A 108,734-nucleotide genomic window follows, 5' to 3' on the forward strand; every position below is an offset into this window, starting at 1 on the left:
ATCTTACCTTTTCACTAATATGAGATACAATGAGTTGAGCTGCTCCCATAGTCTTTGCTTCATAGAGTCTTTTTCTTCTGATAGTCTCAGCAACTAAGTGGAAATATCGTCATTAGAAGTGTTTGTGGTTGAGTCAGAGAAATAGTACAGCGAGAAAAGTATTTGCTTTGCACACAGCCAACCTGAGTTTTTCTCTGGCATCCCATACAGGCCGACAATCACTGCCAGGAGTAATTCCTGAATAAAGAGTCAGGAGTAATCCCTGGATATTGATGGTATGTGACTCCAAAATAAAACAAAATACTTGTTTTCAGTATGATATACTATTACTTTAATTCATGCTAATAAGTGTTCAACTGTATTACTTAAATTATCTATGACTATTTCTACTTTTCCTCTAAATACAGCATATTCTACTACTTCAATGCAATAAAATTATTTTCATGTTAATATAACACTAATTTTTAAACATATAAATATGTATAAATGAATATGTATGTTTTAAAGTCTGATTATTAAATATAAATAAAAATAGATTTATATATCCCCAAAAGAGAAATCAGGGGGAAATAAACCTATAGGGCAATATCACTGATGAACTTGAATGCAGACATTCTCAAGTTGCAATTAACAAGGGGGATTTTATTTCAAGAAAATTGTCACAAACTGAACTCAACAATACATAGAGGTATCAAACGTCATGACCAAACGATAATCAATTCCAGGGACACAAAGAGTTCAAGCATACACAAATCAATCAATCTAATACTCTCTACTAATAAGGAAGGTTAGAAAATCATAATTAAATAGATGCAAAGAAAGCTTTCGACAAAATTCAATATATTTTAAAGAAAAAAAATGACAGATATCAACATAAGAGCATATTTGACAAAGAGAACTATCATAATACTAGAGAACTGAAAGCATTTCTTCTAATAACAAGCATGAAGAAGGATACCCATTCTTAACCCTAATATTCAACCTAGTATTATAAGTCCTAGCCAGAGAAATTGGCAAGAAGACAAAATAAAAAAAGATATAAATTGGAAAAAAAGTAAAGTCACTATTTGTAGTTGTAGGTGACATGACACTATACACAGAAAAATCTTAAAGATACAACTAAAAATAACGGGATATAATAAAGCACGAGGCTACAAAATAATTCCACAGAAATCTTTTGTGTTGTTTTGTTTTATTTTCAGATCACATCTGGCAGTGCTCAGGACTTACTCATTCTTGGTGGAGCTCAAGACACCACAGAATAGCCCTACCTGGTAGAAATCCAGTTTTTTAAATGCAAGTGCCAAAACTGAAGAAAATAATCCAGAAAATGTCATTGACAATTGTATCAGAAAGAATTAGAAATAAACTATTTCTAGGAATAAACGTAGCAAAAGACATGAAGTACACTAAAAATTTTAAGTTGCTTTTAAAAGACACAAGGAGATAAAAAAAAAAAGTTATTTCATGCTAGTTGACTGAAAAAATTAACATTCAAAATGCGCACCCAGAAGGCAGGAGCAGTAGTATAGTAGGAATGGTGTTTGCCTTGCACATAGCCAACACTGACCCCATATGGTTCCCCTAACCTGCCTGTAATCCCTGAACACAGACAGAGCCAGGAGTAAGATATGATCATAGACAGGTGTGGCCCTAAAACAAAATAAATAAATAAAATGCTCACCCTAGACTGAATGATTAATAGTGCAGTGTCTTAAAATGTCTGCCTTGCTTGATGATCACAAGTTCAATCCCCTGTGTACTATATGCACTGAGTACAATCCTAATGTCTGTGTTGTTTGAAATTGGCAATCTGCTTTCTCTAATACCAATGCTACATTTTTAGCCACATTGCAGCCAGATGTGTGAGCACCATAAAAAGAGGTAAAACCCCTGGTTAGTATCACAAGCAAAAATATCTGTTAACACTATGGCCAGGGAGTGGGAAATAGTGAATAAAAGGGTGAGTATACACCAACCACAGGGGAGTATCACAACTAAAACAAGTGCCCAACTAAAAGTGTGAGCCGCCAAAAAAACCACTGCAACTGAGAGAGAGAAAACCTCTAGGACCATTGCAGCTGTGACAGCATGAACACTGTGCTCTGATGTGGGGTTTCCAGCAAGTGTTAGAACTCAAATGTCATAGTATGTCATAGTACTACAAATGTTGTGCAACCCGTGATTACACAATACAATACTATTCAACTACCAAAAAAAATGTCTTTTGAGACAACACAACATGTATGGAACTAAGCAGGGCCTGCTGAGCTAAATAAATCATAAAAATAAAAATAAATATCTGATATCATATGTAGGATATAAAAAAGCAAAGCAAGGGGAAAAGATAAAGTTAAAAAAAAACTACTAAACCTCATAGCAGAAAGAACTCATTGCGGAAAGGACACTAATTGGTATAATAGGTCCCATAATAATATTCATTTTTGAAGACATGTAAAATTAACACCCTAAAATATAGCATCTATTATGCAACATTGCCTAATTTTAGATTAACTTTGTTTTAGGTCAACACCCAGCAATGCTTAGGGGTACCAGAAGTACCTAGTTCTGCACTCAGTAATTTCTCCAGGCAATGATTGGGTACAATATGTGGTATAGGGAATGGAACCCAAGATGGTAAAGTGCAAAGAAAGCTCCCTAACCACTGTACATTTCTACAGCCCTAAATTTAAAAAATTATGTATTATTTCATTTATACATGTGCATATATTCATACAGAGACAGAAAATAGCCCTGGAGTTTTCCAAGCACAGACAGCTGTGAACCCTCAACAATGAATATATACATGTATATTATATATTATACACATATATATTTCAATTTTATTGTATATAATATATACATTTGAAAAAGTAAAAACTCAAAACTCCAAATAAGAATGTAAAAGTTATTCTTAGTAAGGGGCCAGAATAATATAGTTAGTAAGGTGCTTTCTTTGCAGGCAGCTAACCCAGGTTCAATCTCCACCATCAAATATGGACCCCAGGGTCTCACCAGTAATGATCCTTGAACTCAAAGCCAGAAGTAAACCCTGAGCACATCCAGAAATAGCTAATACATACATACATTCATACATACATAAAATAACCTTGATCCTAATATTTGTCTAGATAATTATAGAATTTGTCCATCAGCTTTATCACAGGTTGCTTTCACATATAGTCTTACAGAGCAATACTGTGTCACTGTATTTTTATGTTCAGAGTAGAATAATTTTAAGCTGCTTTCAAATTCACAATCACATGTATTAGTTTAATAAAATCCTACTTTCAATTTCTTTACTTAAGTATTTCTAAATTTCAAAAATATGGTTTAGAAATACCTTTCTTTTCTCTGAATATTATGTAGGCAACTCCCTTGGTTCTTGTTGGATATATCACATCTTCAATAACTCCTCCATTCACAATATGCTGGAAGTAGTTCTTCACTAAAGTGGCCAGTATCTTGTCATTAAAATCGTTAAATGGAAGACCAGAAACTACAAGTGTTCTTTCAGAAGCATTAAATTGTTTTATATTAAAAAATGAGGCCTGTAAAAAGAAACAGAATGCTCAATGTAAGGTTCCTGGATATCATAATAATGACACCAGCAACTAAAAAAAAGGAAAGGGGGGAGGGAAATATGAAGAGATATGATTCTACTTAATAAAAGGCAACATAACAACCAATAAAAGAGGCTTTTTGATAAATTTGGTGTTGTTTTGGGGCCACAACTGGTGGTATTCAGGGCTTATTCCTGGAGCTGAGCACTCCTGATAAACTAAGAGAATTATATAAGGTTCCAGGGATCAAATCTGGGTTGGTTGCATACTAGGCAAATGCCCTATCCACTGTACTATCTTTCCAGCCCCACTGAGAAACTATTTTTTCTTGATTTTTAGTTTTTCATTATTAATAAATCACTATAAAATAGTTTAAAAGTTTCATATAATTGAGTTTTGATCATACAATGTTCCAATACACATCCTTCACCAATGTTCATTTCCCACCACAAATTTCCCCAATTACCTTTCACCATTCCACCCCCAACACGTCCCCCAATTTTCTCCTATGGCAGATACTTTTCTTCACTCTGAAGAAAGAATGGTTATTTTTTTATATAACTGTAAAAGACTTTAATTTCTGATTTTGTGCGTGTGTGTGTGTGTGTGTGTGTGTGTGTGTGTGTGTGTGTGTGTGCACGCGCGCGCAGGCGGTAATATTAGCTTTATTTGGTGGACAAGACTGAAGTCCAAAGTCTCAGCCTCAGTTCCAGCCAAAAAGCCAATATCTGATTTTTTAAAATCTAAAAATAAAAGAATCACAAAGGAAAAGATCAAGAGTCATCAAATTATACTAAACTAAGAGAGCGTGTACAGTCAAGAAATGAGTCCTAAGAAATGAAGGCAAACAGACAGAAAGGCAGTGGGATTCTCTTTGACTCAGAACAGCCATTTTCATCACAGGTCAATGTACCTGAAGGAAAGAGAAGCACCAGGACCAGGTGAGAGGTATTCCAGCCAAAAAAAAGTCTCAAAAATAGTGGCAGATAAGATAACTGGCAGCAGGATCTTCTTTGTGACTCAGAAGAGTCATTTGTGAGGCCAGAGCAGTGGCACAAGTGATAGGGTGTTTGCCTTGCACGCACTGATTTAGGATGGACTGTGGTTTGATCCTCTGGTGTCCCATATGGTTCCCAAGCCAGGAGCAATTTCTGAGTGCATAGCCAGGAGTAATCCCTGAGCATCACTAGTGTGGCCCAGAAACCAAAACAAACAAACAAACAAATAAATAAATGAGAAGAAAGTGAAAACATTATCAAAATAAACAAATGGATAGTATAAATTCAACATAAAACAAGAGGTAAAAAAAAAATTGTATCAACTATCTTCTCAGACCATGACACACTGAAAATAGAGGTGAATTGCAAATAGAAATAGAGAAATAACTTTTAACATCTAAAAAGTAAAGAGCTTACTACTACTGAACAACCAGTGATCAGAGAGGAAATCAAAGAAAGCAAAAGATTGCTGAAAACAAATGAAAATAAAAACAAAAATAATCATGAGTTGTGGGACACAGAATAAGAAGTATTAAGAGGAATATTTATAGCTTTGCAACCATTCATTAGGAAGGAAGAAAGGGTCTACATAAAAAACTTAATACATATAATAACTTAAATTGGAAAATGACCAAAATGATGAGCTGAAAGCAGTGAGAAAAAAAAGAAAATAATAAAACTTAGAGTGGAAATTAATGAACTGGAAATCCAAAAAAACAATCTAAAAGATCAATGAGAACAAGAGTTGGTTCCTTGAAAAATAAACAAGATAGACAAATAATTAGCAAGACTCACACAGAGAGAAAGGGAGCCCTAATAAGCCAAAACAGAAATGAAAGGAAGAATGTCACAACAGATACTGCAGAAATCCACAGGGTAATCATTACTTTGAGAATATTTATACCACAAAAAGAGAGAACTGGATGATATGGATAAATTCTTGGACTCCTATCACCTCCCAAGGTTAAAACCAGATAATGAGCAATACCTGAACAGACCTATCATTATCAATAATATTGAAATGATAATCAAAACCAAAATAAAAGCCAGGTCAAGATGATTCACCAGTAAACTGCCAATACTTTTCAAGCTCTTCAGGGAAATTAAATAAACAGAAACACTACCAAACATTTCCTATGAAGTTAACATCATCATGATACCAAAAGCAGAGACACCACCAAAAAAAGAAAAGAGAAAGAATTATAGGCCATTATCCTTAATTAACACAGAAGCAAAACACTAGCAAACAACTCATCAAAAAGGTCATACACAATAACCAAATAGGATTCATCCCAGAGATGCATGAACGGCTTAACATACCCAAGTCAAAAAAATATAATACACCATATCAATAAAAGAAAAAGAAAAATTATATGATCATAGAAACAGATTTAGAGAAGGCATTTGACAAGATCCAGTACCTATTCATGAAAAAAAAAAACTTCAACAACTCTGTTTTCAGGGCAGAGTTCCCTGCATTGCCACCTAAACGTGAAAAGAAACCAGAAGATACGCCATGACACCGACTTCAACATAGAATCTGCAAAAACCAGGATCTCTTGAGGGCCAGAAGGACCAGCTCAAGATATGAAGCTAACCATAAAGAGTGGTGAGTGCAATTAAAGAAATAACTACACTGAGAACTATCATAACAATGTCAGTGAGTGAAGGATGTGGAAAGCCTGTCTCAAATACAGGCAGGAAACAAGAGTGAAGAGATGGGGGCATTGGTGATGGAAAGGGAAGGGGGTTGTTTTTGTTATGACCAAAACCCAACTACAATTATGTTTGTAATCAAGATGTTTAAATAAAGAAATTATTTAATTAAAAAATAAAAAATATCACTGGCATTACTAAAACAAAAACAAAAACAAAACAAAACAAAAAAACAAAACGAAAAAAAAAAAAAACCAGGATCTCTAACTACAGAAACCTGATTGTGACAATGGTGATTGTGAAGAATTTTTACTAGGACCACAAGGAAAAACTTTGATGCATGTAAAAATAAGTTGATACACAGCTGACTGCAGAATAATCCTTAGCACTTCATATAATCCTCCTGAGCACTGTCAATGACCAGAAATAGCCCCTGATCACTGCTAAGTATACCCCCAAAACAAAAACAAAACAAAACAATTTACAACCATGTCAAAAAGAATTAAGTGCCTAGGAATAACAACACATAAAGTGAAAATTTTGTGTATTAAAAACCTTAAATCATTGTAAAAAAAAAAAATAGAAGTCACAAGATGGGAAAACACTTCCTGGTCAGATATAGCATTAACATTGTTAAATGAATAGCTCGCCCACAGTATTAAAAAAATTCAATGGAATCTCTATCAAAATCTCTATCAAAATCAATGGCATTCTTTTTTATTGTATTAATATATTTATTTAAACACCTTGATTACAAATATGATTGTAGGGGTTGGATAAATAGCATGGAGGTAAGGCATTTGCCTTGCATGCAGAAGGACGAAGGTTCAAATTCTGGCATCTCATATGGTCCCCCAAGCCTGCCAGGAATAACCCTTGAGCACTGCCGGCTATGACCCAAAAACAAAAACAAACAAACAAACAAAAAACCCAAATATGATTGCAGTTGGGTGTCAGTCATGTAAAGAACACCCCCCTTCACCGGTGCAACATTCCCACTACCAATGTCCCAAATCTCCCTCCTCCCCACCACACCCCCACCTGTACTCTAGACAGGCTTTCCACTTCCCTCGTTCATTCACATTGTTATGATAGTTCTCAGTGTAGGTATTATAACTGCACTCACCACTCTTTGTGGTGAGCTTCATGTCATGAGCTGGACCTTCCAGCCCTCCTCTCTTTGACTCTAAGGATTATTGCAAAAATGTCTTTCATTTTTCTTAAAACCCACAGATGAGACTATTCTGTGTCTATCTCTCTCCCTCTGAATCATTTCATTCAGCATAATAGATTCCTAGTTTAGGAACATTTCATGACTTCATCACTCCTGACAGCTGCATCATATTTCATTGTGTATATGTACCACAGTTTCTTTAGCCATTCATCTGTTGAAGGGTCAATGGCATTATTAAAGTAATAAAACAAACATGAAATTTGTGTTTAACTACAAAGAATTTCAAAGAGCCAATACAATCCAAGAAAAAGAGAGAATGAAGGCACCATGTTCCTTGACTTGAAATTGTGCTACAGGAACTAGAGAAACAGTACAGACATACTAGATGTGATCCCTGAACACAGCCATATGTGGCCCAAAAATAATAATAATAAATAACTAAAACAAAAAGAAAATAAACTTTGCTACAAAGCTACAGTTGTCAAAATTGTGTCATACTAGAATAAACATACATACATACATACATAGATCTATGGAAAAATATTAAGATTCAGAATTAAATCTTCACATTGTAGAAAGTAACATGAACTCTTCTCAGTAAATTATGAACTGACTACTGTATGTCCCAGCAATTCCACTTCTTCAAATCTATCACAAAAACTCTATTCAAAAAAGACATTTCCACTTCTATGTTCATGTGGCCCTATTCACAATAGCCAAAGCCTGGAAACAATCCAAGTGTTCATGATAGCTAGATAAAGAAATTTGGTACGTATAACCAATGGAATACTATTCAGCTATAAGAAAAGACAAAAATCATGCTATTTGCTACTACATGGATATAAGTGGGATATAAAAGACAAAGTAGGGGTCAACAAATGCCTCAAGACAACAGAAACTGAACTGTCTTCAAAAGGCAGCTTACCATAAGGGAAGGAAGGAGACAAACAGAACAGGAAATGAGAGGGGTGTGGAAGTATGTTGTGCCCACTGGAACAACAGCAGAGGGAAGTGGGCATTGGTGGAGTCAGTGGTGTTAGACTGTGCTGTACATGAAACCCTATCATTAAGCAATAAACCTAATATAATTTTAAATAAAACAAAACATATCCCCCCAAAAATCTAAATTTAGGAAGCAAGATCAACTCTAAGAAGAGTAAAGAAAGCTGAGGTCAAATATTAGAGATATAATTTAATTTAAATGTAAAATAGGGGTCAGAAGATAGTAGTCTTGCCTTGCACATGGATGATCTGGTTTTGATCCCCAGTAGCCTATACGATAACCTGAGTACTGCCAGGCGTGAGCCCTAAGCTCAGAAACAGGAGTAAGTTTCGTGGCCCCCAAATCCAAAATAAAACAAACAAAAGCACAAGAGAATTCCCCCATACCCACAAACACAAATATACATATACACAGACCGTTTCATACAGTTCAGTGACAGAACATCTGCCTTGCGAACTGGAGGCAACAAATTAAAAGTTTTCTCTTTAAACCACTAGAGAAGATAATGTAAGAAACCTTTTTTAATTTGTGAGTAACTATAAAGTAAATGGAAAATAGCCCTTTTAAGAATCACCACACAAAGATACAAGGGTTACCCACACTCACAAGACAAGTGCCTTATTCTTGGGTCCCACAGAGAGTTATTGGGCAGGGCATAGTACAGGATTTATGGTGCCTGCATTTTACATGTTTGCATCATACATGGTCTCTCAAGTGATGCCAAGTTTAAATGCAGGACACTGCCACAGGTGCCCCAAATCTTTAAAAAAAAAATGGGGGGGGGCGAGGAGAAGTGATAGCACAGCTGTGGGTCGTTTGCCTTGCATGCAGCTGCCCAGGACAGACCCGGGTTTGATCCCCGGTGTCCCATAGGGTCACGGGAGCCAAGAGCGATTTTTGAGCGCAAAGCCAGGAGTAGCTCCTGAGCTTAACCGGGTGTGGCCCAAAAACAAAAAAGTTTTACGTGAGGATATGTTATCAAATCTGTTTCATAACACCAATGTAAAAGGCACTAATGAGTCTTTCACTTCATTCATTCATTCATTCATACAAATTCCTGGGCTTTAAAATCAGTCCTTTTCATTGAGGTCGCCTTAACAAGGGCTGGAGAAACAACAAAGCTGCTCTTTGAATCACACAAATGCTCCAGCAAGCCCACAGCATTTGCATCCGCAAAGCAAGGCCTGGCCACAACTTCCAACACTTAAGACAGTGAGAACAAGGCATCTTGAAATTGCGGCCTGTCCTAGCGATCACAGATTGATGAAAGTACAAGAGACAATTGGAAAGTATAAGAGACGATAGTGTCCGAGGAAAGAGCAAAAGCCAGTGGGGGTAAGCAGGTCCTACTTGGGCAGATCGGAAACAAAGCAAGTTAGAAGCGTTGCCAGGAATCCTCTTCCAGGCCATTTTCAAAACAAAACAAAACAAAACAAAGTGGCCAACATTTCTAGTTAAACGTCTCAGCCTTAGTTCCCTAGGGCGCTGTGTAGTCGAAGAGTGAAGCCCTAACATGATTGCAAAGCGACGCCGCATAGAGTCTTGGGGTAACTCCCCAAAACCACGCTGGGGGCTAGCTCATTCCCGAAGGAAGTGCAGCTGCTCTTGCATCCCCCCCCCCCCCCAGATGTGGATTTCGGGCGCGCACTCGAGTAAAGCTGGGACCTCCGGCTTGGCCTTCCCAGCCAGCCCCTGCCCATCCCGGCCCAGTTCATCTTCTGGAGGTAGCGGAGAAGTGGGGAGCTTGGGAAAAGGTCCAGCGTGGGGGATCGAGAGCAGGACCCTGCTAACCCTCCTGTCCTGGAACACCCTGAAACAAAGCAACTTGCCATGGCGAAGAGATGCACCCGCAGCGGCCAGCGGAACTCAATGCAAAGAAGGAGCCCAGGCGGGGAGTTTTGGTTTTAGTTTTAGCTCGCTGGGTTTAAAAAAAAAAAAGCTCCTCCCTCACCAGGCTGTTGTATGGCTTTGGCCTAGCCTCTGGGTGGGGGAGATCGGAACTGCGGAGACCCACGCTGGCCCCCTACCAGACACTGATGTTTACAGAGCATTCCGTTGTTGGAGATTTGCAGGCACACTAGAGGGAAATAGGGAGATTGTGTGGTGCTTGGAGAATCTAGAGGTCCTCCCTAACGCTCCCTGTTTCCTAGATTACTTCTCCGTGTTTCTTTCCCCTGACCTTGCACAGGGCTGACATGCTCTTCTTCTATCTCGGATGTTGCACACAGGCACCCTGGGCTGGGATTCCTTCCTGAACGCAGCACATATTAAAAATGGGACTTCGGAGTCCAAGATAACCAAACAGAGCAAGCAAGTGGCTGCCGATCTGCAGAATTCAATTCCATTCTAATTAAAGAAAGAGTAAAGGAGTAAATAGTCAGGTTTGGGGGGCGGGGATGGCTGGGGAGATGATTCAAAGGACGGGGAGATGACTCAAAAGTCTGTGTTTAATCCCTAGCACTGCGTGGTCAAAGAATGAGAGTGAGAGGGTGGGAAGAGAGATGACTCAAAGGCCTGTGTTTAATCTCTTGTTCTTCATGGTCCCCAGAATAGTGATGAGAGTGACTTCTGAGCATCTTACTGCGAATAGTCTCTAAGGTCTTCCAGGTATGGCCTGTAAAAAATGAAATTAGAAAAAGGAAAAGAAAAAAAAACAGTTAACGCTTTGTTGGTTAAAAATAATTGGGGCTAACAGAACCAGAAGTAATCCCTGAGTATTGCTGGGAGTGACCCAAAAACAAAAACAACAAAAAAAAAGAGTATGTGATAGAAAAATAATAATTAATAATAATAATAATAATAATAATAATAATTGGGGCCAGAAAGATAATGCAGTGGGTAGGGCCCTTGCCTTGCTTGCAGCCCACCCAGGTTCTTTTTCACCAGCATCCTGAGCCTCTTGAGAAGTTAAGAGCAGGATTAAGTCCTGAGCAATAAAAGCAAACAGAAAAACTTGGTTACTAATTCTATCTATGACAAAAGGTTCACAACTATTAGTCCTGAAGTCAGAGCCAGTCTCCTGCTTATTTCTCAAATTGTTTATGAAGCGATTGCTGCTGCATCCAGTCCAAAGGTCTGGGCCAATTTATGACCTTGCTTTGATGACCTCCCTGGCCATTATTTTTACATATGTCAGCTTTTCACCATGCCAACTACTTTAGCTTGTATGTGGTGACAGGTCTCAGGACATGCTACTCTTTCAGAGTGTCACTGGAATATATTGAATATTTCAAGGTGAAGTCTTGTAATAGGGCAAACTGGCTGGGCAGCTCCTCCTCCCACCTGCAAGTCATAAAACTCTAGTCCCTTTACTTTCATCCTCCCTCTCCCCAGATGAGGGTTTTGAAAAAAAATTGACCTTGTGATGTGGTCCCTTCTTTATTACACAAACCTCATGTGATCAAGACCAACATAAAAATATTGAGATCAGGGGCCGGAGAGATAGCATGGAGGTAAGGTGTTTGCCTTTCATGCAGGAGGTCATCGGTTCGAATCCCGGCATCCCATATGGTCCCCCGTGCCTGCCAGGAGCAATTTCTGAGTCTGGAGCCAGGAATAACCCCTGAGCACTGCCGGGTGTGACCCAAAAACCAAAAAAAAAAAAAAAAAAATATTGAGATCAACCATTTTTTCAAGTCTCTTTTGTCCCATAAAATTTATATTAAATCAATGTGTGTGCTTTTCTCCTGTTAGTCTATGAGTCTTGGTTTCACTTCCAAGAAGGAACTTGGTTTATTTATTTATTTATTTTTAGGCATGACTGAAGGTGGGAGTCTGGGGGATGCACCAGGAAGTGATCAGGAACTACTCCCAGTTCTGTGCTTAAAGGGAACGTTTCTGGCATTCAGGGACTTCATGGTGCTGGGAATTGAACTCCAGCCTCCTGCATACAAAGTATATATTTAGTCTGTTAAGCTATCTCTGTGAACTACCAAGGAATTCTTGACAGTGTTGAGTGTAGAATTGGGGAGAAAGCTCAAAGGGCTTGAATGCTATCTTTGTATGAAAGATATTTGATCCCTGGCACTCCAGGAATTCCCAAAACTACCAGGAGTGACCCCTGAGCACTGATCCAGGAGCAGTGTCCATGAGCACTACTACATGTAGATAAAACATAAATGAAAGGAAGGAAGAAAGGAAGGAAGGAAGGAAGGAAGGAAGGAAGGAAGGAAGGAAGGAAGGAAGGAAGGAAGGAAGGAAGGAAGGAAGGAAGGAAGGAAGGAAGGAAGGAAGGAAGGAAGGAAGGAAGGAAGGAAGGAAGGAAGGAAGAATATTTAGTAAAACTTTTTCCTCCTCAAAATTGCCATGCTCACTTTAGGAAAGCATGACTCCAAATATGACTAAATTTAATTCCAGTAGCTTATTATAAAACTGCTGCCAAAAATATTTGATCTCTTATATACCTGGATGAGATATTTTTCCTTCTCACAGCTTATGTAAAATCATGTTAATCAACATTTTTCTGAATGTACTTAGTTTGTAATTTCAAAAATAAAACTTATTATTGAATGTTTCTTCTACACATTAAGATATAAGATATATTTATACATATTTTCATTTTATTTTTATTTCAGACACCATGATCTACAATGTTGATACTGGCAGGTTTTCATGTAAAAAATATTCCAACACCACATTCCTCACCCTCATCAGAGTGTCCGCTTCCCTCCAGCACACACCCCACATCCCCATCTATCCTAAATATGTTTTTTATTAATTTTTTTAGTTTATCTTTTTTTGGGGGGATCACACCTGGCAGCGTTCAGGATTTACTCCTGGCTCTGGTCTCAGGAATCGCTTTTGGCAGGCAGGGGGAACCATATGGGATGCTGGGATTCAAACCACTGTCTATCCTGGATAGGCTGCTTACAAGGCAATTTCCCTACAGCTGTGCTATCTCTCTGGCCCAATATGTTTTTTTTAATAGTATAAAAGAAAGATAATTTTTACTTTTAGTCACCAATTACAATGATAAGGGGCTACTTTTAGCTTAGTGATCAGAGGACCAAGTGGTACCAAACAATGATCTTAGTCTTTCTGCATATCAAGAATGTACCTACTCAGTTGAGCTATCTCTCTCAACTCCAGCTAAACAATTTTTCATAAAGTAGTAATAAATATAAAAGTGAGCAAGGGCATCGTTCTGTTCTTGACTATAAATAAAAATACAGAAGAGGGGCCTAACGAATTGTCAATGGGTCAATTGGCCTTGCACATGCCAAACCCAGATTAAATCCTCAGTCCCTGAGCCTAGAGCCAGGAGTAAGCACTGAGTACAACTAGATGTGACCCAAGAAACCACATATGAATATGGATATAGATATACATATAGATATATATGCAAATATTTATCTAGTGACAGATATCAAAATTCCTAAAAGAATTTTTATTCCTTTACTTATTAGCCTAGTAATTCCCACCTTGCAGTGAGATCAACAGTGTGGAAAAAGAGTTATATGCCAAAATACTCTGTATTATGTGCATCATACCTGTGGGGAAAAAAATTGCAAACAATCTATATACCCAATAATAGAAAAATATCAACTGGAATAGAGTATATATTCACAAAATGAAAAGTTATGTGGTAAAAAACAACTTGAAAAAAGGACATGAGAATGCCCCTGGTTGTGGGCTATCAATGATTTTTATTTTCTTCACTGTGTTTTATATTTTTCAAGAATGCACATCTTATTATTTATCAGATTTTCTTGGTGTGTGTGCAGAGGGAACGTGTTTGGTTGCTATGCCCAATTTAGAGCCAATTCACCAGAGCACTACTTACAGAACCAAGCAATGATACAATTAGTACCTCAAACTCATATACTCCAATCTTTTGAGCCCTCTTTTTGGCCTTTTTTCTTTTTTAATACCTACTAAATATTATTAGTGCCATTCACAATGCAGTTAGCTTTCCAAGTTCTTTTTTCAAGTGTATGAAAGGATTGCTCTTTTGTGGTTGGTTAAATGAGATATATTTGGTTTTGAATAACTTATAAATGGAAGGAACATTTATGGATCAAGAATTTATTTGCAGGTTCAAGATCCTTAAAAGTTCTTTTCTTTAAAAAAAAAAATGTTTTCTGAGCCGGAGTGCTAGCACGGAGGGTAAGGCATTTGCCTTGCACTTGGCCAACCCCAGTTCAATCATGATATCCCATATAGTCCACCAGACTGCCAGGAGTAATTTCTGAGTGCAGAACCAGGAATAACCATTACTGCTGCCAGGGGTTGTGGGATTACAGATTTGTCTGTTTCTACCTCAATCAATATACATCCTTGTTGGATGGAATTATCTTTGAAAGTAACACCTTGGATTGGTGTTGAAACCGGATGGTCCCACCTTCCAGGTATGACGTTTTTTCTCAGATTAAATTCTTGGTTGGAAAGGAAGTGGATTCATGTTTTTTCGAATCTTCTGGGAGCAGTTTGGAGCAGTGGCCTGCTATGATCAAAGGATAACATGGAGACTCCTCAAAAGCCTTTTCTCTCTACATATGTGTGCATTGTGAATTATTTTCCAGACCTCCATCTGATTCAGATCCCCGTCTCTCCAGTGTTCTGGTGTTGGAACCTGATGACTTAATTCAATAAGGGGTGCCCCACAATACCCCAAAAAAGTTATTTTCCAGGCCGGAGAGATAGCATGGAGGTAAGGTGTTTGCCTTTCATGCAGGAGGTCATCAGTTCGAATCCCAGTGTCCCATATGGTTCCCCGTGCCTGCCAGGAGCAATTTTGAGCCTGGAGCCAGGAAGAACCCCTGAGCACTGCCGGGTGTGACCCAAAAACCACCAAAAAAAAAAAAGTTATTTTCCTCTGTCATGGAACCCAGGACAAGGATGGTAGTAGCTATTATTTTGGGTCCCTGAGTGTCTGTCTACCCAGAATAGAGTACATTTTGTTAATCTGTCATTGACATGTTGTATAAGCAAAGAGTAAATATTTTTGTTGCTTTAGGACTCTAAACTTTAGTGATAGTTTGTCACATCCGTATTATATAATCTATTCTGATTGATACAGAAATTGATATTCTGTGGCCATAGAGATAGTACAGTGGGTGAGACACATGCCTTGCATGCGGTGAACTAGGGTTCCATTTCTGGCATCATATATGGTTCCCTGAGCATCATATGTGATTCCTGAGTGCAGAACCAGGCATCACTCCTGATTACCATTGGATGTGGCCAAAAAAATATAAAAGACAGAAATTGATATTCTGCAATGGATCATTGCTTTAGTGGAAAGAGAAAAGAAAGGATGATCTACAACACAGTCTAACATGCATGACTTGAATATAGAACCAAGTGATAGATAACTAGATAACAATTATCATATATTAAAAGGATAATAATTTAAATTATATAGTATAAAAACATTTGATCAAACCTTCACTTCAGTAGGCAGGTCACGTACCAAATTCACTTCCAGTGTTTAAAAAACAGTGCAAAAAATACCAAAATTAATAGCACATGTCATTACTGGGTGAATTTGACAAAGTAAAAATGAAAGAAGTGTGTTTACAAAATGTTGGCCAAATTGGAAGCAGGAATAAAAAGAAATCTTTAAAAAATTGCACAAATATGGAAATTTACAGTCATTTGTAAGTAAAGGCTTCTCATTCTCAAAACTAATGAGAAATTTTAGCAACAAAATGTCAAAAGAGACTTGTCCAAGTACAATTTTTGTACTTAATTACTATTTGTACTTAAATTGTACAAGTTTACAATTAATTAATCATAGTCAGATTTCTTGGGGCAGGGCAAGGTAGTGCAGTGGCCTTGTACTCTTGCCTTGTACATGGCTGAACTGGGCTAAGTTCCTGGTATTTCATATGTCCTTGCTGAAAACCAGGAGTAATTCCTGAGTGCAGAGCCAGTGGTATCCCCTAAGTATCACTGGATGTGTCCCCCATTATTTCTCATTCCTGACCCAACACATGGACATAGTTTTTATAGAGCAAATAAACCAATTGCATATTGAACTTTTTAAGCTTTCTCTATTTTATACTATAATCACTAAAGTATGTTTCCAAAAGTTTTCATCCTTTAAAATCTCTTAAAAAATTATTTCTTTACAGCTAGAAGGATATCTATCTTGCATGCAACTCACTTTGGTTTGATCCCTGACATCCTCTATGATTCCCTTGATCACAGCCAAGAGGAATTCCTGACCTGAGTGAAGAACCAAGAGTAACCCTTCAATATTGCTGGTGTGATCCAAAAGCCAAACATTTTTTTTAATTTTTAATCTCTAAAACTATGGCTAGAGAGATATTTCAGGGACCCATGCATTATCACACCAGGAATTATTCCTAAAAACAGAGCTAAAAGCAAACCTTGACTCTGATACTTTTATTTTGGAACGGGAGTAATCGTAGCACCCCCACTAAAATTCCCAGCAACCCCCCTTTTATTACTGCCATCTTGCTGGCAGACAAATATCTACCTGACTCTTTTACCACTCCAGAAGAAGATAATACCTTCCTGGTAGCTTTGCCAGGCTGATAACTCTGTGGTATTCTCAGAAAGAGCAGGGGGCAGATTCCTCTTTCTGTATAAACTACAGCAACCCAATGCAACCCCCTCATCCTTTCAACAGAAATGACCCAACTCCACAACTTAACCTTATCAAACTTTCAAGTCACTAAATTTGTTTTAGATCTATAAATTCTAGAATGCATGGCCATGCATGGCCACACAACACATCAATATTTTATAGCAGTGTTAGCCCAGCAGCATCACAGGAAATCACAGGAAATCTGATGGGAAAGTGACATAGTAATCTACCAAGCTCAATGACCTAGTCAATAACACAAAAGGCTCAATTAGCACCAATTACAGCACTAAATCCTTAGATGCTGACTTTAGTAACAACATGGAGAGATATAACAATCATTTCCAATTGACCCATGTTCATAAATCCATTTGCCTTTGTGTCATAACAACAATATGAAGTAAATTTGTTTGTGCCCACATGGAAATAAACTATGGTAGAGGGCAGGAGATAGGAACACTGGTGCAAAGATCGCACTGGTGGTTGGGATTGGTGTTTGAATATTTAATTCCTAAAACAACTATATTGTTGTTTAAAACAACTATAACAAATATTGGGTAAAAGTCAAAAGTAAGCCCTGAGCATTGCCAGATATGACACAAAAGTTAAAAATAGAAACAAACAGGGTTCAGAGTAATAACACAGTGTGTTGGGCTTTTTTTGTCTGGCACAAAACAGACCAGGGTTCTATCCCTGGCATCCCATATGGTCCTCTGAGCCTTCCAGGAATTATTTCTGAGCACAGAGCCAGAAGTAATAACCCCTGAGTGCTCCCAGGTATGGCCCAAGAAAGAAAAGAAATAAAGAAAAGAAAAAAATACAATTGCATTCTGACACTTTCTATAAATGATACTATATGCATGTAAGAAGACTATACCAATAAAGATTAAATGTTCTTTATATGTTTATTCTTTGTTTTGGTTTGGTTTTTGGGTCACACCCAGCAGTGCTCTGAGGTTACTTCTGGCTCTATACTCAGAAATCGCTCCTGGCAAGCTCAGGGGACCATATGGGATGCCGGGAATCTAACAACCGTCCTTCTGCATGCAAGGCAAACGCATTACCTCCATGTTATCTCTCCGGTCCCCTATATTTTTATTCTTAATATTTTGGTAAGCTTGTAATAATATTTATTTATTTATTTATTTTGGTTTTTGGATCACACCTGGCAGCGCTCAGGGGTTACTCCAGGCTCTATGCTCAAAAATCGCTCCTGGCAGGCTCTGGGAACCATATGGGATGCCAGGATTCGAACCACCGTCCTTCTGCATGCAAGGCCCTACCTCCATGCCATCTCTCCTGCCCCTCGCTTGTAATAATTCTACTATTATTACCAAATTCTCATTGATTCAATGAGAATTTTTTCTAAAATCATTAAATGAAGATTATAAATTTCTTAGATTTTAGGTACCATCCATATTCCAAAGAGAACTATGAGAATTGAGAACTTTGGGTGCTAGCCTAATTTAAAATCTAAAAATAATTATTTAGAAACAAAATGCAAACTTTTTTTTTTTTTCAGATCAGAATTGCCTTTGATAAATCAGCGGCCTGGGGATCGAAACTCCGGGCCTCCTCTATCTGATCAATTCATCACATCCGAGCACCGGACCCCCTCAGAACGGACTCTGGGCTGTGACCGAACTAGGCCTCAGGTGATGGTGCCACTGCCTCCAGTAGGCCTCACTGCACAGGGCCCAAGCAGGGGGGCTTCACAGGAGGGGGGTTTTTTTCATCTCAGGTTGAACCCGACAGGGCTGAGGGGTGGAGGGTTCGACCCGATCAACCCGGTCAAATAAGATCAAGGTGTAGGCGGGGAACGGGTGCAGGAGTGGGCGCACACACTTACCTTGCACACTCACTCACACTCATGCTCACACATTCATCACTAACCACACCCCAGGCCACACTAACCCCAAAATGCAAACTTTTTGAGTGGGGGACATTTCTCTATTTTAGAGGCAAGTATGGTAGGTGATGGTAGATTTCCACAGACCCAGACCAGCAACCGCGTGTAAGGCAAACTTAACTTGTGCTCCATCCAGCTGAGTCTTTTCTAAAAAGCTTTCAGCTTCTGCCACCACAATAGTCAATTAATATGAATTTAAATCTGTCATTGGATCTTGATTATACGTACTGTATTCAGATTAAAGCTGTCTAAGTATTTGGTTTAACCAAAGAGAATTTTACCTTCTCTGAATAGGCACCTGAGCTCCAAGCCAAGGGCTAAATGAATAAATCCATTAAGGTATAAATTTTAAAAAGAAGAAAACTGCTTTTTGCCAGTTATTTTGGAGATAGTATATCCAGAAAAAAATCAGGGAACATTTGGTCCTCTGGGTGATGTTAGAACTTCAGACTTAGAATTAACTATAATCTAAATGTTGATGTTAGAATATGGTGTGCCTTTGCTTAGAGATAAAAATGCTTTGGCTTCTATACTCTGCTTGCTTAAGGAAGTTAACAGCTATAAACCTAGGGCACTGCTGTGAGCCTCATTGCTGCCATGACAGGCTGCCTAGGCCCAGAGAACAGCCAGTTCCTGGAACTAGACCATAGGGGTAAATGCCAGGCACCGGGTTTGCAGCAATGGACAGATAGCCAGATAACAGCAGAACCCTGGGTCTGGCTTAGGTACCCTTGTAAATTTGACAGAGCCTTTCTCGGGTCCTCATTTCTTAGGAGATGTTGGCCTCCAGCATGCTGAACTAAACTCCCTTGTATTTACAGTACTGCCTGTCTGGTCTTTTGAGTGGCGGATCCTGAGTTCTGTACTTAAACAGGAGTGAGAGAGAGTTAAAAGAAAAGCACACAAGGAGCTTTGGGAAATATTTTTGAGTAGTGGAGTACGTTAAATGCTCCACAAAATGAGGAATTTTGTCAAGTCTGTAGTAGTCCCAATCTGGCTGGTGTAACATCGTGTTTTGAAAAATGTTAAGGTAAAATCTGCATATCGGTTAGTCTGTAACCAGGAAAGACAATCCAGAGCAGCAAGGAGTCTTATGGATCACTTGAGATTGCTTTAATCAGCACCAATCCACATAAGTGAAAATGTTTTTGATTTAGTGCACTTTAATAAAACTGAAAACATCCAGTACAGTTTGAAACAAAGAACTCAACATCAAGTATATTTGTATCTTAGAATAAATGGATGCTAGAGAATTATTTTTCTTTATGCATACACAAAACATTTGGTTCAATATTGAAAGTAATTGGGCTCAGAGGCTTTTATGTGATTCCCTCTGTTCTTCAAAGAAAGCTAGGTAAGGCTGATCTAAAGAGCATTTGACGACTTCTACTTCTCCTCCTCCATTCTTCTCCCGTTGAAAATGAATGCCCACGAAATCTTCCACAAGTTCCTCATCGCTGGTCAGAATCACTTCCATTCCAGTCAGCAACACTGTTCTCTTTGATATTCCCGAGAACACCTTAGAAGAAAAATAAAAAAGATCAATAGAAATTTTTATAAGACTGTTAAGTGTCAATATTTATATGTTCTTCTTTAAACGCTGAACTTTATCTTAGGAAAGTCAAGTTGCTGCAGGAAAATTTTTCAAAAGTTATGATCAAAGCCTTGTCAGGTCAGAAAAATAGTTTTTCATGGGTTCATATGACACCTTGACAACTTGGTAACAGCAACAACTTGCTTTCAAGGCAAGGTTCCCTGTATTGCTATCTAATGGTAAGATAAAACCTGAAGACACTCCATGTCACCCTGACTTCAACATTGGATCTGTACAAGAACTAGAATCTCTAACTGCAGAAACCTGACTGTGACAACCATGATTAAGAACTTTTATTGGGACCACAAGGAAAGATTTTGGGGTTAGATTAGTACACCCAGAGCTTTAGTGGGTCTTATTGCATGATGCTTCATGGGTAGGGAACCCTGTTTTTAGGCCAAAGGTTTATCTTTTCTATTTTCCTCATTTTTCTTGCTGTTACTATGCAAAAAACAATACAAAACAAACAAACAAAAAAAATCCTGCACCACACACACTTTTTTCTTATATTTTCTTTTATTTTTTTATTTCTTATTTTAAATAGGGATTCCCACCGTTTTCATAGAACCTAGGGACACGGATTACTTTGTTTTTACCAAATATTTCTGCATTTTTCTATAAAACTAAGAAGAAAGGAACAAAGAAAGGTTGGGGACCTGGATCCAACAGATCTCAGGTGCGTTGGTGGAAAAAAAAAGGGGGCAGAACTAAATATCCAAGCCAAAGTCAACGACAATAGAATCAAGAGACCTAAACTTTAACAATCTAAACTTAAAAGGGGCCTGTTAACATGGCAGGTCAGGGGGCAAAGGGTGGTGATATAGAATTCATTCTGGAATCATTGGTGGAGAGAGGTCGACACTGGTGGTAGGAATGGCCCTGACCCATTGTATATCTGAAATTCAACTATGGAGGACTCTGTAGATCACAATTGTTTCCATAAAATAAAAGTAAAAAAAATAAAATAAGAAAAGAAAACTACTATGTTGAAGAGAGAAAAAAGGAAGGAGGACAATTTCAGGACATAGCAAATGGTGTCAGAGAGCAAAGTAGAAAAGGAAAGGATACTACTACTCATGAATGAGATCTGGAAAATGAAGAGTTGAGCAAGAGTTCTAAAGATTACTGTCGCCATTTATTTAATCCCTACGGGGGAAATGGTGGTAGTGGTAAGTAGGATCATGTTTGATTTGGGTTTCAGTCATAAAAAGTACACCCCCCTCTTCACCAGTTCAACCTTCCAACCACCAATCCCCCTATCTTTTCTCCTACCTGTCTGGTTGGTAGAATTAAATTGGATAATAAATTAAGAGAAAATAAGCAGGAAAATGGTGAGGATGTGCAGAAAAATAATTTTAATGACCAATAATAGACTACAATAAAAATGTAGTTATGCCTCAAACAAAAATACTGTTCAATTTCAATTTAAAATAAATATACAATCAAAATACAGTTTTTCATTAAAAAATTTTTTGCGAAAAAAAATAAAAGTTTTGCAAGTTTTCATTTCTTTGTTTTTTGGGCCACACCTGCGGATGCTCAGGGGTTACACCTGGCTCTGCACTTGGAATCACTCCTAGAGGAATTGGGGGACCAAATGGAGTGCTGGAGATTGAACTACTAGTCACCCTCATGCAAAGCAAGTGTCTTACCCACTGTATTACAGCTCTGGCCTCATCATTAAAATATTTTTAAGAAGATAAACTTTCTCCACAGAGTACATACACATGAACTATGTTGATATCCCTCACATAAAATGTTTAAAAAATAACACTCACACTATTCATTTTTCATGAATGTCATCAAACAAGCTTCTCAACAAAAAGAAAACAATTGACATTACCTGAAATTTTTTCAAGGATGTTTCTATAAATGGAGAGACAGTAACTTGATGGCGATCCTGATTTAGATAAAGAAAATGATTTTTCTTTTTCAAAATCCTATCAGCAACTAGAAATAAATTTTAAAAGAAATTAGTAAATAAACTTTTTAAACAAAAGCTAAAACTGTTCTTAAGCTCTTACAATATCTCAGTAAATAGTAAATAGAAGTGGTTTTTTTAAATTATGTATTGTCTTCTACAATTGTGTTAATATTTATTCAGTTGATATTTAACGTTTTCAACATCCACCACCATCACTGTGCCCAAAACCATCCATCACTGCCATTACATGATATCTGGTCCATTCTTCCCTTCCTTTCCTAGCCAGGGAACCATATCCACCTTAATCTCACCCCACAATCCCTTTAGTAAACTCAGTTCTGTAGTCAGAGTCATAGATTATGTTTTCCAGAAAGAGCTGGTTAGATAGAACAGGTGTCCAATCAACTTCTCACTAAAGACACCTATAATAATGTTCTAATACGTTTATCCAGAGAAACAGGTGCATAATGCATTTGGAAGCCAGAGACTCCCAATACAGTGCTCACTATTAATACGTTTTAGTGTCTTAATTTTATTATGTCCAAAATAACTCTTCAACTTCTTTGTCCACAGTAGTTCTTAGAGATATAAGTTGGCTGCCCTAGTTCTGCATGTCAGTGCTTTATCATATTAAACTCCAAACATAGTGCTGATTATGACAATTCCTTGAAAAAAATACTTTAATTTATCCATTTAATTTTGACTACATCTATTATGATCTAATGCTTATGTCCATAAAGACCACTGAAATAGGCAACTGCACACCAAAGACTTTTATTACAGGCCCCATTTTTTTTGCAATTATTTTTTCAATTCAAGATACATTTCTATTTTATAATAATGCTCATACTGTCAGTTTCCTTTCAGGAAAGGAACCTGAATGCACAAGACACAGTAGACGATACTACATGGGGTAAACTCCTCTTATAGTGCTCACAACCATACGGCTTAGTATTCCAGACATGAAATTATGCTTATCCTAAAATATTTCATGTACAATCTAACTCTGAAAGCTTTATTTAGCAAAGTTTATCCCCACCATTGATGAAGTGCCTAGAAATTGCATATGCCAATCAAGGGAGGTCTTAATGCTGCTCTGGTACCAACTTGCCCCAGGGTAGGTTCATATGATGTCCTGATGACAAGAAAACAACAACAATTTGATCTAAAGGCAGGTTGCCATACCTTGCCACCTAACGATGAGATGAAATCAGAAGACACTTTGTGACATTCCGGTTTTGTCTAAGGAGCTGTGCAAAAACCAAGCTCTCTAATTACAGAAGACTGACTGCAGCTAAACAGAACTTTTCCTGGAACCTTAAAGAAAGACCTTGGGGTTGGACAACTAACATACCCAGAGCCTGTAATAGGTCTTATGACAGCATGCTTCATGAGTAGAGACAACCTATATCTCTTAGGCCAAAGGAATTTTCTTTCCAACATTTATTGCACCTATACAAAAAAAACTTGACACATCTACCCCCCCTTTTAAAAATTATATTCATATCTTCTAGATAGGGGCTCCTACATATTTATAGAACCTTAAAACATAAATAATTCTGTTCTGCAATATATTTCTACAGCTTCCTATAAATTGAGAAAAGAAAAAAAGGGACCCAGGGGTCAAGAGGTTTCAGATGCATTGAGTAGAAAAACAATGGTCAGAACTAAATACCCAAGCCAAAATCATTGATGATAGAATCAAGAGACCCAAACTATAAAAGCTAAACTCAAAGTGATTCTGTTACACTAGTCAACCAGGAGGATAAGGGTGGAGGTATGGGATGCATGCAGCGAACAGTTGTGGAGGGAGGTCAACACTGGTAGTAGCAATGGCCCAAATTCACTATCATTATATACCTGAAATACAACTGTGAAAGACTTGTAATTCACAATGGTCTCAATAAAAAAAAAAATTGTTTCGGTTTCTGGGTCACACCCGGCAGCGCCCAGGGTTTACTCTTGGCTCTACACTCAGAAATCACTCCTGGCAGACTTGGTGAACCATATGATTTGAACCACTTCCTTCAGCAAGCAAGGTAAATGCCCTGCCTCCATGCTATCTCTCTGGCCCCTCAATAAAAAAAAAATTTAAAAAGATTTTGTTAGATGATACTAAATCCTATGATAATTATCTCTCTCAATATCAATGACTAAATGCACCTGTTATAAGACACCGAGTGGCAAAATGGATCAGAAAGCTGAATCCAATGCATTGCTGCCTACAAGAAACACTTCTGAACAATCAAAATAAGCATAGACTCAAACTCAAAGGTTGGAGGAAAATCATCCAAGCAAACAACACCTTTGAAAAAGCTGGAGTGGCCATGTTAGTATCAGATAAAACAAACTTTAGACTCAAAAAAGTTATAAGGGACAAAGAGGGTCATTTTGTACTAATCAAAGAATATGTACAACAAGAAGAAATCATACTCCTAAACATATATGCACCCAATAATGGACCTGCAAAATATTTAATACAACTCTTAACAAACCTAAAAAAAGATATCAATAATAGTGGGAGATCTCAACCTGACACCTCTTGATAGGTCAACCAGGTTGAAATCTAACAAGAATATATTAGCTCTGAAAAGAGGAATGAAAGAAAGTGAACTTATATATATATATATATATATATATATATATATATATATATATATATATAAGTGAACTTATATATATATAGGGCAGTCCATCCCCTGAAAACTGGATACACATTCTCCAATGACATAGGTCATTCTCCATAATAGACCACAGCTGGCCCATAAAACATATCTCCATAAAGTCAATAGAATATAAATTGTACAAACTACCTTCACTGACCACAAGGAACTGAAATTAGATGTGAACTACAAAGAAACACAGAAGAAAAACTTTAACACCTGGAAACAAAACAGTTCACTACTGAACAACTAGTGAGTCACAAATGAAATAAAAAAAAATCAAAACATTCCTGAAAACAAATGACAATGAAGACACAAATTGTCAGAATTTATGAGACACAACAAAAGCAGTAATAAAAGGAAAATTTATAGCCTTGCAGGCACACATCAGAAAGAAAGAAGGGGCCTATATAAAAAGCTTAATTACACAGCTTTTAGAACTAGAAAATGTCCAACAAAAGGAACCAAAAATATGTAGATAGAAGGAAATAACGAAGCTTAGATCAGAAGTCAATTAAATGGAAAAACCAAAAAACAATTTGAGGGGCCGGGCAGTGGCGCTAGAGGTAAGGTGCCTGCCTTGCCTGCGCTAGCCTTGGACGGACTGCAGTTCGATCTCCCGGTGTCCTATATGGTCCCCCAAGCCAGGAGCGACTTCTGAGCACATAGCCAGGAGTAACCCCTGAGCAGTACCGGGTGTGGCCCAAAAATCAAAAAAAAAAAAAATTGAAAGATCAACAAAAGCAAAAGTTGGTTCTTTGAAAAAATAAACAAGATCAATAAACCACTAGCAAAACTCACAAAGAAATGGAGAGAGAGAGAAAGAGAGAGAGAGAGAGAGAGAGAGAGAGAGAGAAGTCTAATAAAATGGGTTAGGAATGAAAAGGGGGGATCACCACAGATACTGCAGAGATTCAAAGAGTACTCAGAAACTATTTTGAGTAACTCTATGCCACAAAACATGAAAATCTGAAGGAAATGGATAAATTCTTGGACTCATAATCTTCCACGGTTAAACCAGAATGATCTAGCATATCTAAACAGACCCCTTACTACTGAGGAAATTAAAATGGTCATCAAGAATCTTCCCAAAAACATAAGCTCAGATCCAGATGAATTCACTAACAAATTCTTTCAAACCTTTCAAGTGGAACTTCTACCAATCTATCATCAGGCTCTTTCATGAAATTGAAGAATCAGAAACACTCCCAAACAATTTTTATGAAGCTAGCATCACCTTGATACCAAAACCAGACAGAGACACTGCAAAAAAAAAAAAGAAAAAAGAAAAAAGAAAAGAAAAGAAAACTACAGACCAACATCCTTGATGAACACGGATGCAAAAATCCTCAACAAAATTATGGCAAATAGGATCCAATGCATCTTCAAGAAGGTCATTCACCACAACCAAGTAGGTTTCATCCCAGGAATGCAAGGATGGTTTAACATACATAAATCAGTCAACATAATACACCATATCAACAAAAAGAAAAATGAAGACCATATGATTATATCAATAGATAGAGAGCATTTGATAAGGTCCAATACACATTTTTTATAAAACTCTCATCAAGATGGAAATAGAAGGAACTTTCCTCAATAGAGTAGAAGCAATCTACCACAAGCCAATGGCAAATATTATTCTCAATACAGATAAACTAAAAGCCTTTCCTCTAAAATCCAGTACAAGACAAGCCTGCCCTCTCTCACCACTCCTATTCAACATAGTGCTGGAAGTTCTTGCCATAGCAATTATGCAAGAAAAAGATATAAAGGGCACCCAGATAGGAAGAAGTCAAGCTCTCACTGTTTGCAGATTATATGATACTATATTTAGAAAACCCTAAAGACTCTACCAAAAAACTTCTAGAAACAATAGATTCATATAGCAAAGTGGCAGGATACAAAATTAGCAAGCAAAAATCAATGGCTTTTTGATGTGCCAATAATGATAGAGAAGAAATGGATATCAAAAAAAACCAATACCATTTACATTAGTGCCACACAAATTCAATTATCTTAGAGTCAACTTAACTAAAGATGTGAAGGACTTATACAAAGAAAACTACAAAATCCATCTTCAAGAAATAAAAGAGGAAACGTAGAAATGGAGGCATATACCCTGCTCATGGATTGGGAGGATTAACATCATTAAAATGGCAATACTTCCCAAGGCACTGTACAGATTTAATGCAATCTCTCTAAGGATACCCATAACATTCTTCAAAGAAGTGGATCAAACACTTCTGAAATTCATCTGTAACAATAAATACCTAAGAATAGCTAGAGCATGTGTGTATGTAAATATTTTGGGGATGTTTATGTTACTGACCCTACCCTGATCCGGTGATTGTGCCCTACCCTAGGGTGTGACCTGGCATTCTGCCCCACCCTAGGGTGGTACCTGATTCTGCTTCCACCTTTGGGTGGTATCTGATCCCACCATTGGGTGGTACCTGATTCTGGGGGATAAAAACAAGGGTCTGTGGAAGGCAAGGGGTGGTTGGCTGGAACTGAGGCTGAGACCTTGGACTTCAGTCTTGTCCACTGAATAAAGCTAATATTTCCACAAGCCTGACAGTCTGCGAGCTGTTTACCCGACGTTTCACCTCAGAACCGCCGGCTGGAGAGGGTGGCAGACACGTGCTCCGAGCTGGAGGGGAAAGACTTCATCCTCCATCCCTCCATCAGGAGCTGACTTGCAACAGAGCAACGCTTGGGAAAAGGAATATGGGAGGCATCACTTTTCCCAATTTTAAATTGTATTACAGGAGCTGGAGAGATGGCATGGAGGTAGTGCGTTTGCCTTGCATGCAGAAGAACGATGGTTGGAATCCTATCATCCCATATGGTTCCCTGAGTCTGCTAGGAGTGATTTCTGAGTGTAAAGCCAGGAGTAACCCCTGAGTGCTGCCAGGTGTGACCCAAAAAACAAACAAACAAAAAAAAAACACAAAAAAAAACAAATTGTATTACAAAGCAATATTCATTTAAACAGCAAGGTATTGGAATAAAGTCAGACCCTTAGATCAGTGGAATAGACTGGGGTATTCAGAGAATGCTCCCCAGATATACAATCAACTAATCGTTGAAAATGAGTCAAGAAATGCAAAATGGAGCAAGGAAAACCTCTTCAACAAGTGGTGTTGGGACAATTGGTCAGCCACTTGCAAAAAAACAAACAAACTCAGACCTTCAGCTAACACCATGCACCAAGGTCAAATGCAAATGTATTAAAGACCTTGATATCAGATCTGAAACCATAAGGTATATAGAATAACATGAAGGTAAAACACTCCAGGACATTGAAACTAAAGGCATCTTTAAGGAGGAAACAGCACTCTCCAAGCAAGTTGAAGCAGAGATACACAAATGTGATTATATTAAGCTGAGAAGCTTCTGCACCTCAAAGGAAATAATGCCTAGGATACAAAAGCCACCTACAGAATGGGAGAAGCTATTCACCCAATTCCCATCAGATAAAAGGCTAATAACTAAGATATACAAGGTACTGATAGAACTTAACAACAACAAAACATATAACCCCATCAAAAAATGGGAAGAAGTGAACAAATACTTTCTCAAAGAGAAAATACAAATAGCCAAAAGACACATGAAAAAATGTTCCACATCACTAATCATCAGGGAGATGCAAATCAAAACAACTATGAGGTACCATATCACATCACAGAGACTGGCACACATCACAAAGAACAAGAACAATCAGTGCTGGCAGGGATGTGGGGAGAAAGGAACTCTCATTCAATGCTAGTGGGAATGCCATCTAGTCCAGCCCTTGCAGAAAAACAATATGGAGATTCTTCCAAAAACTGAATATTGAGCTTTCATATGATCCAGCTATACCACTCCTAGAGATATAATCTAGGAACACAAAAATACAATACAAAACCCCCTTCCTCACACCTATATTCATCGCAGCACTTTTTACAATAGCCAGACTCTGCAAACAACCAAGATACCCTTCAGCAGATGAATGGCTAAAGAAACTGTGGTACATATACACAATGGAATATTATGCAGACATCAGGAGAGATGAAGTCATGACATTTTCCTATACATGGATGTACATGGAATCTATTATGCTGAGTGAAATTAGTTAGAGGGAGAGAGAGAAACACAGAATAGTCTCACTCAACTATGGGTTTTTAAAAAAATTAAAGGCATTGAAATAATTCCCAGAGATGAGGGCCAGAAGGACTGGCTCAAGATATGAAGCTCACCACAAAGAGTGGTGAGTGCAGTTAGAGAAATAACTACACTGAGAACTATCATAACAGTGTCAGTGAGTGAGGGATGTAGAAAGCCTGTCTCAAATACAGGTGGGGGTGTGGAGGGAAGAGATGGGGGCATTGGTGATGAGAAGATTGCACAATGGATGGGGGTGTTCTTGTTATGACTGAAATCCAACTACAATTATGTTTATAATCATGGTGTTCAAATAAAGAGATTATTAAAAAAATTTAAGAATGGCACTTAAGGGGCACTTAAGAGATAGCATAGATGTAAGGCGTTTGCCTTGCATGCAAAGGGACGGTGGTTTGAATCCTGGCATCCCATATGGTCCCCCGAGCTTCCCAGGAGTGATTTCTGAGCACAGAGCCAGGAGGAACCCCTGAGCACTGCTGGGTGTGACCCAAAAACAAAAACAAAAAACAAAAACAAAAAAAAAAGAATGGCAGTTATGGCAAGCAGTAAGCACTCCATACTAGGAAGAAGACTCTCAGACTAAAAAAAATAATAATTTTTTTCATTTACCATTGTATGTTCTTTTTTCCTTTATATTCCACACATGTGTGTGATCATTTGATATTATCCTTTTCATTCTGGTTTATTTTGCTTATACCACCCTCTAGTTTCACTCTAGTATAGCAAAAGGCAAGATTTTTACTTCTTTTATAGTTGAATAGAATTCCATTGTGCACAGACACCAAGATTTCTTTATGCATACATTTGCTGAATAATTAATTTTTTTTTTGGTTTTTGGGTCACATCTGGCGGTGCTCAAGGGTTACTCCTGGCTGTCTGCTCAGAAATAGCTCCTGGCAGGCACAGGGGACCATATGGGACACCCGGATTTGAACCAACCACCTTTGGTCCTGGATCGGCTGCTTGCAAGGCTAACACCACCGTGCTATCTCTCCAGGCCCCTAAATAATTAATTTTTAAGACCTGATATAGTCTATAATTAACAGAAAGTTTCTCCACCAGAAGAGAAAGTTAATGCCAATATTGCAAAATTGGTAGCAGAAATAGTCCTTTAAAATTTTGTAAATCCAATCAGTTTTTTTCCCACCTTCTCAATTACCCACCCTTTCAAGAGCCCACCTTGAAATGGCATTATACAATAGTTAAGAGTAAAAGCTGGGGCCTGAATGATAGCACAGAGGTAAGGCGGTTTTGCCTTATACTCAGCTGACCCAGGATGGAACTGGGTTTGATTTCGTCAACCCATATGGTCCCCAGAACCAGTTGTGATTTCTGAGTGCAGAGCCAGAAGTAACCCCTGAGAGCCTCCAAGTGTGGCAAAAATTAATTAAAGTTAATTAATTAATTATTTTGGGTTTTTGGGCCACAACCTGCAACACGCAGGGGTTACTCCTGGCTCTAGGCTCAGAAATTGCCCCTGGCAGGTACAGGGGACCATATGGGATGCCGGGATTCGATCCACCATCCTTCTGCATGAAAGGCAAATGCCTTACCTCCATGCTATCTCTCCTGCCCCAAATTAATTATTTAAAAAAAAAAAAAGAGTAAAAGCTCTTGCTGGTGAGAATATGCAGGACTTAGAACCCTGGTACATTGATAGGAAGCATATAAAATGATGCAGCCACTGTGGAAAGCAACAAGTCAGTTCTTCATTAACTATAGTATTATATCATCCAGAAATTCTATTTCTAGTTATAACTACAAAAGAATTAAAAGTAGAAACTGAAAGACTTACCACACCTCAGTGAGAGCATTTGACAGAGTGAAAAATGGAAATAAAGCAATGCCCGTCAACAAATTATTAGATAAACAAAATATGGAATATATATACAATATATAATATATATAATATAACCTTAAAAAGGAATACATTTTGTGTTTTGTTTGTTTATTTATTTGGGGCTACATTCAAAGTGATTCAAGGGATCACTCTTGTGCTCTGGGGACAATATGCATGATGGGGATAAACATATGCAAGGCAAGTACTTTACACACTGTACTATTTCTCTGACCCTCAGTTGATGATTTTAATAATATGTTTGAGTTGGGTTTCTATTACAAATTCAAATCCAGGAAATGCCTAAAAACATATGAATAAAAGTGGCTATAAAATATGCTATCTATAAATTATAAGAATCTATACCTCTGTAATATGATTTGGTAAAAGTCCATTTCTAACAAAAAGAGAACAACACCTCATTGTAGTGTTTAGTTGTCTTGATTGTTTTCCCCAGAATCAAGATCTTGCTTCCTACAAGACTCTTATTAGTCATACAGATGAAATGGAAGAGATGGTTTGATTATGTATATACAAGCACAAACACATTTTAAAATGCTTTGTCACTGACCAATTGTGTGAATTTGGATATGTTATTTCTCCTTCCTCTACCTCAGTTTCCTAATCAGGAAAGCAAGTACAGCACCTATCGCCAAAGGTAATGTTCTATGGATCAGAGAAGATAGATGTAGAGCACACCATGTTTGTACATGACAAAAACAATCTAAGATATTTTTGTCATTCTCACTAGCATTCATAGAAATTATTTTCTGAAGACCAATTTATAAGATTACTCAAATTAGAATGGTAATAATTCATGAATAAAACAAGGCAGGAGAAATTATTTAAAGGTCAAAGGTCTTATCTTGCAATTGACCCTATATGGTTCCCCAGAATTGCCAGGAGTGATACCTCAGATCCAGGAGTAAGGCTTGACTGAGCACCAGTGAGTGTGATACCAAATATTCCTTCCCCCCCATTTAAAAAAAATGTAGAAAAGAATACTTTCAGAAATGCAGAAACATAATTTAAATGATAAAGCATTTCTTTAACTTTCTAAATGTCATAGTACCTCCACTTTCCACAAATGTGATGACAGCACTTCCAGACTCCTTATCATATTCCACATGTTTCACCTCTCCACCGCCATTTTGGGACTTATAAAAGGTTAGTTCTAGCTTGTCTCTCATGAGATTTTCAGGCAGTACATCAGGAATTCCAGTGATATTGATCTTCATCTTAGAAACTTCCACATGAAACTGAAAATTTTGTTCACATTTAGAAATATAAAGAAAGAAAAGGCTTTGTTATACAAAATTCTATTCTTTTGTTTTTGTTTGGGGGCCACACCCAGAGATGCACAGTGATTACTCCTGGCTGTGCTTATATGTGCTTATATGGGGTACTGAGGATCAAACTTGGTTCTGTTTAGTACAAAGCAAGTGCCCTGCATGTTGTATTAAATTTCTGGCCCATTAACAGAATTCTTAAAAACTTTCACCACCATATTACCTGGAATCTGACTCCTGAGTTTAATGGAACAGAGTTGGCCGTCACTTCCACAGTTACATCATCGATAGTCACTTGATGTTTCCCTATTCTAATCACATTCTGGGCAACTGAAAAAAAAGTTGAAATATTAATTTCTAAATATTTAGTTCTTATACTTTAAGTTTATGAACAAATTGTTCTGAATATTCATAACTTTCCCACTATCTTTTATCTCTGTCTTAGATAAAAATATATCAATTTATAGAATATATATATATAAATGTACATTAAATATTTACATACAATTGAGCTAAACCCCCAGACCCTAATATATTCTAATTTTTGAGGACTTAATTTTAAATATTTTTCTTGGGATCTTTAAAAACTAATGGCTTTGCTGTAATGTAGGATGTAATAATGTCAAAACATGTTGCAAAACTTAAAATGTAGAAATTCACAGAAAATTTTAGTTTTATGTTTTAAGAGATAATCTAATAATACTTTGGAAATTTATAATTGTTTTAGAATAACTACATATTCTCTTTCCACTTCTTAATAAGTTACCACATAATTCCCCTTGTACCATAGCACAGCCAGAAATTTCTTCCACATTAAGTAAGCTAAGAAAACTTTTGAAAATTAGTGTCATTCTGACAATTACTATTATTTACACCATTACTATGCTTTTTTGTTTATTTTCTGGGGAAACACCCAGGGGTGTATTCAGGGATTACTTTCAGCTCAGTACTTAGCATCTGAGGGTCAATGTCAGGGTTGCTTGGGGACTATGCACTGCCAAGGATTGAAACTGGGCCTCCTACTTTTAATTTGTTCAGCCCATTGAGATATCTCTTGGGGCCCAGTCATCACTTCTCTTTAATATGTAATAAGCACCAGAGGAAAAAATATTCACTTTTGTCTTTGGATTCCCCAAAATTAGATATTAAAAACCACACAGACATGATTATGAATAGGGAGGGAGTTGCAGAACCATACTTAATGAGAAATTATACTTTTGTTCTAATGCTCTTGAGACCATTAGTAGTTGACAGCCTTGTTCTACCAAATCACAGAGCTATCACATCTAATTTCTCCATGCATTATCCTACAAATAATAAAGTAACATTTTAACTCCAAACAGCAACTATATGTCAATTTAAAATGCATATATCTAGGTTTATCTGATAAAGGGCTAATATTAAAAATATATAAAGCACTGGTTATTTTTTTCTTAACAAGTAAGAAACTAAGAAACCTATCCAAAAATGGGGGCAAGAGAAAAACAGAAACTTCCTCAAAGAAAAAATACGAATGGCTAGTAAATATATGAATATATTTATTATTTATATATGGTATATATTATCTATTGTATATATAATATGTTATATATAGTAAATATATTATACATTTATATATTTGTAAATATATAAATATAAAAATAAAAATATTGTCTGCATCACTCATCATTAGGGAAATGCATATCAAAACAATGAGATATAACCTGACACCACTAAAACTGACTCTTATCACAAAGGAAAAATAAATTAATGTTTGTGTGGATATGGGGAAATAGGAAACCTCATTCACTGCTGACGCGAATGTTGACTGATCTGGCCTTTTGGAAAATAGCATGGATATGTCCCAAAATGCTAAGACTCAAGCTTTTCTATAACCCAACAATTCCTCTTTTTGGTATTATCCCCAAGGGCCCAAATATTCTGTTGAGAAGACATCCGTACTTCTATATTCATTGCAGTACTATTTACAATAGCTAAAATCTGGAAACAATCCAATGTCCAAGAATTGATGATTAGATAAGAAACCTTGATATATAAACATAATGAAAAACTACTCAACTATAAGAAAAAATGAAATCCTGCAATTTTCCTCCACATGGATGAATCTTGAAAGTATTAAGCTGAGTTTTGTCAGAAGGAGAGGGATAAACACAGAATTATCTCTTATATGTGGGATACAAAAAATCATAGTAGGGGGATAACAAATATTCAAAGGCAACAGAAATTAAGAATTAATCTTTAGTAGAAACTTACCACAGGGCAGGATTCTGAGACAGGGGAAAGACTGGAACAACATACACTCTAGTGAAAGATGTGGTGCTAAATATTTTGTGTATGAAACCCTACAGATAAAAGTTACTTAAACCAAGGTGTCTAACATAAAAAAAATTAATGCATATGGATGAGTGTTTATTTCTAAGTGAGTGCCAGGAGAGTTTTAATCACTTCTATTATTACTATTTGTAACTGCTTAAAACTTATTATGAAGATGGGTGATGCCTCTTCTGATTTTATAAGCCTCCCATGGCAACCAGAGAACACACCACAGCTGGAGGAAGAGAGAAAGGGGGTGAAAAGACAGGGCGTTGTCATGTGGGAATTCAGATTAATTCTATCACTTTATGACTTAAAACTTGAATTATGACTTCCTTTGTGTTGTTTATGACAACAGGCAACAATAACAGAAAAGCTCAGTGAATTAATACTCAGATGGTTTGCCTTCCCTCTCACTCCCTGACATCTGGATCTTTGATGCAGCTGAATGACCACTTCGTGATTCAAAATTTGTGTGACTCTAACAAAAGCCAACTTCTCTTGAAATTTGTCAAACCCAAAATTATTCCAAGAGAGCAAGCCCCCAGAGCTAGGCCAATGACAATGACATGACATTGACATGGCTATGTCAATGGCAATGGATATGTCCATGGCTATGGACATGACATTGACAGAGCTATTTCAAAAGAAAATTATTCCCAGGTAACTCTGATATAGGAACCCTGACTTTCAAATTCCCTCTTCACCTTCCTGTTACATTCCAATTACCGCTTCCTGTTTGGTTTTGCTTGGGGTAGTGGTGGAGAACACACCCACCAGTGTTATCACTCAGCACAGAGCTAAGGAAGCATTCCTGCTCCAGCCCTTTCACTATCTCCCAACTCAACATGGCTTTTGATATCCTCAACAACTCCAGATGTTGGGTGGACCTTTGGGGTGATGAACAGTATATCAAACAATCACCTGATTCAATGCCTTTCTTTTTTAACATGATATTCAGAATATTGTGAGAGCAGCTATCAGAAAATATGAGTTATCAACAATTCCCAGTAACAGAGAACTGGTAGGGCAAGTGAAGAATAGCTGGTTACACTCCAAAACTTGACAATATGAGAGCAAAGATTAGTTGGCCTGACACAGAGAAATGTTGCAGAAAAATAATGGCATTCAGTATTTGAATCACAGAGCTGCAACTTGTAAACTATGTAGTTTACAAGGTCAAGTCAGTTTTGGTTTTATTTTGGTTTTATTTTAGTTATTTTTAATCTGAAAATATGTCACTGCTAACAAATACAATAAAAGCAATTATTTTAGTGTTTAATATGTGCCAGACACTATGTTAAGTATTTTATCAACAATTCTGAGTAGGAGTGATAGCACATCAGGTAGAATACTTGCCTTACACACAGCCTGACATCCTACATGGTCCCCTAAGCAGAGTCAGAAGTGATTTCTGAGTGCAGAACCAAGAGTAAATCCTGAGCATTGACTGGTGTGGTCAATAAAAGCCAAAGGGGAAAAATAAAGTATTTTATCGACAATTCTTTTTTTTTTTTTTTTTTGGATCAACAATTCTTATGGACTGCTCAGTGTAATTCCTAGAGTCAGGTAATCCATAAAGATCTAAAATAATAGATTCCTTTGCAAATAACACTTCTAGGTATGGGCTACCGGCATAGGGTAAAATATGAAGCATTATGAGAGCACACACGATACGTGTATGGAGAACAGTGTTCTGATCATTTCTTCATATTTTACCCTTCACCGATCCGTGCAATCCCACTTCCCTGAAACGGATTCATTTGAAATCCTCTGGTGCTGCAGGACAGAAGCAGCCTGCAGCAATGGGCCCTTTCCACTTACTGGTCACATGCTCTTAGACAAATCACTTAAATATCCAGGCATCTCTTTTTTTTTTTTTTTTTTTGGCCATAAAGTACAAACAGCAACTCTTGTGCTTGTTTTCTAGAATCATGTGAGTCTAAAATGAGATAATATGTTAGAACTTTGAGAACTGTGTAAATCTTGAATTCCTTTACAGATTATTACTAATACAATCATTTGGAGGCCGCCTGTGGTGTAGAAAGATAAGTGGGCTTGAGATCTATGTCCTGCACGAGTAATACTATGCAACCAATTAACATTTCTCCCTTTTTAAATGAGGCTAACCATGGCTCTCAGGTTGTCACAGAGAGGAGATACAATGATAGATATGAAAATAAAATGGAAAGCAATAGTCCAATAGCTATAAAACTCTGAAAATCCAAGTGCTCTCCAGAGTTAAGAGAGACACACTGTCAACATTAGCCATACCTTCTTCTTTTTCAAAGGTGATAAGAGCTTGTCCTTTTTGTAGCTCATAAGAGATTTGAGAATTCACTTGAAATGCGCAGGAGACATTTAAAAACCTTCCAGTATCTTCAGGATTCTCTACAGATGTGAATTTTAGTTTAAAGTCAGGAATATCCTCTTTAATCTAATTTAAACAGAAATGTCCAATATAATCAAAACAAGAAATAACTTAAGTTTTTTTCCAATGTCATTTAATTACCCAATTATTCACTCTCCAATGATGTTAAAGACCCACAGAATTTAGAGTATGATTTTATTTATTATCTACTTAGTACCGTTTTTGTGCAGGTAAGCACTCAGTCATGTAATCAAATGTTACTCCCTTACTATTACTTCATTTAATTCTAATGTCTTGCCTTTTCTATCAATGTTTATACTGGACAATAAAGCATGACATTTGATTTTAGAGATTACATCATTCCTATTAGTCTTTAAATCATTAGGGCAATCACACAAGGGCATCACAGTCAATATGTTTACTTTCATAGAATTGGGTGTTGTCTGTGTTTATTAAAATAGCAGCCCCATATAATTTTATCCAAAATGAAGGATTCCTTAATATGATTTAAAATTCATTATAATAAATTTCTCTATTCCCCAACTTTTTTTTTGGGGGGGGGTCACACCCAGCAGTGCTCAGGGCTCCACCCTCAGAAATTGCTTCTGGCAGGCACGCGGACCATATGGGATGCCAGGATTTGAACCAATGACCTTCTGCATGAAAGGCAAATGCCTTACCTCCATGCTGTCTTTCCAGCCCCTATTCCCCAACTTTTAAAACAAGATCACAATTTAGGATTATAAAAAAATTCTGAAAGGATAAAAGTATCAGCACAATTTTTGTTTTATTTTATTTTGGGGGCCACACCCAGTAATGCTCAGGAATCACCCTGACTCCGCTGAACTCAGAAATTATTCTTGGAAGAAATCGGGGATTCACATGGGATATTGGGGGATTGAACCTAAGTCTCCTGCATGTGAGGCAAGTGCCCTACCTACTCAACTATAACTCTGGCCTCCCCTGTATCTTTTGAAAACAATCTGTCTCAAGTTATTGCCAACTGTGGTTTTTCTAATTGATGGAGGATTTCTGTAAATTCCTAACTATCCAAGCTTTATTGGCTACATCATTCTAGAATGAATGGAAAGTTTAAATTGGAGGAGCTATTTGTAGGCACCTAACAAGGAGTCAAATGACAAATTCTTGAGTATTCTCATTAAAAAAAAAAAAAGGATGCCTAGAATGGAGAGATGCTAAGCAGGTAGAGTGCTGGCCCTATACATGCAGCCCACTGAGTTTGATTCCTGGCACCACAAATGGTCATCAGAGTCCCATCAGGGATGATTCCTAAGTATAAAATACAAAAACAATGCTGATCAGCTTTCCTGCTTTCCTAAAGCTCCCCCAGTGAGTATATCCAAATTTCAGAGGTTTTCCTTCATCAGCTCACCTCTGTGCTGTCCTGTATAGTGTTCAGGTGAAGAAATTATTGCTATCTATTCTCCAAGGATTCTAGTTATAATTGGATCAGCTGGATTAACTGATTGTTAAAAACCCTTTGAAGTATAAGTCTAAATAACTCGGGATCTTTTTTAAGAAACATTCAAGAGTCTTCTCTTAAGTTTCAAAAATATATTAAATTATATTTTGTGATAGTCAAAATCCTAACCCCTGTTTCAAAAGAAAATTTTAAGAACAATGCTTTAAGTATTTAAACAGTGTAAAGAAAAAGAAAATTGGGTCTTTGGTGCAACAATCAAAAGCAGAGCTCATACATACATATAAGGTATGTGCTTTATCATTGAGCTACATCTTCAGCACAGTATTTTTAATAATGTGAGTTGTTATGAAGAAACAAAGAGTGAATGTCAATTTCAAGAATATTATTTCAAATACAAAGAAAATTAATAGATAACTTAGATAATTAAGATATATACCCAATTTTGGGGGGAGTCATACCAGAGGCATTCAGGGGTTACTCCTGGCTCTGCGCTCAGAAATCTCTCCTGGCAGACTCGGGGGAACATATGGGATGCCAGGGATTGAACCCGAGACCATCCTTGGTCGGAAGCGTGCAAGGCAAAGGCCCTATCACCATGCTATCACTCCAGCACCAAACTCAATTTTATTTTGAATTTGTAGAACTCATTGATATGGGGGGAGAAATTTGGGCAACACCTAGGGTGCTTAAGGTTTAATCCTGTCTCAGTGATCAGGGATCACTCCGGACAGTACTCAGAGAACCATTTGTGCTTACATGGGTTGAATCAGCCAAGGAAATTGCCATATACCCTGAAACTATCTCTCTAGTGTTCACTGAAATTGTTATAGCTCCTTAGTGAGGAAAGAAATAAAATAACTTAGTGAGACATTTAATAATTTGATCCAAAGGTGTTTAATATGGATCATATTAGCTGCATTATTACAAGTATACAGCAAGATGAAATTCTACTGATTTAAATTTTACAATAAAATAAAATTTTACAATAAAATAAAATTTTACAATAAAATAAAATTTTACAATAAAATAAAATTTAACAAACATTTTTACAAGTTTTATACTTATAAACACAAATGACCCGTGACAGATCAATAATCAGAAGAACATGACCAGTATTCAAAAAATTGTCTTGACATGGCAACAATTGACATGAGAACTGGTCTTCAGTAGGAAACTTGCCACTGGAGGGTGGGTGGGTGGAACAAAAGGACAAATAAGGAAACACTAAGGCAATGGTATAGGGAAGGGCTTACTCTGGAGGAGGAGATAGCACTGAAGGATGGTAAAGTGATATGCAGAATACCCAATCAATAACCAAATTGTTAACCACTGCTTTAAAAAAAAAAAAGGCTCCTACAGACACAAGTAAGTGTGTGTGTGTGTGTGTGTGTGTGTGTGTGTGTGTGTGTGTGTGTGTGTGTGTGTGTTAGGGTGAGGGTGAGGGTGAGGGTGAGGGTGAGGGTGAAGGTGAGGGTGAGGGTGAGGGTGGGGAGGCTAAAGAGTGAGAGGAAAACTAAGGATCCTCGTGGAAAGTAGAGGACACTGGTGAAGGGATTTGTTTTGGAATACTGTATGCCTGAAATTTATTTATGAATAACTGTTCCATTCACAGTGACTCAAAATAGTTAAAATCTCTTTGGGATACCTGTCAGTTCATACTTGGCCAACCCTGGTTGACCAGCACACTAATTACTAAAATTTAAAATTCTACTTCCTGCTTTATTTAAATATGGAAATAGATGATTTGTCCACTTTTGTCATTTTGGCTAAACATTTTTTGTAATTTTCATCCTTGTGTTTGCTTATAGTTGCAGTAAACTCATTCTCATGGCTGTGTAGTTTTCCAATTTATGAACACACTCAGTTATTAATTTATTCTACTATGGGGGAGACATCTGAATGGTTTTCAATTTGGGGCTTACTAACAATGTGGCAAAGATAATCATAACACTTTATTTTATTTTGTGTTTTGGACCATACCCAGTTATGCTCGAGCTTATTCCTGGGTTTCCCCTCAGGGATCACTCCTGGTGGTCCTGGATGTGGAGGAACATAACTAGTGGAGGGGTTAAAACCTTGATCGGCCTTGGGGCCAAAGAGATAGCACAGCTGCGTTTGCCTTGCAAGCACCCTATCCAGGACCTAAGGTAGTTGGATCGAATCCCGATGTCCCATATGCTCCCCACCCCCCCACCCCCCCACCCCCCCCCCCTGCCAGGAGCTATTTCTGAGCAGATAGCCTGAAATAACCCCTGAGCACACCGGGGTGTAGCCCAAAAAAACAAAAAACAAAAAAACCTTGATCAGCCACATACAAAAGAAGTACCCTTCTCACTTACTATCTTTCTGACCCTTATCATAATCATTTAAAGGTGAATTCTACAAACCCAAGTCTCTTGAAATGATTAAATTAAACTAAATCTGAAAAAAAAAATAGGTATTGTCAAAAATGTGATACATAAAATAGACGGTACCTGGGAACTTCTATCAGCCTCTTGTAGCTCAGCTTCCAGTTTTTGGATCTCCTCCTTGAACTGATCATTTTCCTTCACAATTTTATCAATTAATCCCTAAAAATATATCAGAGTACCAAAACATTAAACAATCCTTACACATTTTCTTAAATGAATTAGAGAAACTAAATTTTTTTCATTCTGAACAAGGCAAGACAAAACACAGTCTCAAAATAAATATGGTTATGTGAATGGTACACTTGTTGAAGTTTTACATCGTTTGTTGATTTTTTTTAAACACTACCAAATAAGATTCTCCTTGCACAAACATGGAAATACTCTAAACCAAAGTTAAGTAAAATTTTATGGTGGAAAAAAGATTGAGTTCTAGATCCTAAGTCTTCATTGTCCTTACTGTGGATCCTCCCTTTTCTATTGGGTCTGAGCTGAGATTCTAGGCTAAATTCAAAGGAGAAGCTGACATTACAAGCTTTGTAACATAACAGAAATATTATTCTTCTTACAAGGTTTGAAAAGTGAAAGTAAACATCAACATCCTTTCTAATTCAAGTTAACTTTGGACTAAGATATAAAATTATAAAACTGTTGCAAAAATTAAAATTAACTTTTATTTATATTCAGTAATGTTTCCTATTTACCTTGTCTTGTCCATCTTTCATAAGTTCTTTATCTGGCTTTAGTTCTTGAATAACTTGGTTTTTGTCACTGTTAACAGCTGCCATGATTTCTTAACTGTAACAAAAAAAATAAATATTTTAAAAATAATATACCCACACAATTCAAAGAGAAAATCTTTTTTTCTACTAGTCTTTTTCTTTTTAATTTTATTTTACTGAAACAATTGTGATCTACAAAGTCCTTCATAGTGAATTTCAGAAATACAGAGAGTCAGGGCCCTTTCCAACACCAGTGTCAACTTCCCACCACCAATGCATCCAGAGTGCATCCTATCCCACCACACTTTGCCCCCTGGCCTGCCAGTATAACAGGCCCCTTAGAGTTTAAATTGTTAAAATTTAAGTCCCTTGATTCTATTATCATTGACTTCAGCTTGAATATTTAGTTGTGTCCTTATTTGAAAAATAACATCTTTTACCCTTTTGTTAAAGAAGCATTTCTTCTTTCCTGTCATGACAGTTTTTATTATCATGTGGTTTATATCTAAACTAAATCTATATTCCAAATATCTCTAATACTTGTATAAAAGGATTCTAAAACTTTTGCTTTTCAGAACATTAATAAAATAATTGTTCTTAGTATTCCCTCAATGTTCTGATCTCATTAATAACATAATGTTTTATTTCAAAAGACTCAATTTAGGGGGTTGGAGCAAGAGTACAGCAAAGAGGATGTTTGCCTTGCACATGACCAACCTGGGTTTGATCCCCAGCACACTGTCAGGAGTGATTCCTGAGCAAAGAGGCAGAAATAAGCTCTGAATACTGCTGAATGTAACCCCAAGTACCACCCCCCAAAAAAGATTACTAGTTTAGTCTCAGAGTGGTTTTTCCTCAAAGGTTTTGATTTGAATATTCAGTTCTCTCAAATTTACTCCTACAATGCAGGTGCAAATAAATATAAGATTCCAAATTACTTTTTTTTTTCAACTGGGGAAAATGGCACACCTGATGGTTTGGGTGGGGGCTTCTTCTTGACTCTCTGCTTGAGGGAGTCACTCCTTCAGTGCTTATGGGACTATGCAATGTCAGAGATTAAATCCAGGTGTTCTGTATGCTTTGCATGTGCTCAGCCCTGTCTGCTGGCCCTCGAGCCCATCCAAACTTTTTTTGTTTCAATATTTTCATAAAATATAGCTGCTATAGATACCTTGAAATATAATCTGTATTTAACTTTACTTCAAAATTATAATTAAACTCACTAGTAGGTCTTATGGCATAACATATTGATATATATTACTATATCAAAATTGTATTTGATTCTGCTGTTACTTAAATAAAATTGGTTTCCTTTATAATTGTATGTATCTTGTTTTATAAATTTTAAAACTGGCCATGTTCAAACCAGGCCAGCTCCATAGACTTACTCTTTTCTCAAACAAGATGTAAACATAGCTGTGAAAGATTCTAAGTACACTGGCCCATTCAGCAGAAAACTGACCATCTAGGGAGGAGAGGGTGAGCAAAGTCCTCGCCCTACCAAAGCCACACTTGCTGCCTTAATCACCTTGAATAACTGTTTCCCCAATGGCCCTGCCTCATATCTGACCCCTGTGATTCCCTTTGAGGACAACAATCTGACCATACTTCAGGTGTGCCTGTTTGGGGGCTGATATCACTAAAGCTTTTTAGAGTGAGTATAGGCACCTTCCCCCTGTATCTTCTTCTAGGAATCCTAGCAGCTATAACCATGCCCACAAATGCTGTCATCATGTTCGAACACTTCCAGCTCCATAGACTCATGCTTATCTCTAATGAAAAATAAACCAAGCCTTGAAATATTATGGCTACATTGGCCCATGCAGCAGAAACCTTACCATCTCTGTAGGAGATGGTGGGCCAAACCACTGCCCTGTCGAAATGAGTGTGGGCACCCTCTCCCCATATTTTTCTTCTTCCAGGAGACCTGCCAGCTGAGTACATGCCCCTAAAAATCATAGTATCCATCAAAAAAAAATAAAAACAAAAACCAAGGGGCTGGAGAGATAGCATGGAGGTAAAGCGTTTGCCTTTATGCAGAAGGTCATTGGTTTAAATCCCGGCATCCCATATGGTCCCCAGAGCCTGCCAGGAATGATTTCTGAGCGTGGAGCCAGAAGTAACCCCTGAGCGCTGCCGGGTGTGACCCCTCCCAAAAAAATCATAGTATCCATAACAGTGATTTGAATTTCTGAACAACTTCATTTGTTTAATGCTGTCATTCCTAAAGGAACACCTCAATTTAACAGAATGAATAACTAACAAGATCTTACTAAACCTTCTGCCATTATATTAATGACTTCATTGGAGATACAATAATTTTCACACATGTGCTTGCTACTACATTTTTTCTTTCTTTTTCTCTTTTTTCTTCTCTTCCATTTTGTTTCTTTTTTTTAATTGTTTTCAATAACTTTGCTTTCACTTATCTGGAAACAAATGTATTATAATCAACTATCTCAGCTAGGTGATTCATTTTCTTTAAGTAAGAAAAAAAACTTAAATAAATAAATTTTAAAACTACTTTTAAAAGAAAAACCCAGACTTTACCAGGCTAGCAAGAAATCCATGACACAAAAAAGATGAGAATGTTTGTTCATAAATAAATTTACTGAGAGAAGTCCCAGATCAAAAGCAATGCAGAAAATATCACAACAGTTTTCATGTTTTTAGATATATATTAATAACTTGTCTGTAATAGAATCTTCTTGGATTCCAATAGGCTAAATTTTTATTATTTCTATAGTATAAGAAGGAAAGGTATTGATTCTTCTTTAAAGTAAAACAAATGGGGCAGACATATAGTTCAATCGACTGAAGTACTACATGGTCTCCTGATTACCTTTGGGACTGACACACTCCCCACCCCATTCACCAGAACACCGAGTTAGGAATAGCCCTTGAGCACAGCTGGGTGTGGCCCAAGCAAAAAATGAATAAGTAAAAGTAAAGCAGAAGACTGAGAGGAAGCTTAAGATGTAGTAACACATGTCTATGCATAATGTTCTGAGTTCCATTCTTCACCTATACTCCCCAAACATGGTTAAGAGTTAGTTAGTACTGGTAACTCCTGAACACTGCCCATTTGGTGCTAGTGAGATCTGCATTGCATGTTCAACATGAATATCACCAGGGAAAGCCCCTAGAACTTCTCCCAACAATAATTAGTAAGAAAGACTAAAAATTTTAAATGTAAGACTAAATTAGTTTTGTCTTACATTTACTATGAACATTGTTTAATGCATAACTTTGTTCATTTAGTTGTTTTGAGACTACATCTGATCATAGTCAGGATCTACTACCAGTGCTATGCTTAGAGGACCATGAAAACCAAATCAGCCTCCAGCAGCAAAACATGAATTTAATCTGTTAAGCATTTTAGTATGCAATTACATAATTGTATATGTGGGAGGAGATGAGAATTGGTTCTTTCTAAACTACCACCTTGAACCAGAACTTTAGGAGAGAGAAAAATGTAAAAAAATATAGATATTATAGGCATGTTGTACATGCATATGTAAACAATTACTTAATAGCTATCTGTCTATTCCCAAAATTTACTCACTGCTATTATCTAGAAGATTATTCAACCTTTTACACCTGCAGCCCAGCATGTGCCCTACATATTGGTTCATGTAATGTGTAGTTTATAACCAATACAACAGACTACTGATTTTCAATGTTTTTGCATCTGCAAAATGGCAACAGTCCATGGACCAATGGTTGAAAACCACAGAACTGGAACCCATCTTCTTAAGTAGATGGAATTGCGTAACTTTTAATGGCTTATATACACTAAACACTACACACACACACACACACACACGTAAAATGTTCTTGGCTAAAAAGGCATCTCCAGAGGAAAAAGTATAAGAAGCCCTGGACAATATTTCCCAAAGTGGATCATGATACTATACCTGGGGAGCACTGGAATGAGGAAAGGAGACAATAGTATCTCAGGGTATAACTGGGGGAACTTTCTGCTTCTAAAAAAAGTGGATTTTTATGGGCCATTTAAATCATTTTTTTCTGGGAAAGGGAGGGTAAGCCAAATAAATTTGGGAACTCTGTTGTAGAAGCAAATAGTAATATAAAAGAGACAATGATAATGAACAAACTTAACTTCCAAATTATTGTGGATTCTAAGACTATTCTAAAAGAATCAGAGGCTATTCAAAGAAATGACTGACTCTAGAACTGGGACTAAAAAAGTATAAAATTGGCATCTAATTCTGCCAGAAAGCAAGAAAATGCAAACTGAAAGAAGAGGACATGTCAAAAACTTATATTCAAGCTTGAGGAAATTCTCACTGGCTAAGCCTGGAAATAAGTGACAATAAGATAAAATCTACTAAGTAAAATAGAAAGCTGAGTCCAGTCCCAGCACCATTGCTGATCCCTTGTTTCCTGGGGACATTCCCGTCCTAATCCCCTCCAACAAGAGTAAATGGGGCCTCCTTTCCAGCTTTCCCTCAACCTCCTTCTGGGTTCCAGTGACATCACTGTTCATCTGCCCTTTGGGGTCATCCAGGTTTGTGTCAGGGAGGGAATAGGGAACCTCATGCCTTAATCCCTTCCACCAAATGCAAATAGGGATGTCTTTTGGGTCTTTTCTCAGCCTCCTTCAAGGTCATTACTAAACACTCTCCCTCCTCCCCTCCTTCCCATTAGTCCTCCTTTCCCCAAATTAATATCAATTTATATTTATTATAGATATTATATCTATTTATTATATCATAGACTTCCTGGCAGGTTGAATCCACAACTTCTTTCTCTTAGAAAATATACAAATGAACAAATCAATAAACTAGTATGCAATATTTTTATCATACTTAGACAACCTTGCTAGTTTAAAAAATAATCTCTAAAAAGATATACCTCGAGCCACATTTTATACATACAATTCAATAGATCACTTTATTGAACACCCTGATACTCCAGCACTCCAAACCACTAAATGCAAAGATCAATAGGGAAGCTAAAGAAGATATCAACTGTGGGGGATATGGAGAAAAATCTTGGAAAATCTCCACGTCTACCTAAATGCCTGAACCTAAAATAAGGACTTAAATATCAACACATAATGGTTTAACAATGAAAATCGAGGTCTCACTAGCCTGCGAAATTAAGAAATCTATAGATGAACAATTCAACCAACTCAAGGAACTCTTTCAGAAGATGAAAGAATTCATACAAATGGAACTGAAGGAAATAAAAACATGTTAGCAAGCCATACTAGTAGAATTACACAGGTGGAGAATCGCATAGACTAACTTGAATTCAAATTACAAGCCAGTAGTGATAAAGAAGTCAGTAAAGAAAGGAGACACAAAACACTGAAAGAAAATGTAAGGTGCTTAATGAACAAAGACAAGAGAAATAATCTTTGTATTATATAAATACCAGAAAGAGAAGAAAACAGGAAAGAGGAAGAACAAGTAGTCAGGGAGATAATAGCAGAGAACTTCCCCACCCTTTCTAAAGAAATCTCTACAAATCCAAGAGGCAAAAAAAGTGCCAAACAAAATAGACTCTAACAGAACAACACCAATACACTTAGTAATCCAAATGGCAAAAAAACAAAGTTAGAGATGGACTCTTTAAAGCATTAATGGAGAATAAAAACCTCAAGTATAAAGGAAAAAACATAAGAATCAAGACATCTTTCATTTGAAACAATCCAAGCAAGAAAAGAGTGGAATGACATATTCAAACTCATACTGAATGAAAGAAATTTTCAATCTAGAGTCCACTACCAAGTAAAACTCTCATTTGCATGGGAAGGAGGATTAAAAACATTCTCTGACAAAAAAAAAAAAAACTCGCAATATTTGCACTAGCCAAACCAACCCTAAACAAACTATCAAAGAACAATTATACCAACCAAATCTCCAATTGTAACAACAACCCTACATAATATGATGGCACAATAGCCATTTCTGTCAAATAGTTTCCTTAAAAGTCAATGGACTAAACTCTCCCATCAAAAACAGATATAGCTGTCTAGATTGAGCAAGTGTCTAATCAAATGCTTTTTATAGATGTCTATAATAATGTTCTAATGCTTTTATCCACAGAAAAGGGTGCAGAATGCTTTTGGAAGCCATGGACTCCCACTACAGTGCTCTATATAAGAAGTTTTAATGTCTTAATTTTACTGTCTATAATAACCCCTTGATCTTTTTGTCCACACTGGTACTTGAAGATATAGGTTTGTCACCCCAGTTCCATATTGCAATATTATATTATATTATACTCAGAAGACAATGCTCACCAAATAATGGCCTCACAAAAACTCTAATCTACTTATTTTCTACTTGATTATGCCTGTTAATATAATCTAATATTTATGTCCACAGGTAACAATGAAAGATTCAACTGCAAGCCAAAAACTCTGGCTACAGAGCTCATTCATTGAGTAATGTTATTGTAATTTGTTTTCAGTTTCAGGTAGTTTACCATTATACCATAATACTCATAATTTTAAATTGCTTTTAGGGAAGGAAACTGGATCCTCAAGACTTGCTAGATGATACTTTGTGGCCTGGACTCCTCTTAGAGTGCTCATTACCATAGCACTTAGTTTTCTAGACTTAGAAATTATGATTGTTGGGCCCGGAGAGATACCACAGCGGCGTTTGCCTTGCAAGCAGTCGATCCAGGACCAAAGGTGGTTGGTTCGAATACGGGTGTCCCATATGGTCCCCCGTGCCTGCCAGGAGCTATTTCTGAGTAGACAACCAGGAGTAACCCCTGAGCACCACCGGGTGTGGCCCAAAAACCAAAAAAAAAAAAAAAGAAATTATGATTGTTTTTAAGGAAGCTCTATATACAATCTAAACCACATAGCCTTTCTTCAATAAAGTTTACCCTCACCACTGATGATTGATTTAGAAAATGGAAAACCTTTACATCTAACATGCTGGCTTTATATTTTTAAGTGTTCTGACAATTTCAGCTGGGTCAACTTTTCAACTGTAACCTATGAATCGATCTTCTGTATCTATGTGTACACATGAGTGTATGTGTTGGCCATCTCAATGTCTGTCTAATGTTCATCTGTAATATACATAATGTCTATGTTGCATATTGTCCTTCCCCCTATTTTATATAACCCTTCATTCCCCCTTCATTTATCATCTTACAAATTCTTTTCCAGCCCTTCACTCCCTCACCCCTGATTTGTTATTCCCCCCCCCCATTTAATCCTTTTTACCCTCAATTCTTAACTCCTCACGAGCAAAACATTCCCCCCACCCCAGCCAGCTGCCAACCAGCTCCCAAAGTGAAAAGATAGGTCTCAGCCCAAGAAGTTGCCACTATGACTGCTGCTGATTTGCTCTCAGCAGTCCCTTTCCCCCACCTTCCTTTGCTATGGACTGTTTTTTTTGGGGGGGGGGGGTCACACCTGGCAGTTCTCAGGGGTTTCTCCTGGCTCTATGCTCAGAAATTACTCCTGGCAGGCTCGGGGGACCATACGGGATGCGAGGATTCGAACCACCGTCCTTCTGCATGAAAGACAAACTCCCTACCTCCATGCTATCTCTCCGGTCCCTGCTATGGACTGTTGCTCTCTACCAGATTCGGTTTCTGAGAAACCCCCAGCTCGAGGACATTTCCTGATATGTAACTGCTGGGAGCCATTTTTTCAGACTCCACAAGACCATATCACATGCTGAACTTGTGCTCCAGATTTTATCTCCCCTCCTCCCCTCCCCCCATTTCCAGACTATTTCAAAAGACTTAAAGAAAATATATATATCTCCTTTGAATATTTCTTTAGATGTATTTCCTTAATAGATATAACTCTTACGTAGCAGCAGTTTCCTCATTCTTTATTTTATTTTATTTTATTTTATCTATTCAGTAGGAAATTCTAGTAGATAAGTTTCTCTAATGTTCTGAGTTCATGTTAGAACTGAGTTGTCGGGATTGTTCAGCTTGTTATTTTTACCTCCATATGCATCATGTGGCATTGTTCCATTTTTACATAGGCACATTAAAATGAGGAAATTTTATGTGTGCAAAGAAGTTCTTATCTAATAGAGATAGGAACACATAGATTTTATATTGCAGTGGGGCCTTACACCCTGAACACACTTGTCATAGTGACTTGGCTTAGGCTTCAGAATTTCAGACATTGACCATTCACCTCTGAACCTTGGATCCCATCTATGGAAACAGCACAGTTTTCTACACCATCACCAGGAATCAGTCTTCTACCAAGGAAGGCCCTAATGCTGCCCTGGCATCAATTTACTTCAAAGTGGGTTCATATGACATCCTGATGACTTGGTAACAGCAACAACCTGCTTTCAGGGCAAGGTTCTCTGCACTGCCACCTAATAAAGGTGAGATGAAATCAGAAGTCACCTTGACTTAATCATAGGATCTATACACCAGGATCTCTAACTACAGAAACTTAATAGCAACAACCATGATTGTGAAGAAATTTTCCTGAGACCACAGAGTAAGACTTTGGGTTTAGACAACTTAGTATGCCTTAGTAGGTCTTATGCCAAGATGCTTAAAGCATACTGTCTTCCTGTTTTTAGGCCAAAATTTTTTCTTCTAATTTCCCTATATCTTGCTGTGCCTAGGCACACAACAACAACTGCCACACACACCATTTTTTTACAATTATTATTTTTTTAATTTTTATTTTGATCATAATGGCTTACATATCTTTCACAGTAGTATTTTAGGTACATATTAACACTGAATCAGGGGAATACCCATCACCAAATTTGTCCTCCCCCCATCCTTGTTCCCTTTCTGCAATCCATATACCCCACCATCCCTCCACCCCAGCTGCTAGAGTAGGCGGTCCCCTCTTTGTCTAGCTTACTATTAGTGATCATATATCTGTTTGGTCCTGGTACCCTCCCTTGTTTCCCACTCTATTTAAGAGGCGGAGCAAAGAAAAGCAATAGATTGGGGTACAAAATAAGAGGAAAAAAAAAGAAGTCAAATACGCTAAAAATGGGCGGAGTCCTTGCAGGGATCTCAAACTCACGGCCCCTGGGCTGCAAATGGCCCTCCTTATAACATTTTGTGGCCCTGCCCTAGAGGAATCTTTTTTTGTTTTGTTTTGTATTAGTTGTTTGGGTCACACCCCCTAATGTTCAAGGCTTACTTCTGACTTTGCACTCAAGGATCACCCCGACTTTGCCTCCCGTGGCCCGTAGGTAAATTGAGTTTGAGACCCCTGTAGAGGCTTTCAACCTTAGTTTGAGAGAGGATGTGAAAAAGGTAATTGAAACACCACAACAATACGAAAGAAATATCAAATTAAATATCCAGTGAGCACTACAGCAATAAAAACATGCACCACACAATAGTCTCGGTTCTGAAATCAAATCATGCCAGAGTGCAAAAAGAAAGAGAAAAATAAGATAAAATAAAATAAAATAATATTGGAGACATCAACTTCAATATCTACACCAAAATAAAGACGTCAAAAAAATTGATCAATCGATAAATATGTGGAAAAATGATTGTTTTGTGCTTTTTTCTTTTCTTTTCTTTTTCCCCCTGCAAAGGCACAGTAACTATTGGGGATATTATAGAGGATATTCCCTTGTCCTAGGAGATACAGGGTTTCTCCACCCCTGAAGTATACTGTCATGGGATTAACTATAGACTCCTTCCATGATCATTTACTCTCCCCTAGGTGCTTTCGTGGTGTATGGAAGACTTCTGCTTCGTCTCGTATGGTAAATTCAAACCTCTGTATCTAGAGATCTTTGTGACTGTGCAGCTCAAGGAATGGAGCTTATGATGACGTCTTTCTTTGTGGTTCTAGCAGTACTGCTTCTTCAGTGTCGTTTTAATTCATCTTCTGTAGTTAGTGGTCTTGGTCATTATGTTGCTCCTAGGATGGAGCCTGGGAAGACCCGTTCAGTTGCGATTGTCTCAGTCAGACCTCTGGAATTGGAGATCTTGTTTGTTGAACAGATCGTAGACCAAAAGCTAGGCTAGAGCTTTCTGTTGTTGTTGTTGGTGGTGGTGGTGGTGGTGGTCCCTGGATGCGTACTGTCCAGTCCTGGTTGTAACAACCAGTCATCTGTATATAGCGATCTTGGCTTTCGCACAGATCAAAGGGTGACATGTTTTCTGTTTTTGTCTTATCGTTGGCTGATGAGGAAGGACAACTTGCTCTTAGATCAAGTTGTTCCCATTTCTTCGTTGTCAGGTTATCAATTTAGAACTGGCACATGTTGGCATCAGAGCAGCATTATGAATGCCCTGGAGGGGATTTGGTTCCTGGAGCTGTTGTGGAGCACTCTGTCGTTTCTATGTCTGGGATCCAGGAGTCAAGGCTGGACGGTCAGTGTCTAGTTCCCTGGAGTCTAAGTTGTTTCCACATGACAAACGTTCAAGGTGGGAGATGTCCCTGTGTTGTAAACAAGTATGAGTTCTTATCCCCAGTAGATAAGAGCTTGTTTTTACACGTAAAATTTCCACTTTGTTTAATATGTCTTTGCAGGAAGAAGTGGTGCTACATTATATTGCTGGTGGATTTGGGGGTGGAGAGAGAAGAAAACAGACACCCGACAAAAACTAAGAATATATATGCTCACACATAACTAAAGAAAACAAAAGTTTCTTTTATAAAAAAGATTAAATAAAAAACGTAATTAAAGGAATAAAGTGGGGCTGGGAGAGATAGCACGGAGACAAGGCGTCTGTCCTTCCTGCAGAAGGGACGGTGGCTCAGATTCCGGCATCCCACATGGTCCCCGTGCCCAAGGGGCGATCTCCAAGCATAGAGCCAGGAGCACCTTCCGAGTGCCGCCAGGAGTGACCCAAAAAAAGCAAAAACAAATCAAATCAAAAAACAAAAACTAGGGGCCGGTGAGGTGGCGCTAGAGGTAAGGTGTCTGCCTTGAAAGCACTAGCCAAGGAAGGACCGCGGTTTGATCCCTGGCGTCCCATATGGTCCCCCCAAGCCAGGGGCGATTTCTGAGCACATAGCCAGGAGTAACCCCTGAGCATTAAACGGGTGTGCCCCAACCCCAAAAAACCTAAAACTAAACAAAAATAAACAAAAAAAAAAACAAAAACAAACAAAAAAAAACGAACAAGAATAAAAAAGAAAAGAAAAAAGAATTAAAAAAAAGAAAAAGGGAGAAAGTGATACAGGAGAGTACTTTATATTTGGGGAGAAACAGGATAAGAGGTAGTGTTATATAGGCCTATACTTATGGTTAAAGTATAGGCTTCCCCATTGTCTTTTGAGATTTTCTTGTGAGGTGTGGGGTCCAGGCAGGGAGGTCTTGGGTAGAGTTCTTGCAGTGGGGGTCCTTTGGAGCTAGTTCCGGTATCAAGCCACAGTCCACATTAGGGAGAGGTGATTAGGAGGGCCACACTGCATAGGTCAGTCAGGGTGTTGGTTGTATTTTCTTGCACACACACCATTTTTATTGTAATTTTTTATATCTTATCTTTTAAAATTTAAATTCCCATCTTTCTCATAGAACTGTGGAACATGAATTGCTCTAATTTACCACACATTTCGGCATTTTTATATAAAACTAAGAGAAAAGGTATAAAGAAATGATGGGAGCTAGCGGGTAGTGCGATAGGATTATTTTGGGTCCAGTGGTGGAGAAGTTGACTGTGGTGTAAAGGACCCTGAGTATATCTGAAATTCAACTATGAAGCATTCTGTAGATCACAATTGTTTCAATAAATAAATAAAACTGAGTCAAATATATTTAATTAAAATTGTGAAGGGGCAGGAATAGGACTCTTGCCATGCAAGCAACCAATACAAATTCTATCCCCAACACTACATAAAGTCCCTCAATTCCAAGAGGAGTGAACTCTGAGCATGGAGCTAGGAGTAAGTCCTGAACATTGCAAGATGAAACTCAAAAACCAAAATAATAGAAACAAAACTTTGGTAAAGAGCAGTGGCGCAGTGATAAGGCACTTGTCTTGCACACACCTGACCTAGTACAAACTGGGGTTCGATCCCCCAGAGTCCCATATGGTCCCCTAAGCCAGGAGCAATTTCTGAGTGCATAGCCAGGAGTAACCACTGAGCATCACCAGGTGTGGCCCAAAATCCAAAACAAAAAAGAAAGAAAAGAAAGAAATAACAACTATTTCATTTCAAAAATAATTCCTCACAAAGTATCTTATTCATTGCTTGGGAAGAAAGAGTAATTTTTTCAATGAATTAAAAGGCCAGGCAGGGGGCTGGAGAGATAGCATGGAGGTAAGGCATTTGCCTCGCATGCAGAAGGTCAGTGGTTCAAATCCCAGCATCCCATATGGTCCCCTGAGCACTGCCGGGTGTGAACCAAAAACCAGAGAAAAAAAAAAAGGCCAGGCAAACACCACTATAATAAAATTATAAAAATAAATTCTGAAATTATTCAAATGTATTTGTCATCTGAGAGGACATACAAACACAGCATGACTTCTATGATGTTCCTGCTGAAGAGGCATATCTGAATCAAATCAGAGGATATAGTTAAACAAAATTTGTTCTCTTTCAAAGCATTACATTTATGCAAATTAAAGAAAAATGGGAGACTGGTCCAGACAAAGGAGAATAAAATCACAATTAAATGCAATATTTATAACTCTGAACTGGACCCTTTTGTTATACAAATATTATCAGGATAACTGACAAAATTTAAATTAGATCTAAGGATTACTTGAAAACAACACTTCTATACTAATTTATTAAATTTGATTTCTGAAGATGGTTATGTAGAGGACAACCATTTTTATTTTTTGGATTTTTTGTGGTCATACCCAGCAGTGTTTGGGGGCTACACCTGATGGTACTCAACAGATAATGTGGTACTTGGTCAAATCTAGGGCCTACATTTGCCAGAACTATGTCCATTCTCTCTCTTGCATCTATATAGAGCACAATACAAGCTCATGTGTAAAAAAATCCAATATTTATAGCATAGTGTAGTTCCTAACCCAAGCATTTGTTCTCCAAAATCACATGACGTTCCTATTACCTTTCCAGAAAGCAGAAACTATAGCACTATTACAAACATTTTAAGTTGTAATAAAGGCTCACAATGTAGTTAACACATAGAAATGGTCTATAATTAAATAGCTCCCTAATAATTCCTTTACCATGTTTAGTATCTAGATACTTTCCAACTATGCAGTGGATGTACAATGCAATCTTTCTTTCTTTTTTCTCTTTTGCTATGCTGGGGATTGAACCCATGTATTCATACACTCAAGACAAGAGCATCACTACTGAGATGCATACCCAGCTTACAATACATTCAGATGGTAGCCAGGAAAAGTACAGTGCAGAACAAATGCTCATGTACCACTTCCCAGAATCTGCAGACATGTTGGGGTTACACTGCAAAGCAAAAGTTTGTACTTTGAAGTTGCAATCAGCTAATTTTACTATATGGAGACCTAGGAATAGGGCTGTAACACCTAAGTGTGTGATTTCTATATAAGGCCCCAGTTTCATCTCTCAGCACTTACCCCCAAAAAAGTAAAATAGGAAGATCATTCTGAATCATCTTTCACACCCAAATTTACTAGGACTCTCTGGGATTAATAAAGCTAAAAAGGGCAGGGGAAGAAGCTCAACAGACTGCAGCACACGCTTTGTATGCAGAAGGCCTGGATTTGATTGCCTGTAAGGCATGATCCCCTAAACACTGACAGAAGTAGCCTCCGAGCACAGTTATATGTAGCCTGAATTTGAGGCTACATATTCTGAAGGAATGATAATCTCTTACTCGGTAGAATGCTCCCCCTCTTTTTTTTTTTTTTTTTTTTTTTTGGTTTTTGGGCCACACCCGGCGGTGCTCAGGGGTTACTCCTGGCTGTCTGCTCAGAAATAGCTCCTGGCAGGCACGGGGGACCATATGGGACACCGGGCCTCTTTTTTTTTTTTTTTTTTTCTTTTGACTCTGGCGATTGTACAAGGAACCTTGCTATGCTGGTCCTTTTTCAATACCATAATTAAACCCATATAGTATTATACCACACTCTCTATGGCCTTTGACCTTCATTTGAAATTCTATTCATATACATAGAATATACAACCACTGTATATTCTACACTGTACATTTCTAAACTGCACATGCCCACCATTGCCCCTGACAAATACAAGTGCTTCCTGGAAATAAACAAGAACAACAAAAAATACCCTCCCACTCAAACACTTCCTCTCTTGGAAGTTTGGACAACACAAACGACAAAATTTTAAGTTATTCTAATCCATTTGATAGTCTAAAATGGGCAGCTTTGGACAAATACCTCTACCGCGCGCGCGCACACACACACACACACACACACACACACACACACACACACACACACACGGAAGAAATTAGATTGTAATTGTTGATACCAAGTTGCTGGTTGTGTGGTTGTTTGTAAACATTTACATGGTCTACATTCTGGGGGCGATCTTAGTATTCTTTGGATGGCTCAGAAAACCCCTTCATGTTTTGAAAAGCGAGGTTCCCCAGCCAAACGCTTTGCCTGCCAAGGAGCCAGTTCCTTTCCTAAGGAGTGTCTCCCGGGACACTTCAAGCACAGTGCGGGGAAACAAATGATCTTAAGTTTCGGTTTCTGTAGAAAGTAGCCATTGTCACAGTCACCGAGCCGAGCCGAGGCCGGAGAGTCGGGGTGCGTGTGGGATTGGGGCGAGGTTGCACCCACCTGGGCGATTGGATGTCTGCAACAAAAAGGCAGTTGGAAAGGGGGTTGGGGTTGGGGGTTCACCTCCGAAACCACTAGCCGGGTGCAAACTGGGCCAGGGGACTCGCTTCCTCCCCACCAGGCTCCTTTATTTAGCACTGGGCTGCTGGGAACCTAACGAGGCCTCCGCGGGTTCGGGGTTCCTCACTCACCCTCCTGGGTGCACCCTGCAGAAAGCTTGGGCGGCGGCCGGGGGAGCAGAGCCAGCGGGCTCCGCGGGTACTCCGGGGATGGTGGGGTTCACAAAGCGGGTGCACCTCACACAGACGCGTCCCCCAGCATCGAGGTGCTGTTCTCCAGGTCCGATGCCCCGATGAACTTTTTTGCTTTCTTTAAAGAAGGAGAGCTGCTCATACGGGAAGTTGAGGAACACACTCAGATTAACTGCTCCAATAGCAGCCAACAGGATCTACGTTGGCCTGTCACTTCAGTTAGTTATTTTCGCTTTCGATTTTTCAAATGTTTACATGTTTTTAAGAGACGCCATGCCACCAATATTCCTGAGGTTTCCATCAACGCTGATTTTAGGACTCATTTTTAAATGCCGCCGAGTGTGTTATGTTTGGACACGCTGTGCAGTACATGGAACACAAGTCAAAAGGGAGCCTTTCCGATTGTAGCTCTCCTTGAACTATATGTGTCAATGGGTCGTGGAAACAGGACCATATCTTTTTTTAATTGATAATTTTTAAATTGAATAACCGTGAAACACAGTTAGGGTTGTTCATGATTGAGTTTCAGTCAGAATTCCAGCCTTCATCTCTTCCCTAGTGCACACTTCCTACCACCAATCAATGTTCCCAACTTCCTTCCCTCTCTTGCCCCCTCCAGCCTGTCTCTGTCTCTCTCTCCCTCCCTCCTCTCTCCCTCCCTCCTCTCTCCCTCCCTCCTCTCTCTCTCCCTCCTCTCTCTCTCTCCCTCCTCTCTCTTCTCTCTCTCTCTTCTCTCTCTCTCTCTCTCTCTCTCTCTCTCTCTCTCTCTCTCTCTCTCTCTCTCTCTCTCTCTCTCTCCTTTTCTCTCTCCCCCTGCCTATCTCTCTCCCCCTCCCTATCTCTGTTTCTCCTCTCCTTTTTTTTTTAAAAAAAACTTGATTGATTGATTGATTGATTGGTTTTTGGGCCACACCCAGCTGTGCTCAGGGGTTACTCCTTGCTCTGCACTCACAAATCGCCCCTGGCAGGCTGGGGGACCATATGGGATGACATATGGGAATCCAACCTAGTCCCTCCCGGGTTGGCAGCATGCAAGGCAAATGCCCTACCGCTGTGCTATCACTCTTTCTCTCCCTTTCTCCCTCTTTCTCCCGTTTTTCTTTTAGACAGTGTGGTTTGCAATATTGTTACTGAAGAGGTATATATCATGCATATCACTTTATATTCTTCCAGCACCCAGTTCTTATTCAGAGTGGTCATTTCAAACTATCATTGTTATAGAGGTTCTTTCTCTGCCCTAAATACACCTCCTACCTCTATGGGGCAAGCTTTCTACCATGAACTGGTCTTCCTCATCCTTGTCTCTATTGTCTTTGTCTTTTTATATTGCCATACTATCTATTTTTAATATCCCACAAATGAGTGCAATGCCTTTTCTACACTGTGTTTTGAGGTTGATGCTATATTCATTCCCAGGAGTGAAATTGTTGGGTTATATGAGAAAACATTTTCTAGTTGGGTTTTTTTTTTTTTTGAATGTCCATACTGTTTTCCAATTTTGAATATTTTTCCTTTTACTACTTATTCATTTCAATTTATTCTAAATAGTTTGCCCTGGTGTGCAGTGTAACAAGATAGGATGATCTCACCCACAGTTATTATTTCAATAACATAATATCTGCATGGGGTAGTTGGATGACGTTGAATTTAAAAGCCAAAGGTAATTTATTTCTCTCAGAGTTTAAATTCCTCCCGAAGTATTATAAAGAAAAATAAGTTTCACTCCCAATAAAAATAAAACAAACCAAAATTACTCTTCAAATCTCATTGGTTGGCTACTTTATAAATTGAAATTGCCTATTGGGAGGTTGACCTCAATCGGTTTTTAATCATTTGAAAAATAACTATAATTGGGTTCCAGTACTAAAACCAATGTTTAACAGGGAATGTAAAAACAACTGGTTGTTTAATTTGCCATGGTCCAACACTAGACTACTTTAAAACTACAAGGACGTGGGACTTGAGTGATAGTACGGTGGGAAAGGTTCTTGTCTTGCAGATTCAGGTTTGAGCCCTGATAAACTCATATGGTCTGCCTTTACACCATCCAGGAATAATTCCTGAGTGTAAAATCAGGAGTAACCTCTGAGCATTACTGGGTGATGCCAAAATGAAAACAATTGCTAGAACAACTGACCTGAGTTTCTACTTCTAATCTTTATTATTACTACTTTAATTACTATCATCTAATCTTAGAAAAACACCTATACTTATTAAGTAACATTATTATGTTCACTTTGCATTTGGCAAGACTAAAAAACTGACCAAAATTTAAAGAGATATACTCTTATTTTAAAATATATATATACGATTATATTACATTATTATATATTTTATTATATATGCTCAAATTCATAAATATAGTGCTTCCTGAGCCAGGAGTGACCCCTAAGCACAAACCAGATAATAGTTCTTTTTTTTTTTTTTGGTTTTTGGGTCACACCTGGCAGTGCTCAGGGATTACTCCTGGCTCTGCGCTCAGAAATCGCCCCTGGCAAGCACAGGGAACCATATGGGATGCCGGGATTCAAACCACTATCCTTCTGCATGCGAGGCAAACACGTTACCTCCATGCTATCTCTCTGGCCCCCAGGTTAATAGTTCTTAAATACTGCTTGTTATGCCAACCTCCCCAAAACAATTATTTTATTAATTTTCATTAATAATATATAATAAATAAATTTCTAAGAAAGGCACTTTGGCATTCAAAGGCAAATACAGTGCAACTCTTTTCATTTATTTTGAGAACCACAGCTAGCTGTATTAGGGGTTTACATCTTGCTCTGTGCTCAGATTTTACTTCTGGTGGGTTTTGAGGGACCGTATGCAGTGCTGGAGCTTGAAGTGGGTTAGCTACATGAAATGCAAGTGCCTTTCCTACTATACACTCACTGCAGTTCCTACACTACAGCTCTGTTTAGAAAAAGATTTTCTTTGGGAAATTTCACAATAGATCCCTCAAAACAATTCATAATGCAAGGCTGCAACGTGCCAAATAAATGACAGGAACAAAACATGCCTAAATAATTAAGGAGGACCATCACTGCCCTGAAGCTATTGAACAAGAAGCTTTCATTGAGCCTGCCTAGAGAGACAACAACTAAACTTGACACTGGTGTTCAGCATGTGCTTTGGATGATCATATCATATGTTAGATAATGAAATGTCTTTGTAAAAATTAGTTGTATGCCCAACCCAATACTTCTACTGCCCTGGCTATCTTTGTCCTTCCATCAGATTTCCTATCTATTTCCCCTACTCTTCCATGATCTAGCAATTGAATGATAAATGACTGTATCAAGGAAGGTTTGGAAGACACTAGGTAAGCATTCTACCTAGAATCATTAAGGGGTAATGCTGATAATATGATAATTATTCATATTTTATCAATATTATGTTCTATTTCAGGCAAGGGAGGGATCTACTGGAAGTACTTGAGAAACTGAGATCCCAATAATATTGATACTCAAAGGCCATACATGGTGATAGTCTGTACTCACAAAGATTATTTCACAAATTGGTGGCATTTGAGTCATGCTAAGGTTCAAACCCCAAGGCTAGCATGTGCAAGGCGTGTACTCTACACCTTTAATCTATAGCCCTTCCATGTACCTATGTATTTTATTTATTCATTTTATTAAGTTTGTTTGCTTTTCTGCTCATCTGACCTGGAAGTGATTAGGAGCTACATCATTATGTTATTATTTTATTATAATATAATATTTAATAATATAATTTTATATAAAATAATTATGTAAAATATATTAATCTTATATAAATAATATGGGGCCGGAATAGTGGTGCTAGAGGTAAGGTGTCTGCCTTGCAAGTGCTAGCCTAGGGCGGACCAAGGCGTCTCATATGGTCCCCCAAGCCAGGAGTGATTTCTGAGCGCATAGCCTGGAGTAAACCCTGAGTGTCAATGGGTGTGGCCCAAAAACAAAAACAAAAAACCAAACCAAACAAAAAATATAATGCAATAATATAATTATAATATAAATGTTATAATATTAAAAAATATTATTTTTTAATATTTAAGCACTTGATTACAAACATGTTGTAGTTGTGTTTCAGTAATAAAAAGAACACCCTCCTTCACTAGTGCAACATTCCCATCACCAATGTCCCCAATTTCCCTCCTCCTACCATTCCCCGCCTGTATTTGAGACAAGCATTCCACTTTTCTCATTCATTAACATTGTCACCATAGTTGTCAGTGTAGTTATTTCGGGGTTTTTTTGTTGTTGTTTTTGTTTGTTTGTTTGTTTTTTGGGACACACCCGGCAGTGCTCAGGGGTTACTCCTGCCTGTCTGCTCAGAAATAGCTCCTGGCAGGCACGGGGACCATATGGGACACCGGGATTTGAACCAACCACCTTTGGTCCTGGATCGGCTGCTTGCAAGGCAAACACCACTGTGCTATCTCTCCGGGCCCGTTATTTTGTTTTTCTAATGATTTAAATCTATGAAGTTCCTTGGATGTTGTTTATTAATGAAGTTGTGTATTTTTCTTTCAGATATGAATGAAAGTCTGACAGGATAAATATTCTTGGTGAAGTACTATTTGATTGGGTTATATTTAGTTATTTATTATTATTTTACTATATAAAACTATGGCCCTCAGGGTAGAATTTTATCTATTATATTAGATTGTTATCTTGGGGAGCCTCTTGTAAGCTATGTCTCTTATCGATCTTGCTGCTGTTGAGGATTTTATTTCCTTTTTTTAATCTTTATTTAAGAACCTTTATTATAACATGATTGTACTTGGGTTGCAGTCATAAAATGAACACCCCCTTTTACCAGTGCAACATTACCATCACCAATGTCCTCAATATCCCTCCCCCAAACCTGTATTTGAGACAGGCATTCTACGTCTCTCTCATATATTGCCATATATGTATATATACATATATATATATGGCAATCCATCTCTAGAAAACTGGGTACATATTCTTGTCCAATGCATATAAATTATTCTCCAGGATAGAACACATGCTGGCCCATAAAACATATCTCCATAAAGTCGAGAGGATAGAAATTGTACAAACTACCTTCTGAAATTACAAGGCAATGAAATTAGAAATGAACTACAAAGGGACAAAGAAGAAAAAATTTAACACCTGGAAATTAAACAGCTCACTACTGAACAACCAGTGGGTCAACAATGAAATCAAAGAGAAAATCAAAACATTCCTGGAAACAAATGACAATGAAGACACAAATCACCAAAATTTATGGGACACAGCAAAAGCAGTTGTAAGAGAAAACTTATTGCTTTGCAAGCATACATCAGGAAGGAAGAAGGGGTCTACATGAATAGCTTAATGACACAGCTTATAAAATTAGAAAATTATCAACAAATGAAACCAAAATTAGCTAGGCAGAAGAAAATAACAAAGCTTAGAGCAGAAATCAATGAAGTGGAAATCAAAAAGAAAAAAGAAAAGAAAAGAAAGAAAGAAAGAAAGAAAGAAAGAAAGAAAGAAAGAAAGAAAGAAAGAAAGAAAGAAAGAAAGAAAGAAAGAAAGAAAGAAAGAAAGAAAGAAAGAAAGAAAGAAAGAAAGAAAGAAAGAAAGAAAGAAAGAAAGAAAGGAATAGATAGAATGAAGGAAGGAAGGAAGGAAGGAAGGAAGGAAGGAAGGAAGGAAGGAAGGAAGGAAGGAAGGAAGGAAGGAAGGAAGGAAGGAAGGAAGGAAGGAAGGAAGGAAGGAAGGAAGGAAGGAAAGAGAAAGAAAGAAAGAAAGAAAGAAAGAAAGAAAGAAAGAAAGAAAGAAAGAAAGAAAGAAAGAAAGAAAGAAAGAAAGAAAGAAAGAAAGAAAGAAAGAAAGAAAGAAAGAAAGAAAGAAAGAGAAAGAAAGAAAGAAAGAAAGAAAGAAAGAAAGAAAGAAAGAAAGAAAGAAAGAAAGAAAGAAAGAAAGAAAGAAAGAAAGAAAGAAAGAAAGAAAGAAAGAAAGAAAGAAAGAAAGAAAGAAAGAAAGAAAGAAAGAAAAAGAAACAAGTCGAAGATCAACGAAAGCAAAACTTGGTTTTTTGAAAAAATAAACAAGATTGACAAACCACTAGCAAACCTCAGAAAGAAACGAGGAGAGAGAAATTTAATAAACTAGATTAGAAATGAAAAAGGGAAGATCACTGCAGATACTGCAGAGATTCAAAGGGTAATCAGAGACTACTTTAAGAAACTTTATGCCACAAACATGAGAACCTGGAAGAAATGGAAAAATTCTTGGACTCTTATAATCTTCCACGGTTAAACCAGGATGATCTAGCATATCTAAACAGACCCATCACTACTGAGGAAATTAAAATAATCATCAAAAGTCTTCCCAAAAACAAAAGCCCAGGCCCAGATGGATTTACTAATAAATTCTTTGTAACTTTTCAAGAGGAACTACTATCAATCCTTTTCAGGCTTTTTCATGAAATTGAAGAATCAGGAGGAACACTTTCAAATAATTTTATGAAGCTAACATCACCTTGATACCAAAACCAAACAAGAGATGCTCCAAACAAAAACAAAAACAACAACAACAACAACAAAAAACAGAACTACAGATCAATATCCCCATGAACACAGATGCAAAAATCCTCAACAAAATTCTAGTAAATAGGATCCAAGGCCTCATCAAGGTCATATACCATGACCAAGTAGATTTCATTCTAGGAATGCAAGGATGGTTTAACATACATAAATCAATCAACATAATAAACCAAAATAATTAAAAGAAAATAAAAACCATATGATCATATCAATAGATGCAGAGAAAGCATTCGATAAGGTCCAACACCCATTCTTGATGAAAACTCCCATCGAGATAGGAATGGAAAGTACTTTACTCGATATAGTCAATGCCATCTACCACAAATCAATGGCAATCTATTCTCAGAGGAGATAAATTAAAAGCCTTTCCTCTAAAATCTGGTACAAGACAAGGAGGTTTGTGGGAGACGAAGCATGATTCAAGCCATAAGTTTGCTTAGCCCCGAGCCAAAAAGAAACTCTGCAAATAAATTTAGCCCAGCACACAGAATCTGGCTTAAACCAGATTCCTTAACCTTTCCATGGAACCTGTTTTTGTAACTGCTCTCAAAAACGTAATTATAGATAGGTTTTTGTAAGGCTTAAACTGTAATCCCTATTGCTTGCACAAAAGAAAGATCTATTAAGGATTTGCTTCCCCTCCCCCCATCCTGCCAGGTTCCTCCTTATCCTTCCCGCCATCAAAATGTGTCTATGCTCCCATTGGTTAAAATCGTTGTACCTGTACAAATCTGATTGGTTTAAGTTTCAAGCCTATGTTGCTGCTCCTCCCACTGAAGCAGGGCATAAAAGCCCTCCTCTCTCCTCAATAAACCTCTTGACTGGAACCCACCTTGAGCGCTTTATTAACTTCTGCAGCTTAATTTTCTAGGTGTTCACAAAAGAGCTTAACACTTGCGAATTATTTGTATTCGCCTTCTACCTTCTGTCCTGGTTGAGAGAAAGCTGCTGGCCGGAAATCTCTCCCATTAAAGGGCTGAAGCAGAGGCGGGTACAGAGGTTGCCCTCTCTCACCACTCCTATTCAACATAGTGCTGGAAGTTCTTGCCATAACAATTAGGCAAGATAAATACATCTAGGGCATCCAGATAGGAAAGGAATAAATCAAGCTCTTACTGTGTGCAGATGATGTGATACTATATTTAGAAAACCCTAAAGACTCTACCAAAAAGGTTCTAGAAACAATAGATTTTTATAGAAAAGTTGCAGGCTACAAAATTAACTCTCAAAGATAATTTTTTTTTTTTTTTGGTTTTTGGGCCACACCCGGTAACGCTCAGGGGTTACTCCTGGCTATGCGCTCAGAAGTCGCTTCTGGCTTGGGGGACCATATGGGACACCGGGGAATCGAACCGCGGTCCGTCCAAGGCTAGCGCAGGCAAGGCAGGCACCTTACCTCTTGCGCCACCGCCCGGCCCCGATAAATTATTTTTTAACATATTCTTTTTCTTAGGCTAAAACACAATTTTAAAAAAAAATTCTATAGGGGCCAGAAAGATAGTACAGCGCTAAGGCTTTTGCCTTGCTGACCCAGGACCAACAGTGGTTCAAATCCCAGCATCCCATATGGTCCCCCATGCCTGCCAGGAGCAATTTCTGAGCACAGAGCCAGGAGTAATCCCTGAGCGCTGACAGGTGTGACCCCCCAAAAAAAATTTAAGTGAAATGCAAGATCTCATTTTTAAAAAATTTTCTATAGACATATTCAGGCACTCACTTTATTTTCTTTAACTGTACCTACTATTATTAAAATTTTAATTTGTAAATCTTAAAATTGTTTAGCACATAATTATCCATAATATTTTTCTAATTTTATACCTGTTAACATGGTTTAGTTTTTGAAAAAAATACTTTATTAATTTATCATTTACAGTAGTATAGTTTTGTGGGATTCCATTAGATTCATTAAATTAGCCTATATGTGTGATTGTCATCACCTCCACAATAAAAGTATGAGGGGGGAGAGAGAGAGAAAGAGAGAGAGAGAGAGAGAGAGAGAGAGAGAGAGAGAGAGGAGAGAGAGAGATCTGCCCCAAATATGAGATGCAAAGAAAATTTAGTAAGGAAAGAATAAGTGGTCAAAATAATTAAATATTTAATTGGTCAGAGTTAAATATGTTATCTATAGAACTGTGTTTACTTTATAGGGAGGTTTTGAAAGGGGCCCTTGGAACATTAGTGGAGGGGAGCAAGTAGTAAATGTGATATTGGAAAGATATCTCTATGAAAAGTATGATTAACAGAAAATTCCAGGTCCTCGATAAAAATACTTTTTTAAAAAGATGAAGCTGCCTTGTCTGCTCATAGGCAAATCCATAGACTATTCTCCATAGAGATGTAAACCCAGGTATGAAAAAACAGGGGCACACCAGTCGCACAGCTTTCAGTTGTGTTCCCACCCTGTTGAAGCTTTAGCAGTTGGCACATAACCCACAAACACTACCACACCAGTGGCCCAACTTCACTGCTTTACCATTGATTTCTGCAGAGAATCCTAATTAATTAAACTCCATATATGTTGGTATTGGTGCTGATATCATCAGGATTTTGTAAATGTGAGTGTGGGCACCCTCTCCCTGCTTTTTCAGAGCTCTGGCAGCTTTAATCAAGTCCCACAGCCTCCACCATGTCAGACACAAAATTTGAAAATCTTGGACTACTTGGGCACATTCACAGCCATACAACACCTCCAAATTTTTTAATACTGACACCAAATTAAATGACAAAAATACTATAGAAGTACCTAAAGTTAACAAACCCAATAACAGGGGCCAGAGAGATAGCATGGAGATAAGGTGTTTGCCTTTCATGCAGGAGGACATCGGTTCGAATCCTGGCGTCCCATATGGTCCCCCGTGCCTGCCAGGAGCAATTTCTGAGCCTGGAGCCAGGAAGAACCCCTGAGCACTGCCGGGTGTGACCCAAAAACCACAAAAAAAAAAAAAACGAAACAAACAAACAAAAAAAAAACAATAACAGAATGATAAATTAACAACAAATAGCCTATTAAACCTTTACACAATGACTTAATAAACCCACTGCAAGATATAACTATTTTCACATATTTTATTTTGCTGTAGTTTTGTTGATAAGTCCATTATCACTTAGTTTTATTTATTTTTTATTTTTTATGAAGTAGTTAATTTATTAAATGAACCAGTTAGTTTATTTATGGCGCACAAGAACATAGGAAGCCATTCTTCTATCCAAATCTCAGGAAAAAAGCCACCATAAGTAATTTCCCAAGGCATTACTGCTATGAAGAGTAATTAACCCCTTGTTAATATCCAGACATTCTTGGTTTGATTCATTTAAATTATAAGATATCCGTCTAGTTGTTGGAAATGCCTCACCATCCATTGTGTTGTGTTTTTTCCAGGCACCTACCAACAATGCAGTGGTGAAAGTAAACCAGAAAAAACTTAATAATTTGAGTGAAAAATTAACCATATATCCTGGATTTACCAATTGAATAAGGACATTATTGAAATTGCACTGGTGAAGGGTAGTGTTCTGGTTATGACTGTAATTCAAATATGATCATGTTACTTAAATAAAAAAATATATTTAAAAAAATATTATGCCTCTAATGTTAAAGAGTTACATAAGTTTTATGGCTTTAGATTGCCTTGTGTGCTGTTAAGAAATATTATAATGTGTTACAATCTGAGGACTTGAGGGACAAAGTAATTGTACATGGATTCTGTTTTATTTATCTTAATGTTCTTTGGCTGAAAGTTCAAAGTTAAGATATCAGCAAGGGGACTTCTTCTGAGAATTATGTTATGGGTGATTGTCCTTCCACTGTAACTTTACCTTGTCCTCTTTCTTTGCATCTTTGTTCTCATAATTAAAAATAAAAAAAAAGAAAATGTAAAATTCCATGAGGCCTTCTTTTTTCATACTACCCATCTTACAAGCATGTATACTACCAGAAAGCAAAAGAGGGAAATAACAATAACTAAGTATAAAAATCTTCCTTGATAAAAGCAATTTAAAAATGCAGAATATAGTGGATCAAAGTATCAGACCCAACTGGGTTTTATTTGTGGATAAAAGCAACCTCCAAACTGAGAAGTTCAGCTGTCAGATAACAGATTCAATGTACTGAGCATTCAGAAGCTTAAATGAATATATTACCAAAATACTTTCTATAAGTGTGTATACTTCATTGTTAAAGATTGTGGCAAGAATCAAGACATAAGCAAATAAAATAAGTAAAACTTAAATAATTTCCTTGCCATATTCACTTCCAAAAATTAGAAAGCATCCTTAACACAATTTTCTCTGTCATTTCTCAAAGGGAATTTACAAAACAGGTAGAAACTCAAAACAGAACTATAATATTACACAAAATCATTAAATTCCCTTAAATAATGTATTCCAAAGCATTTCTGTCCAAAATGTGTGGGTGTAAGAGGATGAAATTCAGTAGTCTAAATTGTGATCTCTTGAATGATTGATTTGGCCCCATGAGGAGTGGAGAATAGATTGAACTCCCTGTTCTATAAGGACCATTACAGCTTCAATTACAGTATTTCCAGTGGCAAAAATTAGAACATCAGAAGGACTTTTCTCCTGTAAATATATGAGGGAAACTTGAAATAATATACGTTAGCTTTTTGGGTCTCCTTATTACTCTGAATCTGGATCTTTCCAAGTTTTATAGATTGGCAGCAATTCTGTAAACCATTCTATTACCTCATCACTTCTCATTATGTTGACCACAGAATATTCCTTTTCAAATTTCACTCCTTCATATTCATACCCTGTTGGAGAGGGAACCATGCATTCTTTATATGGCAGCTGATTTAATCCCTCTTCCACAGCAAGTCTGATCAAAGGATCTGCATAAAACTTATGAAGTTTCCTCTCTAGCTGTCATGCTTTCCATAATAGCTACACCAATGGAAATGATGACCAACATCTCTCAAAATTCTCTCCAATATGTGTTTGTTATGTTTTGATTAATAGTCTTTTCCACATTGTGAAGTGATATTTCTTGTTTCTATTTGTATTTTATTTTTGTCTCAAATGATGGTTTGCAGCTCCAGGATCTAATTATTTACAGGCAGCAGCTTAAACTGTATCCTGGTCTGCTGAGAAGAGTTCACAGTCACATAAGAGGAAGTATCTGGCTGGTGGATCTTAAGTATGTGCCCCTTTGCCACATACCACTTGTAAAAAAAAATCAATACAAAATAAATTATTTTGTGCCTGCTAAAGGGACAGGCTTAGGAATGGGTAGGAAATCTGGGGGCAATAACGTTAGGTATTGACACTGATGGTAGGATTGGTGATGGAACATAGAATGGCAGAAGCAAATGCATTATGAGCAACTTCATAAGCCTTGGTGTTTTAATAAAGTAATAAAAATTTAAAAATAAATTAGATTTTTTAAAAGTATGAGGTAGGGATTAGAGAGATAGGATAGGGAGTTAAAGTACACTTCCTGCACACAACTGACCCAGGTTCAATCTCTAGCACAACACAGACCTATAATGCATCCGCATTAAACAGATTGCTTTGTGACATTATTCTGTTGGGGGTGGGAGCTATCGCACAGTAATAGGGCATGTGCATTGCACGTGGCTGACCTAGAACGGACCTCAGGTTCAATTCCCAGTATTCATTATGGTCCCCCAAGCCAGGAGTGATTTTTGAGCGCATAGCCAGGAGTAACCCCTGAGCGCACCCGGGTGTGGCCCAAAAATAAAACCATCATTGCTCCGTTGGTTGAAAATTGCTGGGAGGGGCCTCCCTAATCACCTGAGTCCTTCTTGGGAACACTCCTATCCCCCAAAAAAACTCAAGGTAATGAAGGTCTGTTGGAGTCCACTGATGGAGTCCACAGCTGGGGATGTGGCTCATCAGCAGAGCAATTGCCTTTATCTATGTGAGGCCCTGGATTCAATTACTGACACTGCAATAATAATAACAATAATAATAAATTAAGATAGCTTATTAGAGAAGTAGTTTGGTGTTAGGAGTTTGGGGAGAAAGATGTATTTTGTACTCTAGAGTTTGGTTGTTTATCTTCAATATTATCTGCAAGTCTTTATGGTGTGGAATAATATAATAAAAATAAGATTTTTAGAAGAAGATTGTCAGGGTTTGCAGGATTAAAAGTCAAAAGAAATCGTGAGCAGGTTAGATTCCAGATGTAATCAGGCATCATAAACAGAAATGTGAAAATGAGACAAATTTCTATATATTTTAATATAGAAGGACCTGGAGAAAAAAAAGATATCTATAACACATAATGAAAGTCAGTGGAATATTTGACATTGAGTTTTAAGAAACCTGGCTCATTTATCCTGATGTCATTGGGAGGAGGTTAGATTACTTCAACATAGTGGCCACAGGAAAAAATTCTATGAGGGGTAAAGAAATCTCATGCTGCTAGGGTAACTTCAGGAGGGCAACAATAATCTTTCTTCTGAATCTTGTGATGTTTAATATTCATAAAATTATGTGAGAGAGAAAAAATGAATCTTGAACTTATTATTTGGCAGATTTAGTCTTACCAGGCAGTGCTAGACCAGCAATCAAGAAAATCTAATTTTGACAGACATGACCCCTCCCTAGTACAATTTGTACAGTTTTAGGGAACAGCTGGAGAGCTTATATGGTGCAATTCTTTTGTACACAATTGACTTGGTAAACCCATGGATATTGAATTTTAATAAAATTATATAGCTTTTTTAAAATATAGCTTTTTTATTATCCCTTAGTCACCGTGAAAATCAACTCTTTTAAGGGAACAATATTAATATTAAAGATATTGTTTGGGGCCAGAGAGATAGAACAAAGAGGTAAGGTGCTTGCTTTGTATGTGATGGTCCCTCGTTAGAATTCATGGCACTACATAAGTTCTCCTATAACACCACAAGGGATCACTCATGAAAACAGAGCCAGGAATTTCTGTTAGAAATGAAGAGCTATTTTAGGGAACACATTCTTTTTTACTCTTTGAATTTTAGTATCTCAATGTTATTCTCTTATATATATTACATATATGAATATATATATATATATATATATATATTTTAGTTTTTGGGTCACACCCGGTGGTGCTCAGGGGTTACTCCTGGCTTTCTGCTCAGAAATAGCTCCTGGCAGGCACAGGGGACCATATGGGACACCAGGATTCGAACCAACCACCTTTGGTCCTGGATCGGCTGCTTGCAAGGCAAACACCGCTGTGCTATCTCTCTGGGCCCTGAATATATTTTTAATTTAATCATGATGAATTATATAATTAAAAAGTTACTCATTATAAATTTTAGTCAAACAATATTCCAACACCAATTCCTTCACCAGTGTCCACTTGCCTTCATCTAGGGTAGGTGCTTTTCTCCTCCACAACTGTTCTCATGTTCCCTTTCCTAATTTATTGCACCTCCACCCTAAAACCCTATCTATTGACAAACTTCCTTCTGAAGAACAAATGTCCTGCTCTTCCTTTCTATTGTCTTTGAGGCTTTGTAATTCCCTTATGAAAATTTTTTATATCCTACATATGAGAGAGATCATTATGTCTCTATCCCTCTACTTCACTCAACACAATACTCTCCAGGTAAATCCATGGAAAAGAAAATTGCATGACTTTATATTTTCTTACTGACAACTAGTACTCCATTGTGTATATGTACCATAGATTCTTTCTTTATCCCATCAGATGTTCTTGGGCATTTGGGCTATTTTCATGTATTGGCTATTGTAAATAGTGCTGCAATGAACATAGAAGTACAGAGTGCTTTTTTCTTTTTTCTTTTCTTTTTCTGGAGGGTTTGAGGGTCACACCCAAACCTGTTAGTGTTAAGGGGTTACTTCTGGCCCACAATCATTCCCAGGGGTACTAGAGAAACCATAAGGGATGCAAGACACTTAACCTGGATCACATGTCTGTAAGGCTAATGCTCTCTCCACTGCACTATCACTATGGCCCTGAATATGTTTTCTGCCATGTGTTTTGGACTCTTGGGCTATATTCTGAGAAGTGGGATTGTTCAGTTTTATGAAAGGTCAATTTCGACCTAGCTTTTGTTTTTATCATATTGACTTCCAAAATGGTTGGCAAAAAAAATGGCTGTCAATATGATTAATATTCTCTTTGTCTTTGAAAGCAGAAGGGCATCATGACCTATATACTTGCAGTGATATCCTAATCTCCTCCAAAAATCTTATACAGGAAAGTTTCAAATAAAGTACACTGTTTATATGTTACTGATTATGTTATAGGTGTCAAATAAGTGCAGGTAAAACTGAGCCATTTTTAACCTTTTGAACTAATAAGAACCACACACCCAGTCTAAACTGTGTGATTCAAATCTAAATGCAAGGAAAAGGTGACGTAGAAAAACGTAAAACCATGTTTCTGAGACAGGAATTTTGTACATCAGGGGAAGTAATTCTAGTACATAAAACTACAGCACAGACATGAGGCATAAAGTAATGAGATCATTGACACGAATGCTCTGTGGAATTGACTCCCACTGAGTTACGCGCCATGACTCAAAGAATCGGGACTCCTGTCAACTCCCTGACGTAGTTAACTGGATTCCCTGTAATCAGAAATTTATTCAAAAGGGAAACTCCTGCCATGGTGAAACATGAAAATCTAGAAAAAACGACACTTTCACATATTTCATACTGATTTGCTTCATTTTGGGGAAAAAACCTTTGACAGACTATTAATCTTTGTTTTGTTTTCTATTGTCTGAAATTTCTTTTAGAAGCACACCACTACTATAGAGACATTGAATGTGGGTAGTAAAGAGAGCTCCTGAGAAAATAAAAAAGGAAATTTAATAAATACTAATAAATTTTTATTAATTCAATAAATAATTAAAAATAGAGTCAACTTAGGCATCTCTGGTTATAAACCAAAGTGATTATTGGTAAACACACCAAAAATCAGTGTTAAAGAGATTTTTTTAGAAATAGCTTCAGTTTATGGAAATATTCAGAGAAAAGAGTGAAATGGAGGAGGCTGTGACTCAATGCCAAGTGTGGCTCCAAAACAAAACAAAAACTCAAAGTTCTAGGCTCACAAATTATTGAAAATGTTGGGGAAATTTCTAAGGAGTAACAAATTGTTCCAGGCCTCTAGAGCAGATAAGATGATTTCTTTTAAATTATTACCAAAATGTTAAAGAAATGAATGGTTAAAGCAGGGGGTCTCAAAATCAATTTACCTGGAGCCACAGGAGGCAAAGTCAGGGTGAGGCAGGGCCTCATAAGAAATTTCACACACGAGAGGAGTGTGCTGCCTGCATCATATAGACAATGAATACCACCACAACACGTAGAAAAACCCACAATACAAGTGTGACAATGGGGAAACAACGCAGGCCAGCATCAGACATAAAGAATGAAGATGACAATTCTGAGGAACAGATAATGACCAATCAACTAATCAACCTCTCAGATAAGGACTTTAGATTAGCAATATGGAAGATGCTCAACGGACTCCAAGAAACCATGGATCGAGTTGAACAGAACACTAATAAGAACCAAGAAAATATGAAGACAGAAATCACAAAACTCCAAACTGAAATAACATGTCAACTAACAGGCCTGAAAAAGTCAGTAAACGAAGTGAATGACAAAATGGATAAGCTCTGGGACAGGGTATCAGAAGCTGAGAATAGACTTGGTGCAGTGGAAGATGAGATACATAACAATTCCATACAGCAGGAGAGATTGGACAAAAAACTTAAAGCAAATGAGCAGACAATGGAAAAATTAGTCAAAGAATGGGAACAGATGAAAATAGAAGTCTATGATAAGATCAACAGAAACAACTTAAGAATCATTGGAGTCCCAGAGACCCAGGAAGAAAATTTCCAGGAAGAATCAAAGGTCACGAACATCATTAAAGAGAAACTTCCAGAGCTAAAAAATATATGTGATCAAATCCTGCATACCCGAAGAGTACCAACCAAAAGAGACCCCAGAAAAACCACCCCAAGACACATCCTAGTCACAATGACAAATCCCACAGATAGAGACAGAATTCTGAAAACAGCAAGATCAAAAGGGGAAATCACGTTCAAGCAAGCTTCCCTGAGATTTACAGCAGACCTGTCACCAGAAACACTCAATGCCAGAAAGCAGTGGTGGGATATTGTGACAATACTGAATGAAATGAATGCTTCACCCAGAATACTATACCCAGCAAAACTCACTTTCCGGTTTGACGGAAGAATACATGGCTTCACAGACAAAAAACAGCTCAGAAACTTCACAGACACAAAACCAGTCTTAAGAGAAAAACTGAAAGACCTAATCAAAGACAAGACTACCCAAAAGACACACCAAATTTTGAAATAAAGATGGCGTTAAATCCCAGTACAATTCTTTCTCTCAACGTCAATGGACTAAATGCACCAGTTAAGAGACACAGAGTGGCTAAATGGATCAAAAAACTCAATCCAACCTTCTGCTGCCTACAAGAAACGCACCTGAATAGTCAGAACAAACATAGACTCAAAATAAAAGGCTGGAGAAAAATTATCCAAGCAAACAACACCCATAAAAAGCTGGAGTGGCCATACTAATATCAGATAATGCAAACTTTATACTCAGGAAGGTTGTAAGGGACAAAGATGGACATTTTATATTAATCAAGGGGTACGTAGAGCAGGAAGAATTCACTCTCCTAAAAATATATGCACCGAATCAGGGGCCAGCAAAATATTTAATACTACTGTTGACAAATCTGAAAAATAATATCAACAACAACACAATAATTGTGGGGGACCTTAACACGGCTTTGTCAACACTGGATAGGTCAACCAGACTGAAACCCAACAAGAATATACTAGACCTGAGGAGAGAAATGGAAGAAAGAGGCCTAGTGGATATATATAGGACACTCCATCCCCAGAAACCTGGATACACATTCTTCTCCAATGTACATGGGACATTCTCCAGGATAGACTACATGCTGGCACATAAAACATACCTCCATAAGATCAAGAGGATAGAAATTTTGCAGACTACCTTCACTGACCACAAGGCTCTGAAATTATTTGTGAACTCCAAAGGGACTCAGAAGAAACACTTTAACACCTGGAAGTTAAACAGCTTCATGCTCAATAACCAGTGGGTCCGAGATGAAATCAAGGAGGAAATCAAAAGGTTCCTGGAAACAAATGACAATAAAGACACAAACTATCAGAACTTATGGGACACAGCAAAAGCAGTACTGAGAGGAAAATTTATAGCTTTGCAAGCACACATCAGGAAGGAAGAAGGAGCTTACCTAAGTAGCTTAATGACACAGCTAATAAAACTAGAAAATGCTCAACAAAACGACCCAAGAATAGGAAGACAGAAGGAAATAACAAAGCTGAGAGCAGAAATCAATGAAGTAGAAACTCAAAAAACAATCCGAAAGATCAACGAAAGCAGAAGTTGGTTCTTTGAAAAAATAAACAAGATTGATAGACCACTGGCAAACCTAACAAAGAAAGAGAGAGAGAGAAACTTGATAACTCGTATCAGAAATGAAAAAGGAGAGATCACTACTGGTATGACAGAGATTCAAAGGGTAATCAGAAACTACTTTGTAAAACTCTACGCCACTAAAAATGAGAACCTGGAAGAAATGGATAAATTCTTGGACTCTTATAATCTTCCACGGTTGAAGGAAGAGGATGTAGCATATCTAAACACCCCCATCACCATTGATGAAATTAAAACAGTAATCAAATGTCTGCCGAAAAACAAAAGCCCAGGCAGGTCCAGATGGATTCACTAATGAATTCTATCAAACTTTCCAAGAGAAACTACTGCCAATCTTGGCAAGACTCTTTCATGAAATTGAACAAACAGAAACACTTCCAAATAGCTTTTATGAAGACAACATCACCTTGATACCTAAACCAGACAGAGACGCTACCAAAAAAGAAAATTACAGACCAATATCACTGATGAATGCAGATGCAAAGATCCTCAACACAATCCTGGCAAATAGGATTCAATGCCTCGTTAAAAAGATCATCAACCACGATCAAGTAGGTTTCATCCCAGGAATGCAAGGCTGGTTTAACATCCATAAATCTATCAGCATAATACACAACATCAATAACAAGAAAAATAAAAACCACATGATCATATCAATAGATGCAGAGAAAGCAATTGATAAGGTCCAACACCCATTCTTGATCAAAACTCTCAGCAAGATGGGAATGGAGGGAACCTTTCTCAATATAGTGAAGGCCATCTACCACAAGCCAGTGGCAAATATTATCCTCAATGGAGAAAAACTGAAACCCTTCCCTCTAAATTCTGGCACAAGACAAGGCTGTCCTCTCGCACCACCCGTTCAACATAGCACTGGAAGTACTTGCTATAGCGATTAGGCAAGAAAAGGATATCAAGGGAATCCAGATAGGAAAGGAAGAAGTCAAGCTCTCACTATTTGCAGATGACATGATACTCTACTTAGAAAACCCTAAAGACTCTATCAAAAAGCTTCTAGACACAATAGACTCATATAGCAAGGTGGCAGGCTACAAAATTAACACACAAAAATCAATGGCCTTTCTATACACCAATAGTAATAAGGATGAAATGGACATTAAGAAAACAACCCCATTCACAATAGTGCCACACAAACTCAAATATCTTGGAATCAACTTGACTAAAAATGTGAAGGACCTATACAAAGAAAACTATAAAACTCTGCTCCAAGAAATAAGAGAGGACACATGGAAATGGAAATGCATACCCTGCTCATGGATTGGCAGGACTAACATCATCAAAATGGCAATACTCCCCAAGGCATTATACAGATTTAATGCCATCCCTCTAAAGATACCCATGACATTCTTCAAAGAAGTGGATCAGACACTTTTGAAATTCATTTGGAACAATAAACACCCTCGAATAGCTAAAGCAATCATTGGGAAAAAGAATATGGGAGGAATTACTTTCCCCAACTTAAACTGTACTACAAAGCAACAGTTATCAAAACAGCATGGTATTGGAATAAGGATAGGACCTCAGATCAGTGGAATAGGCTTGAATACTCAGAAAATGTTCCCCAGACATACAACCACCTAATTTTTGATAAAGGAGCAGGAAATCCTAAATGGAGCAGGGAAAGCTTCTTCAACAAGTGGTGTTGGCACAATTGGATAGCCACTTGCAAAAAGTTGAACTTAGACCCCCAGCTAACATCATGTACGAAGGTAAAATCTAAATGGATTAAAGACCTCGATATTAGCCCCAAAACCATAAGATATATAGAACAGCACATAGGCAAAACACTCCAGGACATTACAGGCATCTTCAAGGAGGTGAAGGAGGCATCTCCAAGCAAGTGAAAGCAGAGATTAACAGATGGAAATATATTAAGCTGAGAAGCTTCTGCACCTCAAAGGAAATATTGCCCAGGATACAAGAGCCACCCACTGAGTGGGAGAAACTATTCACCCAATACCCATCAGATAAGGGGCTAATCTCCAAAATATACAAGGCACTGACAGAACTTTACAAGAAGAAAACATCTAACCCCATCAAAAAATGTGGAGAAGAAATGAACAGACACTTTGACAAAGAAGAAATACACATGGCCAAAAGACACATGAAAAAATGTTCCACATCACTAATCATCAGGGAGATGCAAATCAAAACAACGATGAGATACCACCTCACACCCCAGAGAATGGCACACATCACAAAGAATGAGAATAAACAGTGTTGGCGGGGATGTGGAGAGAAAGGAACTCTTTTTTTTTTTTTGTCCCCCAATTCACAATACATACCCGGCAAGGGGCCTGTGTTGAGGTGTATATGGGGTGCCTTTACTGTACCTCCTCTTTCTATACAGCCAGTGTAAAGAACACAGCCTGTGGTAAGAATTGGGAGGCCTTATTTTATCTTTTATTTATTTTTTTCTTTTCTTCAGGGCAAACTAAAGTTGTTTTTTTTTTGTTTTTTTTTTTTTTTTTTTAAGTAAGAATTCATTTAAAGGACAAAATTGATTAACATAATAAGGTAAACTAATATAACATAATATAGTGACATAACATAACATATAATATAATTAATATAATAATAATACATGTAAGTCAAAGAAAGTTTCTGATTAAAAACACAATTTTCTTTTTTTTCCATAATGGCTTACATATCTTTCCCTGTAGTATTTTGGGTACATATTCACATTAAATCAGGGGAATACCCATCACCTAATATGTCCTCTTCTCAATCAAAAATCAAATATACTGAAAATAGGCAGAGTCCTGTCTAGAGGCTTCCAACCTCAGTTTGAGAGAGGATGTGAAAAAAGTAATTAAAATACCACAACAATACACACACACACACACACACAAAAAATATCGAATTAAATAACCGATAACCACCACAACAATAAAAACAGGCACCACACAATAATCTCGGTTCTGAAATCAAATCATACTCAAGTGCAAAAAGAAAGAGAAAGACAAAACAAAATAAAATAAAATAATATTGGAGACATCAACCGTAATCTCCACACCAAAATAAAGACGTCAAAAAAAATAGATCATTTATTCTCCTCTTGCTGCTTTCGTGGTATGTGGAAGACTTCTACTTTATCTTGGATGGTAAAATCAGACCTGTTTCTAGAGATCTTGGTGGCTGTGCAGATCAGGGAATGGAGTTTATGAAGTCTTTCTTTGTGGTTCTAGCAGTTATGCTTCTTCAATGTCCTTTTTTTGTTTTTTATGTATTCTAGGTGTTTCAGAATAGTGCTACCATTCTGTGTTTTTCTTTTGTCTTCTGACTTACTTCGTTTAACATAACATGATCTAGGTCGTAATTAAAAGACTCCCTAAGAACAAATGCCCAGGCCCAGATGGATTTACAGGTGAATTCTATCAAACATTTCAAGAAGACTTATTACCACTGTTCCATAGGCTTTTCAAAACCATAGAAAAAAACAGGAATCACTCCCCAACTCCTTTTATGAGGCTAATATCACACTCATTCTAAAGAAGGCAAAGACACCACCAAAAAAGAAAACTACAGACCAATCTCACTAATGAACATTGATGCAAAGATACTTAACAAAATCTTAGCAAACCGAATCCAACACCTCATTAAAAAGATCATACATCATGATCAAGTGGGATTCATCCCAGGAATGCAAGGTTGGTTCAACATACGCAAATCAATCAACATTATACACCACATCAACAACATGAAGGACAAAAACCACATGATCATATCAATCGATGCAGAGAAGGCGTTTGAGAAAATCCAACATCCGTTCATGTTAAAGACACTCAGCAAAATAGGGTTAGAAGGCACCTTCCTTAAGATAGTTACAGCTATTTATGAAAAGCCTACAGCCAACATTATACTTAATGGCGAGAAACTAGAAGCATTCCCACTAAGGTCAGGAACTAGGCAAGGCTGTCCACTCTCTCCACTCTTATTCAATATAACCTTAGAAGTCCTAGCAATAGCAATCCGACAAGAGAGGGAATCAAAGGAATTCAAGTAGGGAAAGAGGAACACAAGCTAGCTCTATATGCTGATGATATGATGATATACATCAAAAACCCTAAAGAATCCACAGAAAAACTCCTAGAAACAATCAACCAATACAGTAAAGTGGCTGGATACAAAGTCAATACACAAAAGACAGTAGCGTTTTTATATACAAACAATGAAGTTGAGGAGAGAGAGATTAAAAAATACAATTCCATTTAAGATAGTATCAAAAAATATCAAATACCTAGGAATCAACCTTACAAGAGAAGTGAAAGATCTATACCAGGGAAACTTCAAAACACTTCAGAAAGAAATTGAAGACGATCTAAAGAAATGGAAGAACATCCCATCCTCATGGATAGGTAGAATTAACATAGTCAAAATGACTATTTTACCCAAATTGCTATATAGATTTAATGCAATCCCTATCCAAATCCAGACACAATTCTTTAAAGAAATAGAACAATCAATTATAAAATTCATTTGGAACATAGAAGACCCAGGATAGCTAAACACATTCTGAAAAATGAGAAGTTGGGAGGTATCTCCTTACCTAACTTGAAACTATACTATAAAGCCATAGTAATAAAAACAGCATGGTTACTGGAACAGAGACAGGACCTCAGACCAGTGGATTAGAACAGAATTCCCAGACATAAACCCCCAGATATATAGCCAACTAATATTTGATAAAAGAGGCAAGAATATGAAATGGAACAAAGAAAGCCTATTCAACAAATGGTGTTGGTACAACTGGAAAACTCATATGCACGAAAGTGAAATCGACCCATATCTCACTCCTTATACAAAAGTCAACTCAAAATGGATCAAAGATCTGGAAATCAGACCTGAATCTATAAAGTTTATCGAGAATAAAATAGGCAGAACACTCGAAGACCTTTATATCAAAAGGGTCTTTGAGAATGGAGCACCAATGGCAAAAACGTTAGCATCAACTATAAACAAATGGGACTATATCAAACTAAAAAGCTTCTACTTAATGCAGGAAGACAGCTAACAGAATGGGAAAAAATCTTTTCACTTGATATATCAGATAAAGGGCTGATATCTAGAACATACAAAGCGCTCAGAAACCTGAGTCCTTCAAAACCAAACGAAGCCATAAAAAAATGGGGAGACGAAATGAATAGACATTTCTCTGAGGAAGAGAGAAGGATGGCCAACAAACACATGAAAACATGCTCACCTTCACTCATCATCAGGGAGATCCAAATCAAGACAACAATGAGATACCACCTCACACCAGTGAGGTTGGCTCACATCAAAAATAATGGGAACAACCTTTGTTGGAGAGGATGTGGTATGAAAGGAACTCTCATTCATTGCTGGTGGGAATGCCCCTTGGTCCAACATCTATGGAGAAAAGTCTGGAGAGTGCTCAAAGAACTCAGAATTGAGCTGCCATTTGACCCAGCAATTGCTCTCCTAGGCATATATCCCCAAGATGGAAAGACATTCATTCCAAAATACGTATGCACCCCACTATTTATTGCAGCACTCAGTATAATAGCCAAATCTTGGAACCAACCTCGATGTCCAACAACAGATGAATGGATCATTAAGATGTGGTACATATATACAATGGAATATTACATGGCAGTTAGAAATGTTACAATCACAGACTTTGCAGCAACGTGGAGAAAGGAACTCTTATCCACCGCTGGTGGGAATGCCGTCTAGTTCAACCTTTATGGAAAGCGATATGGAGATTCCTCCAAAAACTGGAAATCGAGCTCCCATACGATCCAGGCTATACCACCTCCTAGGAATATACCCTAGGAACAACAAAAATACAATACAAAAACCCCTTCCTTACACCTATATTCATTGGCAGCACTGTTTACCATAGCAAGACTCTGGAAACAACCAAGATGCCCTTCAACAGACGAATGGCTAAAGAAACTGTGGGTACATATACACAATGGAATATTATGCAGCTGTCAGGAGAGATGAAGTCATGAAATTTCCTATACATGGATGTACACGGAATCTATTATGCTGAGTGAAATAAGTCAGAGAGAGAGAGAGAGAAACGCAGGAATGGTCTCACTCATCTATGGGTTTTAAGAAAAATGAAAGACACCCTTGTAATAATAATTTTCAGACACAAAAGAGAAAAGAGCTGGAACTTCCAGCTCACCTCAGGAAGCTCACCACAAAGAGTGATGGGTTTAGTTAGGGAAATAACTACATTTTGAACTGTCCTAATAATGAGAATGTATGAGGAAAATGGAGAGCCTGTCTAGAGTACAGGCGGGGGTCGGGTGGGGCGAAGGGAGACTTGGGACATTGGTGATGGGAATGTTGCACTGGTGATGGGTGGTGTTCTTTACAGGACTGAAACCCAAACACAATCATGTATGCAATTAAGGTGTTTAAATAAATTTAAAAAAAAAAAGAAAGGTTGAGAAGAACCGGGAGAAAAAAAAAAAGAAATTTCACACACAAAAAAGTCCTCAAACGTCATTATTAACAGTTTTAATTATTTCTTCTGAACATGAATAGAACATTGAGTGAAGATCATGAACAGTTCTTCTGAATATGGCATCTTTTGCCTATTCCTTGCTGCCAGAGACTTGACAGCGCTTCTTCTCACAAATCTGAACCACATTTGGCTTTAGAGAGGAAGCAGTTGAGACCCTCAGTATGGCTTGAAGATGATCATCATTAAGTCTAGACCTGTACTTTGACTTCTTGAAGTTCAATGTGGAGAATAACTTTTCACACAAATATGTGCTCCCAAAAAGGCACATGGTGTGCTTGAACATTCGGGAAAGCTCAGGGAAGCTGGGGGGAAATTCTCTCAAAACTTGCCCATGCATGTCTGCTTTTCCACTAGTCTCCCTGAACTTGGCTTTGAAATCAGAATTGCATTGCAGGTCAATGAGCTCCATTTGAAGCACAGGAGGGGCATCTTGCACATCAAAGGAAAAGAGGTCCACAAAAATTTGGAAAGTGGCTCTGTACTTTTTGAGGTCTGTAAATCTGTGATCAAATTCCATTCTCTAGCTTAAAACATAGCATCAACATATTTCTCACCACTGAATGGTTATGCCCTGCATCCCACAAGTTCCTTGCATGCTGGAAATGGCAAAGGTTTGTCTGAGAGAACTGGGATTTCCATAACACAAGTTTTGTGGAGAATGCTCTCACGTTGTCATAGGTAGCATGGATAAGCTGCCCGGGGCCCTTGCTAACATCTTGTTTAGTACATTAGCTTATGTGTGATGTCAACAACGAAAAGCTAAGTCCACGAGCCATTTGTGATCACTCAACTCAGAAACAGCATTCCCATCCTTCTCCATGAAGGCTTTCACTTCTTCTCTCAACTCAAAAAAATCTTTTCAGGACATTTCCCCTGCTGAGCCAACGTACCTCGATGAAATAGAGGACATCTCCATATTCTGACTCCATTTCCTCTAAAAAAGCATGGAACCTCCTGTGATTTAAGCCCCTGGATCTGATTTGCTTGATGCATTTCACAACAACAGACATCACATTGTCACACAGCAGGCATTAATCAAAGGGCCTGCTGATGGATAATACAGTGAAGAGCAATGGCCTTCTCTACACTGTCCTCACTGTCCTCTTCAAGTTTTTTGGAACAAGTGCCAGCAGTCCCATTTTTCCTCCCTGTCTCAATGGCGCTCCATCGGTTATTATTCCAACAAACCTCTTCCATGGCAAACCTGCATTCTCAATTGGCAATCACACAGATGCCAAAATATCTCCTTAGTGGTGGTCTGGCCATGCATTGGAATTGTTGTGGCAGCTCCTCTGTCAATTCAAAATTGCAATCAACACCACGGACATAAACTGTGAGCTCTGCAGTGTCTGTTTATATTTGTGCCCTCATCATAGAGCAACTGAATATGCATCAAAACATTTGGCTTTCTCACACAGTTGATGATAAATGTCACTTGACATGTCAGAAATGAGCTCTGCCACAGTGTTGGCAGAAAGGCTGATTTTGCTAAACTGACCTTTCTTTTCCAGACAGAATACTTGCAGTCTATAACATGCATTTTTTTTAACAAACTCTCCTTCTGTGAATGGTTTCCTGCCTTAGCAATCATCTCACTAACCATGTAACTAGCTTCGACTGATGCAGCATTCTCTTTGGTTGTTTTCTTGAAGAAATTTTGTTGCCTCATTAGACATGCTTTAAGACTGGCAACCCGCTTGGCTCTCTCATTTCCTTGATATTTTGCACATTCCTCAGCATGTTTAGGTGAATAATGGCATTTCAAGTTGTATTCCTTGTGCACTGCAACTTTCTCTGAGCAAATAAGACATGTGGGGATGCCCCTGTGCTCAACAAAGAAATACTGTGTCTCCCACTTTTCCTGAAATTGTCTGTGCTCATCAAAAATCTTTCTCTTCACTGCAGGCTTTGATGAAGTCATGATGAAGGTATGACAAAATCTAATTCTGTAATAAATTTCTCTCCCTTCTCTCCCTTAGGCCTCCGATAATGCAAGGGATAGTGGAAAGGAGCAGCGGAAATGACTTCTGCGCTAGGCACAAAGTATTCGCAATTATTCCCTTTACCAAATATTCGCAATACAAAATCACATTAGTAAGGAAAAAAGTCGCATTAAACATTTGCATAATCCGAACGGGAACTGCTCAGGGTATGCAATGTTTTAATGCCGATTTTTTTCTTACTAATGCGATTTTTATTGCTATTATTCAGTAAAGCGAATAATCGCGAATACTGTAATATTTGAAGGCTGGCCGCGGGCCACAAAATGTTGTAACAGAGGGCCGAATACCAGCCTGCGGGCCGCAAGTTTGAGACCCCTAGGTTAAAGGGTTGTAATAGACATAAACAATTGAATATCATTCAGCTTTAAAAAAGGACAATTCTAGAGGCCGGAGAGATGACACAACAGTAGGGCTAGTGGCCAACCCAGGACAGAAAGTGTTCAAATCCCGGCATCCCATATGGTCCCCCATGTATTTCCAGGAGCGATTTCTGAGCACAGAAGCCCAGGAGTAACCCATCGACCGCCCCAATGTATGGTCCAAAAAGCCCCCCCCCCAAATAAAGGACAATTCTAATACAAACTACAACATAGATGAGCTTTAACTAGATCATTATTTGTTAGTGAAATAAGTCAGACAAACAAAAGACATACATTAACTGCATGGTTTCATTTATAGGACAGATTCTGAGTAGACAGATAAAAAGAAATAGAAAGTAAAATCATGTTGCCAAAGATTGAGGAAGTGGAAAATGGGACTAATTGTCTGCTTATAATAAAAATCTTCAGTTAGGGAAGAAAATAAGTACTTTCTGGACCATATATAATGGCTCTGGCAGCACAAGTTAAATTACTTAAGACCACCTGACTAGGGACCAGAGAAATAGCATGAAGGTTATGCATTTGCATTGAATACAGAAGGACAGTGGTTCGAATCCCTGCATCCCATATGGTCCTCCAAGCCTGCCAGAAGCAATTTCTGAGTATAGAGCCAGAAGCCTTGAGCCCTGAGCACTGCTGGGTGTGACCCAAAAAAAAGAACCACCTGACTACACACTAAAAATGTTTAATAGGGGCCGGGTAGGTGGCGCTGGAGGTAAGGTGTCTGCCTTGCAAGTGCTAGCCAAGGAAGGACCGCGGTTCAATCCCCCGGCGTCCCATATGGTCCCCCCAAGCCTGGGGGCGATTTCTGAGCACATAGCCAGGAGTAACCCTTGAGCGTCAAAAGGGTGTGGCCCAAAAAAAAATGTTTAATAATAAAATCCATGATATGTGTCTTTTATCACAACTACAAAATTTCTAAGTTCTATTCAAAAATAAAGTCTACTCTTTTCAGATATATTTAACCAAAAAAGATAGCTCTTTGTATCTGACATACAATTTTTCCTCATTATTTGGAAAGTGAGCTCAAATTAACGCATATTACTGTTAAGAATATTATCTCAGAAATTACAGAGAACTTAACAGAGCACTTGGTTATTACATGTAAAAGGAAATAATAGAGAAAAAGAGAGAAGAGGAGAAAAAAAAGATTCCTCGCTTTGACCCTCTATCGTTATGCACTCTTGTGCCCAATACATACTTATATATTCAGCTTTAGATGTGATCGATATGAATGTTTTCAAATTAAAATTGGACTTTTCTTTTTGTTTTGTTTTTTTGGGGGGTTGGTTTTTGGGGGCCACACCCGGGAGTGCTCAAGGAGTACTCCTAGCTCTGCACTCAAAAATTGCTCCTAGCTCAGGGGACCATATGGGATGCTGGGGATCGAACATGTGTCCATCCTGGGTCAGCTATATGCAAGGCCCTATGACTGTGCTACCACTCTGATTCCCGAAACTGAACTTTTCAACCTAATTTCTTCACATTTTCTTCCATAAGAAATGAGACTTACTGGTTCTATCTTGGCCAGACACTGCAGTGCTTTTGACCCTTTGTTTCTGGAAGCCATTGAGGGCTACCTTATTAGTGGCCTGCAATGTCCCATGTTGTTAGGGATTAAACTCATAGCCTGAGCATGCAAGGCATGTGCTCTCTTCTTCCTAAAGTATTTTCTCAGTTCCTAAAAACATATGTTAAATAAAGCTACTTATAAAAAAAAAAAAGACTATAAAGAAGGGGGGGCTGAATGAAAGCACAGCAGGTCAGGTGTTTGCCTTGCATGGGGTGCCTTGAGGTTCTATCCCCAGCATCCTATATGGCCTCCTCAAGCCTGCCAAAAGTAATTTCTGAGCACAGAGCTAGGAGTAAACCCTAGCACGACAGGGTGTGCCCCCCCCCCCCCAAAAAAATTACTATAAGAATGTTTTTAACAGTAATATCCAAACAATTAGAAAAATATCCAAAATGTTATTGCAGTGATTATTCAGTTACTTAACAAAAATGATGCAAATTCAATGGATTAAAACAATATTTAGTTAGAGCCAGGAAATACGTTGGGAGGACTGGAGGCACATGTTATGTATGCAGGAGTCCCTTCCTCTGCCACTCCCATTTTATACTGTCTGCATTGCCTGGTCTCTGAATAGTGCAGAAGTGACCTACAGTACCTGCAATGAGAAAAACCCCCAAGCACTACTGGAATATGTCCTAAATCAAACAAAAAGACAAATATTCATGTATACCATGAAGCCAACATTCAGAGGCAAAAAATAAATCAAACGCTATGTACTCATCTCACATGCAAGACACAAAGTTTGATCCTTGGAATGATACTCCCAGCATGATTTCCCATGCCCATTTCCGAGCAGTGCCAAGTATAGCTCTCATGGCCCCACTAGTCATATAGTCTGAATTTTGTCAGTGGTTCCAATTCACACTCATTCTTCCCAGGAGTAGTCCACTAGTAAGTTAAATAAAAGTGTTATCTCATAATCTAATATTTATGAATCAAAAGGGGCAACAAAAATATTGTTTCTTCTCTCATAAATCTTCACTGAGGGTATTGATGGGAGCTGCAGTCCATGTAAAAAGCTCAACCTGAGGAATAATTAATTTCCAAGATTTATCCCTCTAGCTTGCAAGATTTATATATCCCTCACTGGTGGAGAAGACAGACCTGAGATCCATCCTTGGCTATTGGCAAAAAATTTCTTCTCCTTCAGTTCCTGTCATGGGGCCCTCTCCATAGCATAACTTCTAACATTTGCTCTATTAGAACAAGCATACAAGAACAATAACCAGGAAGGAGGGAAAAAAAGTAATCCAAATCTTGGAAACAACATCCATCTAGTCACATTTACTACATTCTGTTCACTAGCAGAAAGTTACTAGATCTAACCCATACTTAAATGATGATTGCACATGGAAATAAGTACCAGAAAGTGTGAACAACTGGGAGCATGCCACATTAAACAACAAGAAAATATATAATCTGCATGCAATTGACCTCCAACACAGTAATAAGTAAAAAGGTTACACAGAGAAACACCAGATATCCCTCTCTCCTTAGATAAAAATAAATAAATGGATCCAAAATATCACACAAGTATAATGTACAAAGGAAAGTAACTACAAAAGAATAAATACTACAGCCCGGAGAGATAGCACAGTGGTGTTTGCCTTGCAAGCAGCCGATCCAGGACCAAAAGGTGGTTGGTTCGAATCCCGGTGTCCCCCATATGGTCCCCCGTGCCTGCCGAGGAGCTATTTCTGAGCAGACAGTCAGGAGTAATCCCAGAGCACTGCCGGTGTGGCCCAAAAACCAAAAAAAAAAAAAAAAAAGAGAATAAATATTAAAATAATTCCATTTATTTGAGGTCCCAAAGCAAGCAAAATTGAAGGATAATAGAAAGCAGGAATAATGCAATCTAACTTTTAACTCGAGTGTTTTTTAGAAATTAATTTTTAAAAAGTATTTATTTATTGAACACTGTACTGTGAGTAATAAAATTGCTCTGATGGTTTCCATGTAATCATAATGCCAACACCATGCCCATCACCAGAGTACCCTAAAACCTCAGAAGATCCCTATCTCCAACCAACCCTCCATACATCCTTAGCACAATAGCAAAGACATGGAAATAGTCCCTAGTACCAACTGAAATGAAGATTCAAGAAATTATAGCATAGAGAACTTTAAAAAAAGGACAAGATTGGGCCAGAGAGATAGCACAGCGGCGTTTGCCTTTCAAGCAGCCGATCCAGGACTCAAAGGTAGGTTGGTTTGAGCCTGGTGGTCCCATATGGTCCCCCGTGCCTGCCAGGAGCTATTCTGAGCAGACAGCCAGGAGTAACCCCTGCGCATCACCGGTGTGGCCCAAAAACCAAAAAAAAAAAAAAAAAGGACAAGATTGTGCAATTTGCCACAGCATGTGTGAAACCTAGAGTATATCTTGCCTGAGTGAACTCCAGTCAGAAGGAAAAAGATAGATACATAATGATATGTTTCATATGTGAGTCTTAAAAATACACACACACACACACACACACACACACACACACACACAAGGAGCAAGGTAGCAACCTAAAAGACCAAAGGGGGGGGAGGGAAAATAAGGGGGAAAAAAAAAGTAGGTTTGAAAAGAAACCTTGTGAAACCATCTCAGTTACTAGCATTGATTTTGCGTTGTATTTTGTCATAATCCACTGAAAGAAACATGAAAAGACCTGTGCATTTCATGTAAATTGCACCCCCATAATAATTATGAGAAGAGTAGTTAGAGCAATAGCACAGTGGGTAGGGCATTTGCCCTTAAACAGGCCTGCCCAGATTCAATCCTGAGGCATCCTCTATGGTCCCCATAGCATTGCCAGAAATGACCCCTAACTCAGAGCCAGGTAGTAATCCCTAAGTACCATAATTTGTGGCCTAAAACAAAACAAGAATTTTGAAAAAAGGGACTTAGGAACTCTGAGCTATAATACAAAGGGTAGGGTGCTTGCCCTGCACAGTCAATCTAGGTTTGATCCCCAGCACTCCATATGGTTTCTCCCTCATCCTTAAAAGTAATTATTGAGGGGCCGGAGAGATAGCATGGAGGTAAAGCGTTTGCTTTGCATGCAGAAGGTCGATGGTGTGAATCCCCAGCATCCCATATGGTCCCCCCTGAGCCTGCCAGGAGCGACTTCTAAGCATAGAGCCAGGATAGTAACCCCTGAGCGCTGCCGGGTGTGACCCAAAAACAAACAAAACATAACAAAAAAAACGGGAATAATGTATTTATTGAGTGCAGAGCTAGGAGTAACCCCTGAGAACCACTAGGGGTAATCCAAAAATAACAAAAGAGAAAGAGAATAACAACAAAGAATAGACTTAAAAAATAAACCAGGGCTGAGGCCAGAGCAATAATACAATGGGTAGTGCACTTGCCTTGTAGACAACCTGTCTACCTAAATTTGATCCTGGGCACCCCTCCACCTAAGTTTGATCCTTGAGTTCTGCCAGGCATGACCTTATGCACTGCTGGGTGTGGCCCAAAACAAACACAAAAAGTAAAACAGGGGCTGGAAAGACAGATCAACAGCTTGAGTACCTGCATTGAATGTGACAATCTGGGATTCAAGCTCCAGACACCCTATAGCCACTACCAAGAGCCATCCTTTCTCAAAACAAAGATAAGTGTAGTCCCCAGCACCTCTGGGTGTGTAAAAAAAAAGAGTGACATTTTTTTTTCAAACAACTGTTCTAATAGTCACATTCTGAATGTTTTTCATCACTTTTACTTAAAACATAGGTTCTAAAATTATATTTTCCCAACCTAAGACCCTAGACGTGATGGAAGAATAAGTAAGATGCTGATTCACCCAAGAATAGCTATTTCTTAATTCATCAAGTGAGCATGATATCATGTCTGAGTAAATATTGGCATAGAAGACTTATAATTTGCGCTCATTATAAAAAATAACCTTAAAATTATTTAAAAAAATAATTCTACCAAGAAGAATATAATGCTGTTTTTTGTAAATTTTTAAATTTTAAAAATAAATTGCATGGTACATCGAATATCTCTTTAGAAAGAATTCTGATTTGGAAAATGGGCAATTAATTAGTGGCGTTGCTCTTACATCAGTAAAGGGACAAAACAGACCATCCTTTGCTCATCCATACTTGATGCCTGGGTCAGAGCTGTTCATGCTTGGGCACATAAATTTCAAACATTGAATAATATTCTTACTTTGCCTTAAAATGTTTAAATAGAAAAAGAAATGACAACAAACAGAATGATCATTTTTGAATACTTTATCTAAGAAAATGATGTTTTGCTTTTGTAAAATATAAAACCACTGATGGAAAACACTTCATTTTTGGGGGAAGTAGGCCAAACATGCTGGTATGTTATTTATTTTTTTAAATAAAACAATGCGATGGTGTTCAGGGGGCTACTTGCCTTATAAAACTTGAGTTTATAAGAAACTACCCGTCTGTTCTTTAGAATGGGTTTCCCATTTTATATTATTGCCAGAATATATTAATAATCTATATCCTCTGTATTCTCATCTATTTATGGTGCTACCATTTTTAATCAAAATTTATTGAGGGGTAATAATACTCAGAGACAATAGAAATGAGGGCTGGAAGGACCAGCGCATGATATGAAGCGTACCACAGAGTGGTGAGTGCAGTTAGAAAAATAGCTACACCAACAACTATAATAACAACGGGAATGAGTGAGAGAAATAGAATGCCTGTTTGGAAGACAGGCAGGTGACGTGGGGGAAGAGAAAGATGAGGATAGAGCTTTTGTGGCCAGAAGGTCACAATGGTGAAGGAGGGTGTACTTTTTATGACTAAATCCAATGACAAGCATGTTTGTAGTCATTGTGCTTAAATAAAGATATCATTATAAAAAAAATTTATTGAGGGGACCAGAGCAATAATAGAGCAAGTAGGGCCTTTCCTTACACATGACTGGCCAGAGTTTGATTCTTCACTACCCCATATTGTCCCCTGAGCCCTTCCAGGAGTGATTTCTGATTATAGACCCAGGAGAAAGTCCTGAGCACATCTGAGTGTGGCCCAAAAAAATAAAACAAAATGTATTGAAATATCATGATTTATAGTCATATGAGTATTACTTCATAGGTGCCACATCCATTTCCAGAGTGTCAATATTAATTCACCACTGTCCTTAAGCAAGCCAGTTTTGCCCACAATTATTATTTTTAATATTGACCACTTTGATTTTTGTATTGTGTTTTTAATTTGCATTCCCTAACCATTAATAATGTTAAATATCTTATCATATTGCTTATTTTTATGCATTCACTGAGCTGTACAGCCTATTTATCTGTTTTGTCCATTGTTTATTGAGTTGCTGTTGTTTTTTTGTGTGTGTGGTTTTTGGGCCACACCTGGTGGTGCTCAGGGATTATTCCTAGCTCTGTGCTCAGAAATTGCTCTTGGCAGGACAGGGGACCATATGGGATGCTGGGATTCAAACCAATGTTGGTTCTGGGTCAACCGCTTGCAAGGCCCTACCACTGTGCTATCTCTCAGGCCCTGAGCTGATATTTTTACTATAAAAATTTAAGAATTATTGGGGCCAGAGAGATAGTATGGAGGTAAGGCATTTGCCTTGAATGCAGAAGATCGGTGGTTCGAATCCTCTGAGCCTGCCAGGAGCGATTTCTGAGCATAGAGCCAGGAGTAACCCCTGAGTGCTGCCAGTGTGACCTAAAAAAAAAAAAACAAACAAACAAATTTAAGAATTATGAATATTAGTCAGATAAACGGATTTCAGCATTTTCTGTCAATGTGTAACTTGTCTTCTCATTCTTTTAATAGTATACTTTACAGATCAAAGGCTTTAAATTTTAATAAGGATCAAATTATTTTCTTTTATAAATTATGCTTGATTCTTTTGAGAATCAATAATTCTAATTATTTTAACCATAGTTTTTTTCTTAGGCCTAGATTCTAAAGATTTTATTTTTTTATTTTTTACTCTCTAAGTTTTTATCTTACATATAACTTTTGAGTAGTTGATCTTGTATGACTTAGTTTATGAGGTTTAAGTCTAAACTTAAGTTTTTTTTTATCTATATTGAATCCTAGTGTTACAGAACTATTTGTCAAAAGTGTATTTCCATTTTTTTCTGAATGGAATTATTGTCTCACATTTGTAAAAATAAGTTTCACAAAGTAGTGATTATCTATTTCTGTCTGTGTGTGTTTTGTTTACCTTTATGTCTCTTTTTTAATAAGTCTCCATATATGGAAACATGTCTCTTCCCATTTTATTCTTTAATTGTCAATCTTTTTCAACAAGGTTGTTTTAGTTATTGTAGGACTATGCCTTCCCCATATATATTTTAGGATATTCTTTTCTAGGTCTGCCAATACTATACAATTAAATTAAATTAAATTAAGTACATACAATTTAAAGTTATTTATAAAATATTTTAGTAATTTTTTGTTTTTTAATATTATTCTAAGATAAATAGCTCAAGTTAGAGGTTCATAGGGCTAGCACTAATAAATTTGTTGGTGGTGGTGTTGCAATTTCAAAAGTCTGAGTGAGCTAGTGAGCTTTTATACTAATTTATTCGGTTAAGATAAATGCAAATAGGGAAGTAAAACTGTCTATTGCTTACAGACTTCTGTTCATATCATGAAGGTGATTTACCATTAATATGTACACCAAGTTGGTAAGAGATATTTAACTCAATAGAATAGTATGCAAATCGGGTAGGAAGTTTTCCAACAGAGACATGAAGAAACGAAGACCAAAAAGAAAAGCAAAGTCAAAAGAGACTTTTAAAAAATTATGGGAGGCAGACAGAAACACCATCAGTGGGTTTCTCTTTGTGTCTCAGAAGAGGAATTTTTTTTGCCTTTTTTTTTTTTTTTTGAGGGGAGCCACACCCAGTAACGCTCAGGGGTTACTCTTGGCTATTCACTCAGATATCGCTCCTGGCTTGGGGGACCATATGGGACTCAGGAGGGTTGAACTGCAGTCCATCCTAGGCTATCACCAGCAAGGCAGATGCCTTACCACTCCAGGCCACTGCTCCAGTCCCTCAGAAGAAGAATTTTCACTCAGGTCAGTGTGTACCAAGAAGAGTGAGGATTCATTCCATGGACACATATTTCTTCTAGTCAATGAGCCTACCACAACATATTAAAAACACTTTTACACTGCTAAGGCCATAATGAGAAAGTAATGCTAAACTTCGCCAGATTTAGTGAATAAAGATAATAGTTCTGAATACCTAACTAGTGTTATCCACCAATATAGCCTCTTTGATAAGGACTTTAGAGAGGAAATGTAAAGAATGTTCAAAGAATTCAAAGGAATCATGGAATGAAAAAGTAAAATAAAATAATTAAAAAAAAAAGAAATCATGGACTGGACGGCAATGAAACTCAAGAGGATATGAAAGTAGATATGAGAAAACTTCAAACAGAAATGACAAAACTGAAAAACTTGGTAGAAAAAATGAAAAACTCACTGGAAGACCTCACTAGCAGATTAAGAGTTGAAGATGAGCTGCATAACACCTCCAGACAGTAGCAGAAGATGGAAGAGTCTTAAAATAAATTAATGAAAGATAGGAAAAAATCTTTAAAATAAACAAAAAGATGTTAATAGTCTTTTGGGATAAATTCAACAAAAGCAGCATAAGAATCATTGGGGTTTCAGTGAGTCAGGAAGAAAATTTCTATGAAAAAGAAGCAGTCAAATACATCATTGCTGAGGCATACCCAGAGCTGAAGAGTGCATGCATCCACAACCTACTGATTACCAACCTAAGATTACCATGATTACCAACCTACTATTACCAATGATTACAACCTAAGATTATCAAAAGAGACCCATATAAAACCAACTCAAAGACCATCCTAGCCACACTGATGAAAACCACAGAAAGAGATAGATTATTGAAAGCAACAGAATCAAAAAAGTAAATTACATGCAAAGGAGCATCCTTAAGATTTACAGCAGATTTATCACAAGAAATCTTTTAGGCCTGAAGGTAATGATAGAATATAGTAGGGAAAAAAAAATCAATGAAATGGATGCCTTACCAAGAATCCTTCACCCAGTCAGACCCTCAATCAGGTTTGAAGGAATAGTACACAGATTCTTGAATAAACAACAGCTCAGAAACTTTTCAAACTTTTAAAAAGATATTTTAAGCACTGTGATTTACAATATCTTTGGCAGGGCTTCATAAAAAAATTTTAACACTTCACCCTCCCTCATAGTGTCAGCTTCTACATACCATGTCTCAGTATTGTCCCCTCCTTTGCTTCCATCTCCCCTACAATGATATGCTTTCTCTTTGGGGTTTCTGTTTGAAACTCTTTGGAGTTTGGGGTTTCTGTTGCCTTTGAGCATTTGTTGTTTCTTTACTATGTTACTTTATATACTACCTATGAGGGAGATCATACTGAATATTTTCCTCTCCTTCTCACTAATTTTGCCTAGTGTGATACTCTAGATCTATCCACATAGATGCAGATTATTTTAAAGAGGTTAAAGTATTTGGAAATTATTTATTATATGTAAGTACTTAAACTCATGTAGGAATATTTGTGTTAGCTTGCTGTGATAATTTCTAAGTTCATTGTCAAGTAGTGCTTAACCACAGTGTATTTATATCTTAAAAGAAATTTTCTGTGTATTAACATCAATAAACCACTAAGATATATTGGATAAATTTTAAAAGCAAGGCACAAAGTAATGTTGGTAAGACTATAGATGTGTAAAATGTACAGTATTAAAATGTGATGAACTCGGTATTAGTAAAAAAAAAAAAAAAGGCTGCTGCAGCCTCTAGAAGATAATACACATCTACCTGTGAACAGAGGTTATGTATGGGATGGACAAGTTGGAGAATATCACTTGGAGAAGAAACCTTTCAGGCTTCATTTTCTTCATTTCTGAATTATATAGCATTATTTTCATAATAAACTTGACTCCAACATTCCTTTAGCACACACTACTTTGATATGTCATATGTATTTTATAGTAGATTACTGTTAATATCAAGGAACACTTAGCATAAATCAAAATGAACCTATTTGATTTAGTGTGTCAAATATACTAGTTATAGTGTATAAAAGTATCTTGAAGTAAAATGAATTGGCAGCACCCAAATCAATTTAATTTCCCAACAAATTTATCAGGCTTTCTTAGATGTGTGTCGTGTCTAAGGATTTCTCCCAAATGTTATTAAATAACTTACTTGGCATTTGAGACAAAGGCAAATCTGTTGTTCATTACTGAGTCAATATTGCCTTTGGCTCAGATAAAACAAACAAGAGATTTCAGAGCCACATAAGTGAGCACTGACCAACTCTTAGCACATAAAAGACACTAAAAAGCCCATCATTGTATTCAATGTGTATGGAGACTAATAATTCTTTCCTAATGAGAAAAGCATTTAAAATTTATCTGCTTCTATTCATCTCAGACTCCCAGCTCTTTTAGTACTTTGTAAATTGTATTTCTATTTTCTTGCAAGCATTACTGGTTATCTAAAACCACAGAATTTGTTAGACAGTAAACAGAGGTGACTAAAATTATGAGATATTAAATGGCAAGGCTTAAGAAATAGTAAAAAAACATTTAGATTAAGCAACAGAAATCCCCTGAAATAGTTACCCAGAAAAACAACACTTCTATCTCTAAGTGTGGTCTTTGTTCCTATAATTTCCTCTGACAAACTCATAAAAGAATGCCATTAAGGGACTGGAGAAATAGCCTTGCATGCAGAAGGACGGTAGTTTGAATCCCGGCATCCCATATGGTCCCCTGAGCCTGCCAGGAGCAATTTTTGAGAGCAGAGTCAGGAGTAACCCCTGAGTAACCTACAGGAGTGGCCCAAAAAATAAAAAAATAAAAAAAGACAAAATGCCATTGCCCACATTTTGGTGTGGTTTTAGTCAAATTTATCATAAACTTGTCATAGACTTTCTTCTCATAAATTTGAAGCTAACTTTTGTTCGCACACACTGCTACTCTGGGCTTACTTAATCACTGATTCTGTGCTCAGAAATCATTCCTACCTGTTCAGGGGGACCAAATGCATTACCAGGAATCAAACTACATGCAAGAAAAGTACCTTAACCTTAATAACTGTAACATTCATGTAGAATATCACAGTGATAACAGACTATTATAGTTCCTGAACCACAGCATTAAAACTCTTTTCACATTGGCAACCATATTTTTCTGAGTCTAAGCACTGTTCATGTGCATTCCACATTTAAATGAGAGAATAATTGTCTTTTGCTTCCTTACTTAGATTACTGTCATCTTAAACTCCATGCATTTTGTTCCAAATGCATAATTTTCTCTAGTTAGTGGCAGAGTAGTAGTATTCCATCAAGTATATAAACCACATCTTCTCTAACCATGCACCCATCTATAACATTTATGTAGATTTCTAGATTCTGACTAATGCTGTGAACAATGCTGCCATAAACAGATTCAAAAGGAATGCGTTAGTATTAGTAATACTAATTAGTATTACTTGCATTAGTATTCTGTCTGCACTTTGGATAAATGACTAAAAATGTAACTGCTGAATTTCTATATTTTTTCTCTTAAATAATTTATGCAACCTCCATACTCTTTTTCACCAGAGGAAAAGATGTACATACCCACTAATAGGGTATAAGGACTCCTTTTTCACCACAACCTCACCGGTACTTGTTTATGGTCTTTTTGATATAAGTTATTCTTTTTGTTTGTTTGTTTGTTTTTTGGTTTTTGGGCCACACCCCGCATTGCTCAGGGGTTACTCCTGGCTGTCAGCTCAGAAATAGCTCCTGGCAGGCACGGGGGAAGGCAAACACTGCTGTGCTATCTCTTCAGGCCCCGATAATAGTTATTCTTATGAGTTCATTGTGGTTTGGGCTTTTATTTCCCAAATTTTGAGTAATACAGAGAATTCTCTTTTATGTCTATGAAACAGCTGTAGATCTTCTTTGAAGAAATGCCTATTTAGGCTTTTTATCCAATTTTTTCAGAGCTGCTTGCCGTTTTGTTGAGTTGTGTGGATCTTTTGGATGCAACATCCTGTGAAATATATGTGAGATGTCAATAACTTTCCCCAAATGTTAAATTTTCTCCTTGTTTTGTGACAATTTAATTTATTGATAAAATGTATTAATTTGGGGGCTGGAGCAGTGGCACAGCAGTAAGGCCTTGCCTGCACTAGCCTACGAAAGACCGAGGTTCGATCCCCCAGTGTCCCATATAGTCCCCCAAGCCAGAAGTGATTTCTGACCACATAGCCAGAAGTAACCCCTGAGTGTCACCGGGTATGGCAAAAAAAATATTAATTTGATGGAACCAATGTATTCACTTTTGTCTTTTCTTCCTTTGTTATAGGAGTTGAATCTCATTTCTATTCTTTTAATAAAGATTTTCCATCTTTTTTACAGTGAACCTAATTAACTAACTAGTTAGTTTACTAATTAGTAATTAGTTTATTGATTTTATTAATATTTTTAATAACTTAGTTTATTTGAGATATGTGTCTTGATTTTGGTTTCTATGTTATTTACTTTTGTTCTAATTTCCTTCTGCTTTACATCTTGTTTTGTTTGTTTATTATAGTTCTTTAAGTTTTAGCTCAGTTGTTTATTGATGACTTTTCTTCTTTATTAGATTTAATGAGAGTCCCCCCTACTGTCCATACTAACTACCCTCTTAAATACTGTTCATTCTACATCTCATAGGATCTGTAGCTTATCTCTTTACTTTTTGGTGCTCTAAGATTTACTTTGTTTCTTCTTTGTGATGCCAGAGATTGAACTCTGCCATGAACATGCACTCCACCATTAAGCTACATTTGGTTACACAGATTTTGCTTGTTTATTTGTTAGTTCATGGGCCACACCACTAGCTGTTCTCAGGACTTACTTCTAGTTCTGTGGTCAGAGAGCATGCCTGATGGTGCTCAGGAGACCATATGTGATTTCAGGAATTAAACCTGGGTCTGTTGTGTGCAAGGCAAGAATCCTTCTATTATCTCCGAGCTTCAATAGATATATAATTTGGGTAGGAGACCACATCCAGCGGTGCTCAGGTCTTAAGCCTAATTCAGAAATCACTCTTAGCAGGCTTGGGGACCATATAAAATGCCAGGAATCAACCGAGGTCAGCCACATGCGAGGCAAATACCCTACCGATGTGCTATCACATATGTAATTATATATATATAATTTTTGTTGGATTTTATTTAAGGAGGACACAACATTGCAATGTCCAAGGTTTATTCTTGGTTGTGTGCTCAGGAATCCTTCAAGCCAGAACTCAGGAGACTATATGGGATGACAAGGATGAAACCAGAGTCAGGCATTTTACCCACTGTACTATCTCTCCAGTCCCATTCAATAGATAGATTTTTTTTTTGTTCGTTTTTCTTTTGTTTGTTTTTGTTTTATGGAGGGGCCATACCCGGTGACGCTCAGGGGTTACTCCTGGTTATGCGCTCAGAAATCACTCCTGGCCTGGAGGATCATAAGGGACGCCAGGGGATCAAACCACGGTTCGTCCTAGGCTAGCTAGCACAAGGCAAATGCTTTACGGCTTGCCCTACTGCTCCAGCCCCTCAATAGATAGATATCTACAGATAGGTATATCTATAAATATATAGATATAGGCATATAAATATAAATAGATAGAGATATATTTTTTGATTTTTGGGTCACACCTGACAGCACTCAGAGGTTACTCCTGACTCTATGCTCAGAAATTGCTCCTGGCAGCTTGGGAGACCATATGGGATGCCAGGATTCGAACCACCGTTCTTTTGCATGCAAGGCAAATGCCCCACCTCCATGCTATCTCTCTGGTCCAATAGGTATATTTTTAATGATCCTATCTAACAAAAAAAATTAGCATCTAGAAAGAAGATATAAGACTGGCAACTTCAGATATGCTAGTCTTGTAGCTAATATCTCTAGGGACCCTTGGAGCCAGACTGGGATGTCTCTCTCCTAAGCCCTCTATATCCAGAAGTCCCTGGAGGCCCACAATCCAGAACTTTCTGCCCTGTCTGCACAAATGACCAATGCCATAGACTCATCTAACAGTCAAAAGAGAAATCCACCAAGCAGGAAAACTTAAGTACATAATGGTCTCACAGCTGATCATACTGGGACTCTTTGGAGAGTCTCCACAAGCCACTGCTTTCACCATATCAGTTCATCAACCCAGTCCACAGATTCTTGAAATCATGTACTGCACGGTCACTTATGCAACTGGGCAACACTCCAATAATCTTAACTACTATTGATTTCCCAGTAGAAATACACCAAGTTTTATGTAAAAGTATTATAGAAGTCACATAACCTTAACAGAGAGAATCAACAACAGAATATTCAACTAGTGGGCTGGAGAGATAGCCTGGAGGCAAGGCATTTGCCTTGCAAGCAGAAGGATGGTTGTTCGAATCCCGGCATCCCATATGGTCCCCCAAGCCTGCAAAGAGTGATTTCTGGGCATAGAGCTAGGAGTAACCTCTGAGCACTGCCGGGTGTGACCCAAAAGCCAAAAGAAAAAGAATACTCAACTGACAAACCTTCAGATAACATAATACCCCATTGTGAGATAAGGCAATGTTCACAAATTTCCTTTAGTACAAATTTTTCTATAATTTCATTGACATATAATTGTACCAGTCAATATTAAGTAAATTATTTGTATCTGCCAAGTGGCTGACTTCAGGGAGGTTGGGAAAATAATGAACAGAATGGAGGGAATGTTGTTAAATATTGGTGGTGGGATTGGTGGTGAAATATTGAATACCAGAAATAATTGTAGTATGAACTTTTTTGTAAACCACAAAGTCTAAATTAAAGAAACTTAATTTAAAAAAAAAGAGAGTAAAGTAATAGGGTTAAATTCTATCCTATAGATGTGAGAATCTAATAAATACATAATATAAAAAAGCTCAAGAAGTGGGCCAGAGAGATAGCACATCAGTGTTTGCTTTGGTTGGTTCGAATCCCGGTGTCTCATATGGTCCCCCATGCCTGCCAGGAGCTATTTCTGAGCAGATAGCCAGGAGTAAATCCTGAGCATTGCTGGGTGTGGCCCAAAAACAAAAACAAAAGCAAACAAACAAAAGCTCAAGAAGTAGTAGTGTACTATGTTGCACAGATTGTAAGAAGTTGGTAGAAAGTGCTTTAAGGTGGGGCAGGAGCATTAGTACAGAGGATAGGGTATTTTCCTTGCATTTAGCTGACCAGAGTTTGATTTTCTTGGCCCTTCACAAGTTATTTTCTAAAGGTCACAGGTAACCCCTGAGCCCTACTTGATATTTCTTCCAAAAATTTTTTTTAATATATTGAAGAATCATTACTCTCAGATTCATGTAGTAAACTGTGACCAGCTTGGACACTGTTCCTCTCTTCCTTCTATAAAAGATTGGAGGGTTTTTTTCCCTTTGAGTGACACAAAATAGTGTATTTCCACACAGGACAAACTCAGTTATGATAGGGTGAAAATGGCCCCTAGCACAACCAGGTATAGCCTAAAAGGCCCCTGAGCACAACTGGGAAAACAAGGTAGAAAAAAAAAAATTATCCAGAATAGTATGACATGTTACAATATTTAGAAAATCCAAAATACTCTACAAATTTTTTTTCTAGAAACAATAGTTTTTGAAATAAAGTGACACATTACAAAACTAACATGCAAAAGTTTATGGCCAAGGCCAGAGAGATAGCACAGTGGTAGGGCATTTGCCTTGAACGTGGCTGACCCAGGACAGACCTGGATTTGATCCGCAGTGTCCCACATGATCCTCCAAGACAGGAGCTATTTCTTTTTTTTTTTACACCCCCGTTCATGAGTGCAACATTCCCACCACCAATGCCCCCCGATCTTCCTTCTCCCCCACCCCTGCCTGTAATCAAGACAGGCATTCTATTTCTCTCATTCATTAACTTTGTCATGCTAGTTGCTAGTGTATTTATTTCCCTAATAGCATTCACCACTCATTGTGGTGAGCTTCATATGTGGGCCAGACCTTGAGGACCTTCACTCTATTGTCTCTGGGATTATTACAATAATGACTTTACTTTAAAAAAAAAAAAAACTAAAACATAGATGAATGAGACTATTCTGTGTCTATCTCTCTCCCTCTGACTTATTTCACTCAGCATAATAGATTCCATGTACATCTATGTAGAAGAAAATGTCATGACTTCATCTCCCTGATGGCTGCATAATATTTCATTGTGTATATGTACCACAGCTTCTTTGGCCATCCATTAGTTGAGGGCAACTTGGTTGTTTCCAGACTCCGACTATTGTAAATAGCACTGCAATTAATATATGTGTGAAGAAGGCATTTTTGAATTATATTTTTGTGTTCCTAGGATATACCCTAGGAATGGTATAGCTGGATCATATGGGAGCTCAATTTCCAATTTTTTGAGGAATCTCTATATAGTTTTCCATAAAGGCTGGTGGAATTCTTACCAGCAGTGAAAAAGAGTTCCTTTCTCTCCATATCCCCACCAGCACTGCTTGTTCTCATTATTTGTGATGTGTGCCAATCACTGTGTGAGATGGTACCTCTTAGTTGTTTTGATTTGCATCACCCTGATGATTAGTGATGTGGAGCTTTTTTTTTTTTTTTTTTTTTTGTTTTTGGTTTTTGGGCCACACCCCGCGTTGCTCAGGGGTTACTCCTGGCTGTCTGCTCAGAAATAGCTCCTGGCAGGCACGGGGGACCATATGGGACACCAGGATTCGAACCAACCACCTTTGGTCCTGGATTGGCTGCTTGCAAGCAAACGCCGCTGTGCTATCTCTCCGGGCCCGATGTGGAGCATTTTTTTGTGTTTTTTGGCCATTTGTATTTCTTCTTTGACAAAGTGTTCATTTCTTCTTCCCATTTTTTAATGGGATTAGTGTCAGTGCCTTATATATTTTGGATATTAGCCCCATATCTGATGGGTATTGGGTGAATAATTTCTCTCATTCAGTGGGTGGCTTCATATCAGTGGAATAAAACTGAATATCCTGCGACAAACCCTCAGGTATATAGTCAATTATTCTTCAATAAAGGAGCAAAAATATAAGTGGAACAAGTAAAACCTCTTCCTTGCACTCCCAGGTGCAAGGAAAACTGGACAGGTATATGGGGAAAAAATAAACTCAAACTTCTTTCTAACACCATGAACAAAAGTCAAAATTTAACCCATTAAAATGGCTTAAAGACCATGATATCAGACCTGAAACCATAAACCCTCCTGTTATCAGATCTGAAACCTCTTCTTAACACCATGAACAAATGTCAAAATTTAATCTATTAAAATGGATTAAAGAACTTTATATCATACCTAAAACCATAAGGTACAGTGAGGAATAAGTAAAATGTAGGAGGAACTCTCCATGACCTTGAAGCTAAAGGTATCTTCAAGATGAAATACCACTGACCAAGCAAGTAGAAACATAAAGAAATGATATTACATTAAATTAAGAAGTTTCTGCACCTCAAAGGAAATGACCAGGATACAAAGGCAGTCCATAGAATGAAAGAAATTATTCACTCAATACCCATCTTATTAGAGGCACTACCTAGGATATATAAGGCATTGGTAGAGATTTATAAGAAAAATAATATCCAATCCTGTCAAAAAATAGGGAGAACAGATGAACAGAAACTTCCTCAAAGAAGAAATATAGATGGCCAAAAGGCACATGAAAAATTACTCCACATCACTAGTCATCAGGAAGATGCAAATCAAAACAACAATGAGATACCTCAGACCACAGAGACAGGCACTCATCAAGAAAAACAAGAATAGCCAGTTCTAGTGCAGATTCAGGAGAAAAGGTCTCTCCTTAATTGTTGGTGGGAATGTCAACTTGTACTACCTCTTTGGAAAACAATATGAACATTCCTTAACTAACTAGAAAATCAACTTCCATGTGATCCAAGAATATACTGTAGGAACCCAAAAACACAATGCAAAAAAAAAAAAAAATAGGCATCTGTACTCTTATGTTCATCACAGCACTTGATTGACAATAATCAGAATCTGGAAACAGCCCAAGTGCCCAAGAACAGATAAGTGGATAAAGAAACCAAATGATCAAAATATGGTAGGGAAAGTCTCAAAATATATATATGTATATACATATATATACACACCCCACTTTGGAATAGGTAATGTGTCTCAGAAGTAAGGCGCATGTTTTGCATGTCTGACTGGGTTAAATTTCCAGCACCTCACAAATAAAATAATAAAGAAGACACAAGAGAAATGAGAGGATTATTAAGAGGTAGAAGGAGAGGAAAAAAAGACACATCTTGATAAGATTTCAGAACACCAGAGACAAAGAGAACAACTAGTATTGAGGAGATAAATATTATCAGAATTTTACACAAACACCATTGAAGTTAAAAGAGAAAATGTCATTCAATTCCAGGAAGATTATTTCCAACTGGGAATGCTATAAATTATCCCTCAAGACTATCAGTCAGAATTACAGTGGGAAAGAGTGGATGCTTGAGGATGATCGAGGATGATAAAGATTGAAACAACCTCCTTTACTTGTCAGGGCAGGGAATCAGGAAAATTTCAAGCACACATGATCACTGCACCAATCATAACTTTTTTTAGTAGAAAATATAGACAATTGCATGCCTGTCAAGATCAAGGCCCAAAAATACTTTAACCAAACTCATTGTCTTCTTGCTTGCTTCTACTAACTAGACATCCACTGGCTAAACACCCTTGAGGCCAGTGGCTAGACACCCATAGGTAAGATGGCAAGTAACCCTCCCTAAAATAATATGTATAAGCCTCAAAATCCCAAGAAATTAAGTAGAATAAGGCCCGGAGAGATAGCATGGAGGTAAGGCATTTGCCTTGCATGCAGAAGGTCATTGGTTCAAATCCCAGCATTCCATATGGTCCTCCGAGCCTGCCAGGATCGATTTCTGAGTGTAGAGCCAGGAGTAATGTCTGAGCACTGCTGGGTGTGACCCAAAAACCAAAAAAAAAAAAGAAAAGAAAAGAAAAGAAAAGAAAAGAAATAAAAAGAAAAATTAAGTAGAATAAAAGACAGGGTAGTTAGTCTTCAATAAAAAACGGTTCTTTCTAGAGTTGAAGATAAAGTACAGGAGACATAGTACAGTGGCTCTGCTTGCAACTGCAGTGTCTGTGACCTTGAAGAGATCCCAGGGAGCCACATATGATCCCCTGAGCAATGCCAGAGATCACTCCTGAGCACAGAGCCAAAAATAGCCCCTGAGCATGAAAGGTATGGCCAAAAAAATCCAGAAAAAGAAAACAATTTTAATAGCTGTTTTTGCTAAAGTGTAGAAAGAAAGTCCTTTGAACAGCAAACATAAATCTTTTAAAAGCTAGATACATTTTAGTTATTAAGATTGATTCTACTTTCAACATTCTTATCATTTAGGATAATGCTTAGCCAAACTCTGAAATACTTTCTGAACATTTTCTAGATTTCGGGTAAGATTCTTGAACTCAGGGGCTGAGAAACAGTAGATCAGTATTTAATTTTTGGTACCAGTGGTCTCCAAAACCTCTTCATTTTTAGTTTGGTAGTCTCTGGCTCCACTAGGCACCTAAACAGCACACTGATCAGTGGGCCTGAGAATCCCTTGGCCTGAGAATCCCCAGGGCTCCCTTAGTAATGTTTAGGAGTCTTTCCTCCCAGCCTCCCCACAGAAAAGATTTAACATACAGATATAAGATGCATATTTTAATGACCCATAAAATATTTTTAGCATAAGAAAAATCCACTGAATCACTTTTTTATCCGGAAAACTGCTAGAGACACGTCATTTGGAATAACTTTTTATTGGACTTACTGGTAGCAATGTGTAATTCAGAGACTGGGCAGAGATAACTATCAAGAACTAATTCAACTCTAACATTTCCCAGGAAAATGTTACAGTCCTCAGAGTATCTTAATGAAATAACTTAATCAGACCACCATAGTGCAATGTCTTACAAATTAAGTCCCCAAATCCCCAGATGTGCTGAGTAAAGTGTTTTAAGATGGGAGAGTGGGTGGGTACAACATAATAAAATAATACCATTGGACCAACTTCAACTTATGAATTTAAAGCCATTACTCTGTAAAACATATTGTTCAATATTTTATTTCTATGGTAACCAAGGTAATGTAAATATAAATGGTATGAGATCCCAATTTCAATCTACCAATTTAGCAAAAGCTTTCTAATTTCTTTCACTTAAATAATTAGGGGATGAAGAGATAGCATTGCAGATAAGGCCTGACTTGAGTCGCACTGGGCAAACCAGGTTTTGATCCCTGACATCTCATATGGTCCCCTGAACTCACCATGAATGATTCTTTTTTTTTTTTTAGCACTTTATTTATTAATTGATTGGTTTTTGGGTCACACTCATCGATGCTCAGGGGTTACTCCTGGCTGTCTGCTCAGAAATAGCTCCTGGCAGGCACGGGGGACCATATGGGACACCGGGATTCGAACCAACCACCTTAGGTCCTGGATCGGCTGCTTGCAAGGCAAACGCCGCTGTGCTATCTCTCCGGGCCCACCATGAATGATTCTTGAGTGCAGAGCCAGGAGTAACCCTTGTTCACCATTGGGTGTGACTCAAAAATCAAATTATAGGGGCTGGAGAGATAACACAGTGGTGGGGCATTTGCCTTCATGCAGAAGGACAGTGGTTGGAATCCCGGCATCCCATATGGTTCCCCATGCTTGCCAGGGGTGATTTCTGAGCATAGAGCCAAGAGTAGCCCTTGAGCATTGCCAGGTGTGGACCTCCATCCCCCCAAAAAAAACAAACCAACCAAAAAAATTTTAATCAAATATTAAAAAGATAAAAAGGTTTAAATTAGGGGCCGGGAAGGTGGCGCTAGAGGTAAGGTGTCTGCCTTACAAGCGCTAGCCAAGGAACGGACCGCGGTTCGATCCCCCGGCATCCCATATGGTCCCCCCAAGCCAGGAGCGATTTCTGAGCACATAGCCAGGAGTAACCCCTGAGCGTCAAACGGGTGTGGCCCAAAAAAAACCAAAAAAAAAAAAAAGGTTTAAATTAATAATAAATTAATTTATTATTATTTTTCAATATCAGAATTTCCTGGAGCATCTTAACACCTCTATATATGTACAGGACTCACTATATACCCCTCACACCAAATTTCTAGTGCCCTCGCACCACCCAAAAGATCCCAGCACCCTTTTCTTCCTCCAAGCCTCTTTCTGTCCAAAAACTATAGTTTTTACTAAGGGTAAGCCTATGAGTCAGTTTATTAGGTTTTTTACACTTTTTTGCCATGGTTATATTCCATAAATGTATGAAATCATCTGGTGTAAAATCATACATTTTATTTCCTTGCTTATATCATTTAGCATCATTACCTCAAGCTCCACCAATTCTGTCCCAAATGTCAGTTTTATCTTTTTTAATGGATAAGACGTCTTCTCTTAAGTTTATATTCCATAGCTATTTTATCAGTCCACAGTCAATGAGTGTTTATGTTGATTCCATACTTAGTCTATTGTGAATATGCTGCTAAGAACTTAGTAATTGCTAAGGGTGCAATTATTTTTGTATTAAAGTTAATATTTTTGATGAATGATTAAAATGGGATTGCTGAATTCTATGATATTATCCATTTTTATTTATTCAAGATATACATACCAGGACTGGGAAAGAAGCTCAAAACATGACTGTGCATGCTTTGTATTCAGAAAATCTAGATTTGTTCCCATTGCCATCTGATTTCTGAACTCTGCTTAAAACATTTAGCTAAGAGTATCCTCCAAGCACCACCAAATGTGGTCTTGAAAACAAAAGATAGCAGCAAAGTGATGAAGAGCGGTGCTAGTAATGTAGAAATCTAGTAATTTAGAAAGGAGCAGAAAAAATAGACATTAGGCTGTCAGAAGTGGTCTAAGGCATCTTAGACCCTCACTTAGGATTTTATTAAGCATTTAATTTGTTTGTTTGTTTGTTTTGGGGCCACACCCGGCGGCGCTCAGAGGTTACTCCTGGCTGTCTGCTCAGAAATAGCTCCTGGCAGGCACAGGGGACCATATGGGACACCGGGATTCGAACCAACCACCTTAGGTCCTGGATCGGCTGCTTGCAAGGCAAACACCGCTGTGCTATCTCTCCGGGCCCTAAGCATTTAATTTTATTATATTTGTTGGTGCTGAGAGATTATCTAGCATCTAGTTGCCTACCATTGAAGCCTGGGATTGTGAGTTTGATCCCTGGTGCTGCCTGCATGTGTGAAGCATAATGCTGGCAATTCTGCTATTTGTAATCCCCAGAAGCCCCAAGTGCTCCAGCCTTACCACAGCTAGGTGTGTGAGATGCTCATCTAATGGTATGCAAACCTCAGTCATCAAAATGATACTAGCAGGGGAAAGGGAAGAGAGGAAATAATCATATTTATGTTATAATAATGATGTAAACTACTTTCAGAAAATTTTAATTTGAATAAAGTAGTGATATTTGGAAGTTTTGTAAATTTATACAACGATCAATTCACAAGCACAAAAGGCAGATTCAGAGAAATTAGAATTCGGGGTGAATTTAAAAAGAAAAAAGCTGAGCCTGAATTCAGCAAGTCATTGACTAGTTTATATGAAGAGAAAGAAGAATCACAGATGTTTGCCTCCTTCTCAACCTCCACTCCCCCTCTTCCCGATTCAGGGTAGTTTTTGCCTTTTTCCCACAAAATCTCTCCTTTCATCTCTTCATGTCTTCTCATTTGGGAAATCCCTTGCCTGAGAAAGGATTGCTGAGTGCCTTTCTGGACAACCCCTGCATCCCGCCCCCACTTTCTGCTGTGCACATGTTCTCTTTTATATATATATATATATATATATATATATATATATATATATATATATATAAAAGGGGGAAGAGAAAGGGAAGAGAGAGAGAGAGAGAGAGAGAGAGAGAGAGAGAGAATGACACAGAGAAGAGCATATTCAAGGGCTGACATGCAGACCATCTTGTTGCATCTCCACCCTGCTCTTTCAGTGAGGAGAAGAGATTTAAGGCTAATGACAGACTAATTAGGATAACTGGGGACATTTATAATATCCAGGCACTAGTTGTCATGTAGTATAATTTTCGAGAATTAAGGGTGTTATTTGGATTGTGATATTTCAATAAAACATTTGACATGACCTATGAAAAAATATGTTGTAAAGTTCCCTGGGGAATTAACACTCACTGAGCGATGTGTACCCAGCTCCCGAAGACGTTCTTAAATCTCAAGGGAACTGAAGGATGTATCAACTGGCATTTATGGGGAAGAAAGCTGGAATTTTATGAGATTTGTCATGTGTCATAACTGATTTAGCTGACTTTGAAATCATTGTTCTACACAGAGCCACATCACCTTTGTCTTACACATAAAATTACAATAAGATTAGTATGTTTTGAATATAACTGGATACGCTATCTTTCAAACCACACCTATAAATTCAGAAGAATAACTGTTGGGCTCGGGGGAGGTTTTTTCCAGAACAGGCATGTTTTTAGACTTTGTAGATTTATTCATTGAACAAATCAAGCATTTCAGATCCTTGTCTTTTTCCATTTAACACTAAGATAATTCCTCCTCCCTTCAACCCCTGAACCTCTGAGTTCTGTTGCGCCTAATATGGTCTTCAGCTCTGCTAATTTATCATTCCAATTATTTTAATTCTCACTGCCATAATCATTCATTAGTTTCTTCTCTTGATAATCTGTTCTTGTCATAGTCACACTTATCTTTTGTTCTTTACATTCAGCTTCATAGGACGTTAGTTATAGAACTAAGGTTTGTGATCCCTTTTGTGGCTGTAATTTCCTTAAAAAGTAATGATAACCAGGGCCGGAGAGAGAGCATGGAGGTAAGGCATTTGCCTTTCATGCAGAAGGTCATTGGTTCAAATTCCGGCATTCCATATATTCCATATGGTCTTCCGTACCTGCCAGGAGCGATTTCTGAGAATGGAGCCAGGAGTAACCCCTGAGCACTGCTGGGTGTGACCCCAAAACAAACAAACAAACAAAAAAAAGTAATGATGACTTAAATGTTCAGTTTATCTACATCTTTGAGATGCTCATTAGCCTTGTCTGAGAATGCAGCTTTTATTGAATAGAGTTTGTAATTGTTGGGAAAGATAGAATCTGGGGCTTATTAAAATATAAGGAAATACAAATTTTCCTTCTTTTCTGAACATAAAAAAGTCCCTCAGTCTTCTCACCTCTGACCAGTGTTCCCACCCTCACTGGTATAGCCCAGAGAGCACAACTCTGCTTACTGTCTCTTGTCAAAGCAGGACTAAGTTGGCTAACCATCTAGCCCTTTCCTATATTGCATTAATAATTGCTGGATGGATACTTTCCATTGCTTCTAGCTATGAAATCCTATAACCAATTTCACTTATAATAGAAAATACTTGTCTGCTTGAGTACTTTCTTCTGTTTTCTAACTACATGTTTTTCTTAGGAATTTTTCAAAAATTTTACTTGATGATGACGTTTTCCCTGACTTTTTTATTCTTTTTTTTATATTTTTATATTCTTTGAATATAATCTTTGCCCCCTCCCTTTTAGCCACACCCAACAATGCTCAGGGATCACTCCTGGCAGTGTCTGGGGAACTGTGCTGATAGAATCCAGTTCTTATGAATGCAAAATTTGTGCTCAAGCCTTTTGAGTCATTTTCCCATCCCAACACATTCTTTCTGAATTTGTTGTTTGTGTGTCAAATTCTGTATAGG

General features: G+C 37.7%; 1 protein-coding gene, 2 non-coding genes and 1 pseudogene across 3 annotated transcripts; all 4 read right to left on the reverse strand.

Annotated features, from left to right (window-relative positions):
- Positions 1-18,463: 18,463 nt before the first annotated feature.
- LOC126010277 (small Cajal body-specific RNA 2) lies at positions 18,464-18,869 on the reverse strand. The gene has a single exon (XR_007496372.1). It is a non-coding gene; the product is annotated as a small Cajal body-specific RNA 2 (non-coding RNA).
- A 1,263-nt stretch (positions 18,870-20,132) lies between these two features.
- On the reverse strand, positions 20,133-56,774 carry NMI (N-myc and STAT interactor). Its single transcript, XM_049773015.1, has 8 exons — positions 56,451-56,774; positions 41,569-41,662; positions 40,931-41,026; positions 36,916-37,078; positions 32,552-32,658; positions 32,112-32,298; positions 22,292-22,398; positions 20,133-20,373 (listed from the first exon to the last, which is right to left on the reverse strand). The coding sequence occupies exons 2-8, from the start codon at positions 41,650-41,652 to the stop codon at positions 20,164-20,166; spliced, it is 954 nt and encodes a 317-aa protein (XP_049628972.1). The 5' UTR covers positions 41,653-41,662; positions 56,451-56,774; the 3' UTR covers positions 20,133-20,163.
- Positions 56,775-67,400: 10,626 nt separating this feature from the next.
- Positions 67,401-71,568, reverse strand: LOC126008577 (uracil phosphoribosyltransferase homolog; annotated as a pseudogene).
- Positions 71,569-76,808: 5,240 nt separating this feature from the next.
- LOC126010099 (small nucleolar RNA SNORA51) lies at positions 76,809-76,941 on the reverse strand. The gene has a single exon (XR_007496235.1). It is a non-coding gene; the product is annotated as a small nucleolar RNA SNORA51 (small nucleolar RNA).
- Between the last annotated feature and the right edge of the window lie 31,793 nt (positions 76,942-108,734).

Source organism: Suncus etruscus, chromosome 5, assembly GCF_024139225.1.
Source record: "Suncus etruscus isolate mSunEtr1 chromosome 5, mSunEtr1.pri.cur, whole genome shotgun sequence".
Lineage (NCBI taxonomy): Eukaryota > Metazoa > Chordata > Mammalia > Eulipotyphla > Soricidae > Suncus > Suncus etruscus.

Excerpts from the sequence above, each read along its gene's own strand:
- NMI (XM_049773015.1), bottom strand. The coding sequence starts at position 41,652 with ATGGCAGCTGTTAACAGTGACAAAAACCAAGTTATTCAAGAACTAAAG. Across the intron at positions 22,399-32,111 it reads CACATTTGTGGAAAGTGGAG|TTGCTGATAGGATTTTGAAA; the intron begins GTACTATGACAT and ends ATTTATTTCTAG. Across the intron at positions 20,374-22,291 it reads CATCCTTGAAAAAATTTCAG|GTGTTCTCGGGAATATCAAA; the intron begins GTAATGTCAATT and ends TTTTCTTCTAAG.